General features: G+C 41.0%; 1 protein-coding gene across 1 annotated transcript; it reads left to right on the top strand.

Moving 5' to 3' along the window:
- Positions 1-57,974: 57,974 nt before the first annotated feature.
- Positions 57,975-101,925, top strand: LOC131253402 (uncharacterized). The gene is made up of 4 exons (XM_058254372.1): positions 57,975-58,552; positions 86,214-86,699; positions 100,012-100,527; positions 101,511-101,925. Exons 1-4 carry the CDS (start codon positions 58,007-58,009, stop codon positions 101,607-101,609), a joined length of 1,647 nt encoding a protein of 548 aa, XP_058110355.1. The 5' UTR covers positions 57,975-58,006; the 3' UTR covers positions 101,610-101,925.
- Positions 101,926-144,179: the final 42,254 nt, after the last annotated feature.

Genomic DNA, 144,179 nt, shown 5'->3' with positions numbered 1-144,179 from the left:
TAGACTACTGGTCAGTTGGATAGTGTGATCTCTTTCACTTGCTTGGCTGTGCAGCTAGGGAGGAGGCAGTCAGTGTGAAGTGTATTAAACCTCGGTGACATCCAAAGAGGAACTGTACTGATATGTATACTTGATGAGGACTGGCATGCTTACTTTGCATCTCGCATATGACATTTGGCTACATAGGCCTGGCATTGCGTGGCCTTGGTATGGCCGATAGCATTCATGCCTTGCATCATATAACTTTGGTACAGCAGATAGCATTCATGGACTTACCGCATATTTTCTCATTACTCTGATATTGTACACTTTACGCTTGCCTTGTGCACACACTTACACCACCCTCTAGGCTTTTGTAAGCTTATGCACGACCGTTGCGTTGAGGTGGCTTTAGATCGCAGCAGCACTGAGGCAGGAGCGCACATCAGATTATTTTAGAGTTTTTGATCACCTTGTATTTCCCTTTCCGCATTGTACTTAAAGTTTTGATATAGTGGATATGTGGTGATGTTGTTTTGTGACTTAGTTATGCTTATGGTTATGCTCCATTATAAAAAAAATCATACTAAAAATTCTCCTTGTAGGATCCCAGGATCGGAATCTAGCATGCGAGTGCCGTGATCCGAGAATGGGGCACTACGGAGGCTGTCGGCGCCGGATTCGGCGATCGAGAATTTTGTGAGCCTGTTTTCCGAGTTTAGGGCGTGACACTGTATCCCTGTCCATGTGTCTCAGCCTTCCTACCCTACCCGATCATGTGGCCATGCCTAATAATCACACACGTGCAGAGGTGGAATTCGCTACATCCATTTCAGCTCCACCTTTTAAAGCACTCCTGATCAACCTATACATGTTACCGAGTCGTTGCGCTTTCCTGATTACCCGTGCCCTCTTAGATACCTTAAGAGCACCATCAATACATGTGAACTTGTAGTCCATTGCCTCAAGTACACCAAGAGAAATCAGATTCTTCTTCAAATTAGGAACGTGCCTGACATCAGTCAAGGTACGCTCCACCCCATCAACCATTTTAATGTGCACTGAACCAACAGCCACAACATTACAGGTAAAGCCATTACCCATAAACACCTGTCAACCATCGCACTCCCTGTAACTAGTGAACCAACTCCGATGAGGAGTCATGTGAAAAGATGCCCCTATGTCTAGAATCCACTCATCCTTACGATCATCATATGGTCGTCTAATCGTAGACACAGATAAAACATCACCATCACATCCACTCGATCGATCTGATGTGGCAGCATTGACCTCCCAGTACGAAGCCTCAGAATCTTCTCTTAGATTTAGGATTTTCACAATCCTTCTTCACATGTCCTTTCATCCCATAATTCCATCACTTTACCTTTCCATTGCCCTTGCCCTTGGATTTAGATCTAGAATCTGAAGAACCTGTACCTTGTTCAGAATTCTACCCCTGGTAAATAGTGCAACACAAGATATCCCCATGTCAACGTTAAGCTTTCTCATGGCCTTCCCTTGAAGGGCTGAGATAATGATGTCGACACTCAAAGTTTTATTCATGTTACACATTGTGTCCTTGAATGACTCATACGACACCGGAAGAGAATTTAACAACATACATGCTTATTCTTCATCTTTCATCACTTCCTCCATATCTAGTAACTTGCAAACCAATTTATTAAAGTTGCTAATGTGAGCCTCCAGGTCTCCACCCTCTGCCATCTTGAAGTTATACCACTGCCGCTTCAAGTGTAGGCAATTTTTAGAGGATTTTTTCGCATATACATCCTCTAACTTTGCCCATAACTTAGCCACAGTATTTTCCCTCATGACGTTGTAGAGAACCTCATCCATGAGACATAAACAGATCGATGATAAGGCCTTCCTATAAAAAATATTCCAATCATCATCAGTTATAGTAGAGTTCCGCTCCTCAAGAGCACCATCTTCGCCATGCTTGATTAAGGAACTAATCATCTTGATCTTCCATAACTCAAAATTATTTTTCCATAAGTACTTCTCAATATCATACCTAGTGCTTCCCATTACTACTAATCCCTCGGATTCAGATTTGTGCCCCAATGATTGTTCTGATACCATTTGTTAAGGATTTGTACTACGAAATCACACAAATCTAGATCTAGGATAGCAATCTAATGGCACTAAGCAATCATAAGAGAACACAGCGATTTTATGTGGAAAACCCTTGCGGAAAAAATCCACAGCACAAAGCGACAGAATTCCACTATGAAAATAGACATTGCAAAGAGAAAAGACTTACTCGATTCGAACAACCTCGAATTTCACCTTTACTAAACCCTTTGAAATCCTAGAACCCCTTCTAGGAACCCTTGGAAACCCTTTAAGAAGCCTTAGCATTGTCTTAGAAAGGCCCTAGGGACCCTTATATATAGTTTAGGAAACTCCACTTACACACCGACTTGAAATAGTCCGAAAACTGCCTCAAATTTACGCAGTCCGCACACTGGCTGCTTAACCCTTGACTAGTCGAGTCAGGTCCTCAACTAGTCGAAGTGCACCCTCGACCGGTCGAGCCACCCCCTCGACTGGTCAAGTGGCCCAGAACTCCAAAAAATAATGTTGCTGGACTTCAAGTTAAGCGGACCTCGACTAGTTGAGCAGCCCCCTCGACCGGTCGAGCAACACGGTAAGATGCAAGATTTAAGACATCTGTTTACAACACCTTTTTAATACCTTCCCTATCCCAAGGATTCCCTCAACAAAACTCCATATGTATGGGGTCTCTTCCATTCCTAGCTAGCATTTAAGAAGAGGGGGAGAGAGAGAGAGGGATGGAGAAGAAAGAAAAGAAAGAAAAGAAAAGGAAAAGAAATTATTAGAGAAAGAGGGAGAGATTAAAGAAAAAATTAGAGAGAAAGTGTGAGAAGGAGAGTCGATGAAGAGAAATTAGGGAAAAAAAGATGGAGAACTTGTAGGAGGAGGGGTTAAAAGGTGGAGATCGAAGCATGGAGAGTCCCAACCACCATCCAAACCATCCATCTTTTATTATGAGTGTGAGGGTTAATCTAAGCCCTCCATCTTCTTTATGCTTTTCCTCTTATTTGATAGTTGGCAATGGTGGAGGACCCCAACTCTTTTGATGAGGTTTTAAGGGTGACAATATCTTGCATCTAAGGCCATCTGAGTGGGTCCCATGACCCATCAAAGTAGGCATGTGGATGGCGTGGTAACGCGCTTGGGTTAGACTCGTTTTTAGGCCAAAGGCCCATCTCGCCCGTGTAGTTTCCTTTTTCTTTTGTGGACCACTGTTTAGTGGGACCCACCTTAATGTATACACCGAATATCCATGTTGTTTTACCATTTTATAGGAGGTGAGATCCACCTATCCATGTTGTCTAGCGAGGGTAGCATGTAGTCTACTTTAATGCATGAATTGTAGAATCTTGTGGGCCTTATAATGGCAGGAGCCCACCTTGTTGCATTTCCCCCTCCTCTTTCTTTTCAACCTTAGATGGGACCCACAAGTGGGCCACAAACTAGACAGTCTACATCCGCATGCAATCCAAGGTGTGGACCACGCTATGAGGCCCATCGTGATGCTTATTTATCATCTAACTAGTTGATAAGGTCATGTAGACCTGGATGGAGGGACCACACAAAGATTAACTCGATCTTAAACTTATGTGGCCCCCACCTTGGCCATTGAGGTCAAGGGCATCCCTGCCCAAATGGCAGAAACCCACTACTATGACGTTTATTTTTCCCGCAACCCATTTACAAGATCAAACTATACCAAAACTTTTGGAGGCCACCTGGCCTAGCTGGACTGATGGATGGAGTGGATCTACCTGATGGACTCCATATAAGGTCTAGAAAAATAACCTATAAAAAAGGAAACAACCAGCGTCCCTGACGCTAGTTGTAAACAACGCCTAAACACAATCAGTGCCAGCGTCCAAAGTTGCTAGAATGTTTTTGGGGCAATGAGGTGGGGGCTCCTTGCTGGCCCCACCGTAAGGTACATGTTTCATTCACGTCGTTCATCCATTTTGCTAAATCATTTTAGGCCAAGGGTCCAAAAATTGAGACAGGTCCAAATCTCAAGTGTCCACACTATAGAAAGTAGTGGAGACAATGACATCCACCGTTGAAACCTTCTTAAGGCCCAATTACATGTTTATCTAACACAATACCATGACACGTGGAAGCTTGCAGAGCTTAGAATTATGGCTAAGTCCTAAAGTGAGGTGAATAGGACTTTTAAAAATTATTTACCAATTAATCCACAAAGTGAATTAGGTCCAAGATCATAGAATATGTAAGATACAACTAATTGAGCAAAATAGTCTACGAGGCGATATAGTCTATGAATTAGGTCCCCACCGGAGACTTCTGCACCCCCATCTGAGTCTAACGCAACACCGCCCGTGTCCGTGAGTGCGGACCAGTTGCAGTAGATGTTGCAAGCAATGACTGTCATTCTTCAGAGAGGAGGCCGGAAGAGGCGGGCCCCCTCCGGTAGCTCCCAGCAGCATCGACAGCCACAGAGGCACAGGAGCCACCCCTCTGCTAGAGCACCAGCAACCCCCCCCCCCCCAACACCACCTCAGAGGCAGCTTCCCAGTGCCTGTTATGGATGCCGTGGGATTGGACACCGTAGGTGGGAGTGTCCCCAACCGCAACAACAGCAGCAACATCCAAGAGCACCAGTAGTACCTCCACCACCTCCTCTGCACCAGTTCACAGGTGCTTGCTTTGGATGCGATGGAATAGGGCATCGTAGGAGCGAGTGTCCCCGTCCCTAGGAGCAGCAGCAACTGCAGTATCTACCACCGAGCCCCAACAGCAGCAATGACGACAGTATCTGCCGCCAAGGCCTCAGTAACGGCAGTAACAGTAGCAGGATCCTCAGGCATCAGGAGGAGTAGTCGACGATTCGTGCAACTTGGCCCCTGTACCATCTTGTTAGATTGCTCATGAATAAGGCATCTTGGGAGTAAGAGCCTGAGATTCGTGGGCATTATCCCCATCTCTTAGGTGTTTGATTATGTTGGTATGTTGTGTTCTAATTATATACATATAGTGATGTGGTTTCCCTCCCTTAGTGAGCTTTGTATTGGTTGTGTTGTGGTTTAAATTTCAAGGATGAAATTTTATTAAAGGGGAGAGTTATCAAGCCCATATCCTAGACCGTACCATTCCATAGGCTTTCGTGTTCCTCCAGGTAGAATTTCAGTGATCCGCGATACGTAGATATTAGTTGCACATAACCCTGAGTCGTACCCTATTAATCTGAGTTAGCTCAATCCGAGACTAGCACCCTTACGACCGGGCCGTTGCCATGGTCCCGACGCCGCATCTTGCCCGCCGAGGCGATACCCGAGTCAGGAGATGTGAACCCACGTTCAGTTCGAGGAAAACGCTATGTAATTACAAAACCCAAGAGAAATCACATCAATCATGTCAAGTACATAACCCATCAATCACCTCAAGCAAGTACAACCACCCCTCCCCTAAAGTCAACTCTCTCTCTCTCCACCCATCAAGTATAACCATCACTCACTCACCCATCACACCCCATCACTCACCCATCCCTCTCTCTCTTACAACCTCTCTCTCTCATCTCTCTCTCATTCTCCCAAGCAACCCCATGAGCAACCCACGTCCAAGCATTTTCATGGGAGAGGAGAAGCTAGTGTGGCCCACCTCCCTACCACCCAATCTAATCGTCCAATGTCCATCATCCTCCGTCAAATTCGAAGCAGAGGAGCTAGGGATTTCATCAAACTAAGAAGGAACGACAATGTGGATGATTCTATGATTATTTTTTTTACCGTTGATTTGATGATTTAAGGGCCCACTTGTGGTGGGACCCATCTTGATGTATTCATTGTTTAGGGAGGGCCCATAGTCCCTCCCTCTATCTCACCGATCTCTCTCTCTTCTTATTTTGTGGGTCCCGCTATGATGCACGTATTTGATCCATGTCGTCCGCCTACGTGGGACCCACCTGATGGATGTGTTGGATCTACACCATCCAGCCTGTTACCAGGTCTGGACGGAAGGGAAAATGTAAATATCAGCTTAATACAAAGTAGGTGGGCCACACGTGTGGACCCACCTGATGTATGCGATCTATCCATGCCATCCAGCCCTCACGTGGGACCCACCACTGATGTATGTGTTTTATACCCACGCCGTTCATCTCTTTATCCAAACCGTCCATCTGCTGGACACTGGGCCAACAGCCCAGCCATCCAGCCGCAAGGCTGCTGCAGTGGGGCCCTGATGTATATGTTTCTCCATGCAGTCCATCTGTTTTGGCAGCTGTGGGCCACGTGCCATGTGGGGCCCACCTTGATGAATTTATTCTACATCCACTTTGTCCATTAGTCCAGGGTAAGTGGGACCCACCTTAATATGTGTGTGATGTATCTGGGTCATCCATTTGCTGAACAGCCAGCAGCTAAAGCTGCTAGTAATGTCAGTAAGTTCTGTGGACCACCACATTGTATGTGTTTCTCCAAACCGTCCATCCATTTTGATGAATGGGGGGCCACCTTGATGATGTATCCATCCAGCCGTCCACCTTGGAGAGATAATTTGGTGACGTGGGCCCCACTAGGACGTATGTTATATCAAGACCATCTGTTAGGTGAACGTCCAGGGCCTGGACGTTAACTACAAGCCAAGAGAAATAATAATAATAATAATAATAATAATGATATATTAGATATATATATATATAATATTATATGTGGGTCTCACGTGGGACCCACCTGCCATGCATAGTGCTGTAAGTTTACAGCAGCTACATGGTAGCTGTTGTATTAACGTCACCAAGTTCTCTGGGGCCTACCATGATGTACGTGGACAGCACACCGTCCATTGCTTGAACGGTGGGACCCACCCTACACGTGGGGCCTACCTTGATAATGGATGCGGATTGGCTGGTCTACCGCACATCAGCTATTCTAGCTAGTGTATTGACGTCTGGGTTTGATCATCCAGAACGTCCATCTACGTGGACCCCATCAAATGTATGTGTTGTATCTGCACACCGTCCATCCATAGTGAGGCCCACCAGATGATGTATGTGTTTTATTCATCCGTCCATTTGGACGGTGGTTGGGTGGGACCCTCTCTGATGCGTGTGTTTTATATATTTGTTGTCCACCTGTTTTGCCAGCATGGACACCACCATGATGTATTTATTTCATCCACACTGTCCAAATTGTGCTGGACGGTGTTGGACAATGTTTGGACAGTGCTGATTTACATGGACAATGTTTGGGCGGTGTTGATCGTCACCGTGTGCCGTGTGCCCAATAGAATGATAGTGTATAGTGATACACATGTTGCACCCACAACTATTGAAATGATTTTAGGTGACCCACATCATAATGGGACCCACCATGATGCGTATGTTATCCAGGCCGTCCTTTCGCTGGACCGCTAGTAGCCCAGCTGTGATGTGTAGGCCCACTTGCTGCATGTGCAAGGCCCAATGTGATGTATTCGAGGCCTATGGGCGAGGCCCATTATGATGTATTCAAGGCCTAATGCGATGTATTAGAGGCCCATGGGCGAGGCCCATTGTAATGTATATTAGACCCATATGATGAGGCCCGACTTAATGTAAATGAGGCCCATTGATGCGGCCCACTTGATGCATATGAGGCCCATTATGATATATTTGACACTCATGTTTGAGGGCCATTGCGATGTATTTGTGGCCCGTTTGGTGCGGCCCATTGTGATGTATTTTCGGCCCATTTTGGTAAGGCCCAATGAGATGTAATTTCGGCCCATATATTGTGGCCCATTTGATGTATACAGGGCCCATGTACTGTGGCCCATTGTGATGTACATGAGGTCCATGTATTTGGCCCATGTGATGGGACCCACCTATTGTGTATGAGCGGCCCATCGCGATGTATATTAGGCCTTTATGTGAGGCCATAGGCCCACTATATGTTTGGCTCTATGTGGGCCACTCATTGGGAGCAATGTTGTTAAATGTCCACATCGATGGGCAATGATGGTTAAATGTCCTCATTGTGACCTTCCCTTAGGCCCTTGTTAGGCCGATTGTCGAGGTCGATTCCGATTATCGAGGCCGATTATCGAGGCTGATTGTCGAGGCTGATTATTGAGGTCAATTTCAATTATCGAGGCTGATTATCAAGGCTGATTCTGATTGTCGAGGCTAATTCCGATTGTCGAGGCTGATTTCGATTATCGAGGCCAATTGTCAAAGTCGATTCTGATTGTCGAGGCCGATTCCGATTGTTGAGGCCGATTTCAATTGTCGAGGTCGATTCCGATTGTCGAGGCCGATTCCAATTGTTGAGGGCGATTTCGATTATTGAAGCTGATTCCGATTATCGAGGCCGATTTCAATTATCGAGGCCGATTCTAATTGTTGAGGCCGATTCTGATTATCGAGGCTGATTCCGATTGTCGAAGCCGATTGTATAGGCCGATTACCGATGTCGATTATCAGTGCCGGTTGTCGATACCGATTATGAGTATGACATCATGATACATGCTCATACGCATCATCTACATGTTTGTTATGAGATGTGGTTGATCATTGCATATGTCATTGGGTAGGTTGTTATGAGACTCCCTGATGGGCGGAGATTGTCTTACATGAGCGTACGGTATGCGCAGGATTGATGCGTGACTGGATTGTATGACTCATGCATCTTACATTGTATGTTGTGATTACTGTACACCCTAGCGACATCAAGGCCGTAGCCTCCACAGGCATGTCGTGGATGGCCAGATGGGACACCAAAAATTTATTCTAGCATATGAGCGTCATAGTTGTCCCTAGGTGAAAATTCCTAAACCTCTGTGGTCAGGAAACACTCCAACGTCTAGATCGAGTGGATTACATAAGCGCCCGAGAGCCTAATACCAGTAGGTCCCATCTCCCACTATGTCGTGGTCGGTTGGAAGGGGGTGTGGCCCTATCTGCCCGATTCGTAGTGGGCAAAACTAGGCTGAGTTTGACCAGCTCATAAATGGGTCCACTATCGACATGTCGGGTAGTTATTGGCTGACTACTGGCCAGGCAGATAGTGAGGTCTCTTCCACTCACCCAGTTACGTGCGATGGGGTGACAATCTGATTTGAAGTGTACTAGACCCCGGTGATGATCCCAAAGATGTACAATACTGATACGTGGACTTATTGAGCAAGAGTTGCATACTCATTCATTTATTCACTATCCACTCAGGTTGGTGGTGCACAACTAATTGTTGTGTACCTTCGCAATGGTAAGGTTTTTGGTTGGGGCGTGCAACTAACCTAAGGTCAAGGGTTTACCACATTGAGTCTGGCTATCCAAATTTATGTATGGAACTGGTTTGCATAGAATTCCCTTGTGATGGACCCCATAACCTGTGATACTACGTACTATCATCCCGACTTCACTTCAGCTTAATCATTTCATTCGCACCGCATATTGTATTACATTCGCAACATTTAGCATTTTGGGTTACTATGTTTCTGCATTTATATGGCTTAGATAAGGTTGATGGTATTCGTGGCTCGTCAGGATTTACATATTGTATTACATCCTCGGCATCTGATATTTTACTCATTATGATCTGCATTCTGTACTCTGATATTGTATGACTCATGGACTAGTCAATATTTCTACTTACTCTAATATCGTATGATTCATGATCTTGCCAGCACTTCCGATATTGTATGATTACGGCATTGTATTGAATACTTGGCACTTACCTTGTGCACACACTTACACCACCCTCTAAGATTTTTATAAGCTTATGCACGATAGATGTGTGTAGGTAGCGTTAGGTTACATCAGCGTTGAGCATGGGGTGCACAGCGGTCTTCTGGAGCTTTGATTTTGACTTATGTATTTCCCTTTCAGCATTGTATTCAAAGTTTATATTAGTGGATATGTGATGACGATGGTGCCTTTGTGATTTAGGTAAACTTGTGGTTATACTTCTTATGAGATAAATGTATGTTGAAAAAAAATCCTCCTTATAGGATCACAGGATCAGAATCTGGCGTATGCGCGCTGGGAGCCGAAAATACGGTACTACAGAGGCTGTCAGCATCGGATTCGACAATCGAAAATTTTGTGAACCCAGTTTCCGAGTTTAGAGCGTGACAAGGATGCCAAGGTAATGAGATGGTGGTGGAATCTGCTAAAACTAAGGGATAGTTGGTTCTAATTTGGAGATTCACCTAGATAACATTCTAAAGGATGACAAACATGAGGATTTACCTATAGGGTTGGTGTTTAATTTCTATAGAATGCTTGAAAATATGTACATCTTTAGATGGAGCTTAGAATGCTTATTAAAGTGATGAATCACAATGAAGATGGCATGAATCTCTTTAAATTGAAGCCTAGGAGTGAAATAATAAAAAGAGTTGTAAATACTAGAGCTACTAAAACATATAAAAACCATTTCATTTGCAAAGGTCTAAGTGCCACTTTTATAGAGAAAAGGCTTTAATGGGTCTTTAGTGGCTAACTGTCAATTCGATCAACATGTCCATCGATTCAATTGACTTGAATCAACGTTGTTGATGGGACCTTCAATTCAATCAATAAGTGACGGAATTTTCCAATTTGCTCATTAGATAGTTTTGGTCATTCTCGATTGGATTGTTGATTTGATCGACAAGACTTATTGATTTGATCGATAGTCTTCAAAATTCTGTTGAATTTGATTTCTAGTTCTCAGCAGATCTGAACCTTTATGAGCCTAGTTGAATATGTTTATTTTAAGACTTAGGCTTGGGATGATAAAGTAAGGTTTACATATTTAAATTGTATCATTTAGAGGTAGGTTATTTTGGTTTCACCAAGGCACCTCAATTTACCTGTGTCTTCAAGCCTAAATGCTGCAAATCTTCGAGTCTTCTGACTTCTAATGTCTTTCAATGGGGGCTCAACCGACTCAAGACACACTAGCACAAGTTATTGACAAATCAAGGTACTAACAACATTGACTTGAGTAAAGGAAAAACACAAATGTCAACTTAATCCAGAGCTCCTAGGGGTTCCTAAACATGGACCATGTTGCATGCAACATTCCTTTGCACATTGTCCAATAGGTGGCCCACTGTGGGACCCACCATGATGTATACATTTTATCCAACCAACCATCCAACTTGCCAAATCATTTTAGGCCATGGGCCAAAAAATGAGACAGATCCAAATCTCAGATGGCCCACTACAGAGGAAACCATGAGCAATAATATCCACCATTGAAACATTCTCTAGGCCCATTATAATTTTTATTTCGGCACACAACCAAGGGTCGTGGGGCTCATTGTAGAGTCCCACCATGATGTACGTGTTTACCCTAGGTGGCCTGCCCGTTTTGGCCAACGGAAACAACAACGGGCCTTGGTGGGTTAAACCAAAACCAAGTAAATCTTGTTTTTAAGTGAAATACATATAGGCATTGAGCCCACTTCATTTTCATCTTCAGCCATCTCTAGGGATTGTGGGGCCCACCCTAAACTCCCACCATTATGTAGGGGCAACCCCTAGGTGGACCCCCATTCGGACGCCCTGAAATGCATATGGGCCCTCGTGGGTCATTCAACATTCAAGCATATCCAAATATTTGTTGGAAAATCTATTGGCAACTTTGTTGTCCAGCATGATTTCCCACTCTATGTGGCCCATTGTGAGGGTCCCACCTTGAAGTATGTATTTTATCCATGTTGTCCGTAAATAGGACAACCCATTTTGGGGCATGAGGCCCGATATAGGTGGACGATGCCCATGGGAATGGTGGTGATTGGACGCCAACTGTCTAACCTCCTAATGGACATTGTAATGTTACCACAGACCCACTGTGGGGTCCCACCTTATTGTATTTGTTATATTCATGATGACATCCATCTTGGTAGCCCAAGGGTAGTGTGGGGCCCGGTTTTGGGTGTACTACACCAAGAAATAGTGGTAATTGTCTACCATTGGAAACTTCCTTAAGGCCTACTGTAATGCTTATTTTCCACCAACCTATCAGTGAAGCCCATTGCAGACCCTGTGGTGAGGGCAAAGTGTCCAACCCCTATTAGAAAGATGTAGGGCCCCAAAATCTAATGTGGGCCTCACCATAATAAACTATGTTGATTGAATGCCCACCTTTGAAAGCTTTATATGGGCACACCTTGGTGGTCGCATGCCACCCCACTTGTTGGAGGGCCCTACCTTGCTAGGTCGGGCTGGATGTATATGTGAAATCCATGCCAATCATCTATTTTGCCACCCTAACCTAGTGCATGGAGTCCTGATTCGTGGGCCGCACCAAAGAATACAGTGGTCATTGTATGCCTGTCATTGAAATCCCCCTTGGTACCACTATAATGTTTTTGTACCCCTAGCCACATATGGGGAATGTTTGCAATCCAAATAGGTCACCTTACGGGTCCGGCTTTAAGGCATTGTAGGGCCCACCTTGATGTCCTTTATGGACTTACCACGATTGGTTATAAACCCCACGTATCGCTCCTTTTTAAGCCATTAGAAACATATTTAAGCCGAATGTTTCAATTAGAAACATGTTTCAAAAATTAGAATATCTATGTTCTAAAATAAAAATGAAACTTAGATGAAAGAACACTCATCATCACTCATTTTATTAATTTGGATTCTTATTACATTCCTTATGTTGCCTTTAATTCTAAAATAGAGTGTAATTAATTGTATAAATTTGAATAATATTTGAAAACAACAATTTTGGCAACATTTTGGCCCTATGGAGTGTTCGTCGAAATGACATAAGAGTTGCATAGGCTTGAAACTCTTGTTTCACGTGGATACACGAGCTAAAAGTCTTGAATTGAAAACCCATAGGCTTGATTGCGTGGATATCATGAACAACTTGCACATGACTATTGTTGCATAGTTGCGCAAAACAACCCTATTCCACAGACGTGCAACAAGCTCAGTCTCTGTTCTCCTTTTTCTTCTTCCACACACGGGCTTCTTGATACCCCAGTTCTGCGATTCTTCTCCTCCAGGAGCACTCAAATATTTCAAGTATCCAAATGAGAAGGGTGAGGGGGTATTTATAGGAACCTGCATTTGTGAATCGCCAAAGGTACATAACATAACCTTATTGTATGAGCGCACAATACTTTTCTGTTATGCGAGATTCATTTTACACAGTCATGCCACTGATATTCCAATCTTGCCCTGCTTCCTTATACCAAAATAGCATAGCCCTTTTCTATCTGTTAGTGTTGTGCACATTTTTGTTTGTTTGCAAGCGTTGTGCACACTTTTATTTTGTCAAAATTCGTTGAGACAAAATAACTTCTAGTGATGGAAAGTTCACCTTTAAGTTCAACTTCAAGTGATAAAAAGTTCACTTTTAAGAACAAACCATGAAGAGTGTATAGTGCAAGCACAAGTTCAAGACGTGGATAATGCAAGCTAAAGAAGACTCAAGTTCTATTACTAGTAGAAGATCAAGCTCCACCTTCAAGTAGAAGATTCATTCTATACTCTTCAATGTCCACCTTTATAAGGTATAAATGACCCTAGAAAGACCTTAGGATTAGGTTCTTTCAAATGCTAAACTTATACAGGGTTTTATACTTTTATTAGGCTTTAGTTCGACTAGTCTAAGCCTTAGTTCGACTAGTCCAAGCCTTGGTTCGATCAGTCCAAGAAAAACTTCGACCAGTCCAAGATTCAAACTCAAAAAATGGATAATTCTAGTGGTTTCTTAACCAATCGAGCAGGGTGCTTGACCAGTCGAAGGAGGGTCGACTCAAAGTCCAACAACTGATTTGTTGCTCCCTCGACCAATCAAAGGTAGTGCTCGACAAGTCGAACAGGGCCCTTAACGAGTCGAGCAGGGCCTTCAACCAGTCGAAGAACGGTTTTATTCGATCGTGTTGAAAATTTGAAATTTTGTTGGATCTTAGATGAGTCGAGGGAGGCCTTAGACGAGTTAAAGCAACAGAATTTCAGCCTATATATAGAGGCCTTCTCTCATTCCAAATCATTTAAATCAAGCTAGGAAAAGCCTCTATTAAGAAAGAGAGAAGTCCTCACTATCATCAAGCTATTGTGCAGTATTTTAAATTTATATTTATAGCTTTTGTTTGGATTCTTTGATCTCTAAGTTTATGAATCTTACTGTTTTAAAAGAGAGTAATCACTCTTCTTTTTGAGATCTAGATGATTCAAATAAGTAGCCTAAGGTTTGATCTAATTTAAAAACCATTAGAACCTAGAAGCCTTGATTGTATTACTGGACATTGAACGTTCTACATTAAACGAAGCCGTTCTACGGGCCACATCAAGTACGTCTTTAAAAAGAAAAATAAGTATCATTCTGTATTTTGTTTTTTGGTTTTGACTGAGATAGCAATAAAATCTCAACATGAGGTTTTGATTGTGATAGCCCATATCAAAACACAATTGTATAGGTTTTAAGTTGAACCTGTGAAAACTTTGATTATTAGTGAATGTCAATATCACATGAGTTATGATTATGGGGAGTGGAGTAAGTGTGGCTGTTTGAGAACAGTTGGTGTACACACTGAACCACTATAACTTCTGGTGTTTGTGGTGAATGGTTTAAATTCCTGTATATATGGTAAATGATTGTAATTTGATTGTGTGGTGAATGCTTGTAATAGATAGCTTTCCCTCTTGTCTCTTACTTAGTTTGTGATCTTAATCCTTACTACGTTCATGAAATCAGGTTGTCCTACCTAAAACATTTGTTTTTGGTGTAAGGTTGTCCTATGAACGAAGTTTGAATCAATTTCTCAATACTACTGCTATTAAGATTAGTGATTTATTCTGATTTAGTCATTGTATCTGTTATTTTGAATTTTTATTTGGCATAGTCCTATTCCCTCCCCCCCCCCCCCCTCAGGACAGCTCTCCTCTTTTAAGTGGTATCATAGCTAAGTTGCTCATTTATTTGAATTAAGTTCCTTAAGTTTAAAGATCTAGTAGAGCTTTCATTATGTCAAATTTCAATAACTTGTCTATTACCAGGCCACCACCCTTTGATGACTCTAACTATGCTTATTGGAAAGCCAGAATGAGGATTTTCTTAAAATCCTTAGATGAAAGTGCGTGGCAAGCCATGGTAACCAAATGAAAACCACCCGTGTCTGAAGTTCTAGGCAATGATGAAACCAACTCTACGAAAGAAACTCCTTTTTATTTATGGACTACACCTCAGAAAAATGAAAGTAATGTAAATGCTAAGGTTTTAAATGCAATTGCATGTGCTTTATCACTTGATAAATTCAAAAGAATCATTTCATGTGATATAGCCAAACAAGCCTGGGATATTCTTGAAATGACACACGAAGGAACTAATATTGTCAAGAAATCTAAAGTTCAAATCCTCACTACAAAATTTGAGAAAATTCGTATGGAAGAAAATGAAACCTTCATGGACTTCTATACGAAATTAAATGACATAGTAAATTTTATGTAGGGTCTAGGAGATGGAATCCCAGAAAGCAAAGTATGTGCTAAAATACTGTAATCTCTTCCTGAGAGGTTTAATTCCAAAGTGACTGTTATTCAAGAACTAAGAGACACTAATCAAATGAAGGTTGAGGAGTTAGTTGGTTCTCTTCAAACATTTGAGTTAAATTTTAAAGCTCTCAAATGTAAGTGCATTACTCTTAAGTTATTTAAATCTATTTCAAAAGATAATAATGCTAATTCTAATATTAAAGATATAGAGGATGATATGACTTTACTTGCTAAAAAGTTTTACAGGATTTTCAAAAATAAGAAAAGATTTGATTTTTAAAAACTTTCTGATAAGAGAAAGGGAAAATCTAAAACTGAAAAATCTGTGAAAGTCAGTCAATGTTTCAACTACCATGAATACGGGCATTTAGCGAATAAATGTACCAAAAGGGATAAAAAATTTTTAAAAAAAGGCATGATTACTACTTGGGATGAATCATCCGGCTCTGAAAGTTCCTCCAAGTCAGATGATTCAGAACAAGAAATCTCAAATGAAGTAAAAGTCGTGATGACAATAGCCAGAGTCACCTCCTCAGATAGTTGTAATTTATCTGATTATAAGAATCATAGGAGTGACCCTGAAAATGAGAATGAAGATGATCTTCAAGACACCTACAATGCCCTATACAGAGAAAGTTGCAAAATAGTTGTCAAACTAAAGATTCAAAAGGAAAAATATCTTAAACTAAAAGAAGAACTTGAAAAGAATGTTTTAGAAAAATCTCATCTTTTTTATTGTTTTGAAAAAGCAAAACTTGATTTAAATTTTCAATCCTCTGAATTAGAAAAACTTAGAATTGAAAATGAGAATTTAAAACTTAATGTTTCTTTTCTTTTGAGTTTTAAGGATACTTGGAGATATGCCCAAGGAGACCCTAAGCTGAAAAATTATTAACCGCATCCAAAAAATGTGGCGATAAATCGGGTCTGGGGTATATCAAAGATAGTCCAATGAAAAATAAAAATGCTTCTCCTATATTTGTAAAAGGAGAATCCTCAAACTCAAAAGATAAGAATTTGAGAAATTACAATCAAAACAATCCAAAACCTTTGTAAGCTTCTAAAGTTAATTAAAAAAATCATCATCTATAGAAATCAATGATAAAATCCTTTAGTCGAAAAAACAGTGGAATTACTCAAACAGCTTCTCAAATCTAACTCTAATGATGTCAGAGTTAATAAACAGAGAAATTCCAACTTTCTTAATCAGAGAAAAACTAATGGAACTCCTAAACCTAAAACTATATTGAAGTGGTTCCAAAAGTTGCTTGTCTTATTGTCCACACTACCTTCAAAGCTTTTAGTCATTCAAAATGGTACCTAGACAGTGGATGTTCAAGACATATGAGAGGTGACAAAAAGATATTCACAAACCTCCAAGAGATAAATGATGGTTTAGTTACTTTTGGTGATGAAAGCAACTGCAGAATTTTAGGCCAAGGTACTGTTCAACTTTCTAACCTTCCTCCTTTTGAAAATATTCTAATAAGTATATCTCAAATTTGTAATAACAAGCACAGCGTGAAATTTACAAATCACGGATGCGAGATAATAAATGATAAAGGTTGTGTGATATTAAATGGTCGTAGGACTTCTGAAAATTGCTATGTTTTAAATGAATCATGCTCTTCTAATTTTTCCTGTTACATGGTCTAAACAAATGAAACGGAATTATGGTATAAATGTCTTGGACATGTTAACTACCGAAATCTTTATAGATTGAGAAAAATTGATCTTATTCGAGGTCTACCCAAATTAAAAAAGGTTGATAAAATATGTGGCGCATGCCAAATTGGCAAACAAACAAGGAGTAGTCACAAAAAAAATAAACTCCTTAGCCACAACCAAACCTCTTGAACTTCTCCATATGGACTTGTCAAACCAACAAGAACAGAGTGTAGAAGTGGAAAGAAGTACTTTTGGGTTGTCGTCGATGACTTTACCAGATTTACTTGGGTAGCCTTTATGAGAGAAAAATCTGAGACTCTCGATGAAGTCAAAAGAATACTGAAATGAATTCAGACTGAAAAAAAAAATAAACATAATCAAGATCAGAAGTGATCATGGTATTGAATTCGAAAATAGCAATTGAGAAATTCTGTATAGATCATGGTATATCACATGAGTTTTCTACCCCTAAAACACCTCAACAGAATGGGGTTGTTGAAAGGAAGAATAGTGTGCTACAAGAGATGGCCAATGTTATGTTAAATAGCATGAATTTACCAAAGAACTTGTGGGCTGAAGCTGTGAATACTACATGTTACATAATAAATCATGTGTATTTAATAAAATTAAAAGATAAAACAGCCTATGAGTTATGGTTCAATAAGAAACCAACTGTCAAATACTTTCAAAATTTTGGAAGTAAGTGCTTCATATTACGTGACCGGAAAATTTTAGGAAAATTTAAAGCTAAGAGTGATGAAGAGATATTCTTAGGTTATGCTCTGAATAGCCGAGCATATCGTGTTCTTAATAAAAGAACATGAGTGATTCAAGAATCTATTAATGTTATTATTGACGATCACTTGATCACTCCTACATCAAGTCTAAATGGTGATGAAGTTGACTTTCTTGAGAAACCTGACTCTTCATCTAATCTAGTTAATACTGAACTAAGATTAGTTAAAGACCATCCTACTGATCTAATATTATGTAATCCTCTTATTGGTGTGCGAATAAGAAAACAATTAGAGAATATTTGTAATTACGTTTGCTTCACCTCTCAAGTTGAACCAGCAAATGTAAAAGACGCACTTATCGATGAAAATTGGATAATAGCCATGCAAGAAGAGTTAAATCAATTTGTGAGAATGATGTTTGGTATTTGGTTCTAAGACAATTTGATAAACATATAATTGGAATCATGTGAATTTTTAAAAACAAATCTGATGAAATGGGAAATATAATTAGAAATAAGGCTAGACTGGTTGTACAAGGATACACTCAAATAGAAGGAATCAATTATGATGAAACCTTTATATCAGCAGCTCGCCATGAATCCATCAGATTGTTTATATCAATTGTATGCTTTAAAAAATTTAAGATATGTCAAATGGATGTTAAAAGTTCATTTTTAAACAATGATTTACATGAAGAGGTATATGTTGAACAACCTAAGGGTTTTGAGGACCCTAAACTCTCAGATCATGTATATTGTCTTGAAAAGGCACTTTATAGTTTAAAACAAGCTCCTAGAGTATGGTATGAGAAACTAAGTTCTTACCTAGTCACAACTTTATCATGTGTAGAGTTGATAAAACTTTATTCGTTAAAAAATACAATAAGCACATACCGATAGTACAGATCTACGTTTATGATATTACCTATGGTTCTACAAGTACTAACCTGTCCATTGAGTTTGCAAAGCTTATGAAATCAAAGTTCGAAATGAATATGGTTGGAGAATTGAATTACTTTCTAGGTTTACAAGTGAAACAATAGGAATATGGTATTTTCATTTCTCTAACCAAATATGCTTTAAATTTAGTAAAGAAATTTAGTTTCGAGAACGGTAAAAACTTTGATACTCGTATGAGTACAACTCTCCAACTTTCAAAGGATGAAACAGGTAAAAGTATAGACTTTCACTTATATCGAAGCATAATTGGTAGTCTCTTATATTTGACTGCTAGTAGACCAAATATTGCTTTCAGTGTAGGAATCTGTATTAGATATCAATCTAATCCAAAAGAATCACATCTTATTGCTGTTAAACGTATAGTCAGATATGTAGCAAGCACAGCTAATTTTGGTCTGTGTTATCTACATGATACAAATGTATAACTTACCAGATATACAGATGCCAATTGGGCAGGAAACATTGATGATAGGAAATCTACCAGTGGTGGATGTTTTTATGTTGGCAATTGTTTAGTTTCTTGACACAGCAAGAAACAGAGTTCTGTATCTCTATCTACAGCAGAAGCAGAATACATCGCAGCTGGTAATGCATGTACCCAGCTGGTTTGGATGAAAAGAATGCTAGAAGATTATGGAATTGTGCAAGATACAATAACTCTGTATTGTGATAACTCTAGCACAATTAATATTTTAAAGAATCCTATTCAACATTCTCACATGAAACATATAGATATTAGATATCATTATATCTAAGAATTGGTTGAAGATAAAATCATTTTGTTAGAATATATCCAAACTGAAAATCAGCTTGCTGACATTATGACCAAACCGCTTGACAGGAATAGATATTCCAAATTAAAACATGATGTTGGTATGTGTATTTCTAATTAATTAAATCATGTTGCATATGTATTATTTTGTTTACATATAAATAAAATCTGCAAAACATTTCAAAATTTTAATAAAAATGAAAAATTTTCAATTACTCGACGAGTCGAGTACGTGCTCGACCACTCGACGGGTCGAGGACCGCGAGCTGACTTATTAAAAGAGGGAAAAACCCATTTTTTCACCCCATTACTCTCTTCTTCCTTGACGAGTCGTGGGTTCATTCCAAAACCCATCTTTATGGAGTCCATGTAAGTGCTTTATTTTTGATTTCCTTCTTACATTTGGGTTTATTGTTGCTCTCTAATCATTCCTTGGGGTTTTATTTCGAGTTTTTCTCCTTCTTTATAGTGGGTTTCATTCAAAAATCTAATCCTTGTCAAACCCATCTTCTATTTGTGATTTTCTCTATTGCAATCACTAAATGGAACATCGAACTAAGAGGAAAGTAACTCGTGGCTCATCCTCTAGGTCGACTCCAGTTAGGGTTAGAACCCTAAGGGTTCCTGAAAAAGACCCAGAGCATGTTAGAGATTTTTGCAATCAACAAATCATCATAGAAAGGACGGTTAATGTTAATCGTATAGCTCCATATCAGCTTCTTCCTATCCTTACCTCTATTGGTTGGGAAAACATTTTAAATTGGGGTGGAACGGCATACCGCTCTATTATACAAGGAATGTATGTATCTATAGGTGAAGCATCCCTAGATGATCTAACATTCTCTATTAATTTTAGAGAAGGTACATTCCCTATTGATAAACATCTTATTTCAGGTCTAATGGACATAAATGTCAATGATGAAGGTATTCCAACACTACATTAGTTGAAAGAATGACTGAAACTGAACGGCAGGAAATTACCCATAAATTGTGTCAGTTTAATGTCGAATGGAGCTTGGGTAATGTTGTCACGCCCCAAACTCGGAGACCGGGCTCACAAAATTCCCGATCGCCGAATCCGGTGCCGATAGCCTCCGTAGTACCCCATTCTCGACTCCCAGCGTCCATATACCAGATTCCGATCCTGGGATCCTACAAGGAGAATTTTTTTTCTCAATGTACATTTAACTCGTAATAAGCATAACCACAAGTTTACCCAAATCATAAAGGCAACATCATCATCACATATCCACTAATATAAATATTTGAGTAGAATACTAAAAAGGGAAAGACATATATCAAAACCAAAGCTCCAGAAGACCGCTGCACGCTCCCAGCTCAATGCTGCTGCAACCTAACGTCACCTGCACGCATCTATCGTGCATAAGCTTATAGAAAGCTTAGAGGGTGGCGTAAGTGTGTGCACGAGGTAAGTGTCAAGCACACAAATATTAGAGTAAGCGAAAATACTGACAAGATCAAGAATTATCAGAGTAAACAGAAATATTGACAAGATCATAAATCATACGATAACAGAGTAAATAGAAGTACTGACAAGTTCATGAATCATACGATATCAAAGTAAATAGAAGCACTGATAAGTTCATGAGTTATATAATATTAGAGTATGCAATACAGATCAATCATGCAAAGGAGGAATCATAGAGAGCTAAATATCAGATGTCGATGCTACAATGCAATACGTAAATCCTGCTAAGTCTGTCTATGCTATATAAGTATAGAAAACATAACAACCCAAAATGTCATATGCATACGGATGCAATATGCGATGCGAATGAAATGACCAAGCTGGAGTGTGAGGTCGGGATGATAGTATGTAGTATCACAGGCTACGGGATCCATCATAAGGGACTTCTATCTAAACCAATCCCATACCTAAATTTGGATAGTCAAACTCAATGTGGTAAACTCCTGGTCTCAGGTTAGTCGCGTGCTTAATCGAAATCCTGGCCATGCGAAGGTACACGTAACAAATAGTTATGCACCACCAGCCCGAGTGGATAGTGAATGAATGAATGAATGAATATGTAATTTCTGCTCAATAAGTCCACATATTGGTACGGTTCCTCTCTGGGGAATCACCAGGGTCTATTACACTCCAAACCAAATTACTGCCCCATCGCGCGCAACAAGGTGAGTGGAAGAGACTTCACTATTCGTCTGCCAATATCGGGCCCGGCTCGTCGATAATGGACCCATTCCTCGAGCTGGTCAGACTCAGCCTAGCATTGCCCCCTCCTCTCGGGCAGGTAAGGCCGTACCCTTTTCCAACCGACCACAACACAGTGGGAGACGCTGCCTAACAGTATACGACCCTCATGCGCTCATGCATCCACTCAGTCTAGACGTTGGAGCAACCTCTGGAACCAAGAGGGTTCTGGGACTTTCACCCAATGATATCTATAGCACCCCATGTAGAACAAATTTCCGGTTTCCTATCTGCCATCCACGAAATACCTGTGAAGGCTAAGACCCTGATGTTATTAGGGCGTACGGTGGTCATGTCATACAAATGTAAGATGCATGAGTCACACAGTCCAATCATACATCAATCATGCGCATGCCGTGCTCTCATGTGGGGCAACTCCGCCTATCAAGGAGCCCCATGAACAACCTGCCCTATGGCATATGCAATGGTCAATCACATCTCATAACAAACATGCAGATGATGCGTATGGGCATGTATTATGATGCTATGCTGTCACATACTCATAATCAGTATCAATAACCGGCATCAACAATTGGCCTCGACAACATGGACATTTAACCAACATTGCCCCCAAGGAATGGTCACATAGAGGCAAACATATAATGGGCCCACAGCCTCACACAAAGGCCTAACATACAACCCAATGGGCCTTACTCAAAGGTCATATATACACAACCGGTGGACCCTGCTCATGGGCGTAATACACATCACAATGGGCCTTGCCCATAGGCCATGAATACATCACAATGGGCCTTGCCCATGGGCCATGAATACATCACAATGGGCCTTGCCCATGGGCCATGAATACATGACATGTGGGCCCTACACATGGGTCTTGAATACATCAAATGGGCCATGCATCATGGGCCTAATACGTGTCACAATGGGCCTCAACTACGGGTCGCATGTACATCATATAGGTCTCGACAATCGAGGTCGACCTCAACAGTCGGAATCAACATTCGGAATCGGCCTCAATACTCGACCTCAACAATCGGAATCGGTCAATAATCGGAATCGGCCAATAATCGGAATCGGTCAATAATCGAAATCGGCCAATAATCAGAATCGGTAAATTAGTCACGTCAATCGGAATCGGCAATCGGCCACGACAATCGACATCAATAATCAGCATTGATAATCGGCACCGATACTCAGGGTCGATAATCAGCGTCGGCCTCGATAATCAGCAGATAAACAAAGCGGAGTCCATAGATGATCAGCCGATCAACCATAGTATAAAGATCGGCACTCGGCCGTGGTTATATCAAATCCGATAGCACGGAGCCATCATTCTACGGTGAATGGGGCCCACTTTTTTGGGTTAACCCACTAAGGGAATTATGAGAATGGGCCTAACAAGGCCTAAGAGAAGGTCACAATGTGGACATCCAACCATCATTGCCCATCATTGTGGACATCTAACCAACATTGCTCCCAAGGAGTGGCCTACATAAGGAATTCATACACAATGTAACGACCACACATACCTCACATTAGGCCTTACTCATAGCCCTCACATACATCGCATCGGGCCAATCGAATAGGCCGATCAAATGGGCTGATTCGAATGGGCCGACTAAGTGGGCCGAATCAAATGGGTCAAATCAAATAGGCCGATTCAAATGGGCCGAATCAAATAAGCCGATTCAAATGGGCCGATCAAATGGGCCGAATCAATTGGCCGAGTCAAATGGGCCGAGTCGATGGGCCGAATCGAATGGGCCGAGTCGATGGGCCTCATAAATATCAATCGGGCCCACCCTTATGTATTTTTGAGATCTGACCTATTCACAAGTTGCAATAGAGAAAGATGAAATGAAAACAATTACCAACTTAATTGGAAACTACCGTGGCTCTTAGGAGTTTGAACGGTGGATGTCACAGTCCACTATTTAAATGGTGGGGTCCACCTAACTTTAGATCAGACTCACCCATTTTCCCATGCTGTAAAAAGGATCTCACAAATGATTGGACAGTATGGATACAACACATGTATCATGGTGGGGCCCACCGCCCAAACAGTGGATGGTGTAGATAAAGCACATACATCATCGAAGCCCACACCACCGGGATACATATGGAACGGGTCCCACCATCAAATAGACGGCGTGGGATACAAAATATACATCAAAGGTGGGCCTACGGGCTGCTGACATCTAGAGAGCAGCTATATAGCCGCTACACAAGCAGCATTGCTGCCTTACAAAGAGAGAGGTGGGTCCCACGGACCCCACCAACATATATATATAATGCTGCACAGCAGCTTTGTGCATTAAAAAGGGGCAGAGGTGAGGTGGGTAGTGTCACGCCCCAAACCCGGAGATCGGATTCACAGGAATCCCGATCGCCCATCCGGTGCCGACAGCGTCCGTAGTACCCCATTCTCGGCTCCTAGCATCCATACGCCAGATTCTAATCCTGGGATCCTACAAGGAGGATTTTTTTGTACATTTATCTCGTAATAAGCATAACCACAAGTATACCCAAATCATAAAGGCAACATCATCATCACATATCCACTAATATAATCATTTGAATACAATGCTGAAAGGGAAATATATATATCGAAAATCAAAGCTCCAGAGGTCCGCTGCATGCTCCAAGCTCAACGCTACTGCAACCTAACGCCACCTGCACGCATCTATCATGCATAAGCTTATAGAAAGCTTAGAGGGTGGTGTAGGTGTATGCACAAGGTAAGTGCCAAGTATTCAATACAATGCCATAATCATACAATGTCGAAAATAAGCAGAAATATTGACAAGATCATGAATTGTACGATATCAAAGTAAGCAGAAATATTAACAAGATCATGAATCATACGATATTAGAGTATGAAGAAATATTAACAAGATCATGAATCATACGATACAGAGTAAGGGAAATATTAACAAGATCATGAATCATATGATATCAGAGTAATGCGAAAACTTACTGATAGGCCCATAAATACCATCAGCCTTATCCAGGCTATACGATGTAGAAATAAAACAATATCATATACTGATGAAGCAATGCAGATCAGCTATGCAATGCGGAGACAGCAAGCCAAATATCAGATGCTGATGATGCAAATGCAATATGCAAATCCTGATGAGTCCACGAATACCGTCAGTCGTATCTAGGCCGTATAAATGCAGAAACATAGTAACCTAAAATGTCACATGCTGTGAATATAATGCGATTTGCGGTGCGAATGTAATGACCCAGCTAGAGTGTGAAGTCAGGATGATAGTACGTAGTATCGTAGGCTATGGGATCCATCACAAGGGACTTCTATCCAAACCAGTCTCATACCTAAATTTGGATAGTCAGACCCAACGTGGTGAACTCCTGATCTTAGGTTAGTCGTGCGCCCAGCCGAAATCCTGACCATGCGAAGGTACACAGCAATTAGTTGTGCACCACCAGCCCAAGTGGATGGTGAATGAAATGAATGTATGAGTATGCAACTCCTACTCAATAAGTCCACATATCAGTACGGTTCCTGTCTGAGATCATCATCGGGGTTTAGTACACTCCAAATGGCACTGCCACTCTCTCAGCCTCACAGTCCAAGTGAGCGTAAGAAACCTCACTATCCGCCTAGCCAATAGTATGCCAATACCTATCCGGCACGTCGATAGCGGACCCATTCACGAGCTGGTCAAACTCAGCCTAGCAATGCCTCATGCTCTCAGGCGGGTAAAGCCACACCCCCTCCCAACCGACCACGACAAAGTGGGAAACGTAGCCTCCTGGTATTCGGCACTCGGCGCTCATATATCCACTTGGTCTCGACATTAAAGCATCCTCTGGTACCAAGAGGGTTTAAAGATTTTCACCCAAGGTCATCTATGGCAGCCCAATGCTAGAACAAATTTTCGGTGTCCCATCTGGCCATCCACGATATGCCTGTGGAGGCTACGACCTTGATATCGCTAGGGTGTACAGTAATCATAATGCAAGGTGCATGAGTCATATAATCTAGTCATGCATCAATCCTACGCATACCGTGCGCTCATGTGAGATAACCTCCGCCTATCAGGGAGTCTCATAACAACATGCTCAATGACATATATAATGAGTAACCACATCTCATAACAAACATGCAGATAATGCATGTGGGAATGTATCATGATGCTAAGTTGTCACATACTCATAATCGGTATCAATAACCGGCATCGACAATCGACCTCGACAATGTGGACATTTAACCAACATTGCCCCCAAGGAATGGCCCACATAGATCCTAACATATAGTGGACCCATGATCTCACACAAGGGACAAATATACAACACCATGGGCCTCACTCAAGAGCTTAATACACATCACAATGGGCCTTTCACATGGGCCTAACATACATCACAATGGGCTCCGTAGCTTAGCCCTCAAATACACCACAATGGGCCTCATACAATCATAATGGGCCGCGTCACATGGGTCTAATATGCATCACATGGGCTATATCACATGGGCCTATATACATCGGATGGGCCACGTCCCATGGGCTCCGAATACATCACAATGGGCCACAACCCATGGGTCCCAAGTACATCGCAATGGGCCTCTCACATGGGTCCATTATGCATCACATCAAGATGGGCCTCAATGGATGGCCATAGATACGTCACATTGGGCCTCATATACATCAAGTGGGTCGCATCACATGGGCCACATATACATCACAATGGCCTTCTAACATGGGCCACATATACATCATAATGGGCCTTTAACACGAGCCTAATATACATCACAAAGGGCCTCATAGCCTTATATACATTACATTAGGCCTCAACAATCTGACTCGGCTGAGATACTTGGCCTTGACAATCAGAATCGGCAAATCGGTCATATCAATCAGAAGTGGCCGAACAATCGGTCTTGACAAATCAGAATCGGCCTCAATACTCGACCTCGACAATCGAAATCAGTCGAACAAGGCCTAAGGGAAGGTCACAATGTGGACATTCAACCACCATTACCCATCAATATGGACATTTAACTGACATCGCTCCCCAAGGAGTGGTCCACATAGAGCCATACGTATAGTGGGCCCATGGCCCTACACAAGGGCCTAACATACATCGCTATGGGCCTCACTCATGGGCCACATATGCATCACATTGGGCCACACCCATGGGCCTCGAATACATCATAATGGGCCTCGCCTATGGGCCTTTAATATATCACAATGGGCCTCGCATGTCAAGTGGGCCTCATCACATAAGCCTCACGTGCATCACATCAGTCCTCACACAAGGCCATATGTATCATCATAACGGTCGCCATATACGGGCCGCATGTACATTAATATGGACCATATCCCATGGGCCCCGAACACATCATAATGGGCCACATCCCATGGGCCTCGAACACACCACACTGGGCTACGTCCCATAGGTCTTAAATATATCACAATGGGCCTCGTACCTGGGCCTCAAATAAATCACAATGGGCCACATCCCATGGGCCTCTCATACATAACATCGAGCCTTGCCATCTGGGCCGGAAATACATCACAATGGGCCATAACCTAAGGGCCTTATTACACAATGGGTGAGCCCTACACCTGGGTTTAATATACATCACAGATGGGCCCTGCACAGGGGCCTCATACACAACAAGTTGGTCTTATTAATGGGCCCTAGGGAGAGTGACAATGCGGACATTTAACTGACATTAATCTTACAATGTGGACATCAAACCAACATTGCTCACAAGACATGGTCTGCCATAGACATCATTTCACAACCATGGTGGAATCACACATACAATGGACCTTATGTACATCCCATTGGGCCTCGACCCATGAGCTGCCAATACATCAAATGGGCCTCATGTATATCAAGGTGAGCCTCAATGGATGGGCCATAACTACATTAAGATGGACCTCCTCAAATGGGCCTTATAAATATCAAGGTGGGCCTCAGCGGATGGCCACAAGTACATATATATATATATATATATATATGAATCATATCAAAAGATCAACCGATCCTCACTTCAAATAACAGTGGTGGGGATCCACTTGAACCATGGATCTGACTCATTCTTTAGCCCCTACCATAAAATGAGCTTTCAAATTGGTTGGACGGTTTGGATGCAATACATGCATCATGGTGGGTCCCATAGATAGACGGCGAGGGTGAAACAGGTGGGGCCCACATAACTTGGTGATGTCACATACACCAGCTACATAACTGGTGTGTGGCATGCCAGCCAATCTGCTTCATAAGGTGGGTCCACACGTGTGGCCCACCATAACATTTATTTTCCATCCAACATTGATAAGGTCACACAAACCTGAGGAAAAAAAAAAACAAATTACGTAATGATCCAAACTTCAGTGAAAACCCCAAATGGGTTTCAATGGCTGACGTTCAATCCACACTGCTTTTGTGGGGTGGCCCACCTGACTGACAGCTAGATGACAAGGATAGAACATGTACATCACAGTGGGTCCCACCGTCCAGTGGTGTGGACGGTGAGGCAAGAACACATACATCATTAGGTGGGTCCCACCGTCCAATGCTGTGGACGGTGCGGACACAGCACATGCACCAGGGTGGTTTCCACCGTCCACAGCCGTGGACAGTGTGAATAGAACACATACGTCAATGGTGGGTTCCACGTGGGGCCCACCATAACGTTTATTTGTCATCCCAACTGTTGATGAGGTCACATGGACCTAGATGAAAAGGAAAAATAAATTTCAAATTAATCCAAAACTGCTGTGACACCCAAAAGGGTTTTAATGGCAGACATCCAACCACACTGTCTCCTACCATGTGGGCCACCTAAGTCCCAAATTAGGCTGATTTTTGGAGGGACCACAGCCCTAAGGGGCCCCATCAAAATGCACGGTGTTGATTTATGGTACACATCATGGTAGGGCCCACGGCTGGGACCCAACCGTCCCTGCCTCACTCGCCCACGACACAGCAGCACCCTGTGCTGCTGACGCTGCAGCGCCCTGTGCTGCTGACGCTGCAGCAGCAGGCGCTGCTACCTATTATATTTTTTTTAACTCATTTTTCTGAGGTTTTCCACATGTGAGGCCCACATTAGGAGGATTCACCCCGCCCAATGGCTCCTATGGCTCAAGACAAGCCAAACAAGCCCCATATCTGATATATTTTGGTGTATAGAAATGACATGAGATATTTCAACGGTAAACATGCTGTTTGTTATGCTATGGCCCGCCCGAAAGTCGGATTGGTCCCATTTTTTGGCTCAACGCCTAAAATGGTCTGTGAAAAGGGATGGACGATGTGGATTGAATTCATATATCAAAGTGAGGCCTACATGAACAACCCACCCCAAATGACCTTGAACTAAGGCTAATATTTTCGGTTTTCCATCAACGTCTAGCGTCCCTGGACACTAGACAGTTTGGGCATAATACATACATTTGGGGTGGGCCCCACCTATGGACGTGGGCCACCAAAAGAAAGGGGTTGGATGGCATGGGTAATACATACATCAAAGTGGGGTCCATCTAAGTGGGCCATACAACTACATCATCATAAAAAAAGGGAAAGAGAGAGAGAGAGGGAGAGATGGGACACGTGTGATGGAGGGCCCCGCCACTATGAGCCCTCCCTTGCATTCAATCATACATCAAGTGGGTCCCATTACACATGGGCCCATTAAATCAAAATTCAACAATGGAGATTCCTTCTCCACTAAAATGGACGGTCTAGATGACCTCTATCCATGCAAAGAAAGTAAACATCATGATGGGGTCCATGGAGAATGACCCCATCATAGAATAACCATGAGAATCAAGGTGGGCCATCGGCCACACCTAGGGTCTAAAGTGAGATCCATACCATCAATCGGTAGGCCTCACTTGGCCCTTCATCAAAACATGAAAATCTAGCCTATAGAAGTACCCACTATGATCCAAAGGTCAAGATCTATACAAAAGAAAATCACCCACCTCGAGATCTCTTCTTCCTTCTTCCGCCAATGTATGATAGAGTCCCAAAGAGACAATTTCAATGGTGGAGATGATCATTGGACGGTGGAGATGGGAGATAGGGAGGTGGGCCACACTAGCTCTCTCATGGGAACCATAGACGTAGGTTGCTCCATGGAGGGATTGCTTGGAGAAAAAGAGATGAGAGAGGAAGTGATGTAAGAGAAGTAATGGGAGAGAGATGGTGAAGTGATGGGAAAGTTGACTTTAGGTATGGGTGATGTAAGAGAGGGATGATTGCTTGTACTTGACTTGATGGGATGGAGTACTTACTTTTGATATGATTGATGGGACATTCTCTTGGGATTGTAATGCGCGGCCTTTTGCCTCCAACTAAACGCAGGTCCACATCCCCCTGCTAGGGTACCGGATCAGTATGCAAGACGCAGCATCGGAACCGCGGCGACGGCGCGGTCGCACTGGTACAAGTCTCAGGTCAAGCCGACTCAGATATACGGGATACATCTCAGGGTCGCGCACAAATGCCAATAACCGATCGCGGGTCATCGAAATTCGACCGGGATGACTGTGGAAGCCTACGAAACAGTACGAGGTAGGATACGGGTCTTATAGGTAGTACACGTAGGGCCACCCTCTCACATGTAATATATATATATATAAATAGCTGTTGTACATGATATAAAATATATATAATATATATATTATATAATATATATATAACATAATACATATGGGCATGCTAACGTCCAGGCCCTTGGATGACCTGGACAATCACATAGGTTAAGGAGGGCCCCACACATGGGGTGTGTCCCACCGTCAAATGGATGGTGGACACAATACATGCATCACGGTGGGGCCATCTTAAACGGATAGACGGTGTGGATGGGCCCCACGGACCCCACAGTCTATTCACACTCCACTGATAGCCACCCACACTAGGGAATCGTACCAAGACCTCAGCGTTGGAATGAGGCATCTTTCACTCAGCCTACCACGTGAGCTATGGAGTTGGGTGGGTCCCAGCGTTGAAACGAGGTATCTTTCACTCAGCCTACCATGTGAGCTGCCCCAGGTTGAAACGAGGTATCTTTTACTCAGCCCATGACTAGAGCTATGGACCAGGGTGTATAGATGCATCAAGGAGGGCCCCACACAGACGTGGTCCCACCACCCAGAGATGGTGGACAATTTGGATAGAACACATACACCATGGTGTGGCCCCACACGTGGGGTGGAGGGCGTGGATGGGTCCCATGGACCCCACTGTCCATACACACTCCACTATTAGCTACTCCCACTGTCAGCCACACTACACTGTTAGCCACCCACGTCAGTCCACACTCACTGTCAGTTAACACTTCATTGTTAGCCACCTCCACTGACGGATGGTGTGGCATGCCCCATCAAGGTGGGTCCCACATGGCCCACCTGTTTGGATCAACCTGCTATTGGTGTTCTCATCATCCGGCCCACTGGATGGCTAGGATAAAATAGATGGATGGCGCCAATTAAAAGGCATGATCAAGGTAGGCCACACCGTTTTGGATGGGTGGACGGGGTGGATGATATCATGTACCAAGGTGGGCCACAAGCCATCATAGGAATCATACACAAGAGAGAGAGAGAGACACACATGTGAGAAGGGGAGGGACCCCGCCACTCTGGGCCCTCCCTATACAATGCATACATCAAGTGGGTCCCACAATAAGTAGGCCCTTAGAAATTGAAATCAACGGTGGATCACCCACCTATTAGCCTCTTTCTTGGTCCGATGGAACGTCGATCTCCTTGGCTTCGATTTTAACGGAAGATGATGAAGAATGAAGGGTTGAGATGGGAGATGAAAGGGTAGGAAGTGGGCCACACACAAAGTTCTCTTGTAGGAGAAAGAGCTTGGAAGTGGGATTTTCTTGCTTGCTTGGGAAAGTGAGTTGAGAAATGAGAGAGAGGGTTGTAAAGAGCGAGAGAGAGAGAGAGATGGGTGATGGAGTGATGGATGTGGTGAGTGATGTGTGTAAGAGCTTTTTGACTTTGGGGTTGCTTGGTGTAAGAAAAGTATGGGCTTGTAAGAAACTTTTTGACTTTGGGGGTTGCTTAGGGATGAGTGTGAGGTGATGTGTACTTGACATGATGGGATTGATTGATTGATTGATTGATTGACAAGTCATAGAGATTCTCTCGGAACTCGCGCGCGTGGCGTTTTCCTCGCACCGAACGTGGGCCCACATCTCCTGACCAGGGTATCGCCTTGGCGCCCGAGTCGCGGCATTGGAACCGCAGCGACGGCAAGGTCGCTAGGGTACAAGTCTAGGGTCGAGCCAACTCTGGTTGACGGCATGCGTCTCAGGGTCTCGCGCAAATGTCGAATAAAGGTCGAAAGTTGCCAGAATTCGACCGGGAAGACCACGGAAGCCTACAGAATCATACGGTCTAGGATATATGTCTTACAAATGCCCTCCGTGCTAATCAAATGTTGTTCAAATATAGAATTCTTCACCACATTTTCATCTCTAATGTCTATCCTAGGTATGGGAATAAGTCTAACCTTACTCCCTTTATGTGTCGTGTTCTTCAGCCTGTTGTGTCCGGCATTCATATCTGTCTTCCTTCTTTGATTTGTTACATAATGATTCAATTTCGTATCCATCCTGGCCATGGGTCTATTCCTTTTACTTATCTTATGACTAGCCTTACAATTCATTATAATGTGGTCATTCCTCCTACTGAGGCACCTGTAGCAATCCTACCATTTCATAACTCCAACATTAATAAAATGAACTTCAAGTATCTCCCTGGTCAGCGAGATGAGGATAATGTTGAAGAAGAGGAAAAACCCTTGCCTACAGACACGACTATGGATGACATATTTGATGAGTTAGAAACAGACGATGAAGTTGATCCTGATTTTCATCCTTCTCAGGTTGATGATCGGTTTCAATCCTTAGAGGAGAAGGTTGTTGAATTAAAGGTATCCCAGGACAATCTGGCAGAAAGTCATAGATCCTCAATGAAGTATATGCGTAAATACTTCTATCGCATTGCTAAAGGACTACACCAGATTGACCCATCGATACCTCCTCCATCCTCCTCTGGTTCTGATTAGTCTGATTAGCTTTTGTTTCATTTTGGGACTATTTAACTTTTATTTTTGTTAGATGTTACACTTTTTAAAACATACTCTCTTTTATGCTTTGGTTATATGTGCACTTGTTGAACTCTATTCTATTCTCTATCTCATAGTTCAGGTATATTAATCCAGTTCCTGTTATGCTATTTCTGCCATATACTTGCATGCTTTGATACTCTTTTCTTTGTCAATTTGTGACAAACAGGGGGAGAATTTAGTATTTTGATGATGATATGGTATGATTGGTATGATTGATAATGATTTATTAAAATTGGAATCGTGCATTACATTGGGAGTATATGTATATGTTCTAATACAGGTAAAAAGAGTAACTCTCATTGAGGGGGAGTAACAGTGGAAATAAAGAAAAATGTGGAAAGAATCAGCTACTTTATCTTGTGGTTGATGTACAAGTGTTTTGTCACAAATTTGATAAAGGGGGAGATTGTAAGACCCGTATTCTAGCCCGTACCGTCCCATAGGCTTCCGTGGTCCTCCCGGTAGAATTTCGGTGACCCACGATCTTTTATTGGCAGTTGCGCACTACCCCGAGTGGTATCCCGTATTCCAGAGCCGGCTCGACCCGAGACCTATACCCTTGCGACCGCGCAGTCGCTGCGATTCCGACGCCGCGTCTCGCTCGCCGAGGCGATACTCAGGTCAGGAAATGTGGGCTCGCGTTCGGTTCGAGAAAACGCCGCACGTTGCAAATACCGAGGAAATCTCTACAACCTTTCAAATCAATCCCATCAATCATTAGTCAAGTACATCCCATCATAAGCCATCACTCACCCTTACCTCTTTTTACCCAAAGTCAATTCAACCCATGCTTAGCCCATTCTTTTCTTACAAAAGTCAAAAGAACCCATCCCTTTCCACTCCATCACCACTCCTCCCTCTCTCTCTCATTTCTCACTCTCCCAAGCAACTCCCAAGGAGAGGAAACGTCCAAGCTCTCTATGAGAAGAGCCATGTGTGGCCCACTCCCTACCACCCTATCTCTCATCTCCACCCTTGGATCATCATCTCCACCGTTGAAGGAGCACTTTTGGAGCATTGGAAGGCTAGGGAGGAAGAAGAATGAGAAGTGGGTGCTTCTCTCTCTCTCTCCCTCTCTTATTCATTTGTTTTGTGTATGAAGATGTGATTGTGTGGCCCACTTAATGAGTTATGAGATGTCCAAACCGTTCATCAAATGGACCTCACTTTGATGTGTGTATTACCCACATCATCCAACTATTTAGGTGACCCACCTAGACAACATGTCCGTAGGTGGGGCCCACCTTAAAATGCATGACCTAGGCAACCGTCCAGCATCCAGGGATGCTGGACGTTGCCACTGTGAAGCATGGGCTGACAGTGGGTGTACTCATTCAAAAAAAAAGAGGGGCTTTTAGGATGGGCTGTTGATGTAGGCCCCACCTTGGTGTATGTATAAAATCCACGCCGTCCATTTCATTTCTCGGCCCATTTTAGACGTTGAGCCAAAAGATGAGGCTGATCTGACAATCAAGCGGGCCATACCATAGGAAATAGTAGTGGTTACCGTTAAAGAAACCATCTTGATGTTTTTATTTGCCAAATATGCTGCATATTGGTCTCATTTCGTTGATCATGAGTCGTAGAATCCTATGGCTGGGTCGGATCGGGCTGATGTGGGCCCTACCATGAAAAATCTGCAGAAAAACTATTTTCTTTAAAAAAAACAAGACAAAGGAGGAAGCAGCACTGATGCTGTTGCTGCAGCTGCCTGCGGACGCTGACGGACAGCGGACAAGCTGGGCCTCACGGGTCCAGCTGTGGGCCCCACCATGATGCGTGTCGACCATCAACACCGTGCATTTGATGGGTCCCCTCGGACCAGGAGGTTTCCTCAAATATCAGCTGTATCCGAAACTCAGGTGGGCCACACCATTTAAAATCATGTGGAGACATGCCTAAACATATAAAAACAATTGGCAGGGCCTACCTGAAATTTGGATGTGGCTGAAACTTGGTCTGAACGTTCATCCAAGTGGGACACACATAATGGGTGGACCGGATTTGTGAACCGCATTGGGGTGGACCCCTAAGGTCCGTGTGACCTTATAAGCAGTTTGGGTGGCAAATAAATATTACAGTGGGCCCTACCTGGTCCACGTGACCATAGGAACCGTTTAGATGGCTGATAAATATCACAGTGGGACCCACCTTGATGTATTGACGTCAGCAGTACTATGGCCCCACCGTGTGGCATGTTTATACCCCCACCGTCCATCTGTCATTCATCCAGACCATCCATCTGATGGACGATGGGCCGGCACGCAGCTTTATAGCTGCTAAAAGTCAGTAAGTTCCAATGGGCCCACATAATTTATGTGGTGAAATCCATGCCGTCTGTTCACCTGGCCAGTAGTCTGCTGGGCCCACGTCAATAAACTGTGGTTGAACATGAGAGATGTGTTAGATCCCACCCGTTCATCTGATGGATGACCTAGCTCCAGCAGCAACTGCAGTATTTGCAGTCTGTAAATTTTGTGGAAGCCACCATGCTACATGGGTTTTATCTTCACCATCCACAAGGACGTGGGGCCCACCTTAATTTATTTGGGTTGTAACCGCACCGTCTAATCCAAGGACGGTGGGAGAGGATTGGGTTGTGAACCTCGCATCAGCTATGCAGCTGCTGTAAGTACGCCAACAACGTGCTGTGGCTGGGCATTTTGATGTTATAGTATATTATATTATATTATATTATATTATATTATATTATAATATTATGTTATATTATATTATATTATACTATATTATATTATAATATATCTTTATATAATGGTGGGCCTTACGTGGGACCCACCTCTGAGGAAAATTGATTGGTTGATGTGCCTACAACAGCTATATAGCTGCTATATTGACATCAGTAGGTCCGTGGGATGTATGTGTTATATATAGTCCGTCCATCTGTTTCACTAGCATGGACCCCATGATGTATTTATTTCATCCACACCGTCCAGATTGTGCTGGACGATGCTAGACAATGTTTGGGTGGTGATTGATTTACGTGGACAATGGTTGGACGGTGCCGATTTACATGGATAATGTTTGGATGGTGCTGTTTTACCCGGGCAATTTTTGGACAGTGCTGATCACTGTTAGTGGGCCATGTGCCCCATGGAATGATAGTTTACAGTGATACACATGTTACACATACAACTACTATTGAAATGATTTTTGGTGTGGCCCAAGCCCACTTGAAGCCCATTAGTGTAGTCCGTTGATACGGCTCACTTGATGTATCTGAGGCCTATGTGCAAGGCCCACCTATTGTGTATTTGAAGCCCATGTATTGCGGCCCATTGTTGTGGCCCACTTGATGCACACGAGGCCCATGGATGCGGCCCACTTGATGTATATGATGCCCATTGGTGCGACCCATTGATGTAGCCTACATGTTATGTATTTGAGGCTCATGTGTTGGGCCCACCTGTTATGTATTTAAGGCCCATGAGTGAGGCCCATTGTGATATACTTTCGACTCATATGATGAGGCCCGTTATGATGTATTTCCGGCCCATTTGGTAAGGCCCGCTATGATGTATATCCAACCATATGATGCAGCCCATAGTGATGTGTATAGGGCCCATGTATTGCGGCCCATTGTGATATATTTGGGGCCCATGGGTTGAGACCCATTGTGATGTATTAAGGCCCATTTGGTAGAGCCCATTGTGGGGTGTTAGGGCCCGTGGGTTGAGGCCCATTGTGATATATTTGGGGCCCATGGGTTAGGCCCATTGTGATGTATAAAGGCCCATGGGCGTGGCCCATTGTGATGCATATGTGACCCATGTAATGCGATCCACTTGATGTATATGAGGCCCAATGTGACGTATCTATGGCCATCCATTAAGGCCCATCTTCATGTGATGCATAATGGACCGTGCCCATTGTGATGTACTTGAGACCCATGGGTCGTGGCCCATTGTGACATATACTCGGCCCATACGTCGTGGCCCATTGAGATGTGTTTCCGACCCATTTAGTGAGGCCATTGTGAAATATTCCTGCTCATGTGATGAGGCCCATTAAGATGTATTTCTGGCCCATATGATGCTGCCCATAGTGATGTGCATTAGGCCCATGTGATGCGACCCACTTGATTTATGAGACCATTGTGTAAGGTCATGGGCCTACTATATGTTTGGCCCTATGTGGGCCACTCGTTGGGAGCAATATTGATTAGATGTCCACATTATGACCTTCCCTTAGGCCTTGATTGGTCGATTGTCTAATACCGATTGAGGCTGATTATCGATCAAGGCTGATTACCAATTCTGATTTATCTTGGCCGATTACCTAATACCGATCGAGGTTGATTATTGATCGAGGCCGATTACCGATTCTGATTTGTCATGGCCGATTGTTGATTATCGATCGAGACTGATTATCGATCGAGGCCGATTACCAATTTCGATTGTCGAGGCCGATTTTGATTGCCGTGGCCGATTGTCAAGACCTATAAATGTATATGCGATCCGTAGTTGAGGTCCATCGTGATGCATTTGAGGTTCAGGCGATGGAGTCCATTGTGATGTATATGAGGCCCATGTGAGAGGCCTATCATGATATGTATTAAGCTCTTGAGTAAGGCCCATGGTGTTCTATATTTGGCCCTTGTGTGAGGTTATGGGTCCACTATATGTTAGGATCTATGAGGGTCATTCTTTGGGGGCAGTGTTGGTTAAATGTCCACATTGTCGAGGTCGATTGTCGATGCCGGTTGTTGATACCGATTATGAGTATGTGACAGCATAGCATCATGATACATGTCCATATGCATCATCTGCATGTTTGTTATGAGATGTGGTTGATCATTGCATATGTCATTGAGCATGTTGTTATGAGACTCCCTGATAGGCGGAGGTTATCTCAAATGAGCACGCAGTGTGCGCAGGATTGATGCATGACTGGATTGTATGACTCATGCATCTCACATTATGATTACTGTATGCCCTAGTGACATCAGGGTCGTAGCCTCCACAGGCATATTGTGGATGGCCAAATGGGACACCAGAAATGTTTGGTTCTAGCATACAGGCGCCATAGATGTCCCTGGGTGAAAATCCCTAAACCTCTGTGGCCAGGAGACGCCCCAATGTCGAGACCGAGTGGATGCATGAGCGCCCGAGTGCCGAATACCAGGAGGTCGCGTCTCCCACTGTGTCGTGGTCAGTTGGGAGGGGGTGTGGCCTTACTCGCCCGAGGGTAGAGGGCAATACTAAGCTGAGTTTGACCAGCTCGTGAATGGGTCCGCTATCGATGTGTCGGATAGGTATTGGCAGACTATTGGCTAGGCGGATAGTGAGGTTTCTTACGCTCACTTGGACTGTGCTGCTGGGAGAGAGACAGTGCCATTTGGAGTGTACTAAACCCCGGTGATGATCCCAGAGATGAACTGTACTAATACGTGGATTTAGTGAGCAGGAGTTGCATACTCATTCATGCATTCATTCATTCACTACTTGGGTTGGTGGTATGCAACTATTTGTTACGTGTACCTTCGCAATGGCCAGGATTTCGGTTGGGGCGCGCGACTAACCTGAGATCAGGAGTTTACCACATTGAGTCTGACTATCCAAATTTAGGTATGGGACTGGTTTGGATAGAAGTCCCTTATGATGGATCCCATAACCTGCGATACTACGTACTATCATCCTGACTTCACACTCCAGCATGGTCATTCCATTCGCACCGCATATTGCATAACATTCGCGGTGTATGAAATTTTGGGTTATTGTGTCTCTGCATTTATATGGCTTAGGTACGACTGATACTATTTGTGTTACTCATCAGGAATGTATATTGTATTGCATCCTCTGCATTTGATATTTGGCTATTTATGATTCCCCATTTGCATAATTGTTCTATATTGCGTATTCTGACATTGATTGACTCATAGACTTATCCGTATTTTCACTTACCCTGTTATCGTATGATCTTGTCAATATTTCTGCTTACTCTGATAATTCATGATCTTATCAATATTTCTTCTTATTCCGATATTGTATGATTTATGGAATACCGGTATCTTCGGTATTATATGATTATGTCATTGTGTTGAATACTTGGCACTTACCTTGTACACACACTTATACCACCCTCTAAGCTTTCTATAAGCTTATGCACGATAGATGCGTGCAGATGATGTTAGGTTGCTGCAGTGTTGAGCTTGGAGCGTGCAGCGGTCTTCTGGAGCTTAATTTTCGATTCATGTATTTCCCTTTCAGCATTGTACTCAAATGATTATATTAGTGGATATATGATGATGATGTTGCCTTGTGATTTGGGCAAACTTGTGGTTATGCTTATTACGAGTTAATGTATGTAAAAAAAAAAAAAAATCCTCCTCGTAGGATCCCAGGATCGGAATCTGGCATATAAACGCTGGGAGCCGAGAATGGGGTACTACGGAGGCTGTCGGCACCAGATTCGGCGATCAGTATTCCTATGAATCCGATTTTCGGGTTTGGGGCGTGACAGAGATTGTTAGTGTTGTGCACATTTTTATTTGTTTACAAGTGTTGTGCACACTTTTATTTTGTCAAATTTCATTGAGACAAAATAACTTCTTGTGATGGAAAGTTCACCTTCAAGTTCAACCTCAAGTGATGGAAAGTTCACCTTCAAATTCAACCTCAAGTGATGAAAAGTTCATCTTCAAGTTCAACTTCAAGTGATAGAAAGTTCACTTTCAAGAACAAACCATGAAGAGTGTATAGTACAAGAACAAGTTCAAGACGTGGATAATGCAAGCTAAAGAATACTCAAGTTCTACTACTAGTCGAAGATCAAGCTCCACCTTCAAGTAGAAGATTCATTCTATACTCTTCAATGTCCACCTTTGTAAGGTACAAATGACCCTAGAAAGACCTTAGGCTTAGGTTCTTTCAAATGCTAAACTTATACGGGGTTTTATACTTTTATTAAGCTTTAGTTTGACCAATTTAAGCCTTAATTCAACTAGTCCAAGCCTTGGTTCGACCAATCCAAGAAAAACTTTAACCAGTCCAAGATTCAAACTCAAAAAAATAGATAATTCTGGTGGTTTCTCGACCAGTCAAGTAAGGTGCTCGAACAGTCAAAGGAGGCTCGACTCAAAGTCCAACAACTAATTTGTTGCTCCCTCGACCAGTCGAATAGGGCCCTCGACCAATCGAAGAATGGTTTTATCCGATCGCGCCGAAAATTTGAAATTTTGTCGAATCTTAGATGAGTCGAAGGAGACCTTAGACAAGTTAAAGCAACCGAATTTTAGCCTATATATAGAGGCCTTCTCTCATTCCAAATCAATTAATTCAAGCTAAGAAAAGTCTCCACTGAGAAAGAGAGAAGTCCCCACTATCATCAAGCTATTGTGTGGTATTTTAAATTTATGTTTATAGCTTTTGCTTTGATTCTTTGATCTCTAAGTTTATGAATCTTACTATTTTAAAAGAGAGTAATCACTCTTCTTTTTGAGATTTAAATGATTCAAACAAGTAGCCTAAGGTTTGATCTAATTTAAAAACTATTAAAACTTAGAACCCTTGATTGTATTACTGGACATTGAACGTTCTACATTAAACGAAGCGGTTCTATGGGCTACATCAAGTACGTCTTCAAAAAGGAAAATAAGTATCATTTTGTATTTTATTTTTTGGTTTTAACTGAGATAGTCAGAAAATCTCAATGTTGGGTTTTAATTGTGATAGCCCATCTAAAAATACAATTGTATAGGTTTTAAGGTGAACCTGTGAAAACCTTGATTATTAGTGAATGTCAATATCACGTGAGTTGTGATTATTGGGAGTGGAGTAGGTGTGGCTGTTTGAGAACAGTTGGTGTTCACACCAAACCACTATAACTTCTGGTATTTATGGTGAATAATTTAAATTCTTGTATATATGGTGAATGATTGTAATTTAGTTGCATGGTGAATGCTTGTAATAGATAGCTTTCTCTCGTCTCTTGCTTAGTTTGTGATCTTGACCCTTACTACGTTCATGAAATTGGGTTGTCCTACCTAAAACATTTATTTTTGGTGTGAAGTTGTCCTGTGAACAAAGTTTGAATCAATTTCTCAATACTACTACTATTGAGATCAGTGATTTTTTCTGATTTATTCATTCTATCGGTTATTTGAATTTTATTTGGTTTAGTCCTATCCCCCCCCCCCCCCCCCCCCCAGACAGTTAGGTCTCCTCTTTCACTATCTTCTATCTTCAATTGTGCGGTCATGCAATACATCCTCATTGTGCAGTTGCACAATACATTTATTGCGCATGCGTGCAACTAATTTTGTGCCTTAACAGATGCCCCATCGGTCACACAACACCATCTCTCAATACTTCGCAGCAAACCCACAAACTAGATGACTCACAACAGGATTCTTTTTATATCCCACTGGGCCATGAAAGAGCCTCAGATCCAAGAGGGTTCCTTGATAGGGAGGAGCTTTAGATAAAGGGCCTACAAAATTTCTCTTATACAATTCTTGATGTCATGCTACAACCCGCATAATCTCTTTTCAACTCACTTCTTTGAAACTACCCAACAGCGCTTCTGCACCCAAGACTCACTTTGGGCACAAAAGAGTTTGGCCCTTATGGCTTCTTGTCTGCATGTAACTACAATAATGCTAGGGCCAGATCAATAAAAAAAATCAGATATCCTGATCAAAATAGACCTCCTTATTGCAATCAAAGTCGTCTGATGATTTTTGCCGAGATATGACCATATTCAAGGGATTTTTTGAATTATTGGTGACCTACTACCAATTCATTTCACCTCCCCATCGGCAAGGTCAGCATCACGATGTAGAATTTTTATAGAATGGTCGGTCTTCCTATCATTGGTTGTTTCTTTGATGAGTACGTGCCTATGAATGAGGAGTTCGCCCATTTCTACCCCATAAATTTCCAATTGAAAGTATTAGAAACAGCCATAGAGAAATGGCTAAGTTCTTAGATGTCAGGAAAATTATGAATCTTATCTCTTTAGCGCATTTCACAAGAGAACTTCAGTATATCCCTACTCCTTTCTTGCTTTACTTATATCTTCATATACTTCTTCAATGATTCTTACAAAACCTTCTTTCTTTTGTCTTATAGATCTGTTGAGAATTATAGTTAGGAACCGAATGATCTAAGACAAAGGATCAAGGGTAAGGCAAAATACAAAAAGTCATGCAAGCTAGTCGCTTTTCTAGTTTACTAACTCAACTCAGTAGTGCTTCCCAGTTCTAAGTGGGTAGACACCATCAGACCCACCCTATTTGTAATTACTACAGCAATAGCAGAAGGAAGAAAATATTCATTAGGCCCTCCTGTTCTTTGTTATCATTTTCGTGTTTTTGATGATGTGGCGACTCATTGTAAGAGTACTTCAGTTAGAGCGTCATAAGCTTATGCACCTTGGCGTTACTTCGCGGACTAGCTGAAAAAGGCATATGTCAACCCAAATTACAGCTCCTAATTCTGCACACAGGGTCTGGCTTCATTTTGCCATGATATAATCGTTTAGTCTAGCCTTCGTATTGTTGGATATGCTAGTAGGTGCACTAGTTTTATTTGGTTTGTCATTGCCCCTTAGTAAACTACCCAACTTGGATAGCCTCACCAAAGCTGAAGAAGTACATTAGTAAACTACCCAACTTGGATAGCCTCACCAAAGCTGAAGAAGTACATACCCGAGTAGGGAATTGGTTATACAATGTAGAAAGATCATGCTCTTGCCCCTGACCAAGTTTGTTTAAGGATTTTCCTGAAAGAACCTATTCATCAAGTCAAGCTTGCTAACACTTTGGAATGTTGGATAGATTATGGAATTTCTTTAGAAGAACTAAGAAGATCTAAATAACAACCTGTCGCTATCAAAACCCCTAGTCTGTAAAAAGACGGTAATAATCTAACCCTATAAACACCAATAACTGTACTTTACACCCCAACTAGAGAAACTCCAATTGCTACTGAGATCAAGGCTGAGTTTTTAGCTACATCCCTGATTATGAGATCCATGAGGCAGAGTTTTTCATCTCATGTTACCCCTTCTCAGATGCAAGCTCTTGTTCCCATTTAATAGAGTAGACAAAACTAATCCCTACATAATTAAGAACATATGCAAGCGAGGCTAGTTCATCTAGTAAGGGCAAATAGGTTATGACTAAATAACCTACCCACAAGAAGTCCTCCGAAGAAAGTGAAGACAAAGAGTTGACTGCAAGCAACAACTCCAATTGAGAAATTAGCTCCTTAAAGGATGATAAAACATAAGAGGATGAGGAGGTTAATATTGATGAAGATGATACATTAGCTGAAGATGTTGCAGTCGTCTAAGAAAACCCACAAGACGTAGCAACTCCAATTGGCAAAGCAATACTCTTGTGGAAGAAGAGCCACTAAATTATGGAAATTTTAGCTACTCATTGGTGACTAACATTACCATGACTTCCAGTGTCAATTATTCCCCACAGCCTCACAAAAAACCAACCATTTTGTTGATCAGTATTCCTCCAATCATCCCCCAAATACTTTCAATGATTATGGAAGTTTCTTTGTTAAAGGAGGCTGAGGTTTATGAGCTAGCGCAAAATGTAGCAGAGCCGTTGATATCGTCAAATAGACATCTTTCAACTCTATGAAGTGTGAAAGTCAATTAAAACATAATGACTACTTAAGCAACTATGGAAGTGGGTGGAACTGATGCGGAACATGTCCTAGCGGATGAAACCATAATTGCATCTTTCAATATTCTGTTTACAACTATTTGTCCAGTTATCCTTACATCGAAGCCCATTAGAGCGAAAATTCTAACAACTTTAGATTCAAGTATTGTGGCTAGAGAGCCAACTTTCAATATTACTCCTGAAGTAGTCATTCCTAAATCATTTAATGCCCTCATTGTCGTTGGACCTTCGGCTTCATTTACTCCATTCATTATTCCACTAATAGGTATGATTTTGAAAATTCAATGTTCCTTCTTATAGTAGGATTATTTTGGTCTCTCTTATCATATGTTATATTTTCTACTTTTTTTTTATAGCTGCACTAGTTCCAAGCTTCTCTGCAAGCTCAAATTCGATAGTGACTATGTCTGATGTTCTCTCTTTAGAGAAGGTTCCCCCTTACAAGATCATCCTTGTAAAAAAATGTGCTCTTGCGCGATCGCTTCCATATTTAAAGATCCAAACTAGTGGCCCCTCTCCTCGGTGATGCCTAGGAAATTTTAGATAATATTGCAATGCTTGTAAGATCACAGTTTTAGACCTTCATGATTTCTTGTATCAGATATATGACCCTTTTCAGCAATTAGAATCAGCTTAGAGCATATAAATTGCACCAAAGATATTGCATCATCATGAAGAATTGTCACATCTTGATGATGACATATCTAGACAATCTTCACATATCTCCAGATACCAAAGAGAGCAATTCCTTTCAAGAGCAATCGAAAGTTTCTGAGTAGACATTGGCTTCAATTAATGAAATTATCATTATTATTGAAGCTCAAAGGCAAGATGAAGATTTGAGACTGAGCGAGATCCAAGTAAGTATCGCCGAAAACATGAGTGTAATGGAGCTCAAAGAATTTAAACTTTCAAAGAAAATGACTAATGTTGTTTCCTTGGAACAAAAGTTTGCAGGCATTCCAAATTGAGTTAAGCTTATCACTGAAACCGAACTTACTATTGTTGTGGCTCAGGTTCAATTTGATTAAGATTTATAAAAATATATGTCAACTCTAGGTGTCTCAAAATGATTATAGAATATGTAAAGGACATTTTCTTACAATATGTAATTCTGAAATCGTTTTAATACAATTTAAAATAGTTTCATAGTTTAAATGATTAAGTAATCTTTTACACTTGCCATTCTATGTTCTAGCATTTGATTGTGTATGATTCTTAACTGCATGAAGCATGTTGCAATTGCATATGCACTTCTTGGTATCTAGAACTATATAGTATTGTGATAATTTAGCCAGTTTGACTTTTGCTTATCATCATCTTCTGTGTTGTATTCTCTTTAATGGGCAGAACTACTCTAGAGTTTTTTTTAGTAGAACTAAGGCACCAACCATAGTTAATTCATCACTGTCAGGATATACTAGCGCCCTTATGAAGATAGCGGATTAATGGGACCAATGACATCCAATCCCCAGGATGCAAAGGTCCATGAAGCCACTGACTGATGCAAGTCTTCAGGTGGTATATGTACAATGTCACCATGTATTTGGCATTCATGATATTGTTTTGCAAAGGCTATTGCGTCTTTGAACATAGAAGGCCAGTACTACCCCATGCGGTGTATATGGTGAAATAAATTTCAATCGGCCTTATGAGCTCTGTATTCTCCTAAATGGGCTTCCGTCAGAACATAATCAGCTTCTTTTATATATAGGCATCATAGCAACATTTCATTATAAGATCTTTTGTATAATGCTTCATCATGTATCACAAATTTCTTTGACCTTTGCTTGACCCGTAATTTCAATGACAATTATTCTGGCAAGATTCCATACTTCAGGTAATCTATAAATGGTTGTCGCCAATCATTGATCACGACTTCGTTCTTCTATCGTCACCTAGAGAGGGTTCCTGAAATGGCAATAAAGTGTCACAACCAGACTAGCCAATGCGCATGCCTTTGCATTCTCATGACTGGGTATGTGTTTAATATTAACATCACAAAAACCCTCCAACAACTCTCTCACCCGCTGGCAATTGGGTACCAACTCCGGCTTCCATATTTTAATTTTCGTAATCAATTGATTTATCAACAACTTGGAGTCTCCAAAGATTCGTATAGCTCAAAATTTCATTTCTTGGGCTCTTTCCAATTTGATGATAAAGGTGTTATACTCAACTTTGTTGTTCGTACAATTTACACCCAATGTGAAAGAGTATGGCAATAAGTCACCATGAGGATTAATGAAAATAACTCCAGTGCCCACACCTGATATTAGAGCCACACCATCAAAGTACATTTGTCAGGGCCTAGTCGGCTCAACTAGCAATTGTTCGTCTAGCAATTCATTTTTAAAAAATGCATAATCAATAGTTAGGTGTGTTACTAAAAAGTTTACAACTGTTTCACTACCTTGGACGACGTATAAGTTATTGTAAATTCGAAGAGAAGCAACATCCACTTGGCCAATCTTCTGGACAACATTGGTCATGTCATCGGATATTTTATCAGATCTACTCACGAGATTAGCGTTATATCATGAGACAAGCAATAAAGCTTATGTATTGTAAAAATCAAGGCTAAGCATACTTTCTGCTGGCCTAAAGAGGCCCCTAGAGAACCTTCACATACCACAATTTATGGGATCAAGGGTTTTCCTTTTATAGGCGTCGTTAACATTGGAGGTTGCTTCATCAAGTCTTTAATAGAATTAAATGCATTTTGGCATGCTTTGTTCTACTCAAACTCCACCCCTTTCTTCATAAGATGAGAGATTGGTTGGCATCTTCCTGCCAAATTTGATATAAACTGCCAAATGTAAGCTAATTTTCCTTGCAAGGTTTTTAGTTCTTATAATGTTCTTGGTGGCGGCATTTCTTAGATTGCCTTATTTTCCATAGGTCATCTTCTATGCCCCAATGCCTAATAATGAACCCAAGGTATTTACCAGATGATACTCTGAATACACACTTTATCGAATTCATTTTCAACTACTTTTTCTTGAGTCGGTAGAAGACTGACAATAAGTGTTCTCGATGTTCTGCATGACTATAAGATTGTACCACCAAATTATTGACATAATACTGAACATGTTTATGCATCATATTGTAAAAGATGTTTTGCATTACTCTTTAGTATATCACTCCAGCGTTCTTAAGCTCGAATGACATGACTTTATAATAATATATTCCTAAAGTCGTTTTAAATGTCATGGCCTCCTCATCTTCTGGCACCATGCATATTTGATTACATCCCAAATACCCATTCATGAAGGACATGACTATATATTTCGTCGTACTATCAATCAGTAATTCTGTCATAGTGTAACGCCCTGAATTTCGAGGGTCGAGCAAAGCTCTACTCCCGAGATCCAACACATCACTTATGCAATATAGATGATGATATTCAGAATTTGTCCATATTAATGAGTTAAGCATATGTAAGATTATATCAAAACAACATATCATACTCCAAATATAATTAAATTAAGCAAGTGGAAGTCTGAACCATATATATTTAAGCATGTGGGAGTTTCACAAACCTCCAGAGTATGATTAGTAAACAGGTTCAATATATACATGTATTATTTCAATAAGAAGAAAATATAAAAATGTAAAGTGTCCAACTAAGCCAAATATTCCTATAGTCCCTGCACATCGGCACGAGGTCTACATAGACCCGCCCGAGAGTTGAAAGTAGGAGAACTCTTCCCCCTCATCCATAAAGTCCTGCTCCATTGCATAGACTTCATCATCACCTGCATTTAAACCAGAGTCTGGTTGGTGTTTTAAAACACCGTCCCAGGGTGGGAATGAGTGGCCAACTCAGTGGTACTATAAGGCAAAAGTTAATATGTTATCAAGTCAATCAAGCAGTAATGATAAAGTAATCCAACAATCATTTCCTAACTACTCTTGTCAATGTAAGGATGGTATGCAGTAATGATGTATGCCCTCGCACAAAGCTCTCTCATAAGCGACTCGGACAACCAAGTTCGCGCATGACAACCTCCCTAAAATGTACCTTCCTCGCCAAAGCACATGCAATGCGGTACATGGTCGTGTTAGCCGAGTACTTAATTAGGCTCATTCATATAGCATATTTGAGAAGCTAAGGTACCTCCCTTTATATCATTGACCTAAACGAAGGATCGTCAATCCTAGTTAACCACATACGATAGGCAAGTTGTAGGGCATCACCCCTAATGGAAAGTAGTCAATAGGCAAATTTAAGAGTTTATACTCGCGGTCACTACGGGGAGGCTCGTCACCTCAGCGTAGGCCGACAACTCGAACACGATGTCCCATACCACCATGTCGAACTCACGAGTCTGAGTTACTTACTGATCACTATAGGGTGGCTAATCACCTCGGCGTAGGCCGATAGCTCGAACACGGTGTCCCATACCACCATACCCGGCTCATAAGTCTTAGCGGATCTTGGTACCATGGTTGAAGTGGGCCTTTACATCGGTAAGGGGTACCTTAGATTCAAGCAGTAGTATCCATACATGGTAAACACACAATAGGCCAATCGGTTTGTTAGGCAAGTTCGATTGGTACGGGCACACACTGACTTAATTGACTTGAAGCACATAAGCACCCCTCGTGGCCTAACCACTATCGACAATCATCATGCTACCCAGATTCGTCGAGTTTACCCGATGTGGTGAGACTAATACGGTCACCCGAACAGGAGCCATTACCGATTACCCGGGCTAGGTTGTAGCCACAATCTTACTCAAATGAGGGAAGTAAATACATGTGATAATCGAATCAACATTTAACAAACAATTCAAATAAATTCCTCATTTGAGCATTTCATCATACACCTTGACCATATTACCAAGTGCTAGTATTTTATCAATCATTTGCAAAGAGGCGAATATGGTTTCATGAAAGAAATTATACATATGTATAAGGCAAGAAGGAATCCTATCTTAACACTTGTAATATATACAAATCATCAACAAGTTCTCATTCAGACAATACATCAAACACTTAGACTACACTTCACCAAATATATAGACTAGGTTAGTTACAACGTATATTTTAGCAAATCCTTGTATAAAGAGGTTAGTATGCATATGACAACGATAAATCCTAGATTATTAGTCATGGTAAACACAAATTATATTTACAAGTTCGTTCAAACATTTCAACAAACACATGGAAAGCATCTTTGTTCAACATAGTTCATACATGTATAATATATCGAAAATGGCGTATCTAAGACAATATGGTAGCAATCAAGTCAGACATAAACCATTAGTTGACATTGAAAGCATTGAAAACCATAACCTAAGCATTTATAGTCCGCACCTTTCATCGAAATACTCGATTCAGACTCGGTTCGAATACTACGTTCCCGAAAATGGGATGACGGGTACCTAAATCACGAAATCCATTAGTTAGGTTAACAAACGACTATTTTAGATCTTAACTACGGCGTTAGGGTTTGGATTTCTTACCCAAATCGTAGTTGAAACTGGTCGTGTAGCGAAGTGGGGAGGTGAATCAGTGCGTGGAGTTGTGGGAAAGAATCCCAGCAAAGATCTCCAAGAATCCTTCTTCCTTCCTTCCTCTTTTCTCTCCTTTTCTCTCTCTCTCTCCCTTAGGGTTTTTAGAAAATTCGTATGAGGGAGAGATGGGGTGGTTTAAGGGCTTTATATAGGCCCAGAACTGATATAAATGGCCCCAGGGCCATAGTATACTTAATTTACATCCAAAGGGCGACTGTTTTTGACAACCAGGGCACATAGGGAGGCCCATTATTCACTTACATCATAAGGGAAGTTCCATGACAATGGATCTATGCTAGGATTGTGATTTCAGCGCGATTGGGTAGGCCGATCGGCCGTGGAGGACCTGAGTCAGATCAACGATCATACTTGCTCGATCAGGGCTAGAAGCGTATGGATATGTGCAGAAAAATTTTCTTTTCCCATGGGTGAAGTTTGGTCAGAAACTGACAGTCCAAAATCTTTAATTTTGCACGTAGGTGAACGGCCCAATTTACTTAAGTTTCAATACGTTTTTTAAAGATATTCGCGTTTCTCACACACTTTACTCAGGGCTCAAGTTATGCGTTTCTGGACACAATCTGTGCTCGATTCCCACAATGGTTGTCAAGCCTAGTAGGACGGATGTAATCCTATAGTTTCGCAGTCATCGGACTTTCGACGTGCGGTCTAGGTCCGATATGGAGTTTCAATGTACTCCCAAGAGCAATAGGCTCTTAAAATTTTTTCTAGGTCTTTGAGTGATGTTAAGTCAGTAATATTAATGGCTTTAGGCCTTCTCATTTGTGAAAATGGTGGCCCAAGCTTAATCCATCGATTATTCAGTTTAGCACTTAACTAAATTTCGCCTAAATTATACTATAGGATGTAGTTCTCGGGTAGTTCTATGTTTTTTTTTGCCACTTTTAGTTAGTATATTATTTTAATTATTTTTTAGTAGTTTATCATTAATTTTAATTTATCTTCACCAAATTTCATTAAATTTTTTATTCTAGAAAAAATTCTAAAAATTCTGGAAGTAGCAGCTGTCTGAAATAATAATTTTTGGATAGTTGTCACATCATTCTAGATTTAACTATATTAAAATTTTTATATTATTTTTCATTTATTTTTATATGAAACTAGACTTATCAAGCTTCAATATAGCTTTTAAATCGCCTAAATCGGAGTTATATTGAGGGAGATATGACTTATTAAAATCGGCTTAAAAACGCAGAAAATTTCAGCGAGGGTCCACCGAAATTCGATGCACCGGCGGTGCGCTGCCTACAGGGCGGTGCCACCGCGGTCGTATGGTGGTCTTGGTGGTGGATTTGTCACTTAATTTTTGAAACGAGTGTATCTTACAAACCGAAATGAGTTATTTGACATGCAATATATGATTTTGGGGTAGGAGAAGCTAAGTTATCCAAATAACCTAGTTATTTTGTAAGATTAAAAAATTTTAATGGTAAAAAACCCATTTTATTTATATATTTACTATTTATAATAAATTTTAGTTTAATTATAGTTATTCATCCTTTGAGCTTTAGGATTTATGTCTAATATGAAAGTACTTAGAAAAATTTAAAGAATAAGGTAGTGAAAGGTGAGATTTTTAAAGGAGATGGGTTGAAAGGGAGATTTGAGACTTTGGGATTGAGTTTTGAGAGCTTGGAAAGAGAATGGGGTGATGACTTGATAGTGAAAAGGGTATAACGGACTAGAAATGGGGTATAAGTGAAGTAGAAAAGGCCCTAGGAGAAGCCCCTGGGGCTTCTATGTGATTCATGAGAGCAAAGAGGGGTCACTTCTATAGTTGAACCCTAGGCTAAGATTTCAGTATTTAAATTAGCCAGATGGCTTAATCCTAGGGTCCTTTAACGTCACTAAGTTCGATCGCTCCCTCCTAAGTCGATAAGGTGTTATGATAGACCCATTGCCCAAGGACATTTAACTCCAAGTTTGCAAAAATCCGGGACGTTACACATAGGCAGTGGGAAGTCATCTTTTGTATATGCTTCATTCAGATTTCCGAAGGCGACTCATACTCTTATTTGGTCACTCTTTTTCTTGACAACCATTATATTAGAGATTTACTTGGGATACTTTATTTGTCTAATGAAAACGATTTTGATCAACTTATTTACTTCTTCCTCTATTTGTGGCACCAAATCTGGGTAGAAGCGTTGTTGTACTTGCTTAATTAGCCTTTTCTCCTTTAAGATATTGAGCTAGTGTATTGCCACTATCAGCTCTAAACCAATCATTTCTGCATATATCCAAACAAATACATTTTCTTCTTTTTTGACAATTCAACATGCTGATTTACTTCTTCATTTGGCAAACTGCTGCTTACGTACATATTTCAAGGTTCTTCATTTATTCTTAGATTTATTTCTTATAATTCATCAATGGTGAGCTGCCTCCTGTCTTTTATCTCTATTGGTGCTACTCCTGGTTGATCCATCTCTTTTTTATCATTTTCATTTACCCTTTGAATGGTTTCTCTTATGCTTGTCACTTGAAATACATTAATCATATTCACTTGCGCAAACACAAGGGATGCCCCAAATCCACAAAGTTTTTCCCATTTCTTTTCATGAACACCCATTAGAACCAATATGTATTTGCCATTGTTCAGACCCATTGGTTCATCACAATCAAATCCCATAGTTTGCATGATCTTTTAGCTCGTTGGGTTGTATCTTTTCAAGTCTTCTGGTGAAAGCTTTTCATCGTTCATTACCTCATTGATTTTTCCCATAACTTCATTCTCTGGCTAAAAATAAAATATTATTAGTCATGGGTTACTAGAGATTGGCTGTACACTGAATCTTTTTGGCATAATCAAGAATAGTTTGCTTCTTTCTAGTCATGGTACTGATACTGTATAATTTGTTTGTAAAATTTTCATCTATTCTGGTGACAACATTATCAAAGGAGGTTGTCACGGCTGCCTCAAGTGCCTCAGGACAAAATAGAATTTCTTTTTCCTCAATTCTGTCATATTTAACTATTGGACTTTCGATTATTTTCTATTTTCTTTTCCTATCGATTTAGCTTGTGAAGCCATTTTTTCCACTACCAAGGGTTTATGATCTTTTGTCTTCGAGCTTTTCTCACTCACTTTTTTCTTTTCTTTTATGGCAAATTCGTCATAGTGATATGTATTTGTGAAAAATGATTTTACTATTATATATAGCTTTGTATCGGCCATAACTTTGTGTTGAATACAGTTCTGACAATATTTGAAACATTGATGTAATGTGAAAGAGACGATGCCATATGTATGCGTCCAAGGTCGTCCAAGAGGCAAATTATAGGTTGTCACCATATCAATCACATGGCATTCAACCTTTGTAACAATATTTTCAATTTTGAGCATTAGCATAATCATTCCTAATGCTTTCTAGCCATCTTGGTTGAACTGTTGGACCATCATTCCACCTGCATGCAATTGAGAATGCTGATACCCTAATTTGTTAAGTGTACTTAGAGGTAGGAGATTTACTATAGAGCCATTATCCAACATTATATGTCTAAATTGATTTTCACAGACGTAGCCAGTGACCATAAGTAGTCGATTGTGTTCTTTAACTCTCGGCATCAAGTTATGAACAAAAAATGTAATAAAAGACATACAGTCGACTACCTTTATCTTTTCAGATATGGCATTCCAACTTGTATTGTTGTCTTTCATTATGTGCTTTTTATTTTGGCAAGTAATGTTTCTCTCATTCTATCATTTGACAATGCCTGAATTAACGTTTGTCGAAAGTCAGATAAGCGTAAAGCGTCATATATGCTCAACCAAGTAGGGATCCTTTTCAGGTGACTAACAACATCATAAGTCACTTTGAAGGTTGCCATTATCTAGGTAGGTAGCATTTCATCTTTTTTATTTTTTCCACTACACAGAGGCCATTTTCTTTGGAGCTTTTTGAAGCTTCTCCTTGTGATGCTGTAGAACTATACTTTCTTTGAGGACTTGTTATCTTCTTTCTTGAGCGTAACGTGACCACAATCATTTCCTTTGCGCTTTTTTGTGGAGAGTATTTTGTCACTGGATTTATAATAACCATATTACAATCTTCATGGAATTTCCTGATAAACACCTTTAACAACTTATGAAAAGTCTCTGGCAACTCCACATTCCTTAGGAATAATTCATGTTTGAGGATGGTCACTTGGATAAAAAAAAAAAATTTAATCATATCTACTTCTGATATGGGTAGTGAAAGGTAACACGAACGTATATTCCACCATCATTGAATAAAATCTAATACATCTCTTTGGGATATCATGGCAATTTTCCTAGTTGTGTTCCCAGAATTTGAGTGTTATATTTGTAAAATTGTATGGTGAAGGCTTCTTTCATCTCTTCCCAATACTGAAAAACTCTCACTAGTAAAGCCAAATATTATGCTATTACCTTGATATCACTAGTGAGTATATAAAATTTCTCCTATAAATACCATTCTCTCTCTTTCTCATTTGATTTATTCACAAGTGAGGAGGTCTAGAGAGGTCAGAGAAATCCCATAGATTCTTTAAAAGTTTCAACGCAGCTTTCAGGTATCCCGCGGCACGATACAAGAGAAGAAAGGAGGAAGAAGAATGAGATATAAGAAGCAGGGCAAGGCAGAAACTAGGGCTGAAAGTCGGGCGGGTTAGGTTGGGTTGGTGCTCAACCCTAGCCCAACCCAATGTTCCCATACCTCAACCCTAACCCAACCCAACCCAACCCAACCTCGGGTTGGGAATTCTCAACCCGAGCCCAACCCGAGTGGGCTCGGTCGGGTTCATCGGGTCGGTCGGGTGGATGCATGCTAATATTTTTGTTATTACATTAGTCTATTATATTTCAAAACACGTCTTATTTTTTTATACAAATGCTATTATTAATTATATATGTAGTTATTTATTGTAAAATAAAAAATAAAAAACATTTCTTCTAAACAAAGAAGATAAAATACAGGACAACTACTCCTTTAAAAATCACGTTGTGTACCAAGCAATCTATTCGAGAGAGAGAAATCTGACATATCTTGTTACCTTGAGTCATTGGAAATGACATGGGCCAATGAGACCCAAAGGCATTAGAATTTCCCCGCCTTCAACACAGACGATCCGCGCTCAATTATAATTTATAAGTAATATATATATCGATCAAGTTCGGGTTGGGTCGGGCACCCTAAGATTTCAACCCAAGCCCGACCCAAGTTTTATCGGGTTGGTATTTGGATGGCCCAAGCTCAAGATTGAGCCTGATACATCCTGCCTAAGCCCAACCCAATGTCCGGTCGGTCACGGGTCGGTCGGGTTGAACTTGCCCAACTTTTAGCCCTAGCAGAAACCTATTGCGTGACCGCACAATAGGGATTGTTTGCACGCCACTCAATAGTCATGTTCACATGGATATTGGATATTTGATGATAATCTCCTGCGAATCTCCCGCGAGTTGATTTCTCGTACATATATTATGTGTATATCGACATGGAGCAAGGGTTCCAAACCTGCACAACTCCTCTGTCATTGCGACGAACACTTCACAAGTTAGAATGTTGCCAAAATTACTATTAGATCATTTTCCTTTTTTTTATATTACATTGATGAAATGTACTTTGTTTATGAATCAAGAGAAACATAAGAGATGTAGTAAGAATTTAGAATTAATAAAATGATCGATGATATTTGTTCTTCAATTTCTCTTTGTTTATTATTAAATGTAGATATTCCAATCTGCGATATTTGTTTCTTGTTGAAATAAGCCCAAAAAGAAGGCCAATCGAAGGCTCAAGTGCACCACACAAGATGAAGCAATAGGGATTTAAAGCCTACAATTGAAAACTTTTTAGGCACCACAAAAGTTTTATATCAAATTAATATTTATGTTTTCACTTCTTACAAGTTTATGTGACATTATGAAGAGGATAGATGGAAAAGAAATGTCACAATGAGCCTTGGGAAGTTTTCAACGATAAGAGGTCAATCCCCACTGCTTCCTGTGGTCTGGTCCACTTGAGCCTTGGACTTGCTTCCTTTTTGGGCTCATGCCCTAAAATGATGTGCCAAAATAGATTTATTGCTTTATGTTGTCTGGATCACTTGAGCCTTCAATTTGTCTTCTTTTTAGGCTCAAGCCCTAAAATAATTTGTCGAAATGGATGAACATAGATAAAACATATAGGTCTCGTGGCGAGGGTAACACCAATCTGCATCCCAGAGTATGAAAGTAAATCTTAAACCCATAGGAATTTAGTGTTTAATATTTCTCAACACCTAAAAAATAACTGGTCATTTACCCCAATTTACACATTTAATTGAAAAAACAAACACCTCCTCACCGTAACTGACGAATTAAAATATTAAGGGGCCATTTGGCATCTCCATTAATAAGACCTGATTCTCTTATTCTAAAAAAATAAGCTCTTATTTTGCAAATAGATTGTTTGGTAAAGCTCCAATTTAAATGCTTATTTATAAATTACTAACTAAAAAGCTCTTAAAAAGTAACGGGGAAGTCACTTTTTCTTTAAGATTTATAGTAAAATGCCAAGCAACCTGAGATATTTGAAGAATACACTATTTAGGGGTGAGATACCAATGAGTAATGGTCTGTATCATGGTAACATGGCCCCACTTGTTGTTCATAACCCCAAGTGTAGCGCCGTGATATAGTAATAATCTCGGTAAGACCGAGGTCAAATCCACAGGGACTAAAACTCGTACGTTTCTGAAAGTAACCATAAATAGAACTAGAAGAAGATGAAAATCTAAATTTGAAAAAATTGAGAAAGTGATTTTGAATAAGGTAATTGAAACATATAAATTTAAAGGTGGGAACTAGGGTGCCAAGGATCCACTTGTAGCAATTGGGATGCTACCTTACTTGATTCAAAAGATCCAACTGCAGAGTCCTATCTTATTTGGTTAGATAAAGAGATGGTCAAATCTCTGAACTTCTCATTGATCCAGCCTCAATGAAGGAGAATTGTGGAGATTTAGAACAGATTCCATTACCTAACCATGCCCAGGAGACTATTGCAAACAACAGGATTTATCAATCCCACAATCTCAAATAGAAAAAGAGATATCCAAAGCTATCGCAATGCTTATTGTAATTTGAGTCACAACAAACCATTGAAAATTGATAATATTTGTTAAAATCAACCAAAAATCAATACAGTTCAACCTAAACACGAATCAAAGTAAACATCTCAATCACGCTATAAGCTTTACCTCTTAGCCCTAGGTAAGAGGTTTAGCCAACCATAGACATAATTAAACTAATAACTCTTAAAGAAAACATAAAAACAACTAAGGAAGAAGAAAAAAAAACTCTTGGCGGCGACTCTCCATCCTTTTACTCCAGTCCTTAAACCCTAGATGATTATTAGGAATGCCCTAGGGACTCCTATTAATAGTTGTAAAGCTTCACCTTACGCACCGACTTGGAATTTTCGCAAACCGCCTCAAGTTATGCAATCCGTAGCTTTTCCACGCTACACTTCGGTCGAACCGAAGTTGAATTTGAAGTCGAGTTCGGAAATGGAAAGGATTCTGTTTCAGCAGTTACCCGATTTTGGTTGGACTGAGCTAAGTTTGGTCGTACCGAACTTAAGTCATTGATCGGACAGAATTAATTTTCGATCGAATTGAATTAACTCCTTTCATCGCTAGAGCTTTTTGTGAACTTTCGGTCGCACCAAATCCTCTATTCGGTCGGACCAAACATGGGTTCGGTCGGAACGAATTGTTTATCGGTTGAGTCGAAGTAGCTCTGGATTCCATCATTTGTCACTGGACTGTTCTGTGCAAGTTCAGTCGGAATGAACATGGGTTCGGTCGGACCGAACCTATCTATTTTCTGCTACAGATTCTGCGATCTTTTGAATCATTTCTTTAGCTTCTGTACTTAGTTTCCTTGAATATTTGGCATGCGAATTCTTCTTTCTTGGTCTCCTAAGATCTCTCTTTTGCCTTGGTAATTTTTGAGCATCAAATCTATGCTTTTAACATCCTCTTCAATCTAAGCTCTCAAATTCACCTTGCAACACAAACATGCATAAAATATATTTTTTAAGTAGTATCATGTTCATAAAACTAAGATAGAAATAAGGAAAAATATGTAATATTTGATACTTAACACTTGTTAAAATTTTTAACCACACAAATTGTTTAAAGTGAGGATGGTCCATGTATCATGAAGCGGATTAGGTGTGCTCCAATCTCAATGACATCATGTGGCCCTGATAGTGAAACCCATCTTAATTATTTGTTGTAAATCTACATCATCCATCTGTTTTGCTAGCTCATTTTAAAACATAAGCTTGAAAATAAAGCAATTCAAATCTCAAATGGACCTCATTACATGAAATAGTAATGATTGGCCATTAAATACTTCTCGTGGGCCACAAAAGTTTTATATCAAGCTAATATTTATTTATTTTTTCCTTGGTCAAGGTTGCCTGACCTTATCAACAAGTTGTATAAAATATAAACATTATTTGTGGGGGCCATGAAGTTTCAATCACCACTGTTTTGTTTCATATAGTGTGATGCACCTAGGATTTAGAATTCTTCATTTTTGGACTCGTGTCGTAAATTTGATGGAAAAAAATATATTACATACATCAAGGTGGCCCTGGGCACCTTGTTGGGTGAGGCCGGTGCGCATCTAATCCTCTCCCATGTATTATACAAACCATCCCTTGCGACATTGGCCTTACACGACGATAGCCTGATAAACTGCATCCATGATTTACACGTGTGCCACGTGCCACGTGCCAAGCTTATGCACATTTCCCTTGAAGAAATGGGGCGCAGGTCATTAAAACCTTTGGGGGCTTTAGCAAAGCAGCGCAGACCCCCCTCTCTCCTCCCATGGCGACCTCAGTATCTGGCCCACCGATCTCCCCAAATCCAACTGCCCATGATTCATCACCGCCATCACCACCATCACCACCACCATCTTCATCAAAAAATGCCCAAGACGAAGAAGAAGAGGAGGAGGAGGAGGAGGAGGAGGAGGAGGAAGAAGAAGAAGAAGAAGAAGAAGAAGAGGAAATCTCAGAAGAAGGTAGGTTATCTTCCGAAAGATCGAAGCTCAACAACCTCTTCCGCCGCCTGTCGAGCGAGCGGGTATCCGTCCGAGTCCATGATGTTGTCATAAAAGGCAATACCAAAACCAAGGACTCCGTCATCGAGGCTGAATTCGAGCTCCTTAGGAATGCCACCACCTTGCAGGAGCTCCTTCAAGCGGCCGCCATCGCCAATGCTCGGATGCAGAGGCTTGACATCTTCGACTCCGTCTCCATCACGATTGATGAGGGCCCGCCTGAGCTGCCTGGTACTGCTAATGTCGTTGTTAATGTCGTGGAGACAAAGAATCCGCTCAGCGGAGATATTGGCATCTTCAACAAGCCTGAGGTAATTTTGTCTTGTTCTGCTTTTTGAAATCTTCGTTTATGGGGTTTTGGATTCTTTGGGTGGATTCTTGAATTGGTTTTTTTTTTTTCTCCGGAGTTTTTGAAATGTTTTCCTCTTTATGGGTTTTGCTCGTTTTGGCGGTGCATTGCAGTTTTGGATGGATTTTTCAATTGGGTGATTTTACTTTCAAAGACTGAGGTGTTTGTAACTGGTTTTTGCTTGTTTTCAGTAATTAATCACAGTTGTGGGCGGATTCTTGTTTTATTATTATTATTATTATTATTATTATTAATTAAAAAAAATATATAGACTAAGGTGTTTTTGTTTCTGGGTTTTGCTAGTTTTGAAGAGAAAATTTAGTTTCCGACTGTCGGGTAGACTTTCCTATTTTGGATTTTTGAGATAATTGATTAGAATGAGAAAAGCTCTGTCAAGTGTTTGATTTGCATGGTTGTGTTATGGAATGCATGTGCTGGATGCAAAGTTCATTAGACTCTGTAAGATGATGAAATGATAGTGAAAAACAACAGTGATACAGACAGCTGAGTGATCAAATATCTTATTGAAGGAATATTGAATTTGTAGGAATAAGACCACCTTAGCATAGCTACTTCTGTGGACAGGGTTGTACCTGGTGACTGACTTCTTCATCAAGGCACTTGATGGGGAAAGAACAACATCTTGCCTTGCATGTAGATGTCTTGGTTTTCTATTTTACTTCATTGGTGGATGTACCGGATGCCCAGCTCTAATTGGCAGACGTGGTATTTTGAGTATAGTAAATACGGTAACTCAGTTTTGAGTAGGATTTGGTTGGGCATGTGCGAAACCTCGTGGAGAGGTGGCTTTTTCTAGTGTACTTTCTGGCACATTTCTGCATTGTGAAAGCTCTCTCTCTCTCTCTCTCTCTCTCTCTCTCTCTCTCTCTCTCAGTTAACATAATTTGTTAAGATTTGATATTGAGAATAAGTGGATGGGCCTAGGAACAAGTGATCATGTCATCACTCTTGGAAAAAAAAGCCTTAGATAAAGTCTGCTTTTGGCTGGATGCATGGTTGGATAATAAGCACATTGCAAGTAGAGCATCAATGGAATTTGGAAATGCCATTCGCTACCTGGTTGGTGAGGGTAATAAAGTCTGCTTCTATTTGGATGCATGGTTATATTCCTTTGGCGCATTCTTTGTTCTCTGAATTTTCTCTTGCTGTGGATTAGGATGAAGAAGTTTGGTTTCGAGATAAGGGGGGCATAGTGGTTTGGAACATTAAGTTTGAAGAAACCTTTTCATCGAGGAAACATATCTGTTTGCGAGCTTAATAGGTTGCGGAATTTGCTTGTTGATAACTCAATCGATGATAGGAATATGCAGAAATGTCGCCGAGTGGTTCATTTTTGGTGAGATGACCCTTCTCTTGGCTGTTGGGAACTGGCAAATGCATCTCCTCTTTGTGCTAAGGTTTGGAAGTCTCTGGTGCCTTGTGCCCCCAAGGATAAAAAGCCTTCATCTGGATTGCATCGGCAAGCAAAATCTTATCTTTGGACAATTTGAAGAAGTCGAATTTCTTGCTCCTAGATAGGTGCATTACACGCAAAATGAAAAACAAATCACCTATTCATTCATTGCATGGTGGCAAGAGATATTTGGGCTTTCTTCCTTATGCATTTTGGGATGATTGATCGTTCGTGTTAGGTTGGTACTATGGGCCTTTTAGAGATTGCAAGAACACTATTTGATTTTCTGGCGTTCTTTGGGTCCTTTTAGGAGTTGTGGAAGGAAAATGATAGCAAGATCTTTGCTGAAAAAGCTGCATGCCCTGATTCTTTAAAAAGAATTGAGTATGATGACTGTGGCACTTCCGTGGTTAGAGTTCAAGGGGTGCTCACTTGCTGATCTCTTGGTCGATTGCAGTGGGAATATTATGGTGGCCCAAGCTAGTCGTTGTTTGTTGCCCTTGGGTCCTTGTATTTATCTTCTTTTTTTTGCCATTTCTCTCCATCTTGTATTCTGGCTTGTTGAAGAGGGTCATTTCTGGTCTTGCTGTTATGTTTTGCAGTTTCTGTTTTGATCTTTTAATGAATTTCATCATCTTTCAAAAGAAAAAAAAAGATGCATGGAGTGGATAGAGGACCTGTATTTTTACCAAGAAGGAAAAAGTGGCCACGCAGTCATCTTTAGATTTAATTATGTTGTAAGCTCTATGTTTCTTTGTAAGTGCACATGGTTTCCAGGTTCTCTCTCCACGGATGATTTCACTATGGAATTGAGTTAGCAATGCGAATGAGTTGGGTATTTACTCACACATCTTTAGATAGACCAACAACACATCCTTTGGGTTTTCAGTGGAACAAACATTAATAGCTTTGATTGTCTTTGTTTTATATAGTTAAAAATATTGGGAGACCATATGATCTCTCAAAAGAGGAGGGTGGCTATGTGGATATGGAAGTGGAGGTATCATTTTATACATTCTTAACACAAATGCCTGATAATAATGGAAACTTGTGGAAGTTATAAGACTTGGGAGAAATGCTATTGCTACCTAATTGCATTTTCGACTTCCCTTATTGATTGATGCAGGCCCACGGCTCACTGTAGGGCCCAAAATGTGTTGATTTTGGAATGTTTATTAATAGATTTGGGGCCTAAATATCAAGAGTTACAATTTACTATTTGTGGAAGATATGGTGACTAGTTTAAAGATGTGATTGGAGATATTGGAGACGTGATTGAAGATTTAGATTTTAGAGGCTGATTTAAAATTTTGATTGAAGATTTTTAAGATTATTTCCATTTTTTTTTAAAAAAAAAATACTATTATTAGTCTTGTTGCCATCTTAGGTAGATAAGATTGGTTTGAAATCAATCCAATAGTTGGCAGGATTTTCATTAAAGATTCGTTTAGGGTCTATAAAAGTTTTTTTTTTTTTTTTTGGGAAAGCTCGTCCTCAACAAAGCAATCCGCACTCAGTGAGCTCTGGAAAGCTTCTCTCAAAACTCTGTATGGAAGAAGGTGATGGGTTCGATGGTAGTGCAGTGGAGGGTAATGCGGGTAAGTCCGACTACGGAGACCAACACCACAATAATCCAAACGGCGAATTTGTAATCGCGTCCAAAGACAAGGAAGGAGAGTGGCAACAGATTTAGCCCAGGAGACAATCATGACGACTCCAAGGTATCGGAAAAAGGAAATATGACTCATACCCCACCATCTTTGTAAAAGGGTATCCTCACGGTTGGTTTCCAATCAACCTCGAGAAAGTGTTCCGCCGGGTGGGAGCTGTTATGGATGTCTGATGCCAAGAGACAGAGAGTCTGGCCATTATCGTGGATTTGCGCTCGTTCGAATGAGCTCCGAGACGGAGTTGGCCAAAGCAGTCGATATGCTTCATGGCGCAAGTTTCGGCGGAAAGAAGATGCGGGTGCAAAGGGCTCGCTTTGGACCTGATCGAGGAAACTATCAATCCGCTCCTACCGGAATCTCTACCCAGAAGCGGATCTCCTCCACTGCTCTCAAACCCTTCAAATCTTCTGCTCTGGCACCTCAAAAGCATGGACTATCTTTCAAAGAAGCTTCTATAAACTCCTCCAGAGCTCCCTCGCCTCATCATTTGCAGAAGCACACCTCAGACGAAACTCCTCTAGATCCATATAAGCACTCCGACAACAGTCACAAAGTCGTAAGGGGCTCATCCTCATTTGAACCTTGGATAACCATTAACGAAGATAGTATGGCTCCTTCCTGTAGCTCTCTCCGGAGATCATTGGTGGCGATCACGAAACCCGGGGCTACCATTGAGGCAGTGACACACTGGATCGATGAGTGCTGCCGGTATCCGATAGCCCTATTCAACGAATTGTGGATCGACGTCGGCACTGAAGTCAATCCGGACATGCATATCATGGCCGGAACCATCCACAAAAACGGTCCGGTTGTGAGGATGATGAACTGGGAGGAATTCTCATGTTTTGGGATGGAGGAGATCTGGGTTCTGATATGGTCTGTTCCTCTGGAACTCTGGTATACAGAATTCTTCAACACGGCCGCCTCACGCTTAGGCACTCTGATAGAAATTGACATCAAAACTCTCGGGGGTGATGAAATGGGCGTCATCAGGGCCAGAATCCAGAGAAAGAAGGGCCACCCTTTACCTCATCACATCCTGGTCAAGGCAGTGGGTCGAGATCTCCTTCTCCCAATCCAAAGGGAGGATCCGTCAAATCCTATCCATCGGTGGGGTGACATCTGGAGACTTAAGCACCCATTGCCTCCATCTGCAGCTTCGGAGCACGTCCAAACCATCCCTGGATCGTCGGTAGGCGAAGGAGTTCCCGTCCAGGTGCCTCGCGGAGCACCGATACCAGGTGAAGGTGTACCCAGTCCGATATCCCGCGGAGCACCAGACTCGGCCACTGCTACGCGTCTCCAATTGGCTGACTTGATCAGGGTTTTCGTCAGACGTAGGATGGCGTGTACGTCACCCAAGCACGATTCGGCGCCTGCAGACACCCGTCTTATCCCGCTTCCCTTACACGCCACGCAATCTCCATCCACTTCAGACGCGTGCGCCGGGTCCCCCGGGAGGGCGTTGATTCATGTCACGTGTCATCCTCTCCTCGAAGCTTCATCCAAGCGCGCAACGCTCGCGTAGGAAGAGTGTCTTGCTTGACGGCTCGCGATCCTCGTGCGAGATGCGTATGCCGATCCTCATGCCGAACCAACAGATGGTAGCCTTGGCAGCATCCTTCACCTCATCAACGAGCTTCCACTTCTCGCCTCAGCTTCGGAACATCCCGCAAACCTCCATGGTCCTGATGCGGACTACCCGTCGCCCCTACCTCCACGCTTCCGCAATCGGCTGCAGCTACGACTTCTGTCACCCTTCAACATCGACCCGCGAGGACCAAAGGGCTTATCCCAGTGTCTCCAGCGACCCGCGTCCCTTGGGGAAATCTCCTCCCCTCGCAGCGGAGAATCTCCCTCGGGGTCGAATGCAGATGATCAGTCATCCTCTATTGCCTCTCCTTAGTCAAAGGTCAACCTCGACACCCTTCAAGGGCAAACCCTCATTGAGATGTTCCTGGAGGACAGCGAAGGGGTCGTTGTGGAGGCAGAACCCCTTCAATTCAGGGAAGATCGCTGCTGGGTGACGCAACCCCCCGACACCTTTCTCTTGAAAGGTCCTGAGGAGGAGAGAGCCAAGCTGATCAAGACCATCTAGATAAAGAAATGGATCCGGGACGCGGTGGGACACGTCGGATGCGCCATCGGAGTGTCTTTTGGGGATCACCCGGAAGACTTCATCTCTCTCTTCCACTATATCGAGGAGCGCGGCCGCCCGATACTTCAAAGCAGGTCTCTGAGGAAAGCTTCAACCTGATCGCAAAGCAACAGGGAGATCCAGAGTCTGATCCTTCGATCCCCCAACCCTACTCCCTCTATCACTTCCTCTCGGGTTACTTCACCTCGAGGCAGCTCGGTTCCCAAATGAAAATCCTATCCTGGAACATCAGATGAGTCGAGTCCAGATGTAAGAGGAGATTCATAAGGGACGCCTGCGCTAGGAGTAAAGCTGACGTGATATGCGTACAAGAAACCAAAGTCCAGCAGTTCAATGATAGATTGCTTGGATAGATCTGGAATCGTTCAATGACTCAGTGGGTCAGCCGAGACGCTGATGAATCTTCAGGCGGGATCCTGGTGGCGTGGAAAACCTCTTCCTGGAATCTAATCGATAGCTAGAGCAGATCTTACTCTCTATCGGTAATTCTTAAAGACACTGCATCTAATTTTACATGCCTTATCTCTTCTGTCTATGGTCCGAATTAGGATTCTCTAAGGGAGGAGTGCTGGAAGGAGTTGAGCTTAGCCAGAAATAAGTTCGTTGGTCCTTGCTGTATAGGGGGCGACTTCAACATCACCCGTACGGTTGAAGAAAAATCCACGGGTGGTAGAACCACGGCGGGCATGAGCCGTTTTTCCTAGTGGATAGAAGATGAAGCTCTGGTGGACCTTCCTTTGCTGGGAGCAAAATTCACCTGGTCTAATGATAAGGCGACCCCCATCCTAACCAGGATCGATCGGTTTCTCATCTCGCCTGAATGGCTGGATCAATACCCCAAAATAACGCAATCTGCTCTCCCCAGAACTACGTCCGACCACACCCCGATTCTGCTGGCAGTTGGCGATCGAAACTGGGGCCCCAAGCCATTCAAATTCGACGTAGCATGGCTTCAGATAGAAGGTTTTAAAAAGATGATCGAAGAATGGTGGGCCGGTTTTTCCTGCTCAGGTTTTGCCGGTTTCAAGTTATGCAACAAGTTGCATATGCTAAAACATAAATTGAAGGATTAGAAGGAGACAGAGGCTAAAAAGCGAGAGGCTGAGTTAGTGGGCATTATGGCTGAGCTAAAGAAGATAGATCGGGAGATAGAGGCAGTTCAGAATCCCGCCCCCCTGTCTTTTCTCAGGAGGATTCAACTGACCAAGGCCCTCGCAGCAAAGCTCGGACAGGAAGAAATTTCTTGGCGTCAGAAATCCAGATGTAAGTGGATCCGTGAGGGTGATAAAAATATAAAGTTTTTTCATCGCATGGCCAGCGAAAGAGGTTGGACGAACGCTATAAGTAGCCTAACAATTGAGGGCACTTACACAGACGACTAGGACCTTATATCGGAAGAAATTGTTCGGTTTTACAAGGATTTATTGAAGAAAGAAGAATGGATCAGACCTTCCCTCGATGATCTTCCTTTCGCCAATCTCTCTGAAGAACAAGCAGTCTCTTTGGAAGCTCCATTCTCTCCTACAGAAGTAAAGCAGGCCATCAATGATATGGAAGGGGATAGGGCTCCTGACCTTGATGGGTTTCCAATAGCGTTCTTTCAATCTTTTTGGGAGTTACTCAAAGGTGATATAATGGTATTTTTTTTCTGAATTTTATGCGAGAGGCATTCTGTCCAGAGGAATCGGGGCCTCTTTCATTGCCCTCATTCCAAAATGTCAGGGAGCCCATACGTTGTCTGAGTATAGGCTGATCAGCCTGATCGGGGGCCCCTACAAGCTCTTAGCTAAAGTCCTCGCTTCTCGCCTGATCGGAGTCATTGGTTCGGTTATTTCCCATCATCAAAGTGCCTTTATTCCTGTTCGCCAGATAACGGACTGTGCCCTTATAGCGAATGAAGCTCTCCATTCCAGATTCATATCCAAACACAAGGGCCTTCTCTGCAAACTTGACATTCAGAAGGCATACGACCACGTTGATTGGGATTTCCTCCTGTATTTGCTTCAAAGGATGGGCGTCGGCAGGAGGTGGTGTAATTGGATTAGAGAGTGCGTCGGATCGGCTGCCTTCTTCGTCCTCGTCGATGGTTCTCCCAAACGCTTCTTCCAAAGTTCCAGGGGTCTGTGGCCAGGCGATCCGCTTTCCCTTTTCTTTTCTTGGTAGTGGTCGAGGCCTTGTCTCGCATGCTTATCAGAGGCCAGGAAGTAGGCCTTACCAGCGGGTTTATCGTGCAGGGGATGTCCGCTCCAATCTCCCACATTCAATTCGCTGACGATATCCTCCTCTTCAGTGACGTAGACCAAGCCAAAGTTAGCAACTTACGCACGATCATCTGCTGTTTTGAAGCAGTTTCGGGTTTACGTGTCAATCTGTCCAAGTCTACAATGCTGGGGGTGAACATGGAGGAGACTGAGCTCAAGGATCACGCTGATTTCTTCTGTTGTGACTCTGATTCCCTTCCCACTTCCTTCGTTGGCCTTCCTCTTTGCATTGGGAAGCCCCCAAAGAAGTTCTGGGATAAGATCATCGACAGGGTGCGGTCCTATCTTGCCAATTGGAAGAGTAGACATCTTTCTCTAGGAGGCCGGCTAACTCTTATGAACTCAACGCTGTCCAATCTTTCGATCTACTAGATGTCGCTGTTCAAGTGTCCGACCTATATTGTCAAGGTATTGGATAAGTTCAGAAGAGACTTTCTCTGGCATGGAAAATCAGATAAGGACAAGTTTAACTTGATCAATTGGAAGGTAGTTTGTTGCCTGATGCAAGATGGAGGTGCAGGCATCAAGGATCTAAAGCTTATGAACCACACTCTTTTGGGGAATTGGTTGTGGAGACTCAGAAATGAAGATGGGGTCTTATGGAATGACTTAATAAAGGGCAAATACGGCAGATCAGATGGGGGATGGTGGGCAAATAGCAGATACAACTGCAAGATGTCTGCCATATGGAGGGACATTCTCTCCACCAAGCCGGAATTTCTCAGAGGCATTTCCATGATTACTAGCAATGGCACCCGGACTTGTTTTTGGCTGGACCCCTGGGTAGGATTAGCTACACTAAGTTCCTCCTTCCCTAATATTTTCCGCATTGCAAAGTACCCCCTATGTAGGGTTGCCGATTGCCTATCTTCTAAAGGCGGGAAACCCGTTTGGATCATTGAATGTAGAAGGAACCTTACGGAAAGGGAGATCGACGAATACGCTGCCCTTCTTAAATGCATCTACAGTCTCACTCTAAATTGCAACACGCCTGACAGATTGTCTTGGCATCTGGACAAACAGGGCAGATTCTCAGTTAAGTCTCGTTATGGTCTCCTGTCTGCTAATCTTCCCCCTCCTGGTCTTCAGTGATACTATGGATGGTACTACTCGGTCCCTACCAAAATCACAGTTTTCGGCTGGTTAGTTGGTAACCAAAGGGTCCTTACTGTTGATAATTTGCGGAAACGGGGTATGTCTATAACCAATATATGCGTCTGCTGCATGGCCAACGAAGAAACAGTTAATCATCTTTTCATTCATTGTCCCTTTATTCACAAGATATGGCCGGTCTTCCTACTCCGTTTCAACGTGTCTTGCTGCTTTTCAAGTTCGACTGATAGCCTCCTCTCTCTCTGGCACGGGATCAAATGTGGGAAACACCGGATTCCTATCTGGCATATGGCCCTTCTTGCGGTTTGGTGGGCTGTTTGGATCGAAAGGAACGATCGATGTTTTAACGACAAAGCCAATCCAGCGGATCGTGTCGCGCTTAGGGCCATCCATCTTCTGGTTGAATGGGCTACCTACTCGTCTAAGCCTAATGATTGTAATTTTGAGTTTTTAGCTGCTTTGCAGCTCTGCTATCTTAGCAGATCTGTGCTCCTCTCTTTGTTGTTTTCTCTTTCTTTCCCGTTTAATATAATATCCTCCTCTCTTTTTTCTTTTTTTTGTTTTGGGGGAGCATTCAAAATTTTCTAATTGTGAATTTTCTTAAGTCTTGTAGGAATAAGCTTTGTATCAATAAAGTTATTTTTCCCTCTCTACTCAAATATTCTTGTGGGTCTATCTTAGTCCATTCCCTTTCTTTGTGATTTGGGTGTCAAGATCTTATTGACTTTATGCTAGGTTGCACAATTTTGGTTTCAGATGTAGGTCATCTTTGGGGAATTTTGACTGTATATCATCTATTAATGCCTTCAAAAGGGATGATACAGGAAGATTTTGTGCAAGTAATCCAATTAGTCTATGCACTCATAGAGAAAATTGAATATTTTATGCATACAATAGGCAATCTCATTAATCAAGTGGAAGAGCTTCAATATGGAGGGAATCCAGAGGCCAAAGTTGGAGCACATGGATAACTACGGGGAGGTCCCCACTAAGGTTTTAACTAACAATAAGGGGCCCTAGCTTGTGAAGACACCAACGATTGAATCCTTTGATGGTTGTAATGTGACAGAAGGCTCGGAATTAAGTTAGAAATTTTGAAATTTCATGGTTGGTTGCATGTTGACGACTTCATCGATTGGCTAAGTAATATGAAAAAGATGTTCGAGTATGAGGAAATCACGAGCAATCGGAAGGTTAAGTAGCCATGAAATTTTCCGGTCACAAATTAGAATGGTGGGACGATCTCTAAGCCTAACGAATTCGTCAACATAAGTAGCAAGTAAATGCTTGGAAAAAGATGACAAATAAGTTAACAAAGAAGTTTTTACCCGCTGCTTATGCTTGTGACTTCTATTAAAGATGTCATAATCTACGTCAAGGGAACAAATAAATGAACGCATTGAGGAGTTCCATATATTGACATCATGGGCAGGGTTTAATGAATATAAAAATCAAGAAGATCTGAAAATATCTTAATGGTCTTAACCCAAACATCTGAAATGAATTGACTTTCAAAGTTGTATTAAAATGTCCGATGCATACATACTTACATTAAAAGTAGATGAGGTAATTAAGTGGAGAGTTGGGAGATGATTTGGTACCCACAAGGATTGTCATTAACTTTAGGGCAACATGCCAACTTTTCATGTAAGGCAACTACATGGCCTCCTATAGGTCAAGGGATGATGTGCTAACGTCTAACAATGAAGCCAACCCTCAACAGGAGGCAATTGGGACGTCGTTTTTTCTACTAAACATCAGTCCACAATTAAAGTAAATTTGGTCGAGAAAGGAGAATATGTTGAAGACACTCTTGATCGCATGCAAATGAAAGCTAAAGATGACACAGGCATATGAGGATGGGGTGCATGTTAGGGAAGATAGTAGATGTGTATGGTGATAGGGCGAGTTGTTGGTTATCCTCCAACTATGCTATTGATGTCTCGGGTGATTGACAGGGGGCGATGGTTGTGACACAATATCTTCCACAAACTTGCACTTCTGGTGGGAAGAAATGCACAATTTTGGTAGATAGAGGGAGCAATGAGAACATTATCTCACAAGAACATAAGCATCATCCACACCCCTACCAGATTTGTCGGTTCAGGGAAGGGAGAGAAGTTTTATTAACCCCAGGTGCTTAGTTTTATTCATTCCAGGTGCTTAGTTTTATTCTCTATTGGATCTTTGAGAACATTGCCTCACAAGAAATGATGGATAAATTAAAATTGGAAGAGCATAAACATCCACACTCATGGCAGATTCGTTTGTTCAAAAAAAGGGGAAACGTTTTTCTTAACTCTAACTACTTAGTTTCATTCTCTATTAGATCAAAGTACAAGGATGAGGTGTGATGTAGTCCCCATGGTTGCATGCCACATTTTGGTAGGGAGATTGTGGTTGTGGGACCAATATATTATGCATTTGACTCGGGCTAACGCCTATTAATTTGTCAAGGATTGTGTTAATATGACATTGTACCCAATGAAACATCTTTCAACATTCAAATTTGATAAAGACGAGGGTCAGAAATCGCTCATGCAGAAAAGTTTGAAGAATAGTATTATTTATATCTTGGTTGCTAAAGAGGACACAAAATAGTAAGATATTCCACCTCCTCTACAAGAGCTCCTTCATGAATATGAAAACTTGGTGCTTGTAGAATTCATGGTTGGACTTTCTCTTATCAGGAACATTCAACGCCACATTGATGTAGTGTTGGGTTTGAGTCTATTGACCAATGTGTTCCGTAGCAGTAGTGGTGGGCGTAATGGTGCCCATCGTTAAGGATATGCTGAATCGGGGTAACAGGCGATACACCCCTGTATTGGTAAAAAAAATTGTTGCTCCAAAAAATCGGGAAAAATATTTAGAAAATCTAAAAAATTATAAATATTCCAAATATGCATTCATTTATAAGTTTGAACATGTTTATGATAGTGTAACGGTCTAATCTTTGGTGAGAATGATATATTGGGCTGTATGATGGACTTATGAATATGACAACCGGGAATTAACTGCAAACCTTTTATATTTAGTGTTCTAATTATATAATATCTATGTAAATTTACTATAATGAATGTAATACCAAAACATCTTATATTTTCAAGTTTTACTATTATTTATAGTATAGGTGCATTGCATACTTCGCAACTTGCATACATTTCATTTCAATATATTGAGTTTAGGGACTTTTGTATCCTATTATGTAATTCATATACCTAACACTATGTTACCATTTCCCCCATGGATCTTAGGAAATAATTAAAATTAAATTGGGGTAAATAGTGTTGTCGATTTGGGGCTGATTTGGGGACCATTCGATGCCCTAAACTAGCCTCAAATTAATGCAATCTATTGGCACTTATCCCACTAATGGATTGGTGGACATTTATTGGATAGTGAAAAATGAAAAATATCAAATTATCCTATTTCAAAAAACAAGTGTTTGCAAACTAATGATGAAAATTGTTCAAACAATTTAATTTTGGGATTGTGACTTAGCAATAATGGTCCTAAAATTTAATTGGTTAATTTAAGTTGATATATACCTCATGTACAAATTTTTAGGGCCATGTACGTGGGGTCCATTTGATTATGTATGATACATCCATGTCATCCATCTGTTTTGGCAACTCATTTAAGGGCATGGTAAAAAAAGAGGTAGATCCAGATCTCAGGCGGACCACTAGTGGGCAAGGCGGGCCACCTCGATGTATTTGTATATCCATGCTGTCAACCCATTTTGCCGACTTATTTTAAGGCATGATCCAAAAATTCAGGTAGATCTAAATCTTCGGTGGACCACTAGTGAGTATCCCCTTAAATGTGGGGCCCACCTTAATGCATTTATTGTATATCCATGTGGTCCATCCTTTTTGCCAACTTATTTTAGGGCATGGTCTAAAAAATGAGGCTGATCCAAATCTCAGGTGGACCACACAATAGGGATTTAATTCCCACCATTAAAAATTTCTTAGGGCATTTTTTTTTTTTCGTGATCAAGCTGTTATTTGTGTTCTTCCTTCATTAAGGTTTATGTGAGGTTCGATGGAAAATAAACATTATAGTGGGCTCTAGGAAGATCTTAACGGTGGGCATTCAATCCCAATTGCATGGTCCAATTGAGATTTGGATCCCTTCATTTTAGGGTCTATGCCTTAAAATGAACCTGAAAAATTGATGGACGACATGGATATACTACACATAAATCAAGGTGGGCCCCACGCAACAAAACAATGCAAGTGCACTGTGCTGTGTGCACTGTAGAGCATTTTAAAAAAGTTCGTGGCAGTGAAACAGCCACACGGTCCATTCGTTTTTTCTAAGAGAGGGAATTGAAAAGAGGGGGGAGCGGGAGGGCGAGGGGAGGGGGAGAGAGAGAGGACGAATGAAGAAGACGAAGAGTAGTAACAACCGCCGCCACCGCCACAATTGCAGTAGCGCCACAGCTGCGACAGTTGGAGCAGCCCAAAAAGAAGAAGAAGAAAAGAAAAGAAAAAATGTATGTTTTTTTTTTTTTCCATTCCCTCCCCCCTTTTCCCATTTTCTTTAGGGTTATTGTGCATAACAACTGTTACGGCCCCATAATGATTGTTACAAACTCAAAAACAGAGGTGCCCCATTTCGGGGCCGTATTGTGTAACAGTATCAACTGTTTCCATTACGTATCGGCCGTAGCCGATACGTAACCGATTTTGAATACCTTGCTATTAACTCTTCCCCACTGTCGAATGAGTTCAACCAAATATGTCGACCTTCATAGATTGGTTACTGAGTTTCTACAAAATCGTTTAATTCGAGAAAGCATACCGCCATGTTCTGTTCATGTATGATTAAACCCCTAAGAAAGATGGATCTTGAAGGATGTGTATGGATTGTTGTGCGATCAACCGGATTACTATCAAGTACTGGTTTTCTATTCCTCACTTGGATGATATGTTGGACATGCTGCATGGAGCAAAGGTGTTTAAAAAAAAATTGACCTAAGGAGTGGATTTTATCAAATATGTATCTAGCCTGAGGACGAGTGGAAGACTGCATTTCAGACTCAAGACGGGATATACAAGTGTCTTGTAATGCCGTCTGACCTTTCAAATGGACCAAGCACTGATAAAGGTACGTTGTCCCTTTATGGGGAAAGTTTTTAGTTGTTTATTTTGATGATATTTTTGTTTTAGTCGTGATTCATTTGTTCACCTTGATCACTTTTGACAAATATTTGATGTACCATGGAGGATCACTATTTGTTAAATATGAAAGTGCTCACTTCTTGTTGTCAGTGTTGTGTTTTGGTATATATTGTGTTTGTAGAAGAGATCAAGGTCGACTAGGAGAAAATTAAGGCCATTGTGGAGTGGCCCAAGAAACAAATCCTTTCGGAGGTCTGTCTTTCCATGTCTTGACGACATTTTACCGGAGATGTATTCGGAAATTCAATACAACTATCACACTTGCCATCAATTGCATGCATGGATGCAAGTTTGACTGGATTAAAGCGGCAAACTGAAGTTATGATATCATAAAAAGAAGACGACAAACAAAGGCTCCATTTTGCATTATGGACTTCAATGAAGTCTTTGAAGTGGAAAACGACACTTCAAATGTTGGCATTGATGCTGTGTTAAGTTAGGAAGGAAAGTTGGTCGCTTTTTTGTGATAAGCTTAATGATGCTTAGAAGAACTACTCCATTTATGATCTCGAGTTTCATGTAGTGGTTTAGGCGCTATGATATTGGAGGCATTAACTGATTCATTGAGAATTTATTCTATATACTCAGACCATGAGTTGTTGAGATATGGCAACTCCCAAAAGAAGCCGAGTGCTCGTCATGCGAAGTAGATGACTTTCTTACAAGAATATACTTTCCTTTTGCATCACGAAGCGGGAAGTCAGAAAAAGTAGATGCTTTGAGGAGGGTGGTTTAACTATCAACACTAGCCGTAGAGGTCTTGGGATTCAAGGCATTAAAAAAGAACAATACAAAGACCCCATTTTTGGTGATGTGCTCAATGGATGTGTGGATGGTCGAAATCAAAAGTATGAATTCATTTCACACGATGGATATTTATTCAAGAGCTCTTGCTTATACATTCTCGAAGGATCGTTGCGAGAGATATTCGAGCTATACAATGGATTAGGCAAACACTTTGGAAAAGATAAACATTGGTCATGGTGGAGGAAAAATACTATTGGCCTCGTATGCAGTATGATGTTGAATGATTTGTAGCATGATGTCACCTATGTCATGTCTTTAAAGGTCATGCACAGAATACCAACCTTTATTCGCTGCCAGCGCCGATATTATCGGTATTACGAGGTCAATGATATTGAATTTTTTGTAAGTATAATTTTTTTTGATAATGTCGGCGGTACTATAAATATCAACGATACTCTGAGAAGACTTCCTCATATAAGTTTCTTGGTATTAGTGACACTATCAATAATATCCCCGATACCAGAGAAACATCTATAAATAATAGGCGAAAATTGACAGAACATTTGAAAATTTTCCAAAGAAAAAAAAACTTTGATTTTTTTTTTTTTTTTTGAAAATTTGTTTCTCAGGTGATTTCAATCACACTTGGTTTTTATTGAATAGAAGTTTGAACTTGGGGAGAAATCCTGACTTGAAAAGAAGATGGGCAGAAACTTAAAGGTGATGAAAAATCCATAGAAAGTTTTTTTTTTTTTAATTTTAATTTTTTTAATTTTTTTATAGCATCGATTGTAATAAAAATTCATGTCTATGCATCATTCTCATGCATTGACATGGATTTGTGGCAAGAAAAATTACAACATAATTTAAAAAATCCTTATTATTATTATTATTATTATTTTTTATATATTGGAAAATGTATTCTTCACACTGTTAATTAATGTGGAAATTTTATATATTAATGAGAGTTTGCCTATATATTTGATTGAATGCAAATTTTATGTTTATTTTATATTGATTTTTTTGACAATACATGGTTAGGCCCTTATAAAATGGAAACTTACTTTGTATAGTTGTTTTTTTTTTACAATATTTTGATTCCTACATATGTAAACATGTCTTTTAACATACCCTAAAGTTTTACTGAAAAATTCCACCTATTTCCCAACGTTTCCCTCAAACAATGATATTTTTCCAGTATTGGCAATACCGATATATGTTTCCATATCCTCGGTCATCAATACATGTAACGATATTGATACTTTGAACACTATTCGCCACTTCCCATTCCATTCATGTCATGGGTGGACATTTCTATGGACATTTTGGGACTTCTTAAGACTTAAAGGGGAGCATATTCGATTTTTGTTGTGGACAGTTTTTTAAAGACGATGGACGTGTCATTCCATGCAAAAGGACAATGAACACTATGCATATTGCTAGCATATTCTTCATAGAAATTGAGTGACTTCACGGGCTATCGAAAACAATAACTTTGGACTAGGTTTGAAATTTGTGGGCCACTTCTAGCACACCTTCTGGAAGGGGCTAGGGACTAAGCTTCAATTCTCTAGCGCATATTATGCTCAAATGGATGGCCAAGTTGAGGTAATCAATAGGAGCCTTGGTAATCTCTTGAGGAGTATCGTAAGCAACAACATATCTTAGTGGGACTTGGCTTTACCCCAAGCCGAGTTTGCCTACAACAATGTAGTAAATCGTACCACTAGAAAAAAATCCCCATTTGAGTTTGTAAATTGGAGAAGTCCACATCATGTACTCGACTTAGTACCATTGCTGGTACATGATCAAATTAGGATGCTGATGCTTTCGTCGAGCACATCTAGGACTTGCAAGCTCAAATGAAGAAAAATATTGAAGAAGAGCAACACCAGTAATCGAGAAGCTATGAATGAACATCAACAGGAAAACATATATAAAGAAGGCGACTTAGTTATGGTTTACTTTCACAAAGAAAGGTTTCTGCACGCGCGGTCTGTCATGTGCTGATGTTGGATTGTGATTGCTTATTGATAGATTTTGGGCCTAAATATCAGGAAATATAATTCACTATTTGTGGAAGATATGGGGGCTGATTTAAAGATGTGATTTGAGATATGGGGATGTGATTAAAGATACGGGGGTGTTATTTAAAGATGTGAATGTTGAAAAATGAGATGAAAAGGGCAAGGTGGTTATGGAGAACTCAGATTGTGCCCAAAATGAGATGAATGCTGAAGAAGGTCCATGGTTGGAAGTCAGAAGTAAGAAGAAGACGTCGATGACGTTGAAGAATGCTCCAAACATGCTTGCAGAGGTGCTGATTTTGGATAGTTTATTGATAGATTTTGAGCCTAAATATCATGAAATATAATTCACTATTTGTGGAAGATATGGGGGTTGATTTAAAGATATGATTGGAGATATGGGGATGTGATTGAAGATATGGGGGTGTTATTTAAAGATGTGATTGTTGAAGAATGAGATGGTAAGGGCAAGGTGGTTATGGAGACCTCAGATTGTGCTCAGAATGAGATGAATGCTGAAGAAGGTCGATGGCTGGAACCCGGAAGTCAGAAGTAAGAAGTAGACGTCGGTGATGTTGAAGAATGCTCCAAACATGCTTCCGAAGTACCCGACACTGTTTATCAAAGGTTTTCAAGAAGGCTGGCTTCCGATTAATTTTGAGAGGGTTTTCTCTAGAGCCGAGAAAGTAATGGAGGCGGTGATACCTCATCCAAGGAGCTCATCAGGAATTTGACGATTTGCATTCGTTAAGATGAGTCTGGAAAGTGAAGTGGTGAGAGTAGTTAAGATGTTTAATGGAGAAAGCTATGGAAGAAGAAAATTAACTGTGCAAAAGGCACGTTATGGTCCGAATGTCGAAAAACAGAGAAGGCATATCTAGCAAAGATCAGAGATAGAGGAAGATTAGTGGCAATATTCCCACTGTCAAGCCAATTCAAGAAGGACACAATCGCATGTTGTTGTTGAAGATGGGTTTTGTCTACCTCTCATAGAAGACGTTAGTTGGAAGTCGCAACAGCCACGTTCCTTTCGTGACATAGTCACTCAGGGGAAATAGAAGAAATTGGAGACCAATGATGATGAACATACGAAAGAAGGGTGGGTTTGGAGAGAAGCAAGAAATGGGCTAGATGTTTGAATCGATCCGAAACTATTGGAAAATTCATGTAATGAACTACAGAACCATTTTATTTTATCTATAAAACCAAGAATTTCAGAGGAGGTGGAGGAATGGATGATTCAAACTATAGCATAGATGCTAAGGAATGGGTGATCAAATCCCTGAATGAACAAGAAACTTGGGTTTATCCCATGTTGAAGACGAAAACGGAGTAGTTCTTTGTCACGATCAACCTATTAAGAGATAATATGGTACGGAGTATTCAAAAGTGGGATGACTGGTTGGTATTTGGCTATGAAGAGATCTGGTTTCAGATTTGGAATCTTCCATTAGAGTTATGGATGAATGAGGTGTTCCTAAAGATTGGGGAATGCATTGATCCGGTGATGATGATAGATCCTAGATCAGAAGGCAGTGAGAATATACGATTTGCAAGGGTATTAATAAGGAAGAAGAAATTGGATCCATCACCGAAAGAGGTCACAATCAAGGTGGGGGAGATCAAATTCGTAGTAAAAATGGTTAGAGAAGAGGTCGTTATAGATGCAAAAGCAATAGTCTCGTTTGAAAGAACGATGATGGCGGATGGTAGATACAATGAAGATGGAGTACTATTTTCGTGCTCCGGCACCATACTAGAACAGAGAGAAGACGTCTGCAAAGTAATAAATGCAAAGCTGCTACTAGGGATGTACACGAACCGGGCTAGCCCAGTTAACTTGCTCGACTCAGCCCGAAAAGCTCGACTCGGCCCAACCCAGAACTGAGTTCGGGGCGGGATGGGCCATTTTCTTTAGCCCGAAACTGAGTTCGGGCCGAGTTCAAACGTGTCCCAGTTCGGCCCGACTCGGCCGTTCATATATATATATATATATATATATATATATATATATATATATATATATATATATATATATATATATATTCTAAATACTTATCCTAATCATTTGAGACAGAGAAATGAGAACGCCGTCCGTCCCTTTGTAGATGGAGCAGGCCTGAAATTGACCCGAACTCGCCTGATTGCTGACCGGGGGCTGGGTGTGGCTGGTGACCGGGCCAGGCCGGGTTGAGCCCAGTTCGACTCGGATCAACTCGTGTACACCCCTAGCTACTACACATGGAAACATGTTCAAATGGGATTGTGACACGGAACCAAAGAGATGATAACTTTAAAATCGACTCGATTGCGTTCGAAGGCATAGAGCTTGAAAAGGGAAGTAACGAAGAGGCATTTTTTCTCCATGCAACACATGGTGTAAAAATAACAATGGGGGAAACTATAGTGGACATGTGGTTGGATGATGTGTTATCGGGTTCGGATCTGGGACCGGGCTTGAAAAGGGTGGTCGAACTCTATTCTTCCAAACGTGCGATGAATGTCCATATTTATTTCCACGTGTGTATAAACTTAAGTTACCTCACACGTGTTTTATTGTTGAGTTCTTTAATATAAAGGGCCCGAACGTTAGAATATGCTTTGTTTTCTTAAGACTTGCAACGGGAGAAAAATGTGGAGATAGATCACCGACGGGAGTTCTCAGAACTGAAGAAGATCGGAATGTGTCGCTGCAATTGGGAAAAGATGTTAATGGCTCAGGGAATGAGGCAGATAAAAGATTTTACCTTTCGTATAGCTCGATTGGTGGGTGTATCCTTTGGGGATAGGCTTGAAGATTACGTGGAGCTATTTGTGTTTGTGGAATCGAGAGGAAGGAAGCTCGATATTTAGGTTCAGAGCGGCCAAAGAGTGGAAGACGAGTTGAATCAAAGGGCAGATAGTAAGGTCGGGGGTTTCGCCGAAAATAGTGATTCGAACCTCTCCAAGGCTTGCAGCATAGACAAATAAGGAAAAAAGAAGTGCTCAATGAAGATTATCTGTTGGAATGTGAGAGGTTTGGGTTGCTCTCATAAGCAAGGGTAAATTAGAGACTTGTGCAAAAAATACAAAGCACAAATGGTGGCTTTCCAAAGGACCAAGATTCAGCTAGTAGATTAACAATTAATTAATTTTGTGGAGTGGAAGAACAAAAGAATGGGTGGCATTGGATGTGGAAGGTGTAGCGGGTGGTATTCTCATTATTTGGAATTCGAACATATGGTCAAAGGAAGATAGTTGGACCGGGAATTATTTGATTTCAGTGCTATTTCGCGTGTTGTCCTCAAGATATCGGTGGGTATTCACATCTGTTTATGGCCCATCGATTATGAGGAATATATCACTTATATGGGATGAGCTAGATGTTTGTCGAAATAAATGGAACTTCTATGGGATGAACTAGAGTCGAAATAAATGGAACTTGCCATGGTGCATGGGAGGCGATTTTAATGTTTTAGGGTTTTCCGTTTTCATATGAAAAATCGAATGGAGGCCGAATAACTCGTAGCATTAGGAATTTTTTAGAATGGATTGTTAGGAATGAGATGGTGGATTTGCCGATGGGAGAAGTAAAATACACTTTGTCAAATGGACAAATGGACAAATCAATGCTATTAATTCAAAATTGGATCGGTTTCTTGTTTCCTCAGATTGGATTGAAACATATCCTCTCATGTATCAAGAGGCTTTGCCAAAACCAGTGTCTAATCATTGCCTAATTATTTTAGAAGAGGATTGGGGTCCTCGTCCTTTTAGATTTGAGTTGGTATAGTTATAAGCAGAAGGTTTTGTGGAGAAAATTAAAGAATGGTTGGCTGTGCTTGAGGTGGAGGGCTACGCCAATTTTTGCTTGTTCTAGAAAATGAATTGTTAAAAAAAGAAAATCATTATGTGGAAACCTTGAGAAGAGGAGTTGGCAAAGTTGCTTGAAGACATTTAGGCCCTTGATGTAAAAGATGAGGCTGGAGAGTTGTCAAAAGAAGAGAGGGCGTGGAGAGAGGTTTACAAAGCAAAATATATTGCAGGGTTAAGAGAAGGGGAGGTAAAGTGGAGACAACGTTCTTGGGTGGTTGGGCTGAAAGAGGGAGATAAAAACACAAAGTTCTTTCATGCTATGGCAAGTCCATGGGCCTGGGTTAACTAAATATGATTCAAGCATATCAGTTAATGGGGAAATAATTGAAGGTAAGGATAGTTTGCTCCACAATTGTTAGAATTTATAAAAAAAAATTACTCAACAAGGAAGAATGGAGGAGGCCCACTCTTGACAATCTGCCGTTTGCATCCCTATCTTCGGATTCGGTGGAAGCTTTAGAAAGATCAGTTGTAGAGGAAGAAATTAAGAAGGCAGTATTTGAATTAGGGAGTGATAAGGCTCCTGGTCTGGATGGTTTTCCACTTGCTTTCTTTCAAATTTTTTGAGATACAACGAAGAATAATGTAATTAATTTTATTTATGATTTTTTTGAATTGGGTCACTTGGGTTCAATGTTTGGGGTGACATTTATTGCCTTAATTCCTAAAAAAGAAGGGGCATAATGCTTAAGGGATTATATGTCAATTAGCCTTTTAGGGAGTCCACACAAGATTTTGGCAAAGATTCTGGCGTCGAGGTACAGTTCCATCCTAAGTGAGATGGTTTCAAGATCCGAAGGGGCTTTTGTGAAAGGCAGGTAGATAACGGATAGCATTCTTATAGCTCATGAATGTATTGAGTCTTATAAAAGGAAAGGTTTGAAGGGTGTTATCTGCAAGCTAGGTATTGAAAAGGCGTATGATCACGTTGATTGGAGCTTCCTCGATTATATGCTACAACGGCTAGGATATGGGGTGAAATGGAGGGCCTAGATGCAAGCGTGCATTCGTTCACCAAAATATTAAGTATTGATTAATGGCACTCCCAATAGATATTTCTCTTCTTCTAGAGGTTTGCGACAGGGCGACCCATTATTCCCTTATCTATTTGTGGTGGTGATGGAGGCACTAGGGAGCATGATTGAACAAGGGGTGTCAGCGGGATTAGTAGAGGGTTTTCGGGTGGATAATTCAGAATCTTAAATATCTCATCTTCAGTATGCAGATGACATGCTATTACTTTGCAAGGTGGACGAAATGCTAATTAATAATCTCTGGACCATTATTACTTGTTTTGAGGGGATCTCGGGTTTAAAGGTCAATATAAGTAAAAGTGAAATCTTGGGGGTGGGTCTTTCTAAGGAAGAATCCGACGCCTATGCAGCTCGATTTGGATGTAGCGCAACTTCCTTCCCGTTTTCATATTCGGGTCTTCCCCTACGAATTGGGAAGCTGGCTAAGCATCTATAGGATAAAGTGATTGAAATATTCGAAAGGAAATTATCTTCTTGGCGGCATCTTTCTTTGTGTGGGAGGTTAATGTCTTCCCCTATGAATTGGGAAGTTGGCTAAGCATCTATGGGATAAAGTGATTGAAAGATTCGAAAGGAAATAATCTTCTTGGAGGGGGAGGCATCTTTCTTTGTGTGGGAGGTTAGCACTAATTAAATTTGTCATTTCAAATCTTCCGATCTATTACATGTCTATTTTTAGAAGTCCAAAGGCAATTGAAGGCAAGTTTGAAAAGATCAGATGAGATTTCCTATGGCAAGGGTCAGAATAAAAGTATAATTTTATCTTTTGAATTGGGATGAAGTATGTAAACAGTAAATCGTTATCTCAAGGAGGTGCGGGGCTGCGTAAGTTGGGGGTGATGAACATAGCACTGTTGGGTAAATGGGTGTGGAGATTTGGGGTTGAGGAGGGCAGCTTGTGGAGAGAGGTGTTTGGTAGAAAATATAGTGTTGAGGTGGGGTAGATGGACAAAAGCTTCGTTATTGTATAGGGCCTCATCATTATGGAAGTCGATGAACAAATTAAAGGACAAGGTTTGGGAATTTGTGGGGTTTTCATTCGGGAATGGGAAGAAGATACTATTTTGGGAGGATATGTGGGTGGAAAACAAAAAATTGAGTACTTTATTTCCTCATCTAGGTTGAATTGCCATGGATCCAAATATCTCGGTTGGGAGATGTTATTCCATTCTTTGTGAGGAAGTTATTTGGGATCCTCCTTGTAAAAGAAATTTGATGGAGATCAAGGTAGAGTTGTTAAGGTTGTTGGATTTCCTTTTGAATCGCCTCCCAATAGTCTCAGAGGAAGACGCTTTGGTGTGGCTCATTGGAAAATCTGGTAAGTTCTCGGTTAAGTCTTTATACATGAGTCTAATTGGGGGTTATTCGGAGCAATTTGAGTGTCACACAACGCATGTATGGAGATTTGGCTCTCCTTCCAAGGTGGCAGCATTTGCATGGTTGGTGGGTAGGAGGAAGGTTCTTACAATTGACAATCTTCGAAAGTGTGGTATGTATGGCTCCTATGCTATTGCGATGAGGAGTCGGTTGATCGCTTGTTCATTCATTGCCTCTTTGCATAAAAAATGTGGTCCGGCTTCTTTAATCTATTTGGAGTCTCATGGGTTATTCTAGGATCGATTGACCAACTTTTCTTGGCTTGGCATGGAGGGGGCAAGAGCAAGATTGGGAATCGAATGTGGCAATTATGTTTGCTAGCAGGTTTATGGAGCATTTGATTGGAAAGAAATAGTTGGAATTTTAAAAACAGAAGGGGTTGTTTTTGTGATGTCATTAATAGGGCGAAAATGAATGTAATTGAATGGGCATATGCAACCAATGTGCTTCTGGTTGCACAATTTCTAGATAGCTTCTTAGAGTTGTAGGTTTTATCTTTAGTTTTATTCTGTCCTTTTCTTTTCTTTTGTATTCTTTGGCTTTTAGCCTTTTTAATAAAATTTATTATCGGCTAAAAAAAGTTATTTAAAGATGTGATTGCAGATTTTGAGGATTATTTCCACATTGTTTTTACTAGTATTAGGCTTGTTGCCATCTTAGGTAGATTATATTGATTTGAAATCAATTTAATGGTTGGGGGATTTTCCTTAAAAGTTCATTTAGGGTCTCCGAGCGTGTTTTATCAAGAAATGTATTGTAAGAAGCTTGATATCAATAAAGTTAGTTCTCTCCCTCTACTCAAATATTCTTGTGGGTATACTCTTGCCCATTTCTTTGTGATTCGGGTATCGAGATCTCATCGATTCAATAACTGGGTTGCACCAAATGGCCCACATGTGCTGCCTGTGTCAATGTGTGACATATCACGTGTGCCAATGTACCATCATTCATCTTCAAGTGCTCCACATGCCAATGTGCCACCCTTCATCATCTAGCCCCTTGCATGTGTCACATGTGCCAATGTTCTACCAACCATCTTCGCTTGCCCGCTCATGTGCCACGTGCCACATCCATCTTCAAATGCCCCACATGTGCCACCGTCCATCTTGAAGTGTCTCATATGTGCCGCATGTGCACCGTCCATCTTCAAGTGCCCAATGTGCCACGTGCCAATGTTCTACATGTGGCACATGTGCCATTGTCCATCTTCAAGCATCCCACTGTGCCAATGTTCTACATGTGCCACATGTGCCAATGTGGCACATGCCACCAACTATGAAGTAAATTTCCCATGAAAAGTTTTGTTTCACCAAACAATAGCTATGAAAATGGCCCCAATTTTGGCGGAAAATCTTATTGAAAATTGATGGCAGAAACTACTTTTCTTTTCCACCAGTTTCTTTTCCTTTCCATTCCTTCATAAGAACCTTTCCTTTCCTTTTCCTTGATTCCAAACAGCCCGAAGAAAGGTGGCGCACCACAGCCTTTTGAAGTGTTCAGCCTTGGTAGTGGACATTTTTCGATCCTTGTGTCTCTTTTCAAATCATTGTACATGGATATTAATTTGCACGCCAGTTCGTGCTGATGCATCCATTACTTTTCTTCGCATTGGTGATGGATTATGTTAATTTCTCATGCATGTCACACATATAAAAGGACTAGGATTGATAATAATGATAACTTCATACTCGAGAATGTTGTATACTTCTTTGATATGTGATGTGATTTGCTTCCACAATCCCCTCTTTGATACCTAGGCATGCATGCGTTGTCATTTTCATTCTGAACTCCACCAATTCTCATCTGACTTATTGAATCGTAGAATCCAAAATATAACCATGTAAAAAATGTTTTCTGCGGATGTGACATTTTTGGCTGATTGCAATAATAAAGTGACCTGTGGAGAACTGTTTTCCTTTCCACGGTCTTCCTAAATAAAGGCTGTTTTCCTTTTCCTATGATAAACTTGTAATCCTCATTTCCACACTTTTTCGAGAGACAGATTTCACTTTTTAATAATCAACCATTCCAAATTTCCCTGGAAATCATGGAAACTATAACAAACAACCTTTTAGGATTCTTTTCCACGGTATTACTCCAATGCGGCGCTTGCCTTTCCGAATCTACTTTTTGGATCCCACCAATCCAAACGAGCCCTGAGGGAAAACTTGAGAGAATGAAAATATAATCTGTTATTCATCTGCAATTCTTCTCCATTGCAAATTTAGTAAGTTGAAAGAAGTACAATAATCCATTTATATTCTTGTCCTCCACACCGATGAGCTGCATGGTTATTCTTGATGGCATATTTGCTCTCTCCATGCCCTTTTAAAGGTTTTCCTCATTGAGATTACCAATTGCATTTGTCTGAGAAGTTCCTTTGATATTCATAGGTCCTATGGCATGCTCAAATACTTGCATGAGACACAGCACATGCTTGGCCAAATGTTCATGTGCACATATAAATGCATGTAGATGTGCATATTTACACTGCCATGATGTATATCTATATTTTTTATTTGAAAGATGACTATTTCATTAAAAGAAAGCAAAGAGATACATCCTGATAAAGGAAAAGAATTTCCAGTACAAGAGAGAGGACTGGCAGGTTCCCTCATTAGCTAACGAGTATGACACAGAGATGAGTTGGCTTCTCTCCCAACATGAGCAAAAGAGATGTTTGGCACAGATGCAAGATGACTGATCTCATCAAAGACGAGAGCTTCCAAGTCATCTGCATTTTTGCGCCCAGGAAGTGACATTCAAAGAATCTCTGTCCGTGATGATTGGACCAGATAGCTTGGATACGCATAACTGGAGACCTGCCCTCAACTCCATCGCCTCTGCCCAAAGAGAATGCAGTAGTCTTTTTCATCTCTGACAACCACAATACCATTCAGACACTGATTCTCGAGCAAGGAGCCATTGAAGTTGAGCTTCCACACCATTTCTTTTTGGGATTATTATCATTATTGTTGTTGTTATTATTATTATTCTCGAGCAAGGAGTCATTGAAGTTGTTGCTACCAAGCATGAACAATTTCCTGCTTATGGGAGTTCACTATTGACTACCAAGGACCAAGTTATACCGCTATGCAAGCACACGTGCACTCATGCATAAATTCATAAACTGACAGAAATGTAAATACAGTTGCGAGCTTGCATTACTCATTTTGTTCGATCTATAATACACATGGATGCATGCATATCATACAGCCATATGGTAGATGCACACATACATAACATGCATGTATATGCACATACATTCCCTTTACATGCATGGACACATTTAGAATCTGTAGATATATGCACTTCATTTATGTGTGCATGATCTGTTGACATGATTAAATGATCTGTTGGCATGATTAGGTATATGTAAGAGGGAGTGGTAACAAATGCGAGGACCATTAGTGGGGAGACAAGTGAGTTACTTATTGTAGGCTTGCACCAAGGCTCGGCATTGAGCCTGTACCTTTTCTCATTGTTATGTCTGAATTAACAAAGCATTTGCAGGAAGAGATCCTATGGTGTATGTTATTTGCATTTGATATGGTTTTGATTGACAAGATGAGGGAGTGAGTACACACAAAGCTAGATTTATGGAGGGGTGCTTTAGAATCTAAAGGATTTAAAATTAGTTGCATGACAACAAAGTATGTGGAGTGCAATTTTAGTAACAATAGGAATTAATTAAGATTGTTGACCAAGAAGTTTCCCAAAATGACCACTTTCGATATCATGTGTCGACAATTCATGAGAGTGGAGAGATTAAGAGGGATTTGCCAATAGAATTCAAGCTGGGTGGAAGAAATGGAGATGTGCCTCTGGAGTTTTATGTGATTGTCATGTACCGCTCAACCAATAGGGAAGTTTTATACGATAGCTATAAGACCATCCATGCTTTTTGGGACAAATTGTTGGCAATGAAGGAACAACATGTTCATAGGATGTGGAACTGAAATGAGGATGTTGAGATGGATGAGCGGCAAGATGGGACAATATAGAATTATAACTAAATGCTCTCAGGGGAACTTAGGAGTGGCATCAATATGTAATAAGTTGAGGGAAAATAGACTTAGATGGCTTGGTCATGTGCAATGGAGACCAAGAACTGCAGTGGTTAGGAGGAGCGAGTTGGCACAAGTTGAAGAATCTAAAAGGGCAAGGGTAAGGCTCAAAAGGACATGGGTGAAGGTAGTTTAAAAAAGACTTGATGACCTATGTATGGTCTAATTGAAGTTATGGCCCTTGATAGAGTGGAATGGTGGAACAAGATTCATGTAATTGACCCCAATTAGGTGGGATGAGACTTGGATGATGATGATGATGATTATTATTATTTACGGGTGCATGATATAGATGTATGTATGTTACTTAATTTACTCAGATGTACATGCACATGCTGCATACATGTCTATGTTTGTATGCAAACCCTAAGTATGTATTTGCAGATGTTATGCGTAGATGCCCATGTTGCATGCATTCACAACCGATCGTTTGCCACAACCTTTTTGCATTCTTAACATATTTTATTTCTGACAATCTCAAAAATAGAAATAAATAAATAAATAAATAAAGTATTTTTGAATTTACAGTCAAATGTTTTGGTAATCAATCGTCATTTAGACTTCTCGCCTGTTAAAGAGAGCAAGAAACTTTTTATGCTCAGTCTCGTATGGTTATTTGATGTATCTTCCCTGAAGCCAGTTTGAGTGGTTTATACATATTTCTTTAAGTTCCATTTCTCATGTAATTCAAATTGTCATGCTTTGCAGGCGAGATCTTGGTCGCTTGAAGGATCCCTCAAGTTGAAAAACTTGTTTGGTTATGGTGATATTTGGGATCTTTCCGGGGCTTATGGATGGGACCAAGCATCAGAATTAAGCACCGGATTGTTGTTACCCCGATTCAAAGCATTATCGACCCCTCTATTGGCTCGAGCGTCACTACTCTCTCAAGATTGGTTGAAGTTCTCATCTTACAAAGAACGATTGTTGGGCATTTCCATTGGCTTGGTTTCAACAAAGCATCATGACTTGGCTTACAATCTTACGTGGCGTACCTTAACGGATCCTTCACACATGTCCTCCAAGTCAATAAGGAGACAGTTGGGACACAGTTTGCTTTCTTCTATGAAGTACACGTATAAGATTGACCACAGAGACTCACAATTGAGGCCAACCTGTGGATACGCCTTTGCTTCGGTGTCTCAAATTGGAGGTCTTGCGCCTGATAGTAGGAGCTTACGATTCATACGCCAGGTTGCGCACTCTATCCTTCTGTTATTTCTTTATTCTTTTTTAAATAAATTGTTGAGGTAATTTTCTCCCATTGTAGCTTCTTTCATTCACTTTGCAATCTTTTCCCAAATTTCATTGGTTATTACTGAATCAACATATTGTGTTGTTTTGAATATCTATCAAATAGTAAGTCATGTGTGGCAGCAAGCCTTTTAGGCCTGTGTTCACTATAATATAACATGCTAGGAGGAAATCAGCAAAAAAAGGAAAAAAGAAGAAGAAGAAGAAGAAGAAGAAGAAAAGATCTGCATCAGTTACCTAGTTGGTCTTTGTGGACTTATCTTGTACTTACATATATTGTTGTTCTCACTGTGGACTTTGGTGTTAGAGTTGATTGCATTACAGTGCATTTGGGGCAAGATCTGTTTCATTCCACGTGTCTTCCATATGTATCGCTGAAGTGCGATATTGGGGGAGTTATCAAAACTATCAACATTTAAATCACTGCTCATAAGTATAATATGTGGAAACACTATTGTAACAATATCATGCTCTTGCTGAAATTGCACGATTCACAATAAATTCTAAATATTTAACAACTCTAGGTCTCATATCAGCATATGGGCATCCAACTAAGGCAGTTGAATCCTTTAAATGATGCAAATAACATAGTGGGAAACATGTGGAGCCCACAAACCAGTATTTAGTTGTCATCCAGCGGGACCGCCCCTCCCAAGTTACCATACGCGGGAATTCCTTTAACAAGTAAAAGGTGCACGTTCCAAAACTAGGAAGCACGCTCCCACTTGACAATAACCAAACAATAAGTTGTCACTTGCGAGGCCACGTGTTCACTAACATATGTATGGACAATATCCAGAGAACAATTTCCCTTTGTAAAAAAACAGAAAACAATCAGAAAAAAACACACTAAAAAATCCATTTTTTCTCAAAATTTTTTGGGGATTAGATTCCAAAGGGGATTTTGACCAGTTCTTGGGAGTTGTTTGGAGAGGAGAATTTGGGTGGGAAATCAAGGTCGGAGAATGGAGATGGGCTGGAACCCAATTGGTGATTTTTTAAAAAATAATTTAAAGTGTTTTTGTAATTGCTTAAATAGTTTAAGATCGGTGGAACCAAGTTACTAATCCAAGATTTTGCATGTTTTGCATGCTCAATAATCGATTTTTTACCTCCGATTTTTTATTTCGGAGAAAATGAAGGAATTTGGAAAAAAATGAAATTCCTCTCATTTCACCCATCTAATTTGCAATTAGAGTGTGGAAAAATCTGTGAGATTGCTTGTAGGTTGATCCACAGACTGACGGAATTTTTGAAAAAAAATGATTTTTTTAAATAAAAATAATGAAAACTAAATAAAAATTAATATTTTTCTAAAAATTACATTGACTAACCAAAATTGGTTCCTAAGATATTTTGTGTATTGATGAGTGTAAGCTAATCTTAATATAAGCTACACTCTTTTATTTATTTTAAAAATAAATTTAAATTTTTATAGGAAATTAATAAGAAATAATTTGAAAATATATCTTTTGATACATGCACAATATGAAATAGGTATATTTTCACATTTTTTTGGGCTTTTGAATGACACTCTTTTATTTATTTTAAAATTTAATTTAATTTTTTAATAGGAAATTAATAAGAAATAATTTGAAAATATATCTTTTGATACACGCACAATATTAAACAGGTATATTTTTACTTCTTTTTTGGCTTTTGAATGTTTTGGTTGTGTTTTCATACTTGTCTTGTATGATTTATAAATGGTATAACTAGTGTTTTAAGTATCGACGATATCAACCGATATATCCTATGATATATCTTGTATCCCACTTGTGCGGTCCGAAACACAACTAGTGGGATATATCTCACATGTTTGATCCGGTGAGCATTTTCAATTTTCAATCCTTCTCCCTCCCTGTAAATCATGTTAAATTAGGGTCAAATTATTACAAAGATTGGGATCTTTGATTTCGATATTTGGAAGAGAAGGGCCGAGTTGCGGAAAATTAGAAAAAATAAAAAAATTTCAATTTCTCGCAAATTGGTTCCAATCTTTGTGTCCAAACATAAAATCAAACATGTATGTTACCTGATCTAGTGATTCTTCTTTGCTTTTGAATGTATTGCTTGTGTTTTCACACTTCTTACATTTATAAATTATATGAATAAACTTTGAATATACTTGCATCAATTCAGTTAGACAATGCATAGATTAGGATCCATACAAAGAAAACCTATTATATGCACTTCTTCTTCTTTTTTTTTTTTTTGGTAATGTTTTGATTTATAAGTGTATATTGATGTCTTTTTTAACTTTCACTGAAGTTTCGTTGAAAAATTCAACCAATTTCCTATTGTTTCCCCGTGTTTCCAACAACAACGATAAATTACGCAATACAACCGATATATCCCATGCGATAACCAATATGTATCCGTATCCCAAGGGTGTGATACATAACGCGATACTGATATTTCGAACGCTGGGTATGACCTCATTTAAGGATATAATTGCACAATAATGTCTTTTTTAACATCCTATAAAGTTCCGTTGAAAAATTCAATCAATTCCCAATGTTTCTCAATGTTTCGCAAGAACAACAACATTCCGTGATACATGTGATATTTCCCATGTGGTACCAAGATTTTTCTGTATCCCGAGGTTGCAATACATGCATCGCTACCGATATTTAAATCACTGCTTATGACTTGTGAGGAATATTCAATCCTTGTTTTAATACTATCCCATGTAACATAGGTTTCAAGGGGCATATTATAATAGCTTTTCTAAATGGTCGGTAAGCTGATTGCGTAGTCACCTAGGCACCCCTCAAGGCTCAGGTGATCACTTGTGACTTGGGAGGCCAGACCTAGCTTAGGCACAAGTCTTCTTTTGGCATCCCAAGGGACATTGTTGTTTTACTAATTCAGTACAATGAAGAGGCAGTTTTGTCTAATGATTCTATTCTAGGTTTTGATTATAAATATATGGGGGCATATTGGCTGTGCTGAAAGTGATATGATATGGTGCATTCTGTATTAGACCCAATTGGATGATACGGGCCCATGTACGCCAATTTTTTTGCCCCAAAAAACTTGCAAGTTATTATAAAATAGGAAAAAGTGTAAATCACTAGCATCTATCATCTTGTTTTTGTGTGTGTATTCTTTTAAAATTTATATTTGATAGTGTATCAGACCATTATTGGATAAGAATGTTGTCTGTCGACTTGACCTGTTGGAAGTAAACTAAATGGGCCCTAGTTGAACAAAAAATCAAGCATGATTTGGTGCATCGGGCCCATTACATTGAAAAAAGAAGAAGAAAATTAAACAAAATGTAAAAGTGAAGCCTTGTTTTCTGATTTTCCCAAAATGGTCTGTTCCCACTAAAATCTTGTGTTTCAAACTCTTGATCCTCAAATATAGGCCTAGATGTAGTCTAAAGTGAGTTTATAAGTTTCCTCCATGGTTGAAATGAAGAAAGAAGTGAGAAATGAGTGAAAATTTGGAAATAAAAAGTTTAAATAGGGCTTTATCGTTGTATTGGCACCAATATGGGCTGATATGACCCATTTTTTTTTGGTTCACCAATATGGTTAGGAATACAGAACAAGATTTGCATGGCCAGAAGGGAAACTGACATGTGAATTGTAGTATCTTGTGGAAATACCCACCGAAGTGCTATTGGATTTGGAGACTCGGGACTGAGGACGGGACCCTTTGGAATGATTTAATCAAAAGTAAATATGGTCGTTCGGTTGGGGGCTGGTGGACAAAGACCTCTTCTAATTATAAAACTTCCTCTCTCTGGAAAGGAATTCTCTCCACCAACGTAGAGGTGTACAAAGGAGTCAGATTCATCATTGGTAAGGGCAACCGTACACGATTTTGGATAGACATTTGGAATGGGGAGGAAGTGATGCAGGAAAATTAACCAGTTGCTCTAAAAGCTCGAACTGTTTGAGTATGGCGAATTAATCCCTTTATCTCATAGCCGAGGCCCCACATCGCATGGGTTAGGTCCTCCGCCGAACCCCCCTCGTGGGCCCCAAATCACATGGGCTGCCCACCCCGAGCATGTCCCTGCATCCCACGGGTTACCCCACTCAAGCTCGGTGTGAAAATGCTCCTGCATTAATCACCCCTGATGAGGAGTCTCGAACACGAGACCTCTCGTTCTAATACCAATTTGATGCAGGACAATTAACTAGTTGTTCTAAAAGCTTGAACTGTTAGAGTATGACGAATTAATCCCTTTATCTCATAGCCCGGCCCCCACATCGCATGGGTTAGGTCCTCGGCTGAACCCCCCATCGTGGGCCCCAAATCACATGGGCCGCCCACCCCGAGCATGTCCCCGCATCCCACGGGCTACTCCACTCGAGCCCGGTGTGAAAATGCCCTTGCATTAGGAAGCCCTATGAGCCGCTTTTCTTCGCATTTTCCGTATTGTGAAGAATCAGAAATGCCCCTGCATTAGGAAGCCCTGTGCGCCGCTTTTCCTCTCATTTTCCGTATTGTGAAGAATCAGAATATTTCTATGGAAGCCTCTTTTTCGATTGCTGGAGGTGCCGTAGTGTGGAACATAGTGTTGAAGAGTTCTCAGAGATAAGGAAATTGAAGAATATGCGGCCCTTCCAAGCTGGATTTATAGCGTCAGCCCAAATTAGCAATTGCCAGACAGGTTAGATTGGCGTCTGGACAAAAACGGTGAATTTTCGGTAAAATCCCTTTACAGTCTTCTTGTGAGATCTCCTACTGCTAAGTCCTCCCTATATCATGGCTGGAAGTATCAAGTCCCCCACAAAATTGCTATTTTTGGTTGGTTGGTTGGCAAGGATAGGGTGCTCATAGTTGACAATCTGAGAAAGAGGGGAATGATCATCACAAATATTTGCCTATGTTGCATGGCGCAAGAAGAATCGGTGGACCACCTCTTCATTCACTGTCACTTCATATACCAGATTTGGTCAGCCCTCCTTGCCTGTTTTAAGATTCAGTGGACCTTCCCGAAGTCTGTGAATGATCTCCTCCAAGCCTGGCATGGAGCTACTTGTGGGAAACAAATTTCTAAGCTTTGGAGAATGTCTATCCTAGCGGTTTGGTGGGCCGTTTGGGAAGAAAGAAACGATAGATGCTTCATTGATTCCTCCAAATCAGCTGAGGCTACTTTTCTTAGGGCGACTCATCTCTTAATCGAATGGGCTTCTTCTTTAGTTTCAATGCAGGATTGTAATTTTCTCTTTTTCGGAGTTTAACTGGCTGGCCATCTCGGCCGCCCAATCTCCTCTATTTTGTTTCTCTCTTTTCCTTTAATACAATTCAGTTATCTTTCAAAAAAAGAAAAAAAAAGTGCTATTGGACATGTAACTTTGACAGTTCCTCGGCAACCTTGGTTTTAGCTTGATTAGGGGTTTCTTGAGAAGCAAGAATGGGAATATCTAGTGGATACTTTAGCCCCTAAAGAGGAGGGGAAAGTTGTTGTCAAAGTTCTACGGATTAATAAGTGCTTACCCGTTGAATGTGACCTTTGACTGTTTCTTTGACCATTGATTATGCACCAATTAGACAATCAAGTCACCGCATATTTGTGTTTAAGATCCATCAAGTCATTGCATATTTGTGTTTAGGAGTTTACCTGCCGAATTTGATCATTGACTGTTTTCTTTTGTCCATCGATTATGCACCGATCAAACAATTAAAGAAAAGTCACTGCATATTTGTTTTTAAGATCCATCTGAATCAAATTTCCATGATTTTTACAATTTATGCTGGCAGGGTTCGACCTCTTGGCTTAGTGGTAGATAGGGCGTGTTTCAACATTGAGGTCTTGGTTTTGAGCCCATCTTTCCTCCTCATGATCATCATCATCTGAACCCTATTCCAATTAATTGGGGTTGGTTACATGAATCCTGTGCCACATTCCACTTCATCAAGGGCCAGACCTTTAGTTAGACCATAGGTCATGAAGTCTTTTCTTACTACCTCCATCCACGTCCTTTTAGAGCCTTCAATTTGTACTCACTCACTCCTAACCGACAAGGTTCTTGGTCTCTGTTGCACATGACCAAACCATCTAATTCTACTTTCCCTCATCTTAACCTATCATTACTATTCCGAAGTTCCCTTGAATGCATTCTTTTCTTATTCTTTCCTTCCTTGTCTTGCCACTCATCCATCTCAACATCATCATATCAGCTAGACTCATCATGTTGTTCTTTCACTGGCCAACATTCTGTCTCACAAAGCATGGTTGGTCTTATAGTTATCCTGTCAAATTTTATTTTATTTTTTCTTGGTGCTAGTACATGAAACATTTCTCTCCCAGAGTATGAAAGTGTTGAAAGTTTCACTCCCTCCCACTGATCAAGAAAGTACGTAGCCAAGTTGAATGTCTATTGCTAAAGCTATTTTGAGTTGAGTTTGGCCTTAGGTCCGACCTAATGAGCTCAGTGGTTTGTATTGGGCTGGACTTGCGCTCTCTTTTCTTATAATGGATTCGACTTAGGCCCTATGATTCTTGGCTCATGTGGGCTTGGGATGGGATATGGTCATCTACTGTATGAAGTATTTTTTATCTCACTATGTGTTGCACCCTTGGTTACAGAGGGGTCATTTGGATGGTGGTAAATGGTTTAATTTGTAAATGATTTACCAGTAAGTAAATCATTTACAGCCTGTCTGTTTGGCTTTAAGTTGTAAATGATTTACTAGTAAATCATTTACAATGTTTGGATAGCCTGAAAATGGTTTATATCCTATAATTGTGTATTCACACTTGACATAGTTTAGAGAAGTAATTCATTAAAAAAACATTCAAATGGCATATAAGAGTGGATCATTGGGTTTAGCCCATCTCACTAAAGCTTAGGGTTGATTCTCATGTAAAACCTAGTAATCAGCCATAAAAGCGGGCCTACAAATTCAAATGGTCTTTTATAAGGCCAAACAACTGAATATAAACATTCCAATGGAGAGAGAGAGAGAGAGAGCCATTGGAGTTCTTAGATACAATGGAGAGAGGGAGGTGCGTGTCTCCTTTTATAGCCCAGCCTTAAAAAAAAAAGAGCCGTTGGAGGCTTCTTGCTGGTAAATCATTTGCTAGCAAATGAAATCCCAGCTTTTTGCTAGCAAATGAAAAGGGGGAAAAGGTGGTAAATCATTTACAAGTAGTAAATGATTTACAAGCATTTTAGGGCATCCAAACGCAAGTTGTAAATGATTTACTAGTAAATCATTTGCAGCTTGCCTCATTTACCACCATCCAAACGACCCCAAAAATATCATGGGAAACACTGGAAATATTGCATGTATCATGTAATGTGTCATTGTCTGAGGGAAACACTGGGGAACTTGAGAAAATGAAGGAATTTTTTAGTGAAACTTCAAGAGGTTAAAAGAAACATGATCATGCTCAGAACTCAAAACGTTACAACAAGAAAGAAAAAAGAAAAGAAACTATGCATAATAGTTTACAATTCTGTAGGGGACAGAACTGTGCACCGTTGGCCACAAGTAAGGCAGTTAATCCAAAATGAGTTCATGCCATTCAAATATTGTTGACTACAAGCGACAAAACACAAACAACAGAACCAAATAGTACAAAGAACTAAATGAGTTCTTGCTTGAAATCCATGTTAATGCATGGAACTTGTGCATGGATATGGATTTCTACCTGTTTTCTTGCTAATCTGTTGAAAAGAAAACAAATTTAATCAAACTTTTCTCACCTTTGGGGTTCATTCTCCACCAAATTCGTGTTGATGCAAAACAACTTCAATGGAGTTGTTACAACATGCCAAGAAACACAATTCCCAAAAAAAATGCACAAAAGAAGTTTTATTTATTTATTTATTATTGAATATCACAATTGTCGTTGATGTCAATTGATACTGGAAAAATATCACAGGTAAAGAGACACTATGTATCGTATTTATACAACTGAACGTGTCCCAATATTATCGCCATGGAAGCAATATCGCAATATATCGGATGAAGTGTTAAAATTTGTTGTCTAGGTTATTTCGATGCTATGACCCTTCCAAAAATGGTAACAAACTCAATTGCTGTTATTTTCACATGATTATACTTGTGAGCAGTGACCATTGTAGCGCTACCCATTTATTTAGATTCTGGATTCTTAACATCTGCAAAGCCTGATTCTTGCCGTACTCAATACTTCTACCCAAACTTGGGTGGCATATAGCTAAACGTTTTGGTTGCCTGCATAAATAGGAAGGTTGATGAGTTGCCCGACACCCTTTGATGCAATTAAAAAATAACAGGCCTTCCAAACCAAGCATTCGAGGATTGTCAGTGGAATATTGGACATGACCAAAGTCAAACTCAGGAGCTAATTGAATATACGATGGGTAGACATAGGGAAACTAGGTCCCTGGTCAAGCTGTTGTCAAACTACATCAGAAAGACATGAAAATGCTCCTATTTTGAAGGTTTATTCAGTTACCTTGACAATATGCCGAAGGTTTTGCAATTCAGACAAGAATCAGCCCTTGATTTTCATCATTTGTGCACTTAGCAGTGAATTAGGAATTATATGGTCATAGTTGGATTGGTTAGGATTGAGGTTAGTTGTTTAAAGTTGGAAGACTTTTTTTTCTGAAAATATGGGCCATGCTTTTTTTTTTTTTCCCTGAAAGGTGATGCCTTTATTAATTTAAACGGGCCAAGGCAGCCCCTCAAATCGATGGTGTGGCTAAATGAAAAATCAGGAAAGTTCTCAGTGAAATCTTTATGCAGGGGTGATTCTTCGTGCGAAATTAGGTCAATATCTTTCGTTTGGCAATATGGTGCTCCAGCAAAGGTGGTGGCGTTCGTGTGGCTAGTGGAGAGGAAGAAAATTCTGACTTTGGATAATCTTTGTAAAAGAGGCCTCATCATACCGAATGCACGCCTTTTATGCCTACGAGCCAAGAAAATGGTGGATCATCTATTTATCCACTGCGCGTTCGCGAAACAAATATGAGACAACTTTCTCAATCTATTCAGAGTTGTATGGGCGATGTCGGGTTCAATTGACGATCTCTTTTTGATATGGTACGGTGGGGGTCTAGGGAAGTGTAGAAAGAATATTTGGCATTTAAATTTATTGGCTGGAATTTGGGCATTGTGGTTTGAGAGGAATGATTGATGTTTTAGGAATCGTAAGTGGCAGGCTTGGGAGGTATTCCGAAGGGCTAAATCTCATGTCTTGGAGTGGGTGCAAGTTTTAAAGCTCGGCTCTATTTTACCGGAATGCTGGCAGGGTTTGTAATTCTATTTTTGCTTTATACTTGTAAATTTGCAGCTTTGGCCTTTTAGAAATATAATTGTCAATGTTTAAAAATAAATAAAAAATAAAAAAAGGCAGCTCCTCAGAGAATACAGTCCTGCATAAATACAAGGACTCCCATTAGCTGCACAAAGATATGCATAGAAGTCCCACAATATGCAAAAACCTGTTGTCTACGCTTCAACCCATAGATTGCTATCTTTTAGTGTAGTTACATTTGACTCCCACCCAATAACATCCAATATAGCTCTCTTAAAAACTTCCTAGCCTGGAGCACTTTTATCACGGAATCATTCATTGTTCCTTTCTCCCCAAATTGTCCAAATTCATGCAAGCATGGATAACCTCTGTTGTTGCTTGAATCTAGATGGGCAGGGGCTACACCCGTAGGCATACGAGTATCTGCACTAATAGTATGTAAAGGACAACGAGGGCACCTGTTATGGCTGGGGACCCTCCGATGCCTAAGTCAAGCGAGTCGAGTTAAAGTAGAAATGAGACTCAAGTTAGGGTTTTGGTGCTTACCTTCCTCCATTGGCAGTATGTATATTTATAGGGTGCTTAGGCGGCTCCTGAGCTTGTGTATCTTGGTGGGATATGCTAGACTTGCGTATCCTGGTGGGATATGCTAGAAATACTGAAGGGTCCTTATTTAAATGGGGATATGTTTCCGAAAGTATCATCGAACCCACCTTGGTCAGCGTGATATTCGGCTACAATCTTGCCAAATCTTTTCTTTCTTGGTACGAGGAAGGATTCTCTCTGGACATCCTGCCTCTCAGGTCGAGGTCGACCTGATCAGCTCGGGAGGTAAGTCTTATTGTTGAGCTCTGCCCTTAAGCAGTTTAGCTCGGTGTAGGTTCTTTAAGGTCTGCTCATCTCACAGTTGATGCCTCGATAGCTTAAGGAGTTCATTCAAGTATTCTTAGTCGATACAACTTTAAAACGCTCATTCTATGATTGATTGCATGTCTTGTATAGCAGGCTAGCTTAGTTTTCTCCATAACAGTTGCCCCCCTCCCCCTTTCCGAGCTCGATGTGGACGAGCTTGAGAAGTAAGAGTCTAAATTGATCTAAAAGCACGGGAACTAGATTTCAAATAGTGAGTAGCCTGGTCTCTTTACCTCAAATTTGTTGTCTGATGATGAGGATAGGAATCGAAAAGGCAGTGCCTATCGCAGGAATAAAAAAAGATATGATGGTGATTGTGCAGTACGAGGGGACGCCCATTAATAGGCGAGCGCCATTTGGCCTCTGTGCGACTCACTAGTGGACACCTGTCGCTCAAGTCATCATGGCCTTTCCCGAGCTAACCCTGTGTCGCCATGTAGAGGGGCACATCAATCGAAGCATCTCCTCGGGCTTACGTGGCTTTAGTCAACATTAAATGCCCTGTCACAGAAACTGTACAAGTAGAGGCTTCCCCCCTTGTTATTTGTCTACCCGATTCTGCAAAGTCCTAGCCTTGCCGATTTGCTTCTCCGCTAGTCTAAGTCTTGTGCATTCCTTCTCCATCAACCCACTGCAACTGGAGATCTGTGCTTCTGGGGGAGGGAGAGCCCGACGTGGTTGGAATTGGAGATGCCCCCCGACACTCCATGGGAACTGCTGCAGCATCTACCTTTGCCCCCGCTTGGACAGACGAGGGAGGAACTTCGAGGGTGACCTTCGACTAATGGGCCCCTTCACGTGGTGACACAGGGTTAGCTCAGGTATGGCCATGATGACTAGAGCGACAGGTGTTCGCTGGTGAGTTGCACAGAGGCCGAACGACGCTCGCCTATTAATGGGCAATCACCATCATATCTTTTTTGATTCCCGCGACGGGCGCCACCTTTTCGATTCACGCCCTCATAATCAGATGACAAATTTGAGGCAAAAAGATCGGGCTACTCACTATTTGAAATCCAATTCCCACGCTTCCAGATTAGTTCAGGCTCTTATTTACCAAGCTCGTCCACGCTGAGCTCCGGGGGGGGGGGGACTGTTATGGAGAAAACCGAACTGGTCTGCTATACGAGATATGTAACCGATTATAGAAGGGGTATCTTAAAGCTGTGCCGATTAAGAATACCTGAACGAACTCCTTAAGCTATCAAGGTATCAACTATGAAATGAGCCAACATCGAAGGACCAACACCGAGCTGAACTGCTTAAGGGTAGAGCTTAACAATAGGACTTACCTCCCGAGCTGATCAGATCGACTCCGACCTGAGAGGCGGGATATCCGGAAAAAATCTCGCCTTGTACCAAAGAAGAAAAGATTTGTCAATATTCTAGCCAAAGATCACGCCAACTGAGGTGGGCTTGGTGATACTTTCGGAAACAGATCCTCATTCAAATAAGGACCCTTCAATGTATCTAGCGTATCCCACCTGGACACGCAAGTCCACCGTATCCCACTAAGATACGCAAGCTTAGGAGTCGCCTAAGCACCCTATAAATACACCTACTGCCAATGGAGGAGGGTAAGCACCAAAACCCTAACTCAAGTCCCATTTCCACTTTAATTCGACTCACCTGACTTAGGCATCGGAGGGTCTCCGGCCATAACCGGCGCCTCCGTTGTCCTTTAGATACTACTAGTGCAGATACTAGCCCCTGCCCATCCAAATTCTAGCAACAACACCAAACAATTCAAGAACCAAACCCATAACTCCCTTGCAAGAGGGCAATGAAGAAATAAATGGCCCACCGATTCCTCATTCTAAAAGCACATCATGCATGCGTTAATAATTGTCATTCGTCTCTTGTAGAATGAACAAACCATAAATATCCCGTACAGGTACTTGTCTTTAAGCCACATCATATGGGCCATGCATGAAAGTAATGAAAACAAAAAAGAATAGAAAATAATGATATAATCCTTGAACTGAGGACATGCACAACTGCACAATATACTCTAGTTTTCAATTTGAAAAGGAGGGACCCATGGCTTAGTTATTGAGATTTCAGACTGCCAATCTGTTGGCCTTCTCTTGTATTGACGATGCCCCAAAAATCTCCTAATATGACAAGCCTAAAGCATAGTTCTCAAATTTGGTGGAATTAAATTGAACACCAAAAAAAAAAAAAAAGAAAAGAAAAGAAAAAAGAAGACAACAACAAATCAGGGTATGTTGCACTCTTTTCCTACTCAGGTTAATCTACAATGTGACCTGTCACAACATGTATTCCTCTTTTTGTTTTCTTTTTCTTTTTCTTTTTCTACATGCCCATGTAGGATTAACCACCTTTCTCATGTTTTTAGGTGGATTCCATCACTTTATTAGACCACCAAAACGAAATTCTCTGAATGGCTGTTTGGATTTAGGCAAAGTTGTGTTGCAGCAACTGTACGTGTGCATGGTTTGTCGAGCCCCTTTTGCATAGGAAACAATGCACTTTTGGACAGTTAGTCATGAATATATGACTGTTAGACCATGGATTGAGTCTCTGATGGAGAGGTGGAACTACTTGTCAATGACATTTTATAGTTTTGGTGCATGTGAGGATCGCACTTGTCCATGCACATGTGTGACATGTTCCAATGTGCCATGAGTGACTGTCCAAGTTCAAGCATCCCACATGTGCCACCATCAATCTCCAAGTACTGAAGATTGGCACGTTTCAAATGTGCACATGCACATGTAGATGCATCACCAACCAATCTTTAAGTTATCCACATGTGCCACAATCTAGTCTTGTCCATGTTCCAGGGTGTTTCATAAACAAGGGATGGAACAGCTAGTTAGCAACAGCATGTCCATGATCCGTTAGCTCTTACAGCATGCCAAGGATTGCTGCTAGTTGTGACACAATTTTGCCCAAGTCCAAACAGGCCCTTACAAGGGATTGTCCACCCTGTATAAGGTTTATGTCATTATTTTCCCTCTCATGGTCAAAGTTTAGTTCTGGGCAATATGTGTATTCCATTTGCGTTAATACGCTTTTATGGATTCAAGAACTTTAAGGCTTATCCTTTTTCTCTAGCATGTAACATTGCTCAATGTAATTCTTGTGTATTTTGAACAGGAGTTCGATCTCCGCTATGCTCTCCCCTTGGGCTTCTACAATGCAGCCCTCAACTTTGGGGTCTCTACAGGCATTGTCTTGCCTTGGGGAAGAGGGTTCATGAACATGTCCTCTCCTCTGCCCGAGAGATTCTTCATAGGCGGCCACGCCTCTCCCGTGTGCTCCTTGGGTGGGCCCACAATGTTGTTGGGGTTCAAGCCTAGAGGATTGGGGCCAACCGACTCCAGAAGGTTAATCATTGATAAACTGGATAAAGACGAAGCAACTGCCTCACCTGGGAGGGATGTCATTGGGGGAGATCTTGCCGTTACTGCTTTTGCAGACCTATCTTTCAATCTGCCATTGAAGCTGTTCAGGGAATCTGGAATACACGGTCACATGTTTGTCTGTGCTGGAAATCTGGCCAAACTGACTGAGAATGAGTATCAGAATTTTTCACTTCGGAAATTTGCAGAATCATTCCGGACCTCCGCTGGTTTCGGCTTAATCGTTCCCACCAAGTTGTTTCGCATGGAGGTTTGTGTGCCATCTTACATTTCCTAGTGCATCTGGAAAGAGGTACCATATCACGCCTGATCAAAAGGAATGATTGGTTGTCCATTCCAGCATCATTGATGCATTGTCCATCTTTCAGTATCATATCATATGCAGTTCAACTGGAGGATACCACAATGATGCCTCAGCATTTCCCATATCTGGATGAATCTTAGCCAATCCGTTTTCACATACAGCGTCCACATTTTACAGGGGCCCAGTCTAACAGTAAGATTCATCCGATGGGGGAAATTTTTTGGGGCATCCCCCTTCTACCAATGGGCCGACCATATGAACAGTGTAAATCACCAAAAGGTGGGCCCTGCGTGTGCAGTTTGTTGGTTTAAACAAACTACTAGACCATACATGCATACATGGGTTTTGCTAATGACCCTGCCTTCATGGGGATGTTAGCGACATATGGGATGACCAATCATTGATTTGAACCGATTCATCCTTACAACTAGGAGCCAGCCATGGTGCAAAATCACGCCAATTAGATGATTCTAAACATCTGATCAATAGCATGGAAAATGGCAGTCAAGATTGAGCAGAGAAACAAAATAGGTCCAATCATCATCTTGAAACATCTATCTGATAGATTCACTTCAGTTTGATGATTCTAACCATGCCATCCATGGCTCGTAAACAATAGATGGTTTTTTAACAAATTGGCCCTCAAAAGGGTTAGGATCACCCGATTGGCACAATTTATGCAAATGGCTTGATCCCAATGGTACTATTGAATGAGCCATCCTGGATGATGATCGGGGTGTTCATAACGTCATTTAAAAGGTTTGGGGATGTTGCTAACGTCCCCATAAAGGTGGGCACATTAGCAAAACGTATATATATGTATATATGCAATGCATGTATGTATGTTTAGATCTCCTCACCAGACATTTATATTTCCTCATTCAGAAAAGACCCAACTCTTTACTTAACAAATTTGAATTATTTTCCAGATAAACTACTGTTACATACTGAAACAGTTTGAGCATGATCGTGGGAAGACAGGCATACAATTCAATTTCTCTTGCCCATCTATTAGTGTTTCGAGCTGATGCTTTTCTTTTTCTATGGAGAAGAGGTTTCCATAACCACCGACAGACACCAAGGTACGGTCACCATTGTTTTGTGTGGTGATAGTTCCTCCACACACAAATAAGATTGTACTTCCTTTTTTTGTATGCAAGGGCTCATTTTATATCGAGATTTTGAATTCTGGCAATGAGAATTTACCAAAGCCAACAAGTTCTTTTCTCCCTGGATTTGATGAGGTGATGGGCGTGGTTGTGTTTGATTTTGCTTCTAATGCTTTGAGGTGTGTTTTTCATCAAGTCCATCATGAAAGGAAAACGTATCCGAAATTTTCAGCCATCCAATTAAAGCATGATCACTTTGATAATTTTACTTTAAAACTGCTCTTGTTGCATCTCTTTTTGAGGTTCTACTTGGTTTTCAAATTTTTTGCTTTTTCTTTTTTTAAGCGTGAATGGGAAAATCTTTACGCATGACACCTGCGCCCGTCGATTAGGACCAGTGATTGATCAGGCCATCTTTGCGGACGATCAATGGCCCAAAGGTCACAGCAGTTGGACTGCTAATGGTTCAAGCTTGTGCATGTGTGAGCAAAAAAAGAGCAGTGGTGTCCACATTTAACCAGTTGACAGAGATTGGATCTTCTTCTTCTTCTAAGTTGTTGTTTGTGTGTGCGCGCGCGAGGTGGCATTGATTGGATGGTGTGTTTGATGAGTACAAATTCTGGGTTATGGCCCATCGATGTTGCGGACAGGACAGCTTTCTCAAATCTCTGTTTTTGCTCGTTACGACTGCCATGGCTGCACTCTCTTAGCAAGCCACCAGTTCAGTGATCCTAATCACCAAACACATTTACCACATGTTTATGGTGTGGACTGGAATTCATAGACCTCGTGTGAGAAGCGCCGCCCCATAACAGCATTCCTATCGATAGAATGGCTAAGAACGGCATGTGGTGATGTTCTGTGATGCAGAAATGCACAAACAGATTCTAATACTAATGGGCCTGCTTCTTAGATGAGTTTTGGCAGAGGTTCATGGGTTGTGGGTTGGGTTCAGACCTGAAAATGGGACCAATTAAACAGGTCTGGCTTGGGTTGAGCCCAACCCGATGACACAAATCTCTTTATATGAAGTTAATAAAATGGTAATGGAAAGCTCGTCCCTAGGCTGCTTAAGTACTAAGGGCGTGTTTGGGCAGTGGGATTAGAAGGGATTAGGTGGGATGGGATTCATCTGGTCCTGTGCCATTTCCACTCCATGTGTGGGAGAGAATGAAAAAGCTTGGAATTAGATTAGATGGAATTGCATTGGTCCCGTGCCAATTTCACTCAATGTTAGCAAGTTGTGTAGGTCCCACCATGATGTGTGTGCTGTATCCACACCGTCCACCCATTTTTCGAGATTATTTTAGAGCATGGGCCAAAAAATCAGGTAAATCTAAAGCTCAAGTGGACCCCACCATAGAAAGCAACGGGGATTGAATACTTACAGTTGAAAACTTCTTTGGGGCCACATAAGTTTTGGATCTACCTCATTTTTAAGCCCATACCATAAAATGAGGTTACAAAACAAATGAACGGTTTAGATATAACACGTGTTATTCTCAGTAATTTCAAATGATGGTGGGTATATCCATTCAATGTATATTACCAACAAAGCATGGCATTAATCTTATCCCATGGCAACAGGGGACAATCCCTGGCATGTGTAATAATTATGATTTTTTGGATCCCATCCCACCTAATCCCTTCTAATCCACCGCCCAAACAGGCCCTAAAGGGCTTGAAATTTCAGCCCACTAAAGCCCTATTTGGGATCAACAAAATGAGAATCTGAATATCCATGAACTTGTCAATTTGATGGATGCATTGGATTTGAATATGGAAAATTCCAGTACATTTTATAGCAATGAAGCCAGAAATCCATGGAGTTGGGGAGAAATTATAATAGTGGTAAGAGGATTTTTTTCAGCCTGTCTTTTTTCACAAGAGTTTCATTTTAAGGATTTGTTAAGTCTTTGGGGCCTGCTTGGTAGGTGGACTTATATGAATTAGGTGGGATGGAATTGCATTTGGTCTCGTGCAGGATTTCTAGTGGATTTTGAAATCAACTATACGTGGGCTCTACATTCATGCATGTGTTTTTATCCAAGCTCTCTATTCATATACGCCCTTTACACATGGCATTCTAGTTACATATGTATACAAGTGACCGACATCCGTTATAAATTTGGATCATTGATTACAATTCTATGGTCCACCAAATGGGGTTTTGCTTAATCCAGTGTTTCTTCCTTAGCAAGGATTGTATCTCAAATATGAGGATTGGATTGCCAAAATACCATGGTATTTCCAGACAAATATGGGATTGGATGGGTAAAATACCCTAGTATTTTCAGACATGCAATCATTGTGCAATAATAATGTTAATCCCATCTAATGCTAATGCACTTCCATACTATATAATCCCACGCACCAAACAGGCCTGGGTGCTTTCCCTTTTGGGATTTGGATTTGCCCCAAATTTCATGGATTCATGTAGGTATGGATTATGGAAATACATGGATTTAACATATTCCCAACAAAACAAGGGGAGTTGGAGAATTTTCCGAAATTCGAAAATAGTGGTCTGTTTATAGTAGTTAATCCTGAAGTAGTTGTCTTGGAATTGACAAATACATTGCCATGAGCGATAAATCCAGTTTTCTTGAAATTCACAAAACCATTGTTTGGTTGACATTCTGAACCATAAGCCATGGAGCCATATCCTAAGTGCCTGTTTGGATGTTGGCTAATTTATTCCTTAATCTGTTTTTTTCTCCGAAATGTTAGAATTAGTACTTTTAATTTCTTGGGAAATGATTAAATTTTGCTTGGTCTATATACCTAATTTTTGGGGATAACTTAGGAAAAGCCTAAAGGTGAAAGCTGGGAATCAAAATTTATTAGGAAATGTAGAACCAAGAAGCACGGACAAAACTATAAATAAAATAAAATAAAATAAAATAAAATAAAATTTTTATGTTCCAACATTTTTTATTTTTATTTTTTTCATGGAAGATAAGCGTTAGAAGGGTGTTTTACTACCAATTTTTGGAAATAATGGAATTTTTTACTGGCTTAAAATCACCAAACAAAAATCTTTAAGTTGGAAGATTTTTCTTCCAATTTTAGTGAGTTTTAACCACTAACATCACCCCATTTTAATTGTAAATGTCTTACTTGATTTAAGACATGTTGAGGGGGTGTTTGGTTCCAAGCAACTGTTGGTAAATGTTAGGATAATCATAATGATTATTTTTAATATCCATGAGTCCCACCACACCATCCATCCATTTTACCAGCTTATCTCAGGGCATAAGTCCAAAAATGAGTCAAATTGCATGTTCAAGTGGACCACACCATAGGAAACAAGGGATAATAAGTCCATTGTTAAAAACTGAAATTGGTACAAGATATAGTGATGTGTATCCGTCATCCAATGTATTTATAAGGTTAAAAAGTCATTGATGAACTAAAAACACAAATATTAACTTGAGTCAAAACTTTCGTGGCCATCAAAAAGTTTCCAACATCAGTGTTCGATTTCCATTGTAGTATGTGATGTGGACCACATACATTTTGGATTTGCTCATTTTTACGTTCATGCCCTAAAATCTGCTGATAAAAGGAATGGACAGTGTAGATCAGACATACATTAAAGTGGACCCCACAAATTTTAGCCTCTCTGATTTTTCTCCTCATCGATTTTAGTGCACAGGTGAATTGCATGAATTTGATAGGATAAATAATTATTACTCATTTCACGCTTCTTATGGGATATTTGGTGATTTTAAAAAAATTAAAAAAAAACCATAAATAAACAATTATTATTTTCCATAAGAAATACACGCAGCCACCCATACACAAGGACCTATGATTTGACTTACACTAAAACGAGGGAAAAAGTTTAAAATTTTGCAGGGCCCACCATGATATATGTGTCTAATCCAAGTAGTCCATTCATTTTAACAGCTCATTTTAGGGCATAAATTGAAAATTGAGAAAAATCCAAATAGCAATTGGACTACAACACAAGAAACACAGGGATTAAACACCCACCATTGAAAACTTCTTGTGGGTCATAGGAGTTTTGTATCAAGCTGATATTTGTGTTTTCCTTTCACCTGTGTCTGTGTGATCATATGAACGGGTTGAATCACAGATACACATCAGTATGGGACCACAGATGGCTTCACATTTCAATGATGAATGTCAATATCCCCTTGTTTGCTGCAGTGTGGTCCATTGATTTTATAATCTACCTAATTTTTTGGCACAAACTCTAAAATGATTTGATAAAATAGATAGATGGCGTGGATCAATCACATACTTCACGGTGGGATCCACAAATTTCATTTAGTAATTCTCACCCATTTCTCTAATATAAATTCTTCGGTTGTTATTTTTGTTTTTCTTTTCTTCCAAGGATGGAAATAGGTTATAATTACTTATTTACCACCATTTACATAGTAAATAGAAAAATAAACAAGCAAATAAATGTGGAGCTTGGATGCATATTAGCTACTATTAGGTTGAATAGCTACTGAAGTGATGTCACCAAGTTCTGTGAGGCCCATTATAATGTATGTTTTGTATCCACACCATCAATCCATTTGGAGAGATCATTTTAAGGAATGAGACAAGGAATGAGTCAGATGGAAAGCTTGATTGGGCCGCACCATAGAAAACAATGGGAAGAGTGACTTCCACCATTAAAAACTTCTAATGACCTCCATCTTGATATTTTCCTGTCCATTAACAATGAACGGATGTTGTAATCTCCCAATTTGTGGACATCCAATGGACGGTTAGTCCAAATTCGGTAAACAAGTTTCCATTAATAAGAGTATAGGATTGTTCAATCTATCTGATATGGGGTTATGTCCTGTCTACGGTGGGACCCACTACTCCAACAGTTCAATCCACGTCACATGTACGTATTGCTTGCCTTGGCATGATGCGGATGGACGCGGATTTCGTGCGAAAGCCTTTAGCGTGAAGTTCCCGCGCAAGGAATCTGGGTGGGGCCCACTTAGATGTTTTTGAGAAATCAAACCCGTCCATCCGTTTTTCGACCTCATTTTAAGATCTGATGCCAAAAATGAGGAGGATCCAAAACTCAAGTGGGCCATAGGAGATGAAACAGTGGGGAAAGGAATGCCTACCGTTGAAACCTTCCTAGGCTCCACCTTGTTGTTTATATGCCATCTAAACCGTTTATAAGTTCATTTTCACTCATGTAAAGTGAAAACACCTAAAAAATAGGGAACAGATTGGCTACTCCCCCTGCCACCAGCCAATGGCGGGTGGTCGGTACTCTGTGGCCCCCACTATGGTGTATGTATTTCATCCATGCTGTCAATCGATTTTTCCATATCATTTTATGATATGAGACCAAAAAAGAGGTATATAAAAATCTCAAGTGGACCACATTACAGGAAACAGTGTTGAATGAGTGTCGACCATTAAAAACCTTTTGGGGGCCATAAAAGTTTTGGATCAAGCTGATATTTGTTTTTTTCCCTTCATCTGGGCCGTATGACATAATCAACAGATTGGATGTCAAATAAACAGTATAGTGGGCCTTAGGAGGATTTTAATGGTGAATACCTAATCACTATTGTTTTCCTATGGTGTGGTCCACCTAGAATTTATATCCCTCTAAATTTTTGTAGGAAGCCCTAAAATGATTCGTAAAAATCGATGAATGGAATGGATGAAACACATACATTATGGTGGGGCCTACAAAGCACCGACCATCAGCCAAGGGGCTGATGGCGGGGGAGTAGCCAATCAATTTCCATAAAATAGACAGTTACAAAACTTATATGGCCATATAAATGTTTCAACGGCGGTAACTAAATATCCAATATTTCTTCTCGTGTGGCCCACTTGAGTTTTTGATCCTCCTCATTTTTTGATTCGCCTCTTGAAATGAGGTTCAAAAACGGACAAAAGGGATAGATTTCTCAAAAAAATCTAAATGAGCCCCACCCAAAATCCTTGGGCAGAAACTTTCCTGCGATATACACCCGGTCGTAGGAAAGTTCCTGCGGTCAGAAGCTTGGTCACTGTGATGTTTGTGTGAAATCCAACCGTCCATCTGTTTTGCCGGCTCAAGTTCATCCAAAACTAAAATGGGCCGCACTGAGGAAAAAGTGGGTAGGAAAATGCCTACGGTCAAAACCTCCGTGAGGTCCACATGATGTTTATATTCCATCCAAACCGTTCACAAGGTCTTTTAATGGTAGATGTTCAATCATCATTGTTTCCTGTCATGCAGTCCATTTAAATTTTGAATCTGCCTTATTTTTGGGTACAGGTACTAAAATGAACTATCAAAATGGATGGACAGAGTGAATTTCTTACAAACATCACTTTGAGCCCAAAATAGCTTCTGAGGGCAAAAGCTTTCCGTGAGACCCTGCGCAGGCAATCCACTTCCGTCGCCGAAAGCGGATTGCGTCGTACCCCCGCTAGTCTCCAGCTGCAAACGGGCAGGAGCTTCGAGTGGCCACTGTGATGTACGGGTTTTATCCGCACCGTCCATCCATTTTTCCGTGGTATTTTAAAAAACATAATTAAAATTTAGCCAGATTTAAGCTCAAGTAGACCACACCACAGGAAGCAGCGGTGATAATATTGCTCATCTTTGAAACTTTCCTAGGGCCTGCCGTGATGTTTATTTTCCGTCCAACCTATTCATAAAGTTACATAGAACCGAAAAAAGGGAAATAAAAAATATCAGCTAGATACAAAACTTTCGTGGTCCCCAAGAAGTTTTCAACGGTAAAAGTTTAATTCCCATTGTGTGATGTGTTAAAGCAGACATGAAAGAAGGTATAACACAAATATCAGGTCGATCGAAAACTTTCGTGGCCCTTAGAATTTTTTAATGGTGGCTGTACTCTCTCTACTGTTTTCTGTGGTGGGGTCCACTCGAGCTTTGGATCTGACTCATTGTTTGGATTATGCCCTAATATGATCTGTCCAAATGGATGGACGGTGTGGATACAAAACATACATCATGGTAGGCCCACATAACTTGGTGACGTCACTTCAGTTGCAAGGCGCGGCTTGGGTGTTCCCAAGGATCGTGCATAGATTTATGATTGTGGGCCTAGTGTGATATATGTACCTTACATCCACCCAGTTAATCTTTTGGACTGCTTATTTTAAAGCATGATTTCAAAAAGCAAGCAGATCTAAATCTCAGGTGGACCACACCACAGGAAAAAGTGCTCATTGACTACCCACCATTAAAAATTTCTTAAGGCCGGTATGTTTATTTGCCACCAACTGGTTGATAAGGTCACGGAGACCTGGACGAACGGTCCACAAATATATCAGCTTGATCTAAAGGTTTTTAATGGTCAATTAACACTGATTTTGATCCTCACTTTTTTTCATTACCTGGCCTACTAAAGTTTAAGTTTTGGATCTGTCTTATTTTTGAGCAGAGGTGTACACGAACCGAGCAAGCTTTTTTTTTTTTGTTTGGGTTAGCTTGTTAGTACACACCCATGTCATAACACACAATCCATGTTAGCCACCCCTACTAGGGATCGATACCAAGACCTCAAGTGTTGAAACGATGTATCTCCACTCAATCTGCCAGTTGGGCTATGGATGTGGGTGTCGAACTAAGCAAGCTTGATTAGCTCCTCGTCTCGACTCGAAAAAGCTCGATTTGAAGTTGAGTTCGAGCCGAGTCAAGCTGAATTTTTGAGCTCGAAAATGAGTTCGATCTAGCCCTAGGTCAACTCAACTCAGATTGAACCCAGCTCGAATCGAACTCGGATTGAACCAGTTCAGTGACTTGGTTACTTTGATATTGATGTTGCTCACCAAGTGTTTGGTGAAATGACTAAACAAATTGTGGCCGGTGGTAAGGAAAGTATTGGGAAATTCTACCCATGGTAGCTTACACAGTCAATTCATCTAGAACCTATCTTCTCCTGCACCATATTATACAACTAGTTAGGAAGGAATGAATGGATATTCAACATGTATTTGGCGATCCAAGCAATCGAGTCAGTGAATGAATCTTACAGCTCTCTACATAGAAATTAGCCATCTCTAATGCTGGCAACAACAAAACTTCTTTTTTTTTAGTTTTATTTGTTTTTTGTTTTTTGTTTTTTACACACATGCACGCACACCCCTACACACTCACGCTGTAGTGGGCTTTCACCACCTATGGATACTCGAACCCTTGACCGAGTGTTGAAACTCCAGAGAATCTACCACCCAAGCAAGAGCAATGATCCGACAACAACAAAAACTTCCTCCACCCTCTTTCTTGGTTTTTATGTTGCTCAGAAGGTGTTTGATAAAATACTTGTAAAACCATTACTGCTATTTTACAAACAGTGGGATTTTGGAGGTGCAGTGTAGGTGTTTGTGAAAATATTGCAAAGGCGAACTCAGCTTAGTCTTGGCTCGAACTAGCCCGAGCGGACCGAACTGAGCCGAGCTGGGCTCGACTTGATTCGACTCAATGTACACCTAAGGGTGTACATGAACCGAGCTAGCTTGGTTAGTTCACTCGACTCAACTAAAAAAAGCTCGATTCGACTCGGTTCGAAGCTGAGTTCAAGGATCGTGAACTAAAAAGAGCAGAAAAAACTGATGGACGGTGTGAATATATAACACATACATCAAGATGGGTCCCACAGTCAGTGAGACACCTATTGCCGTGTTACCCGGATAACACACATCCCTTTCATATGTTTTTCTAGATTATGTTAGGACACAAGCTCAAAAATAATAAGACAGATCCAAAACTTTAGTAGGCCAAGTAACAATAAAAAGTGAGGATTGAATGTTCACCGTTGAAAATAATTTTGTTTTTCTATTCATCCCAGTAGGAATGACCTTATGAACGGTTTGGATGGCATATAGACATCACAAGGAACTTCAAGGAGCTAGGTTTAAATGGTAAGCATTTTCCTACTCGCTCTTTCCTATCGTGCAGCGCACTTGAGTTTTGGATCTGTCTCGTCTCATTTTTTAAGGCTATGTCATAACATGATCCGCAATAACAGATGAACGGAGTGGATTTCTCACAAACCAAACTTCTTACCACCGGAATTTCCCTGTCCGTGCTCAACCTAATACAGTGCCGCCCTGACCTTGATGTCAGCCTTGATATATTTATTATCTATCCACGCCGTCCATCTGTTTTTTCAGCTCATTTTGGAGCTTTATTCAAAAACCGAAGGATATCCAATTCTCAGGTAGACCACACCAAAGGAAAAGGTATATGATGAAAATTGAAAACTTTTTGTGGGCCGCAAAAGTTTCTGATAAAGTTAATATTTGTTTCTTCGATACATCCAGGTCTCTTTGACATTATCAACAGGCTGGATGGAAAATAAACATTAGGATAGACCCTAGGAAGCTTTTAATGGTGGCCGTTCAATCACCACTCCTTATGGTGTGGTCCAAATGAAATTTAGATCCGTCGCATTTTTCGTCTCATCGCGTAAAATAAGCTGACAAAACGTATGTACAGCGTAGATATACAACACATACATCAATGTGGGCCCCACAGTCAGGGCTTCAACGTGTTGGGTGAGGCCAGGTCGCACCTAATCCACTCCCGTGCAATTGCTGAGTACCTGGTATCACCATCATACTCTATCAACGAAGCTTCCCAATTTATATAATATTGGGTTCAGGGATAATGTGGGCCCGGTCACGTAGGCTACTTTGGATAAAACATCAAGCAGATTTTACTCAGAAGGGGGCTCACATATGAGTGTTGATTCTAGATCACTGGAAATTACTTGTAAATTGCCCATTGTTTCCAACTTTTAGGAAAGGTAGTGTTTGAACCTTCCTGATAAAAGCCTTGAATTTTCTATCCTTACGCTTAGTATATATGTGTGGTTGCATTAAAGTTATGCTTAAAAAGGTGCGTGGAGTTTAGCATAATTTTGGACAACACTCTATTTAGCTGTAGGACCCAAGATAATAGTGGTCCGGACAAGATTGTTGAAGCATGCCCCAACATCCTAATCCTCAGGGGTCCTTACTCTTACTCCAGTGGTAGACTCTCAGGAGTTTCAACATCTGGTTGAGGGTTCGAGTACTCATAGGCGGTGAAATCCCACCATGGTGTGAGTGTGTGGTGTTGTGTGTGCGTGTAAAAAAAATTAAAATAAAAAAAATAAAAAAATCCTCAGGGGTACGACTTGGACCTAACCTACAATTCAACCTGGTCAGACTTGACTCGACCAAAATTCCAACTTAAGGGGTATGCCGAGAATCCAACCTGTATTCTTTTACACTCAATTCTATTAGATTAAAAAAGGTTTAAAAAAATAAAGATTTGAAAATTTTAGAAATTTTGATTTTTTTGCTTTTATTAGCCTAGCCTACTTAATTTAATTGTATTTAGTTTTATACCATATTGAAAAGTTGTTAAATAAAAATAAGCATTTATATTAAAATACCTCATTAATCTTTTATATAGGAAAATAAGAGTATGCCATGGGATCAACCTCGCACGCACATTCGGGGGCTATGGTCATGAGTGCTGCGCATATTGTAGTGCAGTGCGTCTTTGATTGACACTTTTATTTCTCTGTGTATGTTTTGTCCTAATCATGTACATGAAGACAGAGCCGTCTTGTACCTACTTAATAATTAATGAACCGGCATTCGCCGACATACATTTATTACGCTGCTTGCATGCACCTCGAGCTCCAACGACTATCTACTTTATATATATATATATATAAAGACATCTCTCATCCATTACAAAATCATCCAAAAATTCTCTCTTCCTCTTGTTTTCCTCTAGACTCTTTCTGCAAGTTTTGTCAACGAAGCTTCCCAATTTAGATAATATTTGGTTCATTGATAAGGTGGGCCCAGTCACGTAGGCCACTTTGGATAAAGCATTAAGCAGATTTTACTCAGCAAGGGGTGTGTTGATTCTAGATCATTGGAAATTACTTGTAAATTACCCACTCTTTCTAACTTTTAGAAAAGGTCGTGATTGAACCTTCCTGATAAAAGCCTTGAATTTTCTATGCGTATGCTTAGTGTACATGTGTGGTTGCATTAAAGTTATGCTTAAGAAGGTGCATGTAGCTTAGCATAATTTTGCACAGCACCTCATTTAGCTGTGAGACCCAAAAGAATAGTAGTCCGGACAAGATTGTTGAAGCATGGCCCCAGCATCCTAATCCTCAAGGGTGGAACTTGGGCCTAACCTACTATTTGACCTGGTCCAATCTAACCCGACCAAAATTCCAACTCAAGATGTTTGCCCAGAACCCAACATGCATTCTTTTACATTGGGTTCTATTAGATTAAAAAAGGTTTAAAGAAAAAAGATTTGAAAATTTTAAAAAGATTGGTTTTTTGACTTTATTAGTCCACTTACTTTAGTATTTAGTTTTATTCCATATTAAAAAGTTGTTAAAAAAATTAAAGATTTATATTAAAATTCCTCACTAATCCTTTGTATTGAAAAATAAGAGTATGCCATGAGAGCAACCTCACACGCGCACGGGGGCTGCGGTCGTGGGCGTGATGCAGTGTGGTGTGGTGTATCTTTGATTGGCACTTCTATTTTCTGTGCGTATATTTTGTTATACTCATGCACATGAAGACAGAGTCGTCTGCACCTACTTAATAATTAATGAGCCGACATGCGTCGATATGCATTTATTATGCCACTCGCATGTGCCTCGAGCCCCAATGACTACCTACTTTTCATTTATAAAGACATCTTCTCCCCATTGCAAAATCATTAGAAATTTCTCTCCTTTTTTTTTTTCTCCTTGCTCTTTCTGCAATTTCTATTTGAGTATATCAGTACGAGCTTTCTTGGGTTAATGTGGCTGAGATCGTGAGTGCACCTAATCAAAACTGTTCATCTTAGAGGAGAGTTGTTGTATCTCAGGGGCAGACTTGCTGGGACCTAATGCATCAGGGATTGTCTTCTTGTGGGGGCAAATTTATCTTTAAGACAACAACTGTAACATGCCTCGGCTCTCTAGATTCTTCTTTTATTTATGATTTGGTATTTTGGATTTTCTACAATATCACTGCATATTATAACAAACAATTTAAAGGCAAATTTCTCTCTAAAAAATCTTGGCACTATGATTGATTTACTAATCAATATTTTTTACGAAAAGAACTTCAGGAGATGGCAGTAAAAAATGGAGTTCTATCTCACTACACTTAAGTTGATTTATTTTATCAAAGAATATGCCCCATCCCTTGAGGCAAATGAACCAGTGACATGCCTTTTTACTAATTAAAATGAAAAAACAATGATTATATGTATAGAAATTATATTCTTAATGCTATGATGAATGAAAACTATTATATCTATTATAATCTCTCCACTGAAAAAGAATTGTGGGAGTATCTTCAAAAGAAATTCAGGACAGGATGCTGGAGCAAAGGAATATGTAGTTAGTCGTTATATATCATATCAAATGTTTGATGATAAGTTTGTAGTACTCAGGTGTATGATTTACAGAAGATTTCTTATTAAAATCATCTGAAGGTGTGCTGATTGATGAGGCTTTCCAAGCTGTTGTAATAATTGAGAAATTTTCACTATTTTGAAAATAGTATAAAAAAATTTTGAAGCATAAGAGAAATGCCATGAGCATGAATGACATCATCCTTCACATATGTATAGAAAAGGAAGCAAGAAACCATGATAAATATTCTTTAGAGTTAGAATCTGTAACTAAGGCCCACCTTGTGAGAATAATCAAAAGCATTAAGATAACCGAAGGTTTGGATCGCCAAAGAAAAAACATTCATATGGCCAAATGAACAAAAAATCAACAAGAATAAATTTTTTAAAAAAGAAAAGAATAAAGGATGTTATGTGTGTGGAAAAAAAGAGATACTTCGGTAAAGAATGTAGATTTTGCAAAAATGATAAAAGGGGAAAAGACCATACATATGTTGTCAAGGAGTTTATGGGGGTCATCACCAAAGCACTCATTGCATGTAACTCAAATGAATGGTGGATTGACTCATGAGCCACCAAGCACCTGTGTTATGACCTAGGTGCATTTTCCTCCTATGAGAGGGTAGAGGATGTTAGGGACATATTTATGAGGAATTCATCCAAGATAAATGTAGTTGGCAAGAAAAAGGTGAGCCTAAAACTTTCTTTTGGAAATGTGCTGACTCTTCTGAATATTATGCATGTACCAGACCTTTAGAAGAATCTTGTCTTGGACTCTACTCTCTGTAAGAATGGGTTTAAGTTCATTTTTGAATTCGAAAAATGTGTTATCACTAAGAATTGTACTTTTGTTGGAAAATGTTATGTAAATGATGAATTGTTCAAATTGAGTGTTATGGATGATAATAGTGTTACTTCTTCTACTTGATTGAGTCTCTTGATATATGATATACTAGACGAGGACATGTGAATTATCATTCTCTTTAAAGCATGATTTCTATGGGAATTATTTCTAAAGTTGAAAGGAAAACCAAAGTAAATGTGAAACATGTGTATGATCTAAGTATTATAGAAAACCGTTCAAATGAGTTAAAGGGAACAATAAAGTTATCGATTTGATTCACAGTGATATATGCAATATGAAAAAATATTATAACCCATGGAGAAAAGAAATATTTATAACCTTCACAGATGATACTTCAGATAGACAGATGTATATTTTATCAAGAACAAAGATGAAGCACAAGATAGATTCATAGCCTTTGTGAATGAGGTGAAAAATCAATCAGAAAAAAATGTGAATATACTTAGATTTGATCGAGGTGGAGAATATTTTTCTCATGACTTCGTATCTTATTTTAAATCAAAAGGAATTATATATGAGGTAACTACACCATATTTACCTCAGCAAAATGGAATTATTGAAAGAAAAATATAACTTTGATGAATATGGTAAATGCTATGATTTATAGTTCCGGTTTACTATAATGTCCTTGATTTTCACTATTTTAGATTTTCAAAAACTCTTGATTTTTTTAATATATAATTAACTCTTACTAACCATTAACACTTAATGTTAGTTTATACACGGGTGGTACCAGTAAAGAACTGCACAAATCCAATTAATCAACCATAGGAAGCCAACGAGTCTAGCCGATCACTTAAACACCGAGTTTAGCCACATGATTTGCTCACATAGAGCCTAAATCTAGCCGACCTATCGTTAATTAGTCATGATAATTATAACTAAATAAATACCTACTAAAATCTAAGATAACTAGTGGTCAGATCTTAATTAATAAACCAAATTAACCCCGTATCCTTTTAGCCTAAGAACCGACGGTTTATGGTGATTATAATCGAATCATTATTTTCGCTAGTTGCGAATAGGCCACATTTTGAACTTAGCTAATCCAAACCCTTATGGTTGTACACGAGAAATCTCGATACCCAATTCATTCCAGAAATGCCTTAATTATCCAAACAAGCTCTAGACCGCTCGTTAGTGGCCCACTGAACCCAAAACTATAAAATAATATCCGTCTCATTGGGCTTGACGCTCATCGCGGGTGGTAAACCAAGATAGTGCCCAAAATTACTCATGAATCCTCTAGGTTGAACTCTAGAACTTAAGTGAAAGTAGTTACTTTGTTCTTTCACAAAGTTGTGACTTTCAGACCGTCAATTCATGGCCAAAGTCGGGGTACCGATTAAAGATATTTCTCTAAACATATCCGTATAGCCGCGGCCTCGATTGACTATCGATGACCGTTGAACAGACTTTTAATCATATCTGTCGATCGGTGCATCCAAATGGCAGGCCGATCATATCTATACGTAGATCATCATTAGGGCTAACTATCCTACGGTGTATATCAATATGTATACCCCCATTGTGGGCCTTAGAGGTTAGAAAAACCCTCTCATAGGGCTAGTATAGTAAAAACCTAGCCCTTGGGGCCATTTACACCAAATCTGGCACTATATAAGGGCTTCATTTGGGCACCCCATCTCTCCATACGAATTTGCATTTTCCAAAGGAGAGAAAGAGAGAAAGAGAAAGAGAAAGAAGAAGAGAAGAAGAGTGAGAGTAGGAGTTGGGGGTTTTGGTGCTTCCTTTCATCGGTCTCCTCCAACCAAAGCCCTCGCCTCGATCATTTTCCTCTACTGAATCCACCCTACTTGTGATTGAGAGGTAAGAAACAAATCATACTTCCTAACCTAGGTTTTTCTAAAATGAATTGCATGAGTCTCATATAAGTTCTTGGTATTTATATAGGAATTTGTGATTTTTTACAAATCCCTAAGCCTAGAAGCTTAAAATCAGATATTCCTTCTTAAGGTGCAGACCATTATCTTTAGGTTATCATTTATCGACCCTTGAGGGTCTCAATTAATGATTAGATGCTTGTAGATGAATTTGTACATGCTAATATCTAAATATTTTGATTTGTCTGCAATATATGCTATTTGTTCGATATGGATGCTCACATGTTTGATGAAATGCTTGAATGGTGGAATGTATTGCTTTTTTGATGTTCATGTGCTTGATTTAATACTTAAGTAATTGTATTACTTTATGCATGCTCACATGTTTAATTTAATGCCTTAGTAAACGTAGTATCCTACGTATGCTTACATGTTCGATGAAATGCCTAAGTGGTTGTATAGTAGAACTTATGCTATAATCGTGTGATGTAGTGTTTAGTCTATAGTGATACTTAAGATTGCTTACAATATTGGGTCAGTCAGTAAATCGCTCAAACTAAGGGGTGACCCTAGTTAAGCCGGCCACCATAGGCTTGTTTGATCGACCTTGATGAACACGGACGACCGACAGTACCTGGACATTTGAGGTTGTTATTCTTTTCTGCTTTGTGGGATTGTTTAGTGTTATCTTTATTTATATTTGTTATTTCTGCATTTAATTTTTTAATTTGGCATAGTCCTAATCACCCCCCCTCTAGGACTCTTAGCTTGGACTTTTCAACGTTGTGTATGAATCCCTAGTGTAAGGCTATGGGCCCACTTCATGTTAGGCTCTATGTGGGTCACTCCTTGGGAGCAATGTTAGTTAAATGTTCACATTGATAGGCAATGATGGTTAAATGTCCTCATTATGACCTTCCCTTAGGCCTTGTTAGGCCCATTCTCATCATTCTCTAAGTGGGTTGACCTTAGTCATTCGGCCCCATTTGCATAATCCATCTATTCTCATTAGGCTATCCCAAGATGTTGGGCCCCATGGTTGTTAGTAGGATTATTTCTTTTATTTGGAGTCCATCTAGGACTCATTTGGGCCCCCTAAGGCATCTAGCGGGCCATGCAATAGTATGGTGAAGGAAACCTTTTCGGATCATTAGGTTTGTGGGTAGGCCGCTTAAGCCCAATCTTGATATAAGGGGGAGTACATCATCATCATATAATATGCATAGTATATCTCCACGATCCATGCCCATACGCATCATATGTATGCTAGATGTGAGGAGTGATTGATCATAAGACATGTTATTGGGCAGATTATTATGGTACTCCATGATAGGGGGAGTTACCCACATGAGCGCGTGGTATGCGCAGGATTATTGTATGACTAGATAGTGTGATTCATGCATCTCGTATTGTGTGACATGACTACTGTATGCCCTAGTGACAACAGGGCTATAGCCTCCACAAGCGTATTATGGTTGACAGAATTGGACACTGAAAATATTGTTCTACATGGGGTGCCATAAATGTCCCTAGGTGAAATTTTCTAAACCCTTATGGTACCAGGAGGTTGCTTCAATGTCTAGACCAAGTGGATGCATGAGCGCTGAGTGCCAATTACTAGGCTGAGTATGACCAACTCTTGAATGGGTCTGCTATCGACGTGTTGGATAGGTATTGGCAAGCTATTGGCCAGGCGGGTAATGAGGTTTTTTACGCTCACTTGGACTGCACGCTTGGGAAAGGTGCAGTGTCATTTGAAGTGTACTAAACCCCGGTGATTATCTAGAGTGAGAATTGTATTGATATTTGATGCTCCAGTGATGAGTTGTATTGATATGTGGACTCAGATGAGGATTGATATGTTTGAGTTGCATCTCGCATCGCATGGCCTTGGTATGACCGACATCATTCATGCCTTGCATCGCATAGCCTTGGTACGACCAATAGTATTCATGGATTCATCAGCATATCACGTATTACTCTGATATTGCATAATTGTATTACTACATTACACACACACACTTTCACTACCCTCTAAGCTTTCTGTAAGCTTATGCACGACCGTTGCATGCAGGTGACATTGGATCTTAGCAGCGCTGAGGCAGGAGCGCATAACAGATCATCTTGGAGCTTTTGTATATCTTTAAATTTTCCTTTCCGCATTGTACTTATAAGTTTTTTATCATAGTGAAAATGTGATGGAGTTGTCGGTTGTTGTTTGTGGGTTATGACTATGGTTATGCTTATTACGAATGAAATTCATGTTGAAAATCCTCCTCTTAAGATCTCAGGATCGGAACCTGGCGTATGGGCACTGGGAGCCGAAAGCGGGGTACTATGGAGGCTGTCAGCGCTGCATTCGGCGATCGAGAATTTTGTGAGCCCGATTTCTGAGTTTGGGGCATGACACTTGATCTAAAACTTTTAGAGCCCATAAGAAGTTTTAATAGTCAATCACCACTCTTTTCGGTGGTATGGTCCACCTGAGATTTGGATCATTCCTAAAATGAGCCGTCAAAACAGATAGATGGAGTGGATGTAAGCCACATACATGATGTTAGGGCCCACTATCAAGGATCTACCCACCTTGGTGGATATGGAAGTTGTGCCCCCGGCACCCCTGTCAGATGCTAACACCTAGCGCACAAGCACGTTGCCCATGCTCCCCATCCTTCCTTAATGGGATTAGATAAAGTGTTACCTGGTAACAAACTGCATGGTTGTTTTCGTAACCATTGGACCACCTTGATGTATGTGTTGTATATCCAAGACGTTCATAAAATTTTTTAGCTCATTTTAGGACATGACTCCAAAAATAAAGTAAAAGCAAATTTCAGGTGGACCATACCACAGGAAACAATGTTCATTGAATGACCACCACTAATGCTTCCTAGGGCCTACTATAATGTTTATTTTCCATCCATCTTGTTGATAAGGTCATATAGACATGGATTAAGGAAAATCACAAATATCAACTTGATCTATAAATTTTATGGCCCATGATATATTTTTTTTATGGTCAGTGACCACTGTTTCCCATGGCGTGGTCAACCCAAAATTTGGATCTACTTTATTTTTTTTATCGTGCCCTAAAATTAGCTTGAAAAACTGTTGGATGGCATCAATATACAACACATACATCAACATAAAGATAGGTCATTATGTAAGGGAAACGCCTGTATCGGGTGACACCTTATCCGTTCCCTCGTCGTTGTTGAATGCCCTTTCTCAAAGGGGATTTTTACCATAATAGCCCTATGGAATGACGTCATCCCAAAATAGCCATATTTCTATCGAGGAGATACTTTTTGGGCCTCAATATGAGATTTTGGATTTTTTCGGATGAAATTGCCCTTCTGCAGTATCTGTTGCATTATATGACCTGGCTTACAATGGAAATGTCGAAAAATAGATGGTGAGACCCATGAAAACAATGATTAGGTTCATCCCTTAGCTGATATGATCCGTTCGTTTGATCCGAGCATGCTTGGACGTTGGAGGGCATTGATTTCATCTTCACCTGAGGGCTTTATGACCCCTAATAGAGATAACGATAGCCTTTTTCTGTTGGTCTATTTCTTCTAGTGTGATACATCCCAGATGCCTTCTTCCCCGATTCTTGGGACCGTGCCCTAAAATTATGTCTTAAGGTAACGGTCAGATGAAATTTCAATGGAGATGCTCGGTGGGCCCCACAATATCATTCTATAAGCATATATGTGGGGCTTAACTCATGTTCTAACCCATTTCAGGGTTTTTGGAGCTTTATTTTTTGGAGAGGGGTCACCACCACCATCGAATCTCAAGGGAGAGGGGATTACCACCACCACCAAATCGAGAGAGAGGGGACCACCACCACCACCGAATTGAGAGGGGGGAATTCCACCATTGAATAAGGCAGTTAAAATTGTTGCTCACACCTCCATGGGACCCATTTAGACATTCCTTTGGCAAAATTTTGAAGTTTTGGCGACATATTGAAGCTTTTCTTTATTCTAACGACTGATATGATGAGTAGATGTAAGAATATGCAGGGGGATTCATAGTGCCCATGAGGGATCCACCCCCAGGTAGATCCCAAGTGCATATGGAAGTGGAAGTGCACATGGATGTGCATGTGCATGTGAAAGTAAAATTGGATGTGTATGTGGGTGTGGAGGGGATTTGAGGGGGGTGGATCCCCTTATGCAGTGTGGATCTTGCTTGAGTATTGTGAATCGCACCTGATAATAGGTGCAATCCACAATGCTCAAGGGAGATCCACCCCACCAAGTAAGATCCACACTGCCCAGGGGGAATCTACATCCACCCTCACATCTTCATCCACATCCACATCTTCAATTAAATATTCATTTTCACCTCCATAACCATATTCTCATCGACATCCACACTCACATGTTCATTGTCAATTCACATCTACATCCATATTAACATTTTCATCCATTTATATTTAACATTCACATTTGCATATGCATGTGGAAGTGCAATTGCATGTAGAAGTGTAAGTGCACATGTATGTGCATGTTCATGTGGAAGTGAATTTGGATATGAATGTGGGTGTGGATGGGGTCTGGGGGGTGATCTCCCTTGGCAGTGTGGATCTTACCTGCTTAGGGGGATCCGCACCCACATTAGAATCTTCATACACATCTACATCCACATTCACATCCACATTCATATTTTCATTCACATCCATATCTCCAATTCAACATCATATTCACTTCCACATTTGCATTCACATCCACAACCACACCCACTGTAAGGCTCATAACCTTGTGAGATTGACTGTATGCTTCAACTTCAGCACCGGCATGTTCTTGACGAGCCAGATCGATGAGTTTTAATCGTAACCTTATTTCAGTACCACAACACCCGGAGACTTGTACCCTAGCGACCGCGCGGGTACTATGATTCCAATGCCACGCGACACGCCCCATTTCAACCCTTAGATTGAAATTTGTAGTTTTGACACAATCCAAGGTGGGGCTGTGTAACACGGGCCCCACTTGCATAAATCTCAATATTGTCCAATCAATCAATCCATCAATCAACCTATCAATCAAGCCATCCATCACTTATGTATCTCTCTCCCCATTAGTCAAACAATCCCATACCTCCCATCAACCCATGCCTTGCCCATGCTTAGCCATCCCTCTCTCCTTCTTTCTCTCCCCATTCTACCCCTCCATCTTTTCCTAATCCCTCCTATGTCCTATAAATTCAACTACAAATCCCCCTAACTCCCACTCATTTTTACCATTTGCTAGCAAGAGATTAGAAAGAGATTAAGAGAAAGAAAAAGATTATAGAGAATTAGGGAGAGATTAAGAGAGATAGAAAGAAAAGAACGGAAGATTAGGGAGGTGGTTTAAGAGAAAAAAGAGAGCTTGAGAGAGAATTAGGAGAGAGGTTAGGAGGAAGAGAGAAGAGAAATAGATATTATAGAAGATTAGGGGTGGAGTGGAGCTTGGTGGTGAGTGCATGGGAGGGTTAAAATCCTCCCTTTTTGTGTTATTCCATTTTTGGTAAGCCCATAAGGATAAGACCCACCTTAATCATGTATAGAGTGTATGGTGGACCCCATAGTGGCAAGGGCTACCCCGATGGCTGGATCTCTTTCCTTGGTTATCTTTCCTTTCCTTTCTTCTCCTTTTCTTTTAAATTTATGATGTTGTAGGGCCCACAAGTGGGCCATACTGTTGGAGAGTATGCCCCACACGCTACCACAGCGTGGACCACCTTATGTGGCCCACCATGATGTTTATTTTCAAATCCAACACGTTGTTAGGTGTATACATATTTGGAGGTTAGAAGACCACCAAAATTAGCTTGATCCAAAGCTCCTTGGCCCACCATGAGCGGGCTAATTTGATGGACGGATTAAATCTCCTAGGTGGGCCCCACCACCATTAAAATCACAAGAGAGGGGGGGGGGGGGGCGGGTAGCAACCACTGTCGCTGGATGAAAATGTCCGTATCCACCTTCCCAAGGTCACCATGTGGCCTCCATTCATGGGCTTCACCATGATGCATATGTTCCATCCTAGCCGTCCATTCGATTCCTCAAATCATTTTGGCCATTGGGCCCAAAAACGAAGTCGATCCATATCCCAAGTGGGCCTCACCGTGAGGTGCATAGGGGCTAGAAAGCCCCTGCATCAGGTACGCTTTGCATGGGCAGTTAGGGAGTGGTTTCCCACTTTGGGACCCACCCTGATGTATATCTTAGATCCACACCTTCCATCTATTTTCTAACTCATGGTATCCGTTGAGCCCAAAAATCATGTTGATCTAACCATCAGGTGGACCACACCATAGGTGACGGTGGGGGTGGGAAGCACCCCCTCACGCCAGCCATGCAGACGTGGGGTGGGGGTGTCTCACTCGTGGGCCCCATATTAATGTATTTATCAGATCCATGACATCCACTTGTTTCTCCTTATCATTTCAGGCCATGGGCAAAAAAATCGAGGTAAATCCAAGTTTCGAGTGGGCCGCACTGATAGAAATAAACCCCTATTGTTGAAATCTTCAGGCCCACCATGGGTTCGCTGTTCGTTTAAACCAGTCCAAGTCAGGACCCATTGGACCCCACTCAAGCTGGCCTACACACTGAACGAATTAGATCATCCAAACGGGGCCCACTTTGATGATGCAATAAAAAAAATAATATTAAAAAACCCATGTTGCTAGCGCCTTAGGCGGGTGGATGCCCATCGTGGGCATGGAGTGGGGCCCACTCGTGGGACCCCCATGATGTATGTGAATTTATCCACTCTGTTCATCCGTTTTTCCAAATCACGTTAGGCCATGGGCCCAAATATCAAGACGATCTGAATCTCAGGAGGACTGCACCGAGGGGAACAATGGGCTGGTTAGTACTGCCCATTTTGGTAGCAAATGGGGCCCACTCATGAGACCCACCTTGATATTTTTGTGCCATTCACGCCATTCATCCTCTTCTTTAGACCGTGTTAGGCCATGAGCCCAAGGTTCAGGCTGATCCAGATCTTAGGTAGGCCACGCCACAGGGAACTATATGGGTGGAAACCTCTTGGACTTGGAATCCCATGGACTTGGGATTTCCTAGATTTGGAATCCCATGGACTTGGGAATCCCTGAATTTGGGATCCCTTGGATTTCGGGCTCCCTTGGACTTGGGATTCTTAAATTTCTAGAATCCTTTAGCTATGTTTGGCACCCTCGATTCAAGATCCCTATAATCCTATGTTAAATGCAAGATGTATTTGCAAGATTTGAAATTAATTATTAAATCCCTAATTATTGTACATATGTAATGTTGATACTATGGTCGTATTAAATCCGTTGAGGCATCTCTTTTGCTTGAAATGATGAAATTCCAAGACTCAGATGGGCCACAAGCATAGGATCATGTCTTAATAACTAATCAATGATTTGTATTCATCGATTACATCAGCAATGTTCAAACGGTGTAGATCATCCTATTGAGTAATTATAGTGATGCCAAAGATAATCTGATCCTTTTGGGATATCATCAGTGGGACATGTGCCTAATAGATTGATTACCTAGTGTCACACATGTTGCACATGTGGGTGTCCATCCAAGTCATTCCCACTTGACCCCGCCTTGGCATATGTATCTTATCCATGCCTTACATACAGTTATTAGATTTTTACATACAGGTTACATGAGGAGCCAATGTTAGTCTAACATGAACCACACCACATAAACCTTTATATTTCTAGTGGGGCCTGTCGTTCGGTTCCCACTCTTTGTGCCAATTAGGGCCAATTATATCATTATATGTCTGATAACTCGCTAGTGTGCTTGGCCTAATAGGACACACTGATAACATTCTCAGTATAATGGATATCATGCCTAATTATATGCCCATACACATCATTTAATGCATGTTGTGGATGATGATTGTTCATAGCATATGCTCTTTGGCTTGAGACACTTAGGTGACTGTATGAGATAGGGTCACCCTGCATGATTTGCATGGTACACATAGGTTTGATGCATGTCTTGAATAGTGGGATTCATGTATTGTGCACTATGTGTGACATGTTACATCTACTCCCTAGCTACACCAGGGAGGTGGTCCCATAGCCTTGTTGTGGCTGGCGGATGATTTTATGGACACCAGAAACAATTGAAGTTACAGGGCTATAGACATCCCACCCTGGCTAATATCTTGAGAAGGTTAAGATAGTCTGAGAACCATGATCCTATCCACCCCTCGAAACCATAATCCACACTCCAAAACCCTAATCCACACCTCGAAACCCTAACCCAAAACCTTGATCCAAATCTGCACCTCGAAACCCTAAACTGCACCCTAAAACCCTAATCCAAACCCCCAAACCCTAATCCGAACCCTGAAACCCTAATCCGAACCTCTAAATCCCAGCTTAAATTTAGCCTAGATCCTAAACGTAGCCTAACCCGGATTCCAATCCAAACCTAAAACCCGTCAGAATCAGAGTATACACGCAAATCAGCATGGGAACACACTTATTTAAACCCAAAAGCCCGGAAGAAAAATTATCGGACGAGCCAGCGTACCAAGCGAGGTCTAACAAACAAAGCCCAGCCCGGGCGGGAGTTTGACCACCACCAGCAGTACTCAGATTACCTCTGCTCGCGGGGTGCATGTGTCCTCCGAGCAACAGCTGTCTCTGCACCCGAAAATTAACTTTCTTTTGAAATTACCCCTCTAGCTAGCACTATTTACCATTTTACCAACTCCAAGAGCCAATGGGAGTGTGCCACATGGAGTTTCTCTCTCCTCAACCACTCCTAAGCTGCCATGTCAGCATTTACCCCTCTCAAACCTAACAATTACCACATTGCTATTGGAGAAGGCTATAAATAGTCCTCTCCTCTTCTCATTTTGAAAACAACAACTTTCACTTTCTAAGTGTGAGAGAAAGAGAGGGAGAGAAGAGAAGAGAGTGAGAGTAAGCGTGAGGGAGAGCTCCCAAGCCTTAAATTTCAGATTTTTCTAGCCACCTCTTAGCCTCACTTCAACCATCTCAACCCTTAGGCCTAGTCCAGATTAACCATGGTGTACCCCATGTTCTAGCCAACTCAAGTTCAAGCTAAAGATTCATTCATCTCTTGCATAAGCATTCATAATGACAGTTATTCCCTTCTCGACCCCCCTGCTCCTTTAGACTTCTAGTGAACGTATGCTCTATGACCTGCCGTACATCGGATCCTATCACATCAGAAATTCCTAGTAGTCTAGTCCATTTTCTTACCTCTTTGTATAAGCATCATCACATCCACCTTCTAGACACGTCGTTGGACGTATGCTCTCTAGCTTACCGAAATTTCGGATCTTGCAGCATTAGAAATTCACATGTGTGCTAGTCCTATCTCGACCATATCATCCATCCCTTGAGATTGTTTTACTACACCAAGTAGAGACCGTACATTTGTATGGGCAGAGAGGATGCGTAACATCTTCCCTTTTTGTAACCGAGGTCCCTTACCCAGAACCTCGGATCACAGACCAAGAGTCAATCTAGGGTAGGAAGGTCTTTGAATTTCTCCAACTTTACATATTCCGCGGGTTCTAGCCAACTGCGGGATTCTGTGATTAATTGTTTAGTGGCGACTCAAACATCCATGAATCAACCTAATTACCCCCCACAAATCAAAATAAAAACATGCCAATCAGCGTGAGCTCCGATTCCCAGTGTTCACAGAATGGTGACTCTACTGGGAACTTGCTAGAGCACACTAGCCACGACCCAACTCGAAAATGTGTGGAATTCCAATCTCAAGGGACATTCATCACTGCATTCATATATAAGAAAAAAATAAAAAAATCAATCTTTGGCTTACACTTGCCTAGGCATCAATCTGAACTATGACCACTTGATCCCGGGTAGCCATGACTTCTCAGACTACCCATGAAGAAAAGCCGGCAGCTCAACCAACTTTTAAAACATCAGTACCAGCATCAGCACCGGCACCGGCGCCAACACCTCCGACAGCTTCAACAAACCTATTAGACAATGTAACCATGAGTGAGATGGCCCAAAGTTTCCGAGCATAGCAAGAGATATTCCTTCGCCTAGTGCCAAGTGCCGCACCAAACACGCACGCGACCTAGCCTAGTGTGCAAAACAGCTCAATCCCTTAAACTCCTTTCGCTTTCTCTCTCATTCCTCCAGCAAATCCTGTTCTCCCTCTCCCAGAAGAGTCAGCACAAGATCAATAGCAACCAACAAATGGGAGCAACTCTCCCAAACATCATTACTCAGCATATCACAACAATCAACTCACAACACAGGTTCCCCCTAACGGGAATCACAGATAAGAACTGGCGGATGCTTATGAAGGGGGTCAGTTTCGAGTCCAACTCACTCCCCTTAACGGGAGCAACATTCTGGAATTGGCAGATACACCAAGCGGGAGCCATTTCCGAACATCACACCCACCTCCGAGGGGAGCGGCATCCAATTCCAGCTACCTCCCACCACCGGGAGTCCATCTTCTTTCCAACAAATTCCTATTCTTAGGAATTAAAGGGTTGAAGAAATTGACCCTTACGAGGAAGAGGCAGCACAAGCCCTACAACAAGGGGCAAGATATCCGCAACACAACAAGTCAAAAATCGAGGAGCTGCGAGAACAGCTGGAAATGATGCAAAATCTGCTGCAAAGGCAGCAAGGAGTGGATCATCCATCCACCAAATTCAGGGATTTGTGTCCCTTTCTAGATGCTTGGGTGCCTCCAAACTTTAAGGTACCCAAATTAAAAAGATATGACAGTAATAGGTGCATCACAGCACATCTAAAAGCATTTTGTGGGAAACTCAATGCGATAACAGGGAACGATGGAGCTTTGATACGGCTCTTTCAAAAATATCTTAAGGGCAATGCTTTAGATTCGTACACATCGCTGGATAGCCATCATATCAGGACCTGGGAGAGACTCTCTCAAGCATTCATCGACAGATTTTCATATAATCTGAATATGGCTTCAAGAAGGGTAGATCTAGCTGCCTTGAGACAAAAAAGCGACGAATTATTATCAGCATACATGGGATAATGGTGGCCATGGCAGCTCGAATGAGAAACCCTATCGACGATGAAGAACAGATATCCATGATTGTCCATTCGGCAAACCCAGACATTTCAGGATATCTAATCTCATACTCATATGTGAACTTCTCCGAGCTTATTCGAGCCAGAGAACAAGTGAAAACCGGGATCAGAGCTGGAACCATTTCTCCATGGCCGCATTAGGCCTCCTCAATTAAAAGAAACAAAGTTGAGGGGAAACCTGTCGGATATAGGAATGGAAACAACACTACTCCCGTGCAACACACGACAGAGGTCAACAATATCGTCACCAACACTTAAGGAAACCAGTATGCTCTACAATCGGAACCGCAGCAAGACAGGCAGTACCAGCTGCAGCAAGACATGCAGTATCAGCCACAACTAAATATGCAGTACCAACCACAGCAAGCCCAACAGGGATATCAGGCACAACCGCCTCAATAACAACAGTAATAGCCTAGGAAAATGCGTAAAACCCATACAAATAGGCAATGCTAGGCAGGAAATTCACCCCTTTAGCACAAACATACAGTCAGGTCCTGATAGTGTTGATGCAAAGGCAATTCCTGACACCACTCCAACCTCGACTTTCGCTAAATCCCCTGCCACTAGGTTACAATGAAAATCAATATTGCGCATATCACTAGGCTCCCGGTCATCTAATAGACTGCTGTTTCACCTTGAAACATGCGGTCTAAGATTTGATCGAAAGTCAAAAAATCGTGGTCACCCCACAGGCCGGCAGTGCCACTCAAGCTAGCATCCTCCAAAATCCCTTGCCATCGCATCCAGTAGGACCTAGCACATCTGGTACCTCTACTGTCAACAACATCAAGAAAGAGTATCCCACATACTCCTCCCCACATCATTCCATACAAGCAATCATGCCCGATACAGCAAATCGGACATGGGGATACCAACAGGCGCCTCCACCTAGGCCACAGGTATTCCTTGAAGTAGCACTAACAACACCACCTCTCATCCTTGAAGTAGCACCAACAACACCACTTCTCATACTTGAGGCAGTACCAACAACACAGCCTCTCATCCTCTAAAGGGCATCAACCACACCCACCAGGTCACATTCTTAGCCCATCGCTCTTTAAAGGGCACATCTAGCTCCATCCTTGGCATATCCAAACAGGTCAAATCCTGAACCTCTCATCCTTCTGATAGGTCTCCCCGATTTAGCCTCACTAACCCTACAAGGGGCACCCCTAGTCCAGTCTCCAAGTTTCCTCTTACCTCACTAACTGGCATATGCCTAAAGGATCCCTCCTTCACAAATCAGGTAGTTTCAAGTATAGTTGAATTAGGGTTCTTAATTACAATGATTAGGATCGAATCATCATTTTCGCTAGTTCCAAATAGTCTACACTATGCACTTAGCTATAATGCCCTGAAATTCAGGGGTCGAGCAAAGCTCTACTCCCGAGTTCCAACACATCACTTATGCAACATGGATAATGATGTTTAGATGTCATCTATTAGCAATGCAGTATACATGAGTGGGATTATACTAAAATAGCATATCATACTCCAGAGTTAATGTAATTTGGCAAGCGAAAGACTGAAATATATACATTTAACTATGAAAATGTTTCACAAATTTTGGAGTATGAGTATGAAACCAGACTAAATATATATATGTGTTGTTTCTAACCATATAAATGCGGGAAATAAATGTGTTCAACTAAACAAGTATCCCAGTAGTCCCCGCACATTGGTATGAGATCTACATAGATCCACCCGATAGTTGAACATAAGAAAACTCTTCCTCCTCACCTACGAAGTCCAACTCTCCTACATAGACCTCACCATCACTTGCATCTAAAATAGAGTCTGGGTGGTGTTTAAAACATCGTCCTAAGTGGGAATGAGTAGCTAATTCAGTGGAACTATAAAGTAAAGGTTAACATGTTATCAATTCAGTCAGGCAGTAATGATAAAGAAGTACAACAATCATGTCCTAAGTACTCTTGTTAATGCAAGGATGATGTGCTATAATGATGCATGCCCTCACCTGCACTCCTTCAGCGACATCATCTCACGGTCGTGCATGTAACACTCCCGCTGTGCTCAACTCCATCGCCAAAGGCACATGCAATGCGGTACATATGCGTGTTAGCCAAGTTCTTAATTAGACCTATTCATACAACAGGTTTGGGAAGCTAAGGTACCTCCCTTTATATCATTTACCCAAACAATGATCTATCTAGGGTCATCAATCCTAGTTAATCACATATGATAGACAAGTTCGAGAGTTTACACTCTAGGTCGTTACGAGAGGCTCATTACTGTCAGTGTAAGACTATTTTATACTCAAGGTCACACCACCAACACCCTACCAACTGGCAGTCTATTTTCGAAGGCTCGTCACTAACCCGATTAGGGACCATAGCTAGGCTGCGATGAGGTAGGCCGACAGCTTGAATATAGTATCCTATACCACCGTATTCGGCTCACAAGTTTTGGGTTGCTCACTGGTCACTATGGGGAGGCTCGTCACCCCAGCGTAGGCCGACAGCTCCACCACGGTGTCCCATACTACCATGCCCAGCTCATGAGTCTTAGCGGATCGCAGTACCATGGTTGAAATGGGCTTTTACATTGGTAAGTAGTACCTTAGATTCAAGCAGTAGCATTCATATATAGTAAACACACAATAGACCCATTAGTTTTTAGACAAGTTCGACTGGTACGAGCATACGCTGAATTAATCGACATGGTACCACTGTCGACAATCATCGTACGACTCGGATTCACCGAACGCATCAAATGTGGCGAGACTAATTCGGCCACTCAAACATGAATTGTTACCAATTGCCTGGACTACATAGTAGTCTCAATCATACTCAAATACAGCATGTGGAGACATGTTATAATCATATAAGCATTTAACAAACAATCTAAGTACAACACTCATTTGAGCATACCAAACATTTCAATTCATCCATAAATTGCATAGTTGAAATTAAGATTACATGAAGAAAATTATACATATAGATAAGGTAATTGAGAATTCTATCTCAACACCCTTATTAAATACAATTCACAAACAATATCTCATTCAGGCATTTTATCAAACACTTAGCCTACACATCACCAAATACATAGACTAGATTAGTTATGACATGAACTATAGCAATTTCCTACACAGCCTAGGCTATAACGCATATAACAAACATGGATCTTAGATTAGAAATCATAACAAGCAAAAATCAAAATTCCAAGTTCCTTCAAACATTTCAATAAACACATGAAATGCATATTTATTCAACATATTTCATACATATGTAACATATGGAAAACGTCGTAACTAAGATCATATGGCAGCAATCAAGTCAGACATAAATCATTAGCTGATATTGAAAGCTTTGAAAACCATAACCTAAACGTTTATAGTCTACACCTTTCGCCAGTACGCCGATTATAAACTTGGTTTGAACCCTACGTCTTTGTCTACGGCACAACGGCTACCTAAATCATGAAAGAGGTTAGCTATTTCACTGATTCTTCTACTTGGATTCCTAAAATGAGATTAGGGTTAGGATTCCTTATCCAAATCGAAGTTGGAGACAATCGTGAAGCGATGTGGAAGGGTGAATCAAGGCGTGGAGTTGTGGGATAAAATCCTAGCAACGATCTCCCACTCTTTCTCTTCTCTCCTCACACTTTTCTCCTCTTTTCTCTCTTCTCTCTCCTAGGGTTTGGAGCAAATTCGTATATGAGAGAGAAATGGTGGGTTAAGGGTCTTATATAGGCCCAGAACTGGTTCAAATGGCCCCAGGGCCATGGTATACTTAGGTTATAGCCAAAGGGAGTCTGTTTCTGATAAACGGGGCCCATCTAGAGGTCCATTACTTGCCTACGGCATAGGGTAAGTTCCCTGGCAATGGATCTAGGCCATGTTAAGATTTCGATCCGATCGAATTTGTGGATCGACCGTGAAGGAGCAGTTTCAGTTCAACGGCTATCGTCGCTCGATTAAAGCCACAAGTACACTGACCTGTGTAATGAAATCTTCTTGATCCAAGGGTATAGTTGGGTCAGAATCTGATGGTCTGAAACCTTAAATTTGGCCCGCAGGCGAACGACCCAAATCACTCAAATCTGAGTTTATTTTCTAAAGATATTCGCATTTTCTACACACTTCACTCCAGGCTCAAGTTTTACATTTTTAGATAGTATTTAGACTCGATTCCCACGATGGTTGTCAAGCCCAGTAAGGTGGTCATAACCTTATAGTTTCGCGGTCATCAGACTTTCAACACGCGGTCCAGGTCCAATATGGAGTTCCAACGTGCTCCTGTGAGCAACTAGATTTTGAGATTGCTCTTAGGTTTTTAAGTAATGTTGAGTTAGTGATTTTAATGGTTTTGAGTCTTGTAGTTTGTATAGAAAGTGGTTCAAGCCAAATCCATCGATTGTTTAGTTTAGTACTTAACTACGTGTCGCCCAATTACGACAGACTAGGTTGCTCTATCAAAATCACCTATTTATTTTGTCAGATTCCATAAGACTAATGGCCCAAAACCCATTTTTATTTATATATTTACTATTATAGTAAATTTAAGTTTAAGTATTGTTCTCCATCATTTAAATGTTAGGATTAGTGTCTACTATGAAAGTACTTAGAAAAATGTGAAGAATAAGGTGGTGAAAGGTGAGATTTGTGAAGGAAATGGGTTGAAAAGGGATTTTAAACTTTGGGATTGAGTTTTGAGAAGTCAATAAGGTGTTATGATCGACCCATTGCCTAAGGACGTCTAACTCTAGGTTGGCAAAAATTCAGGACGTTACAAATTCGCAGCCTCAAGATCCGGTGATATACCTAGAAGGGATGATGGTTCCTTCATATAACATGAAAGCAGTCCCATGACACTATCTAGAGTGCGCCGAAGTGGGCAACAATGGTAGGTATTTTAGGAGAGATAATCAGAATCTAAAAGAAACTAGGGGAGCTTTGTCGATAACAACCCACAAGGCTGACGCTGCTTATGACATAACAGCTCAGCTCAGATCCATTCCCACACAAATTTCCATCTAGGAACTCTTGTGCACATTAAGATCGCATCGAGAAATCTTTGCAAAAACTCTAAATGATGCACACATCTCCCCTGATGTACCCCCTGTAATGGTGGTGAGCATGATTGGGCAACTCCTCACACCATGAACTATCACTTTCTCTGATGATGAGTTGCCACCTGAAGGTTGCAAACATGGGCGCTCACTAAATATAGTCGTCCATTACAAGAATTTCAAAGTCCCACTCATACTTATAGACAATGGATCAAGCTTGAATTTTTGCCCTTTAAGGACTGCTGAACATTTGGGGATAGAACCATCTTCCTTCCGGCTTAGAACCATGAGCGTCAGAGCCTTCGATAACTCCCGAAGGCAGGTGGAGGCAGAAATAGACATTAAGTTACAAATCAGACCAGACATGACTCTTGTCACATTTCAAATCATTGACATTCTTGCCTCATTTAACCTTCTGTTGGGACGGCCATGGCTCCATGCTATTAGAGCCATCGCATCCACTCTTCATCAATGGGTTAAATTCCCTTCGGAAAATCGAATCATCTCAGTGCTGGCCGAGCCAGAAATCATTTTACCGGTGGCGGTCAATGCCCCAGAAACTGACATTCCAGTGATTGATGTCCAGCACGTGGAGGGTGACATATCATATCATAGTTTCGAGTTCGAAATTGTGAACTCCATCGCCAATCCCAACCCACTGGCAGTCGAATATGTCATCCCTCCTGCTGAATGGCTAATCTTGAACTACTATACCGAGTTCCATGAGAAAGGTATGATAGTAAAATCAGCTCGTGCCAACGTGCAAAGACAGGGACTGGGATATCAATCGACACCGGAAGATCAGGCCGCAAGGTCAAAAAAGAGGCAACCATTCAAGTGTACACCCATTGAGTTTGTTAAGGCCGGAACAGTCTGTGGTGACACAATGATCTCTCTTGAGAATCACTTGTAGCGGCTCAAACTTATAGAACATTCCAGCTAGGAATCCATTTAGCCGCCAATACGGTGGGATAATATCCTCAGGGCATAAAAAACACACCCAATGCCAAGGGCGGAACCCTTGGACCTATCACATAAAAATTAGGGGCAGGGAAACAGGGCCATCTGAGGAGGACCCAGGGCCAGGAGTGCCCATTACAAGTCACCCAGGCAAGAACGGGGAGACTCCCATCCCCACCAACAGTCAAGGGAAAACACCCTCACCAACAACCCAGCAACACAAGGGGCAAAAGCAACCCATCCATTAGGTCGACAAAGGGAAGTGGCCTTCCCTTGACTAGACAGACATCAGGATCCCATCACAATGTGGACCCGAGGAGCTCCAACTTTTGAGAGAAGATACCGGATCAGACTCTAACTCTGACCTAGTCTAGTAGACATCATGGTCATCAGGACAGATGACCTGCAGGTACAAATAGAGTAGAGTAATAGGATCGAAAGGGAGAAAGAACCAAGCTGGACAGTCATCCCTCTTACGATCGAATCGGCTGATAAGCCATCCACGATGCCAGCCTAAAAAAAATGCCAACGTAAATAACAATTGGTACCCCAAATCAGGACAGGATCAATCATGGTTTGTAACACCGTCCTATTCAGGATCCCTTGGCGACACAAAGAAATTAAAAAATCTTTAAATCACAAAAACATCAGATATTCCAAAAATCACAAAATCATCAAATGTTTCTCAAAATCACAAAACATCAGAAAATCTTCAAAAATCCAAAACAACAAAAAAGCTTGCAAAAATCACTATGCCAAACACTCCACTCACTGCTCTAGAGTTCGAGGTCGACTCATACAATTTCAATCGAGAGTTGGACTTCGAGCTCATGGGTTAGGATGAAGCCCAAGATGAGGGAAATGATGATATAGCTCTCGAACTTGAGGATCCCCTCGAAAGGTTTGAAACAAAGGCCAACGTTGTGGCAGATAATTTTGAAGTTGTGAACATGTGATCACCGGAACTCCCTAGAGAAGTGCACATTGGTAGATCACTGTTTCTGGAATACAAACAGAGGATGATAGAATTATTAAGACCAAGGTTGTCCGACTTTGCCTTCTCTTACAAAGATATGCCAAGGCTCGATGAAGATTTGGTAATACATCACTTGCCAACAAAGCCAGACATGAAGCCTGTCAAGTAAAAGCTCCTAAGAATGAAGCCAGAATGGGCCCTAAACGTCCGTGATGAAGTCATCAAGCAATACAATGTGGGATTCTTGGTAGTATCTAATTACCCGGAATGGCTCACAAATATCATACCAGTTTTAAAAAAGGATGGTAAAGTTAGGATGTGCATCGACTTTAGGGACCTCAACAAAGCAAGTCCTAAAGATGATTTCCCTCTGCCTCACATCGACACACTGGTAGATAACACTGCTGAACACAAGATCTTCTCCTTCATGGATGGCTTTTCTGGCTACAATCAGATCAGATGGTTGTCGAAGATCATGAGAAGACTTCTTTCATCACACCATGGGGAACTTTTTGCTATCAGGTTATGCCCTTCGGGCTGAAGAATGCAGGAGCTACATATCAGTGAGTCATGATTGCCTTGTTCCACGGCATGATAAATAAGGAAATGGAAGTCTATGTGGATGACATGATCATCAAATCTCACATGATTGAAGGACATTTTGAAGACCTCAAGAAGCTCTTTAGCAGGCAAGAAAATTTCAAGCTCCGCCTCAAAATGTAAGAGTGTGTCTTTAGCGCAACCAGAGGCAAGCTGTTAGGCTTCATCGTCAGTGAAGATGGCATCCGAGTGGACTAGACCAAGACCAAGGCAATCATCGAGATGCTGTCACCTAGTACCGAAAAAGAGGTTCGGGGTTTCCTTAAAAGGATATAGTACATCAGTCGATTCATCGCACAGCTCACGCCTATCTGTGAGCCCATATTCAAGCTCTTAAGGAAGAACTCGCTAAAGGAATGGAATGACGACTGTCAAGTGGCCTTCGACAAGATCAAGAAGTACCTGCTAAATCCTTCAATGCTCATGCCACTTACTCCAGGTAGGCCACTATTGCTATACATCTCCGTCGTAGTAGAAGTAATCAGATGCGTCCTCGGCCAACATGATGACACAAGAAGAAAGGAGTAGGCGATCTACTATCTAAGCCAATGGTTCACAAGCTATGAAGCCAAATACTCCAACTTAGAGAAAACGTGCCTTGCCTTGGTCTGGGCAACACAACGGTTACAACAATACATGATCGCTCACCTAATTCTTCTACTCGCTCGCATGGACCCGTTAAAGTACTTTTTTAAAAAATCGATACTAACGGGCAAGATCATAAAATGGCAAATGTTGTTTTCCGATTTCGACATCACCTATGTCACTCGAAAGGTAATAAAGGGGCAAGCACTGGTTGATCACCTAGCAGCACACCCTCTGCCAGATTACCAACCATTGAAAACCTTCTTCCCTGATGAGGACATCCTTCTAATCGAGGAAGAAGAAGAAAGAAAGGCAGGAGAGTGGATACTCTTCTTTGACGGAGCCGTAAATTCAAAAGGGAGTGGGGTAGGAGCAATACTCTACTCCCTCGATGATGTCCCAATTCCCATATCCAGGCGATTAGCATCCCACCGCACCAATAACATGGCTGAATATGAAGCATGTATCGCTGGTATAAGAGAAGCCATAATCCTCAATGTGAAGAAGTTATGATTCTTCGGAGACTCTTAACTCATCATCAATCAAACGAATGGCGACTGGAGGACCAAGGATGAAAATTTGATCCCGTATCACGTCTATCTAGAGAATCTGACTGAGGAATTTAAAGAAATCACGTTCTCTTACATGCCCCGAACCAAGAACCAATTTGCGGACGCTCTAGTAGAAAAGGTCGAGCTAAGAGTCCTAAAGGGGAGGGGGGTGAATAGGACTATGTCAAATTTAAAAATTAAATGTGGAATTAAATAAATATAAATAAAGATAATATAAAACAATCCCACAATGAAGAAATGAATAACAACCTCAAATGTACAAGTATTGAGAGGTTGATACAGATGTTACACCAAAAACCAATGGCTTATGGTGGGACAACCTGATTCCTAGAACGGTTTGTGTATCAAAATCTCAAACTAATACGGAAGAATAAAGAATAAAAATAGTAAAGAAAATAAACAAAGCTATTATAGCATTCCCACACTTGCATAAAAGAGATTACAACATTCTCCACAAAAGCTTAAAAAGGAATTACAACATTTACACAAAGCCACAATCATTCATCCACCACAAGACCAGAAATTATAGTGATTCGCTTGTGTGTACACAAACTATTTAGAAAAATAACCACACAACTACTCCACTCCCAATATCCTCACACAGTGGATATTGGCGTTCATTATGAAATAGGTTTTTCAAGGTTCACCCAAAAACTTAACAATTGTGTCATTCAAGTGGGCTTACATAATTCAAAAACCCCATACTCTAAGTTTTCTGGATCACCTTAGACAAACCAAAAAGAAAGAGATTTTTCCTGGCACAATCTCAAAAAAATCAAAAATAGATTTACAGAAATGTAAAATACTTATCTGGATATTCTCCTTTGATAAAGCCCGGTAGAACCAATTCGAAGTAGAAGTTCAATGTAGATGTTTAATATCCACACTCACTTATGAAAAGGTTCTAAGTTCTAAATGATTTTTTTAGATTAAATCACCTTGGGCTTGCTTGATTTGATTTTGATTCTAAGAAAGGGAAAAACTTCAATCCCTTCTTCAAATAAGATTGGAATGTAGAATCTCAAAATCAAATACAAAAAGCTAAAATAAACATAATATTAAATGAGCACTAAATAGCTTAAGAATATCACAAACGTATCTCTCATAGTGGTGTCTTGATCTTGCTTGAATTGAATGAAAAACTCTGAAAATCGTGCACTATTTATAAGTGCAGAAACTGTTCACTCGACTAGCCCAGAGGACAGCTCGACTGGTCGAAGGACCAACAAAAATTCAAAATTTCGAGCGCGATAAGATAAGGCTGTTCCACGACTGGTTGAGTGGCTTGCTCAAGTGGTCGAGTGACCTGCACAACCGGTCGAGCCCTGCTCTCGACTAGTCGTGTGGGACCCAATTTGGTTGCTGGACTTTGAGTCGAGCTTGCTCGATTGGTCGACCACTGTTCACTCGACTGGTCGAGCAGTCTCCACGACTGGTGGAGGGTCCAAAAAAAAATTCTAAAAATTAGCAACAAACCTTGACTGGCCAAGGAAATTCTTGGACAGGTCGAGCCAGTACTAGGACTAGTCGAACATAGATTAAGACTAGTCGAGAAAAATCTTATAAAATTATATAGTGACCCAATTTAAGTATGCAAATACTTTGACCTAACCTATGGTCAATCTAGGGTCATTCATACCTTATAAGTGATATTTGAACATTGAATCATTATTTGCTTCGGTTAATAGTTGATCTTTAAGTACACGAAGCTTGATATCTTGACTTACTTTGAATCTTGAACTTGAAGTACTTTGAAGCTTGAACTTGAAGTACTTGTGACTTGTATTTCACCTTGAGCTCTGAGTTCCGAAGTAAAGCACTTTGTCTTGATATAGTTAAAGCTTTGAAACCTTGAACTATCACTTATTGTTGTACTTAAACTTGTATATCTCTTATACTTGTGATGCTTGAATCTTGAATTGGAACATCTTGAACTTGTACTTAAATTGCATGACCTTGAATAAGAAGATGAACTAAACAAGATACAGATTTCAAGAGGTTTTGGCACTAAAAAATTTGACAATCATACAAGCTAGTAAACATAACACTTACACTAGCTACCCTTGCCTCGATGCTAGAAATCCGAAAAGGAGTTACTGAATGGGAACTCACCGTCGAACTCTAGGAAGAACCTGCGTTCTGCCTACAAATTGACGAAGCGGAAATCTTACCGAACAATCAGCTGTAGTACACAGACATCAAAGAATATCTCGAGCATTAGAAGTATCCGGACGGAGCGACATCAACCGATCGTCACACTATTCAATGACTAGCAACCCAATTTACGATCACTAGGGGATCCTCTACAAGCGATCCTTCAATCAAGTCATTCTCCATTGCGTGGATAAAATAGAAGCAGCTCAGATCATGTCAGAAATCCACGAAGAACTATTGGCCCACACATGAACGGACATATGATGGCAAAGAAGATCTTATGACTCGGTTATTGGCTAACGGTGGAGACGGATTGCTGCAAACACATCAGGAAGTGCTTCAAATGTCAAGAACATATAAACCAAATCCACATGCCTGCTTCCGAACTATATAATCTGACGGCAGCATGACCCTTCTTTATACGGGGACTTGACATCATCGGAAAAGTCAACCACAAAGCTTCAAACGGGCATGAATACATCCTGGGGGCAGTAGATTACTTCACCAAATGGATAGAGGCAGTATCGTACACCACCATCGTAGCATCTCACATAATCAAGTTTATGAAGAACAATATCATTAGCTGGTACGGGGTTCCTCATGCCATTATTATAGACAACGGGACTCCATTCGTCAATAAAAAGATGGGCGATTTTCTCGATAAATTTAAAATTCAACGTCATCGGTCAAGCCCCTACTGTCCTCAAATGAATGGTGGGGTTGAAGCTTCAAACAAGACTATTGTCCGCCTACTAGAGAAAATGGTCAAAACGTATTGCAACTAGTCGGAGATGCTTCCATACGCACTCTGGGCTTATCGTACATCTCTATAATCTACCACAGGTGTAACTCCATACGAACTCGCATAAGGAATGGAAGCAGTGCTACCAATCGAAATCGAAATCCCATCACTCTAGATATTGCTGGAAAGCAAAGTCGAGGAAAGCGAGTGGCAACAAGCAAGATATGATCAACTACACCTAGCAGATGAAAAGCACATGCGTGCACTAAGCCACTCGCAATGCTACGAAAGGAGGATCGCACGGGCCTATAATAAAAGGGTCCGAAAGAAAAGTTTCAAAGTCGTTAACACGGTCATGAAGCGCATCTTACCGCCACACTTGCCAGATCCAAGAGAAAAGTTCAAATCCTTGTGGGATGGACCGCTGATCATTCGAGAAGTACTTCCAGGAGGCACTCTTCGGCTCACCAGTCTGAGAGGAGAAGATCTTCTCGAGCCCATCAACGCCGACAACATGAAGATCTATCACAGGTAACCATACCTAACCTTCTCAATGATTATAATTGTAAAGCTGTACCCATCCCTTCCACCAACCAAAACCAAAAAAAAAAGAAGAGAAAAGCACCCTTCATCCGCCAAATATATATATATATATATATATATATCTGTCATCTCTCCCATCAAAAATACCCATCATTTCTCCCACAAAAAGAAGAAAAAAAAGGAAAAAGAAGAAGAAAGAGAAAGAAGGAAAAGATAAATCTCAAAAAGAAGACAAAAAGGGAGAAGAAAATAAGGTCATCCCCATCCTCAAAAAATCCAACCGACATAAAACAGGTTATGATTTTGATCAAAGACAAGGACAGGAAGGTAACCAGTCGGCCGACTATGAAGGAAATCTCTCCATCTCTTCCGCCACTTCAAAAAAAAATAAAGAAAAAAGAGAAAGCATGCCTAAGCACGAAGGGTGAGTTGAAAATCCGAAAGGGCGGCTCGAGTAAAAACAGAGGGCATGTAGTGGACTTGGCGAAAACCTGAAAAGGCGCCAAAGGTAAAAACAGCACAGCTGCCAAGTGGAAGGTAAGATCAAAAACCCAAGACGTAGTGAAAATCCAAAAGGATGTTATGGGCAAAAATGATGGGAAAGCTAGTCATAGTGAAAACCCGAAAGGGCGCTATGGGAAAAAATAGCTAAATAAAGAACAAACAAACAAAAATAAAAGTGCAGGTATAGAAGAAGTCGAAACCACTAGCGCGACAACGAGATACAGGGAAAGGAACAATTTCATCTCAGTATTCTATCAGACTCTGCTCAAATCCAAAGGACACAATCTTGGACACATTCTGAGGGAACCAAGATCTCTAGTACACAACCCAGACTACTGAACACAACGTGGGCTGAGCCCAATCTTCTGATCTTAATCATCCAAAGCACAAATCCAAACATGAGCTGACAAATTTGGCACCAACAAAACTTTTAGTTCTTTTCAAAAAGTCTCTTTTACATCATTTTCTTTATAAAAATTTAAAAAAAAGTATTCATGCATACAGGACAAGCAGCTGATTAAGTCAGGGATCTTAGGTAAGCCTTTATCCTTCGTACATCGACAATCTCTGCCTAAGTTGCTCTACCTTCATGCACAGGTAAAAAACCTCATCTCGCTCCAAGCGATGCACAACAAGCATGCTCTCATCATATCACCTCTCTACTACCAGCCGACGGGCCATATCCTCGCAGGAGTGACGAAGAACGGCAAGCTCAAATATAAGATGGCCATGCATTGCAAGCAGAAACGACGGGTCAATAAAGGGCCGCTCCTTGAATGCCTCAAATGAATCATCAACACAGGAGGAAGACGAAGCAATATCGCCAGCCATGTCTCGATCATCAGCCTCATCCGTCAAGTGCCAACCAGGGACTGACAATAAAGCGACTGTTCTGCCACCCATCGCTGGTATGGCACTATCGCTAAAGGAGGAGCCCAAAACTCAAACTCCAAGGTTGTCGCATCCAAGCAGCCCTGCCAGGAAATCCAGACTTGTCGGTACAAAGCAATCAGGCTAGAAGGAAGTGGAGCATGTCCAAATCTAGATAAGGTGAAGTCGGGAACATCCTGCCAAAAGCCAAATTGCTGGAGAAAATGAAAGGGATGATAAGAATAGTATCCTCGGATGCCTAGCAACAACAAAGGAGTGGGAGCTGCACTACAGATCAAGGGTGTATGGTAGAGCCATGGAGCCTCCAGCTAATCTCCCATCCTTGGAGCTGAGAGAGCATATGACGGTACAATGACTCAGTGGCCTCCACACCAAGAGGAAGGCCATCAAGTAACATAGATAGCACATGGCCACGGCGAGAGTCAGGCCACACAAGCGGAGGGGTCATATAAAGGTGCTCCCACAGCCATACCTAGAGAAAGATACGAGTCAAGCTAAAGTTGCAAGCAAATAACAGAGCAGTGAAAAGGAGAGAGGACAAAAGTAAAAAGATACCTGAAGAAACGAACAGCAGCCCCGGAGGATGTGGGTATGTCTAAGAGAGCACTCAATCAAACCTAAAAAGAGCTCCACCAGCACCACAGAGACAATGCTCTAATAGCCCAGAACACGACTGAACACATCAAGTAAAACTGCCAGCAATGAGTGCTGCCAGCTCGAAAAGAGGACCTCCGTCGGGACACAAAAGATCAATGCATTCAACCACTGAAGCTGGCGATCAGATCCTGGTCCCCCTCGAGCAATCGAACAGCGATCATACAAAAGCTCGAGTGAAAACTCATCAGCTCCGCTCTCTGTAATGGGGAATGTGGCTGGAAATCTTAACCATAGGCCCAGATCAGCAGGACGAACTAGCTCGGATGAACAAACATGAGGCTCCCGAGTGAGAGGAAGACCAGACAAGTGCGTGAACTCCTCTAAAGATGGGCCCAACTCCAAATCATTGAAGGAAAATAGGTTCAATGCTGGAACCCAATCATATGAAGCTGCACTCAACAATCGCCAATCTAAGAGAACTCTGTGGAAGTGAAGAACCTCCCGGAAGCCCAGTGAATCCAACTCGAAGATCTCGGACTTAGTCAGGCTCTCAATCCAAATATGCAACTGCTCAAAACAGGTGCCGCATGGCTGTAGCCGACAAGTCCAAACAGGCATGTCCTCTATAATCTGAAACCCAAGATCCACAGGCGAATCGTCGAAAATGGGCATGCCCTCATCTAGCAGATCTATTTCATCGTGTTGAAAAATGCCTGACTCACCCAACGCATACCGAAGAATACCTTGAAAAGCTACAGTAGGAGGGCTCAAAACTCTAATAATCGGCACATCAGGAGCAGTTGAAAAGTACATGCCTCAGGAGCCGCAACACCTAAAGTACCCCAGTGGCTGATTGGACCGGCACCTTGATCCCTGACAACAACAACCTATCCCATCACCACCTCAAAATCTGCACTGAATATCTGACCTAAACCACCCACAAAAGGTTCATCATCTGTCAAATCCAAGCTGCGCAAACCATCGAGGTGGGGGCCACCACCCATCTGAATCTGATCCACATCATCCACATCACCCGAATCCATCAAAACGACATCCCCACTGTCCAAACATGGTCCACCTAGATCCACACCATCCAAGGGACCAACCATCCCAACATCCATAATACCCGATGGCCCACCAAGCATGGAACCATCAAATCCATCCACACCTATCAAGCCCATCAAACCCATCCAATCCAATCAACCCATTCCCATGGCTATCATTAATGGAGGTAGAAGCCATGCCATAAATGGCATTAACCTCTCCAAAAGAGCCCATCACACCACCACCAACCCCCATCAACCAACCCATAAATGAGCTCTCACTACCATAAATAAAGGACCCACCACCCAACTCTCCATCATTCAAGTTGGACCCACCAACATCTCTATCATGACCGGCCATAATAAAGACAAGAGAAAAAGAAGACAAAGGAGAGAAAAGAGAAGAGAAGGGGACAGAAAGGAAGAAGCAAAGGGACAAAATAGAGTGACTAGAGGGTCTGGGCAGGAGAAGAATCACCAAAAATCTCTGGAAGAATGTACAGAAAAGAAGGGGGTTTGCTGGAAGAAAAGACAGATGGAGGTGGTAATCGGATTACCGCTAGCAGTAGTCTGAGTATCACCGTAGGTTTTGACATCTTTGAATCACTGCCGCGCCTGACAGGACAAAATAGTAGTCCAACTACAGCCCGGGTCCACAACGCTGTGAAATCAAGGGTGGGACCCGCTATAAAGACCCTGGAATATGGGCCACCTCCGAAAAGCTCATTTGGGATCACAAACAAAAAAGATGCTCAAAAGTCAACCAAAAGTTAACCTGAAAAGTGATAATAAGAGGCTAAAAGTTTGATATATGCAAAAGGTTATACAACCAAAGGTACATGGTCACAGGATATGATAGAGCTAATCATCATCAGGTATATACTCATCCGAATTCTTCTTACGAACATGCGGCCCCAGAAGTCCTCCTCTGACAAAATGAGCCCCGCCACCCCGAGCATAAGCAGGTTGCAAGATAGGGCCGATACCGTACTGTTCACACCATGAGCTGTACTCCCTCACTGAATCGACGAAGGCGCTGGCATCAAAACCTTCCAAAGTATCAGTTAACTCCT

This window comes from Magnolia sinica, chromosome 8 (genome assembly GCF_029962835.1).
Source record: "Magnolia sinica isolate HGM2019 chromosome 8, MsV1, whole genome shotgun sequence".
NCBI classification, from domain to species: Eukaryota; Viridiplantae; Streptophyta; class Magnoliopsida; order Magnoliales; family Magnoliaceae; genus Magnolia; species Magnolia sinica.
This window is presented reverse-complemented; position numbering and strand designations above follow the sequence as displayed.

Excerpts from the sequence above, each read along its gene's own strand:
- LOC131253402 (XM_058254372.1), top strand. The coding sequence starts at position 58,007 with ATGGCGACCTCAGTATCTGGCCCACCGATCTCCCCAAATCCAACTGCC. Across the intron at positions 58,553-86,213 it reads GCATCTTCAACAAGCCTGAG|GCGAGATCTTGGTCGCTTGA; the intron begins GTAATTTTGTCT and ends CATGCTTTGCAG. Across the intron at positions 100,528-101,510 it reads CCAAGTTGTTTCGCATGGAG|ATAAACTACTGTTACATACT; the intron begins GTTTGTGTGCCA and ends ATTATTTTCCAG.